The sequence below is a fragment of the Emydura macquarii genome, unplaced genomic scaffold (assembly GCF_026122565.2).
Source record: "Emydura macquarii macquarii isolate MOO-44397 ecotype Brisbane River unplaced genomic scaffold, CSIRO-AGI_Emac_v2 contig_587, whole genome shotgun sequence".
In the NCBI taxonomy this organism is placed as follows: Eukaryota; Metazoa; Chordata; order Testudines; family Chelidae; genus Emydura; species Emydura macquarii.
Window position 1 is genome coordinate 2,030,102 of NW_027130724.1, and position 144,179 is coordinate 2,174,280.

General features: G+C 43.7%; 2 protein-coding genes and 1 long non-coding RNA gene across 3 annotated transcripts; 2 read left to right on the forward strand and 1 right to left on the reverse strand.

The window, feature by feature from the left end:
* Positions 1 to 37,865: 37,865 nt before the first annotated feature.
* LOC137147964 (uncharacterized) lies at positions 37,866 to 43,661 on the forward strand. The gene is made up of 3 exons (XR_010918398.1): positions 37,866 to 38,046; positions 40,456 to 40,550; positions 43,401 to 43,661. It is a non-coding gene; the product is annotated as an uncharacterized lncRNA (long non-coding RNA).
* Positions 43,662 to 46,065: 2,404 nt separating this feature from the next.
* Positions 46,066 to 76,058, forward strand: CHKA (choline kinase alpha). The gene is made up of 12 exons (XM_067540484.1): positions 46,066 to 46,420; positions 54,075 to 54,186; positions 62,142 to 62,195; positions 67,565 to 67,678; positions 68,757 to 68,890; positions 69,248 to 69,352; positions 69,773 to 69,831; positions 70,848 to 70,935; positions 72,420 to 72,528; positions 73,116 to 73,222; positions 73,723 to 73,804; positions 74,697 to 76,058. Exons 1-12 carry the CDS (start codon positions 46,101 to 46,103, stop codon positions 74,754 to 74,756), a joined length of 1,344 nt encoding a protein of 447 aa, XP_067396585.1. The 5' UTR covers positions 46,066 to 46,100; the 3' UTR covers positions 74,757 to 76,058.
* Positions 76,059 to 115,241: 39,183 nt separating this feature from the next.
* On the reverse strand, positions 115,242 to 131,829 carry LOC137147965 (synaptotagmin-2-like). The gene is made up of 6 exons (XM_067540379.1): positions 131,661 to 131,829; positions 129,046 to 129,161; positions 127,111 to 127,503; positions 124,178 to 124,297; positions 119,172 to 119,283; positions 115,242 to 117,450 (listed from the first exon to the last, which is right to left on the reverse strand). Exons 1-6 carry the CDS (start codon positions 131,827 to 131,829, stop codon positions 117,137 to 117,139), a joined length of 1,224 nt encoding a protein of 407 aa, XP_067396480.1. The 3' UTR covers positions 115,242 to 117,136.
* Positions 131,830 to 144,179: the final 12,350 nt, after the last annotated feature.

Sequence of the window (144,179 nt, forward strand, 5' to 3'; positions counted from 1 at the left end):
GGTCTATCCCATAATTTACTCTTTTTTTGTGTGCTGGTTTTCAATCTCTGCGATCTCGCCATCAGAAGCATGGATGCGTAACAGATCAGCAGAGCTCTGTTGCCTGTTTTAGAGGCAGGGTAATTGATTTTCTTTTTATGGAACCATAGCAGTGCTACAGCAGCCAGCCATTCATCAGGGAAACAGAACAGTGAGGAGGAATACATAGCTGTTAAATAGTAAATGAAACCTGGATAGTTGCTGCAGGTATTCACTGATCGGCTGCACGTGGTGAAGCAGCAGTCTCAGGCCTATGAAACAAACACTGAATTGTGGGATCAGATCATGGGGTGGATCAGCTGTGGCTGCTGAATTTTTGAATGCGGAAGGCTATGGTCTTGAAGTTGTGTGCTGAGCTCACTCCAGCCCTGCAGTGGAGAGACACCATAATAAGAGCTACTTTGACAATGAAGATAACAGATGGAAGTCACTGTCTGGAAGCTTTCAAGCAAGTATTGTTACTGACTGATGAGTAGTTTGTTTGGTGTGGGAAAATCTACATTGGGGTGGCCATCATCCAGGTTTGCCCTGCTGCACAGAATTGTGACTTTGGGCAGTGTGAAGGAAATAGGTTCAATTCAAAGGCTGATCCTTCTCCTCATCTTGCCTCCATGTACATAAACAAAAAGGGATACTTTCCATACTTTTGCAAGCACTTGTGCATCACCCTTGGATGTCTTACTGACATTAATATTGGTCAGTCAGGAAAGGTGTATGATGCTCACATCTTTAAGAATAAGACTTTTGGGAAAGCTGCAAAAGGGATACTTTTCCCAGACCAGCATATTCACTTTGGTGGTGTTGCAATGACAGTTGTGATTATCTGGAACCCTGCCTACCCTTTGCTTTCCTGGTTCATGGAGCCTTACATCAAGAAATTGGACTGCAACAACAAAAGAGTTGACGATCTCCTGAGCAGGATGACCATGGAGTATGCTAGTGGCAGATCAAAGAGCTGGTGGATACCAGTCTCAGCAAGCCAAATATTCTTGCTGCTGTTGCAGCGTGTTGTTTTGCATAACAACTGTGAGGCCAAAAGGGAAATGCCTCCACTGGGATGGAGGTGGACAGGCTGCTTGCTGATTTCGTGCAGCATGACACCAAGCAAGTTACTAGTGCTCACCAAGGTGCTATGCAGCTGAGGGAAGCCTAAAGAGCACACTTTGAGAGTTTGCTATAGCCAGTGTTTACTTTGTTATTGCATATACAGTAATTAGCAGGCTTATGAATTGTACATGGATGAAGGGGGCTACTGATTTGGGGGGGAGGGAGGGATCTAAATCTCTTTATTGTATGACAAAGGGAATTGCGGTTCTTACAAAATTGAACTTTATTATCCAGTAATAACGGCTCCAAATAATAAGATGCTGGCTCTCTGGCCTGCGTCATAGATCAGTGTAGGTGTACTCAGAACAGTTCTTATTGTCCACTGGGGTTGAGTGGAAGGGATGCTGCTGTAGGGAATGCTGGTGCCTTGGAGAAGCTGAAGGGGGTGGTGCATGGCCCTGTTCCCTGGAAGAAGGAACTGTTCTCCATGCAATAGAGTGGCTGCTCGGATGTCGTCCTTTTGGTGTTCTGCTCCATGATACTTCGGAGCATCTGTGTGTGTTGTGGGAGGAGATGCATGATGTCTTAGTACACCTCTTGGTCAGTCTGTTTCTCCTCCACCATATGATCCCTCCATTCCATGGGTGTGTCAGACTCGAATTGGAAGTCTTGAACAGTTCTGCAAACATCTTCTCTTGTCCCCTTCTTTTTCTTCCTTACCATGGTGATGCTCAGCAGCTATAGAAGGGATGGAGCTCAAGGATACCCCATCTTAAGTCACTAATAAATAATAAACTGATAAATTTAATTAGATTTAAGGGATTAGCAGACCTCACCTAATAAATAGCACAACTTCCTAAAATCTTGCCCTTTGTAGATTCCTATAAAAATATGAACAGACTCACAATTGCTACCACTTCATAGCATAAGGAGTATGGGTGGGGAGGGGGCGGGAGCACTTATCAAACCCTCTGATGATCTGGGGAACCTGGGTAACACTAGGGATAGTGTAATAAATACTGCTACATTTATTAGAAGTAGTGATTAATCTTGGCAGACGAATTGCTCAGGAGGGTACCAAAGGCTTAGAGAAGGCAACTGTTGAGGGCTTATGGTCACCCAGTGCCATTCGCTGTCAGCCAGTTCAAAGCAGTACTCCCCCAGAGGTCCTTGCAGAGTGGAATGGGAAAGTGTCCTGACATGGAGAGAGAAACAAGGCTGATCTGCTTAGAAATGTCCAAGCAAAGATCCAACACTACTTGCTTGAAGAGTGCAGAGAAATTATCCCAGTAGGCTCTTCAGGCCAAGATAATAAACCAGCTCCATAAGTAGCGGAGATTGTGATTGCCAGATAGTGTCATGAGCCCGTCCAAGCCAAACTCCCTCTGAGGTAACTGCACAGTTTGACTCTTTACCTGTGTGCTGTGCTTAGATTCAGGAATGTGTTTTGGACTTGAAAACCAAAGTACTGGGGGGGGAGCTTGAAAACCTGCAGCCAATACACTTGCAGTACATTTGCTACAAAATTATGTAGTCTGAATGCCCAAACAGGTTTATTTGCAAGTACTCTTCTTCTATTTTTAATGTTATTTTGTTAGCAGGCAGGCACTGTCTCCCTGTGTACTTTGAATGCTGAAGTATTAGTTTGAGAGACAAAGTGGTGAGGTAATACCTTTGGACCAACTGCTGGTGAGAGAGACAAGCTTTCGAGCTACACAGAGCTCTTTTCTCAATACTTTTCACAGCCCCGACCCTTGCACCAAGACCATCTCCCACTGAGCCTTGCGCACTCAGCCCTCCACATTGATGAGCCCCAACCCCTCTTCACCTGGACTACCCTGACAAGACCCCCACATCCAGACCCCCACCCGTCTGAGAACCCAACCAGCTGCACCAGTACCTCTGTGGTTAAATTAATTCCATTTAGAATGTCTGTTTTCTCTTTCAAAAGTCAATTTAGCAATGCTTACTCATAAGAAGTTTGTCTCACACGAATATAGGGCGGCAATCTTCAGAGCTGCCATTTTAGGTTCTTTGTGCTTCTCTCCTTCACTTATACATCTTTAGTGTTTGATCTCTGAACTCCAGTTTTTCTTTCATTGAGATTTCTTTTGTATCTTTCAGCTAAAATGACTTAAGCCTGGTCTACGCTTACCTGGTGATTCGGCAGCAGTCAATGGGAGTTACACAAACTACACAGAGTAGCTTGCGTAACTCCCGTCAACTGTTGTGCTTCCCTTCTGCGCCCCGTCTTCACTGCACCACGCACAGTTCCCGTCAACGCAGCACTACACCACTTGGGGTGGATGAACAGCACCGACTTCTGGATGGATTGAATGGGTCTTCACTGACCATTCAATCAATCAATCAATGCAGATAGGTCGATCTGACGGCAGTGACTTTGCCATCGTCAGCATAGACATACCCTTGGTTGACAAATTATTGAATTCTGTACCACTAATGTACTGTTTCAGCCTTATATTTACCGTTTTTCATTATATTTGAACATTTACATCTTTCTGTTGTAGCCAGTGTGCTCCCTGGCAGATGGAATGAAAGTGGGCAACAAGCCCTCTCTATATGAGACTGGCATGGATGATCTTTCCTCCTCTTGAGAAATTTGCTATCGATGAAAGTAAAGGGGAGGAAATAAGCAGAAAGATTTTAAGTAAATTCTTTTAAATGTCTAGACTCATTTCCTTGGTCACTCTCCCCACTTCATTACACGCGAGTGCACAGTTCCCTGTCTTCTTGACACATGCAATGTACACTGATTTGCTGCTTCCTGGAAGTGTACCTCAGTTCATTGGTTTCACTTCAGATCAACACTCTCCTTAGCACAAGGCACTTAGATGTGTCTGTAGTAATCAAATTGAAGTTTATTTAACAAAGCTTGAGGAAAAGATTCAAATATAAACAAGTATAAGGATTTGGAAACAAGGTTACAGTTAACAGAAAAACCAAGTGCAAGCTATAGCCTATATTTATTAACAGATTACTTGCTTGTGTAATAAGGTATTTCTCACCCACTGGTTAGTTCTTCCAATGCTGGTGCATTTCAAAGAGCTGGGAACCACTTTTCATTAGACAATTCCCACTGCAGAGTCACCCCTCTGTAATGGATAACCACTTGAGCTATTTCTTCTGCTCTTATACAGTTCCAAGCTATGGCTTTTTATCCTAAGAGACCCTCTCTTTTAAGAATTCTCCTGGGGTTCATTTGTCCTTGTAAACATCCAGCCTGCATTTAGTCCATACAGTAAACATGGGCTGTCTCCACAAATGTCCATTATTCTCATGCTGGTTGGTCAGCTCTCCGACTCCCTTTTTTCAGGTGGTAATTTTCACTCCCAACAGATTTGGAACTTCATAGCCTACATGTTACATAACTCTGAATTGTTTTCCATACAAACATCTCGTCATAACCATTACAATCAGCTAGTGCTTAGCTGTTGGCAGAGAACACATGACCTCCTTTGATGAAATACTGAAAAGATGATTGGACATGGAGTAATTAATTACCTGTGCCTGGGTATGTCTGCGTCTGTCGGTCAGGACATTCTTAACCCTTTAACTGAAAACCTCATAGACTTATTTTAATACACCTTTATTTTTCCACAGCATGGGCTGACCAAAGTAAATTCCTTAGAAGTGCAAATGTGATTCACTTAGCCAACATCTTTAACTTCAGTGGCTACAAATGACAAAAATAAACACCCATTCGTGATGCTTTAAAAAGAGGGACTTGTATGTAATATCTCATATTCAAATGATTAAGAAGGAATTGCATACCTTAGGAACAGTGGTTACTGAGGTTCACCTGCATTTGCAGGAGCTGTGGTGGATGGTGTTGTATAGGTGTGCTTGTGCTTCTTAGGAGTTGAATCAGTTTGCAACAACCAGCTTCTCTCTACTATCACGGGGATAACTTCGGTGATTTTACTGTTATAGAGGATAAATTAAAATGGATTCTACTGCCCCAAGTTGCCCCTCAACATAGTGGTAAAAATATTAAGGGATAAAGGTTACCTCTCTGAACACTGTAGAATGGTACAGTATCAACAGATTGTTATGGTGGCAGGTGTTTATTGCACAGTATATTGATAAAGGTCCTGGTGCTCTGGGATATCTTACCACTGTAGCTTACTGCACTGGCTTCTCCTTTTCCCTGATCCCTGGCTGTAGGTAAAGAAGGGGGCCCTAAGTTTCTGGTGCTTTGGTCTAAATTCTCTTCCTTGTTTTACCCCAATAGCAGTAAAAATAAGTTTACTGTCTGCTGAGACACAACCAGGTTGACCGTGCCTGTAGCTAGTCCTGACTGGCCTTCTCACCCCCTATTACTCAGGGCCACCCTCTCCATCAAGCTTGGAAACAGCAGACAGAAGATACTTGTCTGGAGAATTTCTGGTCTAGAGTCCAGATAGAAGGTAGGCAGGGAGCATTACACTCCTTTAAACCTTCTGAAGAGGGGATGATGGTGAAAGAAGAGTAGGGAGAGTATGAGGTTTGTGATGGGGTTGAGGGAAGGTGGAGGAGATGGGATAGAGGGAAAGGTAATTGCCTTAGTACAAATATACACATCCTCATTGACCCAAGAATCCACTTTCTACATCTCAGTGGACCATCAACAGAGGTGTTGAATGCTGGTTCCCACTGCCCACTATACTGCTTTCAGGGCATTATGTGTTACTGCCTTGTCTGACTGAAATCCTGCTGTAGTCAAATCTTACAGTGGTTATAATTGGAGTAAATTTAGCTGTTGCTAGAGAGAACCAAAATGAATCTCACCCTACACCAGGGAACAGTGAATACTGAGGGAGCTAAGAGAGAGGATTTTATGAATTAGAATGAGTGGATGTTCAGTGCTACCAGTTACTTCTGAAATTCTGCATACAAGTTGGGAGTTTGCCCATGTGACCGCTGATATTACAATATCGCTCGACAGAGGCCCCTTTCCAAGTTCATCAGCTATTCCCAGCATGTCATGTTATACCTCAAGTTGTCATTAAGTGTGGCTTATCTTTGTAGGGGCCACTTAGAGAAATTGTACCCACAGAACATGACACATTGTAAATACCTGGTCTAAACAGTGACAATGGGAAATGTCAGCAGCTGTGGGATATTAGAGATCTGTTCATTTAACAACACTTCTAAAGTATTAAATAATAAAATTTACAGAGATGTTAGTGATCACTATATCTGAGACGTGCAGACATAATTGCTCTATCATCAATTGCTTGTTCCTCCTTTGAGCTGAAACGTATTTTGTTTTTGTTTTTAAAAGAAGTTTATGGTTCTGAAAAATCCACAATAGATGTGTAGACCAAAAAATTCCTTCCCTTAGAAACCACAGTAAATCAGGGCTGTCCTTTGTTGAAAGAAACATTCTTTATTCCATTCAAGTAAAAAGATTTTAATATGAAGTTTATTCCTTTCGATTACCTGAATTCTGGCCTAACACCACAGCAGCCTTAAATAAGGTCAGATTACCTGCATTTATATTACCTTGGGCAGTGATCCTGTCAGATTTTATAAGCAAAGTCAGGTCCGCCTTGTTTCCATACGTGGATGGGAGACCTCTGAGGATGGGTGCTGCATAAAGTAGCAATGTCGATGACCTCTTTCCTCTAACCAATACTGAACCTATGCTCTAGCCTTGTGTTAGGGGGCATTGTGCTGCTGAAAGTGCCATCTTCTGGATTAGACCTAACCGAAGTCCTGACTCCTTGGAATTATTAAAGGTCTCATGGTATCTTTTGCAAAAGTAGGGGTATTATCTGGTCAAATTTCAGTTTTTGGTAATTACTGTCACACTGTCTGGAGTAGTTTACAACCATGAGTGCCTGCCTTGGCAGATTATCAAAAGCAGGGCAAACGCCCCAAACTCGTGGTATGACCTAGAATTAGATTTCACCAAGCCAGTAACAAATGTGAACTCCTAAAGTACTGCAATAGTCTTATAATAGAGTCACAGACACTCCCCTCTATCTTGCTATCCAGGCAAGTTGGACTATGTGATAAATGGTTATTTACATCAAAAATCCCAAATATTCCATATTATTCCCTGTTCCAAGAGACCAGTCACTCACCCAGCTTGAATTGCATTTTAGATCTCACCCCAAAGGTAATGCTGGTAGCCAATTCTCTGTTATCTAACTAAAGGTTTATTAACTAAGAAAAAGAAATGAGTTATTGAGAGGTTAGAGCAAGTAAAATATATGAACAGGTGAGTCACAGTTTACTACATCTATACTATCATTTGAAATTATAATCTGCCAGTTTCCCAAATGTGTCTCAGGGCTACCCACAATAACTCTGGGGATCTCCGTCTTCTCGGTCAGATATTCCACCCTGTTAGAATCCAAACAGTTCAGAGATGAAGGATTTTCCTTTTTATCCATATTTAGATTTGTTCTCTTAGAACAATCTGACAGAATCTGTGGGCTCTTTCTTTGATTGGTGGAGAGAGAGGAATGCTTCTAGAGCCTTTGATCTCTGATCATCACACACTATGACCACTTGCCTTCAAATGTGCAAGAATTAGCACTTTGCTGCTAAAGTTCTTCATTTGCATCACCCAAGGCTTCTTTGTTGTTTTGATGAGTTATTTAGATACAGGAGTATGCACAATGGAAATGTTTGCTATTGCATTCTAACAGGATACAGATAAATGAAAACAATGCCTGTAACCTCCCATTAGTTTTCATAAAGTTTAAACACCCAATACATTCTTATACCTTTAACAATCACTTTGATCTATACTAATACACAAGTGAAGTGGCCTGGGGCTGTGGCATGACCTGGTACCTGGTCTGCCAGTGTCACAATTACATTCTGCCTCCCTTAAATTCTCCCTGCAGTTTCAACTGACACATATATTGTCACCTTCCTCTCCTACACTGTAGGTGGTGGTGTACTCTATTAAAAAGCTGACATGTTTCCCTATCGGAGGTGGCTGCATTTCAGTGATGGGTGAAGTGATCCATCATCTTTTTTCTGTTTAAGGCTCCAACCCAGCACAGAGCTTGGCGCGTGGCTAGCCCCACTGATGCCAGTGGAGCTACTCGTGTGTAACTTTAGATCCTAACTTTGTGAAATACTTTGGGATGAAAGACGTTCTATCAACGTGAGACGATTATTTTAGTCCCATTGTTCACAGTGGGCGGGATGTCCATTTTAAGAACACAGTCTTAGCTGGGAGAAGCTTTTGGCCTCATTTCCACTGAGAAAAACCAACTATAACTCTGCCCTATACTAAAACCATGAGGGGGAAAAAGGAGAACAGTTTAATCTTATCTGTCACCACAACCATTAATATGCATCAATTATAATTATATGCCTACTGCATGGCCTCACTATAGGGCAGAGTTAAGGTAGTTTGGGTGTCTTAACTGTGCATTTCCAAAACATGTCTAGATTTCTTTTAAATTTAACCTTAACTCTAAATTTCTTGGGTGTGCAACACTTGTTTTGGGGGATGATTACAACAGCCTTATAAATGTTTTAACTCTTAGATTTTAAGGTTTAATTTATCTTAATGTTGTTTTTGTCTGGGAATACATAAGATCCCATGTATTCCACAGCTGCAATATTTGCTAAGAAATCCACACCTTGCCACAGAATTATTTTCCAGAATCTAAATTTGCACATGACAACAAAAGTGTCTAGCCCTCAGAGTTGGAAAGAAAACTTGAAAATGAACTGAATATAAATCAAAACAGTCTCATCCTCCTGAGTCTGCAGGCAGCTTGCAGCAGGCGATCAGAGGAATAAAGAGCTCCTCTTTATCTCAATGGGTTCCTTCTAAAAATCATAGTTGAAATGTCCAACACTGAACTGCATATCATTTTAGCAAAAACACCTAGTGAAGGGGTTTATCCCCCAATCTCTAAGCAGTTTCCCATTCCTTCTCAGGTGCCAAAAGCCCCACGTGCTTTCCTCCTACCTGCCAAAACCTCTACATTTCCCTCTTTGACAATTTCTACAATGCAGTTATGCCTTGTCAATACAAACGTCTGTGACATTGACAATGCAATGTAGTGACAGCATGAAACACATGGAATTTAATATAAAAATCAGTAACACAAAAGTGGCTGTGCTAACTGGTTTGTATGCATGAAGTAAAAACCTCCATTTATAAAAGAAATTGGTTGCAGTTTAATTTAATTTCCTGGCCTGCCACAATGGCATTATGCAGAATCCATGGGGCCTTTGCAGCAGAAGTTAGGTACAGACAACAGGACAGTATGCAAGGTCTTGATAACACTTAGATCAAACCCATCCTCAAACCACCACCTTCCCAGCAAATGACCAAATAATCAGCCATCTGGGCCATCAACTACAGACTAACTCACCCATTCTAAAAACTAAACCACCTCAATATTGCTCAGTCATCCTCCTCAATGCCTGATAAATTAGTCACAGAGTTGGGCTATTTTGGACCAGAGATAGTGAGTTTCAGAGTAGTTGGCCCTCACAAACAGCCTTGCCCTTGCCTTGTAAGCCAAGGGGTTCCCCCTCCAGCACCTCTGCTGATCACAGCTGCAGTAATATCAGATGGGGACAGGCAGGTTCTTGGGTAGCTAGGTCTCAGTCCACTAAATGCTTCATAGGTCAATGCTTGCTCCTTAAACTCTATCCTGAATCTAATCAGCAGCCAGTGCAGATCAGCACACTGGTATTGTATCTTCCCCTCTAGATATTTCAGCTTAACAAGTGAGCACCAGCGTCATGCACTAGCTGAAAGCCAGATCTCTCCTAGAAAGTTTGCCTATGTAGCTATACGAGCAAATCCCCCTCACAGAGAGACAGCTTTTACTGGCAAAAAGGTTCTCTTGTCACTGCGGGGTATGCCAGTTCTCCGAACAAATAAACTATACCAGTAAACACACTTTTTACTGATACAAGCTGTGTGCACAGTAGGGCTTTTGCTGGCACAGCTATGTTGGTTAGGGGTGTGGCTTCTTTTCCACACTTAGCAGCCATAGCTATGTTGGCAAAATGTTAAAATGTACACCAAGCCTAAGTTTTTGAATGGTTCTAAAGTGTAGCCTCAGCTAGAGCATGTTGCAGCAATCCAGTCTCTAATGACAAGGGTATGGATAGCAGTAGAGATTTCTGCATCTCAGAGAAGGAGCCACGCCTTGGCTAGACATAGACAGACAAAGCAGTCCTGCCCACTGGTGCTATCTGAGTCTCCAAAAGCAGCTGCGGGATCTAACCAGACTCCAAACTGTGACACGACAGACAAATTGAACCCATTCAGTCCTCAGTGCTGCCTGGGGTGCACTTCAGCCAGTTCACTGGTATGCATCATTTTTTTTGCTGATTGGTCTCATGTCTAGAGGCAGGTGTCTGTGCTTTCACCTGCTCAGCACTTCTGGTTTACTTGGCTTATATCGAAGCACTGGCCTTCGTGAGCTCATTGACTTAGCAGTTCTAGCTTGCTGGGCTGGTTTCTAGGCATGAAACGCTAGAACTGAGTGACTGTGGACATGTAGCTTGATGTAGTGATGAGAGAGAACCTGTGTGATATAGTTACTGACCTCTCCAGCTTCCTTCAAGCTTATTTCAAGGCATGGGCCTCTGAGCTCACATCAGTTAGGGCCTCTAGCTTACTGGTCTGAAACCAAAGGCGGCACCAGTCTTTGAAGTTACTTGATCGGGGTGTAGATTGCACTCTGCCTCCTCCAGGGCCTGACCTCTGCAGCTTGAGATCCAGACTTTACATGTGCACATGCATTCCTGCTGCAGGACCTTGGCCACCAGCGCCTGGTGATAGTATAAGTTAGGGAGGGCTGATCAGAACTTGGGTGCGCCTGGTTCGTAAGTATGTGCTTACACAGCACCCCACGTCATTTAATGGTCTGTGAGCAGATACTGTACACACAGCCATCTCTAGCTAATCACAGACATGCAGCTGGGGGAGTTGAACTCAAACTGTGTGGCTCTTAAAAGCCACAACATTCTTGGGCCACAAGCCTTGTTCACAACAAGACTTTCCAAACAAGGGGTATAGCCATCGGGGTGTGAGTGTCTGCTTCATCCCCCAATCATAAGTTTGTTCACACAGCAGTGACCGCGTTGACACAGAGAAATCCTCCAATCAGAGGGGAGAAAATGAACAATCTTGTACACTTCGGAATTTGATGTAGCTGTGTATTCGTTTGTATGCTGTAGAATCACTCTCCTGCAGATAACAGATATGGCTTTCTTTTGTTAGTGCCCTGCTGCTCTCCACTAGTAGGTCCCTGTTGACACAAACTTTCCAGTCAAGGGAACAACAATGAAGATTTTCTGTGTTATCAAGGATCTTTACAAAGGAAGGAAATTGTATGATTGCAGAGCTTTGCAGAGAGAGGTTCCCATCTGGCTCCCTGGCGTCCTGGCTCCTTGCCCTTGTTTAATCTGAAGCCCTGGATCAGCCCTCTCTCTCTCCATTGCTGAATTCCTTGTCTGACCAGACCCAGATCCCCTTCAACATTGTTTGCTTGTGCCCTCTTTCTACCCCTCCTTCCCTGGCCCATCCTTCCACAAATTCCAGTCCATCAGTGCCCATGACTTCTCCTCTGCATTAAGTCCCCTCCTCCACTTTTCTCTTCTCCATTGTCTGTCTTTGAATCTCTATTGTCCATTTTCCTTGATTCTCTCTCCCATTGCAAGGCCCACCCACACAAACCCCAGCCTCACTTTCTTTACTCGCTGCTTATTTTAATAAATGTGATCATTTCACTGTTACCTTGTTGTCTCCCTGCCCCTTTGGTTGCTGTAGCCATCCATTGTCTTTTATCATCAGCTAAGATGTAGGCTTTTTGGGACAGGAGCTGTCTTTTTTATTTGTAATTACATAGGGGTACAGTACCTAGCACAGTTAGGACCTAATGCCTAATAGAAATTTCTACATGCAACTAAAATAAAAAATAATAAACCAACTGGCAAAAAACAAACAAAAAAAAAAAAAACCAAACCCCACCACTTTTCTGAGGAAAACTTGAAAGCTCAAGGAAAGCAAGTAGTTTCCACCAAAAAAATTGTTTTGTGAAAACCCAATTTTCTGTCAGAAATAAGGTTTTTTAAATAGAAAATTTTCCATTAGCCCGACATGTGCATCTAGGTCAAACCAGTGCAATGTTTGGGGGAAGGAAAAGGAGTCATCTTCAAGCAGCTGCAGGAGATGCAGCCCTTTGACAGCTCTCTGCAGAGTAGAATGGGGCAGGGAGGGAGTGGGGAACAAACCCTCAAGTTTGCAGTTCAGCACAAGGAGCCTAGCTGACCTGAAGCCCTCAGCTTCACTCAACACCCCCCACAGCTTCAAACTCACAGCAACAGGGAGAACAAGAAACCAGCACCCCCACTGTCATGCTCCTGTGTACATCCTAAGATCCTTTCATGCACTGCCAGGGATGGATGAGGGTACCTTAAATAAATTATTTTGCACACTGCCACCTAGTGGCTGAATGTATAATACAACTTAGCATTCCATTACTCGGGGGAGCCTCAACCTTTCGAGACTACTGTACCCCTTTCAGAAGTCTGATTTGTCTTGTGTACTCCCCAAGTTTCACCTCACTTAAAAACTACTTGCTTACAAAATCAAACATAAAAATACAGACGTATCACAGCGCACTAGTACTGAAAAAGTGCTGACTTTCTCATTTTTAGCATATCATTATAAAATAAATTGATTGGAATATAAATATTGTACTTACATTTCAATACATAGTATATAGAGAAGCATACACAAGTCATCGCCTGCATGCAATTTTAGTTTGTACTGACTTTGCTAATGCTTTTTAGGAAGTCTGTTGTAAAACTAGGCAAATATATAGATGAATTGATGTATCCCCTGGAAGACCTCTGCATACCCCCAGGGGTAAGTGTACCCCTGGTTGAGAACCACTGCATTACGCCATCAAACCACAAATTGGAACCAGCAAGTAGAGAGGAGAGTCAGCTTGCCCCAGCCTGGACAAAGGAGAGGAGAGAAGAAGCCTTCAGACGCCACCATCCAGGGTAGAGGCTTGACCACCCAGCTCACCCATGGGGCCTCCCATGCACCAGAAGTCAAGGGAAGGCCAAGGTTTGAGCAACACGGGGGCCTGCTTTGCTCCGAAGAGCAATCTGCACTGCCTTGCAGGGGAAGATGTGCTGTGAGTTACTGTCCATGCTATACTTCACGTTGGGAAAGGGCTCTAGGGTGAGCTCAGACCTGGTGGGTGAGTATGAGGGTGCACATCTGGGGTGAGGCTCAGACGGAGCTGACGGGGGATCAGCACCACCACATCCCTAGACAATGGTCATGTCTGCAACACTTCGTTTAACTATTCTCTGTAAAGGTACCTCTTGTCAGTCAGTCCTGAGGGGTTTATGCATGTGGGAGAGAGTATATACGCCTGACTAACTGATGATCTCACTGATCCAGTTAAGTCCTCAAATTTCAGTGTTGCTGCATATGTGGACAGACTGTTTCCTGATGCTGTCATGTATTTATCCTGGTTAGGAAGGATTTTGAGATGTTTCTTTCATGACTTATGCTTCTGTTGTTTGGACCCAGTGGCTGGCTTTTGAACCCCATGCTTCCTTGTTTCCCAATGCCTGCATTATTAACGAATGGGCAGGAGATGCTACCCTAGTTGACCCAGTGAGCTAAAGGTATTCCTGCCTTGTAGCAGTGGTGCATTTGGCTTCCAGTGGGTGTCGATCTTTTCTTTTTGGGAGAGCAACCACTGCAGATTTTACTCTTCTCTTGGCTATGTGGTCCTCTCCCATCCTTGTTTTCAGATTGTTCTCTAGTGGCTGCATGTTTATATCATTCATCCTCCACTTTCTCCCTGCTTTAAGTAAATAGACGCCATTGATGAGCCTCTTTCCACCTACTGCAAATGGGGCTCTGCTATGGAAGAGAATGGCATAGAAAAGTGGGTAGCAACCTTTGGTAAAATAGGACTTAGCAGGATATCTCCTTGCAAACTCTAACTCCTGGGCCTTATCTACAGTGGGGACATGCCTCAATTCCTGCTATGGGGGTGGATGCATCCTTGCAGGGCCTTAGTGTAGTCAGAGTAAACTGTGACTTGCATTAGTGAAGCTAATTTTACTTCCAAGCAGGAGTTAGTTTCTTCAGTGCTAACCATGCCTTTACTTGTCTGCGCTAAGGGTTTGCACTGGTGACTGGAATCTAGGCAAATGCCAAATCCCTATTTCTCCTTCCTCATTTCCTTACTCAATGAAGCCCATCTGTCTCCGCAAGAACAGGACCCTCCTGAGACAGAAGCCATATCTGATATTAAACTCAGCCATCTCAGAAAAAGAGAAAATATCTCTTTTTTCTAAATAAATAGGAGATGGTCTGAACCAAAAACCCAGATCTGGCCAGAAGTTTGGATCCAAATCTGAAACATGCAGCTGGAACCAATCTCTTACCAGCAGATGAGACAAGGAGAAATTAATGTAGTGATCTAAATTTGCTGGACTTTACCTTTCAGGTCCATCAGGTGGCGCTCAATTTCCAAGAGAGAGACCACTTATTTCTCAGCCCTTCTAATGCTTTCTCAGTGACTCTTGAAAAGCTGGCATCTATTTTTTACAAGCAGTTTGTCCATTTATTGCTTTTTGCTCTGTACTAGCCCTAGAGCATGTGAATGTTTTCTCCTCAGGTATCAATCAGACCAGCAGTGACCTAAAAATTATTCCAAAGAGTAGAATGACATCCAGAGGCTGGAAGCAGGAAATATTCTGATACCTGGGCACTTGGTGACTGAAATTCTTTCACCACATACCACCCTGAAGAGATTTTCCCCCCACTGCACGTTCCAGTTCTGTCCACACCTGCCCTTTAATTCTGGTGTTTCTATTAGTCAAAATAATTTCTATCAACTGCATCCAGGGTTCCTTAGCTTTTATTACACAGATCCTTGTCGTGGCAGCTTCTTTAGTGTCAAACTCTCTCCAGTAGACAGTGGAGGAGGGGTGCAGGGAACAGAGGAAACAGGAAGAGGCAGAGAGGTGGGGAACTTTCTGAAGGGAAAGAAGCCTGCAAATAGAACATCCCCCGCCTCCCACACACACACACACACACACACAGCTCTTGGGTCTATAGAAATCTTCCCTTGGCCTAGATCCAGAGCTAACATTTGTACTAGGAATGCTGTAAAGCATTCCTTTGGGGTTGTTGGCTGGGTTTTTTGCAGCTCCCAGAATTAAAGCAGTAAGTTGGCCTCTGATCCTTTTACTCTTATTTATTTTGTTGTTGTAAAGCTGATATTTGCTCAGGCACTGCAGCTCTCCCTCTCCAGATGCCATGTCTGCTAGGAAGGTGCAGGTCTTGTTAAGAACATCTGCCTTCTAAGTCAAGTTTTGGAGGACAGATCTACTGTCAAATTTGGCCTACTTCAATGTTGTATCTTTCAGCATGAGGGAATTATTAGCTATACTGCCCTGCTCTGTACATCCTGATCAGCACAGTCTTAGCATCATGCCTGAAGAGGAATCCACACAGTGAAGATGTGGTAAATTGTCACTCCGCCTCTGCCAAATTCTGAGCTTGCCCCTTGAATGCTTAGCCCATGTGCCCTGGCTTTCAAACCTTCCTGATCAGTTAAGGAACAGCATGTTTAGACCAAAGGATCCTAGCGAAGTCTGTACCTTTATGTTACCTCTCCAGCACAGACCATGTGCATTCATTGAATCACAAGGTCAGCCCAAAGACTATCTATCTTTAGCATAATATTTGTTTTGGCAGCTTATTGGCAAAAGAGTAGTGCTCTGCTCTTCCAAAAAGTATTACAAAGGTAAGTGGGATGTATGAAGTCTAGAAACACATACTTCTGAGTATAGGATAGGAATTACGGCAGCCAAACAGTTGCATAATAATCCCTAGCTCTTTTATATCACTTTTCATCCATAGCTTTCAAAACACCTTACACAGGGGGTTGGTTAAGTGTCATTATTGCTATTTGATTGATGAGGAAACTGAAGCTGAGTTGTGAAATAACTTGCCCAAGGTCACCCAACAGGCATGTGACAGAGGTAAGAATAGAATACAGGTTTCTCAAGTCCGAGTCCTAGTGTCTTCGCCACTGGTACCAATAAAGTAATTAGTAGTATTTTATTATTTGTATTACCATAGTGAACATTTTTATAGGGGCCATCATGATAGCCTCAGCAGAGATGGGGTGACTGTGTCAGATTCATCCGCCATTTAGACACCAAAATAAATGGCCCAAGAGATCAGCACTTTTGAGTCTGAGCTCTTTTGAATATTTGGCTCCAAATTTACCATGGGATCAGCTCCGTGTTGAGCACTCAGAAATCTGGGCCTTAATCACTGTGTCTTATCTGTAAAATGGGGACAACAATTTGTGTCTCACTATTTGTCTCATCTGTTTAGAGCAGTGGTTCCCAACCTCTTTGGCTTGAGGGCCACAGATATAACTTTTACTACCCTGAAGGGCCACCAGTCTACTACCCCTGCAGCCACATGGAAGGAGTTCAGCGAGGAGGCTTTCCTGTCCCTCTGGCTGCAACAGGGAAACCGCATGCGTCCTGTACCCCATGCGCTCCACCTGGGTCCCAAGGCAGTGGCTCCCTTCTGCAGCTAGGGGAACAGGAGATCAGTGCTCACTTCCTTCTGGCTGCAGCAGGGACCCCAGCATCTAGGACCCAGGCGGAGCATTTTGCCATGCTCCTTGCTACAGCCAGGGGGAGGGGAGCGCTGATCTCCCATCCCCTTGGCTACAGCAAAGAGCCTGCACTGGCCTTTTAGCCCCGAGGCAACGCACTCTGCCTGGGTCCTTAGGCAGCGGCATCCTTCTGCAGCCAGCGGGAGGGGAGTGGCGGGCCACTTTGAAAGCCCCCATGGGCCATTTTTGGCCCCCAAGCCACAGTTTGGGAGCCACTGGTTTAGATTGTAAGCACTGGGAAAGGTGCTCTCTCCTTGTGCTAGGTATCCTGATAATGAGGCCTTGGTCATGACTGGGGCCAGTAGACTTTATTTGAATGTTTATAAATAAACTAGCTAGAAGAAAACCCCTTTCTCAGTTCACATAGCCACTGAACAATAGTGACCTTGTCCCATTACTTCTTATCTTTTGGAATCTCTTCTTTAAATTACTTACAATTCTCCTTGGTGGTTAGTCATTATTATAAACTAGCTTTACAGAGCGTGTTAAAACTTTAACTTTTTCCATTTTACCAGAGAGTAGGAGTCAATGAAATACCCTTCCGTTGATCTCTGGGAATCTATGATGTCTCTAGATGAGTGAATGTGATGGCACTCCAGCACCGCTTTATAAAATCTAGAGATGTGAGGGATTGCAGGGCAGAAGAAATTAAAAGTGCAGAGTTCGGCTCATAATGGGTTTGAGGTCACCCAAGCAAGAAAACCGAGTGCATTTCACAGTGCCTAGTTATTGCAGCAGGGCTCTGCCTCCACTGGCGAGTTTGTTCACCGATGCTCTTAAATGCAAGAGGGCAAGGCGAGGAAGGAGTTGCAGCTTTGAAAAGTGAATAGAAAACAGGCAGCATGGGCTTCCATGTGTATTGAATCTCAATGATTTCCATTTGCTCAATTTACAAAGTGTATTTTCTAACTGCCAATCTGGGCTCTAATACGCAAGTTGGGCTCGTTCCCATTGTGCACTTTGCCACCAGTATTAAAGGTTCTGCAAGATTAGTTAGGACCTTGTGACACTTGTGCAATCGTAAAGTAAGGACTGTCTTGTGGTTAAAGCACTTGCCTGGCACTTAATATCCAAGATCAGCTCCTGGCTCTGTCACCAGCTTCCCGTGTGATCTTGTACAATTCTCTTTGTGTCTCAATTCCCCCCTTTGTAAAATGGAGAGGATTCCTTTCTCTTACCCTGTGTCTAATTTGTCTATTTCCACTGTAAGTTCTTTGGGGGGCAGGAACAGTCTCATTGCGTGGGCTGAGCACAATGAGTCCTTGATATCTGATAGGGCTTCTGAGTGCTGCTGTAATACAAATAATCACTAAAAACACCTATAGTGAACTGTACCCTTCCCCCCCCCCGCCCATTGTTTGGACTCTCTCGTTTATCCTCGCCTTCCCCAGCAATGAATGTACACGGTTAATGCAAACCCCGCAACCTACATCCGCCCTTCCCTTCTCTCCTTTGTCACTTCCCAGTAGTTCTCTAGTCGTTCATGTCTATGTTAACCCTTTGACAGCCGAGCTGAGACGCCTCTCCCCCGTCCCTCCCCATCCAAAACTGAGTTTCTCTCCCATACAGCCTCCTTAAGGCCAGTTCACTTCTGTTTTCTGCAGCTGTGCCCACTTCAGTTCTGCTGCTGTCCTGCTGTTATTTTGCATCCAATGTACTTCCTTCCGAGCCCCTTCAGCCTTCTGTCCATGGCAGATTCACTGCCCACACTGGTTCTAACCATGACAGGTCAGACCGCTGTAATGCAGAGACAGGTGGTATATGATGCTGAGGATCAGTGAGTATTTCCAGGGGTGGAGGGATTCAATCAAAGCAAGAGTTTTGACCCACTCCACTGTGGAAACCTTCACTGGCCTCTTTTGTTAGCACCCACAAAGCCTCCCTAGTCCCCAAGCGGTATTATCCCCCTGGGAACTAGCCAGTTTCCTAGGAGTTAATGTATTTCCAATGCTGCAAACACAGATGCTTAGAAACCACAGGCAGTTACCTGTTTTGGAGCTGCTCATCAACCCAAAAACCCCTGCTGCCAAAGCTCCTGTCTTCACAGTGTCTGCTCTTGGATTGAAAGGAGCATGTAGGAAACAGCAGCCTGGCCTCTTGCGTAGGAAAGCCTTGGGGCTGAGGCTTCACACTGCTCTTTGCTATAACCCGGACAGGGATATAACAAGTCCAAAGATGTGATGCTTCAGTTTCATGCTGTCAGGTGACTAAAATATTGGTTACTTGTATCAGAGTTGTCTCTTGAAGTCCAACCTGAGATCAAGGCCCAGCTGTACAAACCCATAGTGGTGGACAGTCCCTGCCTCAAAAAGTTCACAGACTAAATAGATGAGACAGATATAGGGTTGGAGGGGAAACTGAGGCACAGAAAGGGGAAGTGACTTGCCCAAGGACACAGAAGGTCAGCAGCAGAGATGGGAACAGATTCTAGTTCTCCAGAGTTATCACCACATCCTACCCACTAGACCACACTGTGCCCCTTCTCCAGAAATGACGGTCCTGGAGTCACTTGCTTTTTTTAAGAGTGAAAAGCATAATGCACAAAAATTGAAACCAGATGCGCAAATGCCTTGTGGGATGCCCAGTGTCTTGTTCAGTTCATTTTTGGAAAGCTCTCGGAACATGAGAAATACTAGATGAGAGCTCAGTATTACCGTGGATGGGCCTGGTGGATTTGGAAAGTCCTTGTGGGACAAGTCGTATTTAATACTTAAGGGCTTTCTACATACAGCTTCTCTACTAGGGACAGGGAGTTTGTGGGTGACCCCACCCTATGCTGTGAGGCCTAGGAGTAGGTCCCAAATGGAGTTCCAGGCAGAGATGACGTTGTCGATAGTGAGGGAAGGGGAGGAGGAGGGGACAGAGTGATGGCAGCCACCGTCAGCAGTGTTACTGAGCATGCTCAGTACAAGCCAAGCAGCAAATCTAGGGGGGCATGTGACCCCCGCAGGCCTCTCCCCCACCCTCTGGGCTGCAAAACTCTCTGGAGCTCTGGTACCACTAGCATTTATAATGTGCTGTACAGGGTATGACAAAGGGGAAGCATTAATAGTTCTGTTTTACTGGTGTATCATACACTGAGTTCTGGTTAGGGAAGCTGATGCTATGGGAATGGGCCTGGCTGTAGGTTAGGTGCACAGCTCGTTATATACATTAGTTTCCCTAAGGCTTTCAGTTGCTTTGAACATATTGCATTGCAAACCAGCATTTTCCTCAGTCCAGCATAGGACCAACCTTTGGGTCCCACAAAGATTTCAGGCCCAAATTCCCTAATGTTCTTGGTACGCTTCAGCCATCCATGCTAATCTCAGCCCTTTTCAGTGGAAAAGAGGGATGTTTCTAGCCCTTTTCACTGCAAACTTACGGATCTGTTCAAACCCCTGTGAAATAAAATCTTCCTGTTGATTTCAATGGGAGTTGGGCCAGACTCTGAGCCTTCAAACTTTTAAATGGATCGTTAGAGTCTGAAATGAAAAAATCACCCTGATACACCAACACTCATGTACATACTATTCACAGTCTCATGCTGGGCAAGAGGTGTCCTAACTTTATTAAATGAGGGACCAAAGAATAATTTAGTTGGCTCTTCTCTGAATCCTAAGTCTGGCTGTGGCCCCAGCACTGTGGAAGTGGGAAGGGTGGAAGATGCTGGACTCCATGTATACAACGTGGATTTGTTTATTAAGGTGAACTACTAAGGATTTTTTTAAGTGCCTTTTATGCTCCTTTTCAGTGGCCTAAAAGAACCCCTTTATTCCCCCCAGCGGTGAGAATTATTTTTTCTGCATCATTTTTACCTTAGGAATATCAAACCCTGCCTGCCCTGATTTTTTTTGGAGGACTTGAAAATTGGTGTGGACTCCTTCTCTCAGCTAAAGAGCCAAGTGTGTTTGTGAAAAGATTCAGCAAGAGCTTTTCTCCCTAGTGTTTGTCAGAAATTTGAGTGAAATAGGGGTTAACAAAACCCAAAGAGTATTAAACAGTCTAGCTAAAAATCCTTTCTCCCCACCAATCACTCCAAAAGAAAGGATGGTCCAATGGTTATGACATTAATCTGTGACTTGTGAGATCAGTATTCAATTACCTGTTCTGCCACATACTTGGGTAAGCCACTTAGTTTCTCTGTGCCTTAGTTCCACATCTGTAATGTAGAAATAATAATATTTCTGTCCCCTTGGTTTGAAAAGGAAATTCATTTGTGAAACTAACAGTATGGAAGCTCAGTGGATGAAACTAAACTAGTTTCCAATCTGCTCTTCTAAGGGCTTATCTTCATTGCAGAGTTAATGTCAGTTATAACTTGTGTGTTGCCCCTAACTTGAGTCCTGTCCACGCAGAGAAACCCTTAGCTCAAGCGCAGTAGTGCTTTTCACTTGAGTTGGTTGGCCCAACCAGGCTAAAGCTTAAGTTAGCACAGTTTGTCAAGTGCTAACACAACCACTCTGCTATGTGGATGCAAACTAGCTCCACCAGAGTGCTGCTAGTCCTCCTGTGCCTTCCCACAGTCTCTCCCTGGCCATGTGCCCAGAGGAAATGGATAAGTTCTCTCCCAATTCACTGGGAAAGAATTCACAGAACAGCTCAGCTTACTACAGCACTAAGGGTATGTCTACATTGCAGCTGCACCACTGTAAGCACCACAGTGTAGACACTTGAGACAGTGACAAAAGGCTTTTTTCTGTTGCTGTAGAAAGTCAACTCCTTCGAGAGGAAGTAGTGAGGTCGATGGAAAAAGAAAATTGCCAGTCTAGCTGTGTCTCTAATGGGGGGTTAGGTCAACCTAACTGCAATGCACAGGGCCTGATGCTGTTCACATCTCTGAGTGATGTAACTAGGTCCACCTATGTTTTAGGTATAGGCTAGGCCTAAAACCCATGGGATGCACCCCCAGAAGCCTTAGCACCACATGTGAGCGTACTTAGCATCTGTCAGTGTAAGGCAATGTTTACATTTAAAAACGCTACCATGGCAGATGCAGCACTTCAGTGTAGACACTTTCTACAGTGCCAGGAAGCGTTCTCCCATCGCTGTAAGTAATCCACCTCCATGAGAGGCAGTAGCTAGGTTGCAGAAGAATTTTGTTGACCAAGTGCTGTCTACACCAGACGTTCGGTCGGCTTAACTACGTCTCTCAGGGATGTGTGGAGTGATGTAACTATGTCAATGTAACATTACAGTGTAGAACAGGCCTGAATCACAACAGCTCAAGTATTATTTCACAGTGTGGCTGCTCTCACGCAAGCGAGGCTAACTTGAGAAGAGTAACTTGAGTGTAGATAATGCAAATTAACTGCAGTGAAGACATACCCTAAGAGAGAGGTCCTTTACGCAGTCAGTTTGCTTTTAGCTTTAGTAACATAATTGGGCTTTGGAATTTCTTGTGTTTTCCAAGGGGCTGATTATATGGCCCCAAATCTACAAAGCATTTTAAGTCCCATTGAAATCAGTGGGATTTAAGCACATGGTTAAGTGCTTTGCTGAATTAGGGCCTCAACCCTTTTTCTGTCTGCCAGCAAAGAGGGATTTCAGTAGCTCAATTGCTCAAGTATTTTCCTGGGGTGAGAAAATGTACTACCCCCAGGCAACATCACACACCACCAGTATGGGGTAGGTATCTGCAGTGTGACTTTTTTTTTTTTTTTTTTTTTTTTAAATCTTGTGCTGCTCTGTGCTTTGTTAGTGAATGTTATCTCAGCTATCAGGTCATTCAGTTTAAGCAGGCAAGTTGTTGATTTTGGAGATTGGATAATACTTCCTGACTGGCCAGAGCAAACATTTCATGCTGCAGCCAAAGTTCACGGTAGCAGCTCTGAGTTGTCATCTCTGGTTCCAGTTTGCACTGACGAAAGGAATAAAGGGGAAATGGGATTGGGAGATGAGCCCATGTTGTTGATGTGTCTGTCCAAAGGGCAACACAGAGGCAGCTGAGTATGTGTAAATTCCTTTTTTATGAGAGGCGGCCCTTAGACTCTGACCCACTACAGGATTGTTGTAGAAATCACCCAGGTGCTGCTGAACTATGTATCCACTGAAACAAGTGCGACTTGAACTTTGCGATGAGTTCTCCTTATGGTACAGAAACCCCTGCTCAAACAGCCGCAGTTGCAGCTCGGTAATGCCTTGAGATAACAGTATTTGCTACTTCAGCTCAATTAAATATAGCCTGTTCTTTCACAGAGAAAGGCTGGCAGCTGCCACTATGAGCCCCAGTACTCAAGCTTAGTCATCTACCCTCAATGCTTTCTGCTCACCAGAACCTTGGATCTGGTATGGGAACCACCCACAATCTATGGCAAAATGAATGGGGAACCTGTCACATTGGACTTTTGTCAAGTTTCTCCCATTAGTGATGGATGGACCTTAGCAGAAAAGGTGGGAGGGAGCATGGCCTTGTGGGTGTGAGCCAGTGTTTAAGGGCTGGGATTGTCAAGCGTGCCTAAAGAGTTAGGCACTTAACTCCCATTGAATTCAACTCCCTTAGGCACTTTTGACAATCCCTGCTCTGCCAGATTTCTTATGGCAATGAAAGCAGGTCACTTAGAGGTGCCTTTCCAAAAGGCCTCTTACTTTTAAGTGCAGCTTTATGAAATTTAGGTGGTTCCAGCTGGCCCCTCAAATGAGTGGCCATTTCTGAAAAGCTGGGCTGCAACTCTGTGCCTCAGTTTCCCCATCTCTGAAAGTTTTTCAGGTTCCTTTCAGATCATCTTCATGCCCTGCTGTCTGAAATAGGCTCCAGCTCAAAGGTGAGAGTTCCAGTATTTTGTCTGGATGTGGCATTCACTTACCTCAAGCATGGCCTTTCTCCCAGAATTTCAACACTTCTGTTTTGATTCAATCTGGAAGGGCAGAGACCAAGGACAAATAAATAAATAAAAACCATTGCCAAGCAGGTTGAGTTCTCTGCAAGAGATCAGGATCAGTTCAAGCTTTTGGCAGAAGAGTTTGGGTTTGTTAGTATAACTGGGGGTTCCATGCCCACCTACTCAGACTTTATGCTTATTGTTCCATTAGGGGCACACGCTCTGCTCCCATGTGGAAGATGCCTGGGTTTCACCTCATAACTAGCAGATTTGAATGTCTGCAGGAAGAAATTGACAACTCTGTGGGTGCCTCCCCTCTTTCGGCTGGCCCCACTGCAGGTCTTTTCACAGAAGCTGAAGGAGCCCTGCTTCCAAAATACATCCCAGCCAAGCAGTAGTTCCATTGTGTGGAAGAGAAAGCTGCACAAGTTCACAGAGCCTAAGGATGGGATTTTTAAAAGTATCCAGCAGTGGTCTAATTCTGCTGCCATCAAAGTGAATGGTAAAACTCCCACTGACATCGATGGGGGTGAAGTTAGACTAGCGCCAAGTGCTTTGGAAAACCCTGCTGTAAAGCTTTATGAAAGTGTGCCACTTTCTTTTATGTTCAAGGGCAGCGGGAAGAGGAACCCAGCTGTTCATTTGCAGTGTTAGGAACCAACTAAATGACCACTTGACTTGTGACTATGGTGTACTGAAAACTGTTTAAAATCATAAGTTTCACTTTAAATGTCAGGGGGTTTTCCAGGTCCTGCTTACAGAGAGAGGGCTCTCTAGGGAAGTGATCTGGGCCTAGCAGCAGTCAATCTGCAGATGGCCACATAGAGTAAAGTGAGGTGAGTTGTGCTTTTTTGTGTAGGGAGCAGCCTGCTTTCTCTCTCTCTCTCTCTCTGGTTTTTGGGTTCTTACGTGTTATCATTAGGAATTCTAAGAATTGAAGTAGTGTTGCACTGCAATTTTCCAGCAAGAGAATTTATATTTTAACTAACTTTGTGGTGTGTGTGCAATGAATATAACCATGGGTAGGTGGCCTAACTTGCAAAATTCAGCTGTGCAGAAGTGGAGCTGAATACTCAGGGAAAACAGCATTGAAAGCAAGAGCACCATAAACCAAGTCTCATAGTGAGTTCAGTCTTTGCAGAATGGCTCCCCTCCCCACCATGGCCACCTCTACTCCACCTGCAAAAAAAAGAGGACTGCAAAATACATGCTAGCCCTGTTGCATGAGACTGAGGGCTGAGAATAGGGTTCCCAGCTCTCCAGGATTGCCCTGGAGTCTGCAGGAATTAAAGATTAATGTTTAATTAAAGATTATGTCATGTGATGAAACCTCTAGAAATACATCCAACCAAAATTGGCCACTCTGTTGGGAAGAATGGATGTTTTCTGTTGTCCTTATTCTCGGTTGTTCAGCACCAGTTGCTGTGCTTCTGTCCTCTGCCATCACCTCCCACTGCACCCTTTTCACTCAGTGCAAGATTCCAGTGTTAGCCTATTGTCTTTAGTGTGCACCAGTCTTTTTGCAGCGAGCCTCTCCCTGCCCTTGTGCCACAGTTGGACTCTCCTCTCCTGAAGCATATGGACAATGGGTTTAAGCACCTGGGCCAACGCACATCAGTGGCCTTGTTCCTTCACAGGAGATTTTGTTTTAGCTTTTCCCCCCAGTGGCTATGCAGCTTGTGAATGCTCATTTTGTGCCAGAAACAGGAAGACTATACCAGGGACACAGGAGAAGCTAAGAGGCTCCTGCAGCAGAGAGATAGCCTGGGTGGGAAGAAACAAAGACTGGGATGGCAACAAAGATGAGGGTGACCTTGATATGAGAGACTGATGGACACTGGAGCCGAAGGAAGGGAGTGAGATGAAGCCCTGGCAGCAGAGAGGCGAGACCTTGGAAAGAATAACCAAGACTAAACAGCACTGAGGAGGAGGGACCGTCCCCTAGAAGAGCCAGGCAGCTGTGCAGGCATTGTCTCACACGGGAAGGGGAGAAGCACACACTGAATAAATAAAAAGCAATACATTACGAATGTTTTGCCTTCCCTGATTTGTGAAACATTTGCACTTTTGCTAGAGTCTCCAGTTTTTCTTTTTATAGCTGTTTAGTGAAATTGCTCATTCTTCCTAAATAATCCCCAGGGTTGCAGTATTGACAATTAAACAGCAATTTAGCACGTTTGTTTGGGGAGAAATTGTGCAATAATAGACTCTTTGAGCTTTCCCAGCTGGCAGAGCAATCCCAAGATTCAGGAGACCTCTCTCTACACAAGGCAGGACATACTGAGCCTGATTCACCATTGCCTGTGCCTTGCATTGTCATTCATATGGCTGTAAAGTGTGTTCTGATTAGGTGGCATTTGACTCCCACTTTGCACTAGTATAAATGGCTACAAAATGGGCTGGGCAGGGGGAAATCAGGCCCATTGTTTGAGGCATTTTTTGCACCTCTCCCATTTCTATTCTGTCCCATTTGTGATGCTTGAGCTTTATACCGCCACTAGTTCCAGGCCTCCAAAGGTGGGGGGGTGGGGAGGGCGGCTGTTTCTGTGCCATCAAACTAGAATAACCTTGAGGCTGCTCTAATTTGCACCAACAGCTGAATTAGACCTTCTCCGGCTGTGCAGGTAGCATGTAAAAAAGCTAAGCAGCCATCTATGCCTTATCTTCACCTCAAGTTCACTCTGTGCATTTCTGCTGCACCTGAGAGTCCAGCTCCTATATTTATTATTAATCTTTCATTGTCATAATTGTGTTCAATGGAGAGCTAGGGCCAGATCCTCTTGCCTTTAGACACACAAAGGGAACTGAAATCAGCAGGATCTCATGCTGGAAATTGTTCTGTGGTGGGGGAGTCCCCAGTGGGCATAATCAGCTCTTATTTCACTTCCTCTTCAGCACCCAGCATAACAGGTGGGTTGGGGCACTGTGGAGGTGTGGCCAGAACATGTTGAGCTCTGACTATTCTTGACTGGTGATAGGCCTCTGGGTGACATTTCCAGCTACTGTAAATTAGAGCCGCTCCCAGGCAGCTCTAATCTACACCAGGGCTAGCACAGAAATGATCTAGGATCAGGGAGCTGCAACTTTTCAGCTGCCTTCTGATGAGTGCAGTTCAGCATGCAGGCCCCAGTGTTTGGTTGGATGAGAGCAACCCCAGTCTTCTATCACTTTAAATTGTGACTTTGGTGATACCATCTAATATTTGGAACAGATAGTTCAGCTAGTCTAATGGCTTAAATAGCTGCTCCTGCTCGCAACTCTTCTTATTCCATATCAATTCTAACACTATGTTCTGTAGCCCAGTTAGAGTTCTTGCTATGGCAATTTTAGGAAGATTTTGAAAAAAGGCATATTCGAGCCAAGGTGTTTGTTTTGGCAGCGGCTGTCCTCCCCAACCAACACATTGCCCATTTCTCCCAGTATGCCAGACTTTTGTGATTTACTGAAGTAATGGTTTGACATTAGAATCATTCAGTTCTTTCAGGTAATTTGAATTCTGAACTTCTGTACAGAATGTCTTGTCTTTCCATGTGCCAGAGTTTGCTGGAGGGCTGACTTCCAGCTCTGGTAAATTTCAAGTCTGCACTTCAGAATTAGCGTAACTTATTTTAAAGCCAAATGCTTTCCCAGAACACAGAGTTTCTTTTGCTAATTTTAGGGGCATGTTCAAGTTAGAAAAGAATGATGACCTCTATCTATAGAGTTATTTGCTCCTCCTCCATTTTCAAATCATCTCCCATTTCCACTTCTTAGTGCACACCAATTCCTATCTATTACAGTCTGTAAATCACGTTTCTCTGTATTAGCGTAGTTGTACAAGAATCAGCTCCTTCTGGGCTACTCTTATTAGACAGTGGAAAGGTCTCTTCTAGGTTCATGACAGAATCCCCATTACTGTCACTAGAGCAATTTTAAACTAGACTGAACTAAAACACTACAGGGCACAATCCTGCAATGGGGGGAATGGATGAAAGGTGCTTCAATAGGTTTTCCCCACCTTTAATTTCTGACTTCCTTACAGGAGAGCTGCTCCTGAGTTTTCCATTTACTTTCAAGTGCCCTTTTTAACAGAGCTTTTGGGTTATGTAGGACCCAGGCCAAAGCCCACTGAAATAAATGAAAAGGCTCCCATAGGCTCTGGCTCAGGCACTTACTGTTTCCAGGATCCATTGTACCTGAAGAGGCGTGTTCTCCACTATAAGGGACTCTGATTTTAAAACTCACTCACGGTCCTTCTCTTGTTGGTCTAGTAGTGTGTTGTGCTGGAGGAAAGGGGTCAAGCTTTCTGATGCGCTCACATTGCCTTTGACGACCCCTGGGATATCTGCAGAAATAGTTGTCATTCCCCAATGCAGAATTTTGAAGAGGGCTGGGACAAGAACTTGTAAGGAGTCAGACACCCTCCAAAGAAGATATTGAATTCTTAATGGTAAGACAGTCTCCTTTAAACCACAATGATATTAACATTCAGCACTATACAATGTGTTCCTAGTGGGAAGCAAAAAGTTTGGGTTTGTGGGGGGAGTATGGAAAGACATGACTGATGCTATAGCACAGGTCTGAGCTGCCTAGATCATAGAAACACCAATAATAGCAGCGCATGCCTGAGCCAGGAATTGATGACCAGGAGGGTATGGTAAAGCAAGTGAACCACTGTAGAAAGATCTGAGCTGGGGAGCAAAGCCCAGGGAAGCTAAGGTTTATTTTAAAAAAAACGTTTGAGTTGTAATCAGACACCAACTTCAACTCCTTTTCGTTGTATACTTTCCCACCGTGTCCTAGAGATGCATCAAGGACTGCTTGCTGAAAAGCTAGGAAATGCTGGAATTGGATTTTTGTTGGATATGAATTGCTGGAGTTGCAAATCCCATGAGTCCCCGATTCTTTGAAACTTTCAAACCCTTTGAGTGCTCTAGTGGAGTCAGGCTTTAGCTTGGACCAATCTGTAAGGGAAGATTAAACCAAATACAAACCTCCTTGACAGAAGAATGCTTTCTCTCCAACTCTTGCAAGCACTGTCCTTGATTTGGTTAACTGCATCATCCCAGAGTGGAACAGCTATCTTGGTGGGTCATGTGTGGAGTGGTGGTCTCTGCTGTAGCTAAGTCTCGATCATTTGGTGGCTTTGGAAATTAGGGCCAAGGCCTTTAATTGACAGGAGTGAACTAGGAGACAAAGGTGAGAAATACTGAGCTACTGTGTTTCTTGTGGCCTGTATTACTGAAGAGGCAGCCAGCTATGTTTATCATAAGATGGAGGCATCTATATTGGTTCCACCTTCAGCTCCAATGATTTACAATCATCCATTAATGGATCACTGTGCCTAGATCCTCTTCCTAGTGGACAAGATTAAGTTTCTTAGCCAATTATATGTTGACAGAATGCATTTCTTGACCTTGTCCCTCACGTCTGTCCAGGTTTAATGACTATTTGCACCACTTTGAAAGAGAGATCAGACAGCCTCAGTGGAGCAGATCAGTGTCTCAACTAATTCACGATGTTGGTGAGAAGAAGGAATCACCACCTCAGTCTTGCCTGGGTTAAGTATGAGCTAGGTGTTCCTGATGCAGATGCTGATGTCTTGCAGAATTTGACATATCTAGCAGCACTGACTGCATCTAAAGAAAAGGACTATAGAAGAGATTACCGCATCATGGTGTCTCATGTGGATGTTGAAAAGGTGGAGGGGTGAGAACAGAATAGGAGACACCACAGGCAAGGGCCCTTGGAGAAAGAGGTTCAGTTGCCCATCTGTCTGGAGTCCTGTTTGAGAAGAAAAACTAGAGCTAGTGTAATGCTGTTCCATCTACTCCACCTAAATCACATCAGCAGGTCAGGCGCATCTTCAACTGTCTGTCAAAAGCTGGTCAAGTAGTTAAATTTAACCATCTCTCCTACCTTGTATTTAGTTTGGACACTCTGGTTTCCTTCTCCAGAGCTGAAGAAGAGCTCTATGAAGCTCGAAAGCTTGTCTCTTCCACCAACAGAAGTAGGTCCAATAAAAGAGATTACCTCACCTGCCTTGACTCTCTTGCTATTGGGAGGCATTTCTCTCAGATTAGATGTATTTCTCTCAACACTCTCGCCTGTAAGCTGAAATCATGTGTCCTACAAACAATCCTGTCTTTAATTAGACAAGCATTTATGTCTCTGAAGTTACCTGTGGGTGCCAGAGTTCCCAGCTCAATACTGTAAGTATCTATTCCTCCTCCTGCTGCTTGGTTTTGGGTTTAAAAAAACAAAAAACTGCCCTACAGACTCATTCTATCAGGGATCAGGTGCTCAAACACTTTTGGTGTTTGTATCTTGGGCATTATTACTGGCAGCTATGTCTCACTCACTTCTTGTCACCCCCCCAGTGAGACAGTAATAAAGCTTTACTTCCATTTTCTTATCTTTATCCCCCATGGTCAACTCTGTATAGTTTGAATTCTTGCTTCCATGTTTGTGCAAGGCTTTTTGTTTGGAAATCCAGCAGTCTCAGTCATGCCATGCTGCCTGTTTGTTCTGTTTCTAGGAGCTGCTGTGGGTGTCACTAGCTTGACCACTGTCACCACGTTTCATGTACTGCATGCTGGGCAATTACATGAGGACTTCACGTTTCTAAAACTAAATTGTCTCTTTATTCAGAAAACTATTTACAGAGATGCTGCAACTAAAGCTAGCATTCAAGTCATGTGCTCACTACACTGTCAGACTTCCTGATGCTCCTTCCAACTTTTTCCTCTGACCACTTGCGCTTCTCCCTCCAAGTTCCATGCAGGTTGCTACCCCTCCACCCCTAACTCTCATTTGCCATATCTTTAGCTCTCTAGCTAGCCCTCCCTGTGTTAATCCACTGAGAGCTGAGGATTTGGGTGCAATCTACAAAGTAATTTAGGTGCCCAAATTCCAGAGTTAGGTGTCTAAGTCCCCATGTGTGGCACCAGTGCAATTCATGAAACTCATGCCTGGCTGCTACCTAACCCTGTAGACACCTAAACTCACTTGACACCTAACTTTCTGCTGCCTTCTTCTAGGTATCTGATTGTCTATCTCCACTTAAGACAGACTAATTCATGCACTGAAGGAAGAGTGTTCAGCTGCCTAAGTCATGTGCAGGGCCTGGGAAGCAGCCTCTGAGCACACTTACTGGATTGAATCCCATTCAAAGTCCAGAAGGGGGAGGAGGAGCCTGCTTTATAGTTTAGCCCAGTGCTGAACATACTTACCTGAGATGTGGGATGCAAGAGGGGATGAAAGGGGTCTCCCACCTCTCAGGAGGGTGCTTTAGCCACTGAGCTATGGGATATTCTCAGTTTCTCCTGTCTGAAGTTGTTCCACTGTGGTTATATAAATAATGAGAGATTGGAGCAGGTAGGCTGGACACAGAGTCTCCAACCTCCCAGGTGGGTGCCCTAATCACTGGTCTTCAGAGTCATTCTGTCTCTCTGGCCCAGTGTCTTCAAGAATTTATATACAGGAGAACTAGCCAAATTCTGAGGGGTTAATATATTTCCACTGAGGCAAACAGATGCTTAGAAACCACTGGAAATGAAGTATGTTGGAATTCATCAAGCCAAAAATATTGCTGGCAAAGCTCTTGCTGTTACAATGTCTGCCATTGTACTGAAAGCACGTCTGGAGAAGATGCAGAAGGCTTGGGACTGAGGTCTCACACTGTTCGCGGCAGGAACCTGGACAAGGCTCTAACAGGCCCAATGATGTGACACTTCAGTCTCATGAGGTCAATATCAGTGCTGTGACTGATTTTGCAACTGTGACGGCAGCAGAAGTCGGTTATCGTTTACTGCAGAGCACAACCCTGCAAAAACCTTTGCATGGTTGGTGGAGGGATTCAGAGTGGGTTGTGCCACCATCATTCTTCCCCAAGCACCAGAGCCATGGCTCCCAGGAGTTCTATGCACAGTGCTAGAACTGGATCTCTTGCTGGGCAGCTCCCAGCTTTTGTATCCTCTGAGCACTATAATTAAAACTTGAGCCATTTAATCTCAGACCAGCTGCGATTCACACAGAGAAACCTCATCACAACAAGGTTGTAAATCATTGACTATGCCCTAGTGCTTAGGGCTAGAGAGTAAATAGTAGCTAGACGAATTGCGGGATTTCCCCACCCCATTTTCTCCAAAGCTGTACAAACAGGAATCCAAGATCAAGACCTTGAGTAAGAATTACTAAAACAAAGAGTGTGTGAAGTGGTGTGTTGGGGGACTGGCCTTTGCAAGGCCAGGGAGCAGGTGTGGAACACGTCTTACGCAAAGTGGAGCTAAGTAAATAAAAAGGCCATGGGGCACACACAAGCACTCCTGCAAAAAACGTTTTTAATTGAGAGATTTTCATGAATTACTTTAGAGGAGGGAGGGGAGGGAAATATACACAAGTAATGTGTAGTTCATGCTAGAGTAGGGCCCTCTTCTGTATCTAGAGATGTAGTTCTTTTGCTGTGCCTGCTGCAATGCCATAGAGCTAACAAGAGCTCTGTAGGCACCGTAGGAAGCCTGTGTGTGGATTAGTGGTCCAAATTATAGGTGGGTGGGAAACTGTTTTGCCAGCATGTGAATATTTTCAGGACTTCTGAAATTTCCCATTCTGCACTAGAACAAAATCAAGACCTTTCAAAGATTTTCATAAAAAAAGGCAAGCATGTGCATATGCCCCAGGATAGCCAATAGCCTGCTGGTTTGGATACTCATTCAGATTTGTAGTCCCACTCTGCCTGATCCGGAGTAGGGATTTTGAACCCTTTTCTCCTACAACCCAGGTGAGTATCTTGGCTTTTGCTGTGGGGAGCAGGGTCTGTGTCTCTCACTCTCCTGCCCTACTTTGTATAATAATCATGGGGCCAGAAGAGGACAGGAAGAGACTGACTTCATAGTCCAATGATTAAGGCACTTGTGTGCGAGTCAAGTTTGAGTCCCTGTTCTGATGACTATTTAACTTACACAAAGTGGAACAGTTGCAACAGGAGAGGTTGGGATGCAGCCCCAACTTATAGAATAACTACTTGCCTGGTGGTCACCTGGGATGTTGGAGACCTGAGTTCAGGTCACAGATCAACTGGATTTTTGTAAAATCCAGTATGTTCCCACTTTTGAGAAATAGACGTTTTCAAGTGAGAAACCATTTTGTCAACAAATTCATAGATTTCAAGGTCAGAAGATACCACTGTGATCATCTAGTCTAACCTTCTGCAGAACACAGGCCATAGGACTTCCCTGAACTACTTCCTGTTGGAACTAGAGCATATATTTTAAATAAACATCCAGTCTTGATTTTAAAATTGCCAGTGATGGAGAATCCACCACAACCTTTGGTTAAGTTTTTCCAACCATTAATTATCCTCGCTGTTAAAAATTCACACTTTGTTTCCAATCTGAATTTTTCTAACTTCAATTTCCAGGCATTGATTCTTCTTATACCTTTGTCTGTTAGACTGAGAAGCTCATTATCAAATTTTTGTTCTCCATCTTGGTGCTTATAGACTAAGTCACCCCTTAACCTTCCCTTTGTTAAACTAAACAGATTGAGCACCTTGAGTCTATCACCATGAGGCATGTTTTTTAATCCTTTAATCATTCTTGTGGCACATGTTTACCTGATTCTCCACCGTGACCACTCCCAAGTCCTTTTCAGAGTCACTGCTTCCCAGAATGGAGTCTCCCATCCTGTAAGTATATGGCCTGTAATCCTTGTTCTTAGATGTATCACTTTACATTTGGCTATATTAAAATGAACATTGTTTGCTTGTGTCCCAATCTACCAAGTGATTCAGATAATTCTATATCAGTGACCTAGCCTTCCTTATTTACCACTCCCCCAGTCTTTGTACCATCAGAAGTCTTCATCAGTAATGATTTTATTATTTTTTCCAGGTCACTGATATTGTTAAATAACCAAGACTTTGGGGGATCCCTCTAGAAAACACACCTGCTCAATGATGATTCCCCCAGTTTTTAATTCATTTTGTATTTTGCTAGTTTCTTAATCAAAATTTCAGGTGATACCAAATCAAATGCCTTATGGAAGTCTAAGAATATTTATATCCACACTACTACCTTTATCAACCACACTTGTAATCTCATTTTTTAAAAAATAGCTTGACAGGATCTCTTCTTCATGAACTCATATTGATTGGCATTATTTATATTACTCTCCTTTAATTATTAATCAAGCCCCACATCACCCATTCCTTTATTTTGCCTGGGATTGATGTCAGGCTGACAGCCTATAATTACACAGGTCATCCTGTTCACTATTTGTTAAATAGTGGTACAACATTAGCTTTCTTCCAGTCTTCTGGAACTTTCCCAGTGTTCAAAGACTTATTGAATATTAATATTAATGGTCCAGCACGCTCCTCAGCCACATTTTTTAAAACTCTAGGAAGCAAGTTAGCCAGACCTACTGATTTTAAAATGTCTAACTTTAGCAGCTGCTGTTTAACATCCTCCTTTTGGACTGGATTTTTTCCCCCCCAAATAAAGTACAGAAATATTTATTGAGCCACTTCTGCCTTTTCTGCATTATTTACAATTCTATCATTTTCGTCTAGTAATGGACAAATACCTTTGTGGGGGTTCTTTTTGTTCCTCATATACTTAAATCAGGGCTTGACAAACCCCGGGCACCAGGTCGCCATGGCACCTAGAAATTTAAGTGTGGCACCTAGTATTTTTCCGGGGGGAGCGGCTGCCATGCTCCGGTCAGGGCACCACTGCAGCCATGTGGCAGGACTGGGAGAGGGGAACGCTGCAGCTGCCGCACTCCAGCCAGGATGCCCCGCCGCTGGGCCCACGTTGTGGGAAAGGGATGGAGCTGGGAGGGGAGAGTGGCCGCTGTGCTCCGGCCAGGGCACCCCGCCGCTGAGCTCATGTTGTCTGGCACCTTAATTTTTAGGCTGGCTCCTAGCTCCAAAACAAATTTGTCAAGCCCTGACTTAAATTCCTGGTTGTCCTTAATTCTGGTGGTCATGATTTTTCCTTGTCTCATTTTGCTTCCCATATCAATTTTCTAAATTCCTAGTGTCCAATTTATATCCATTACTATCAACTTCCCTTTTCATCCATTTATTTTATATATATGTGCCTTTATTTCCCCTCTAAGTCAGGTTAATTTTTTAACCAGTGTGGCTTTCTTTCTTGATTGTGGCTTTTTGGGCATCTAGTGAAACGTTTTTAAACAATTCCTAATTATCAGTCACATTTTTCTGTTTAAATTATTTCTCACAATGGATTTGGCTCATAAGTTCCAATCAGCTCTACTCCAGATCCCATTTCCCCGTTTTAACATCTGTTAAAATGTTTAAGGGAATTTAGTGATAACTTTGGAATTTATTTATTCTCAGACCACATAGAGTACCAGCACTGAAATGTTCCTCATACTGTCTCCTCCCCATTTTCCCCTCTCCACCATATAGTCAATCTTTTTGTGGCAGTACAATCCACACAAAGAAATAGGGGAAAATAATTCAGTCTCTCTGGATTATTCAGTGCTTGGCTTTTCTGAAGAGACTCCCAGGAAAGGAGATAATTATGGTGGTGATCACTTTGATTTGGGCATCTCTCCACTGAGGACTGGATTGAGGCCACCATAGTCATTTTGCATGGACCAAATACCCATTTACAACATTTTGGTCACTATTGACCTGGGCCATGTTCTAATTTGTGACTTAGATGAAAAAGGCTCTGTGTCTATGTACACCAGTCCACAGCCAGGACTTGTTTATATAGCTGTAATATGACCTTCCAGATGGATTTGGTTTTGTGACAGCCATTCCTCAAATCTGTAGATAAGCTGCATGTTACTGTTTTAGCATTCTGTCTTCTACTGCCTAGAAGATAAGGATAGAAGGAAGTTTCTGGATCTTCTAATTCAGGGTTCCCAAACCTTGATACATGTACCGTTGGTGGTACATGAGTATGGTATTCCATCAGTTCACTTCACAAGCATTTTTTGCAAGATGGTACATGAACCATTCGTTTGGGAATCTCTGTCTAATGCTTTACTCTCTCCATGCATGAGGGCAGGCTTGTCCTCCACACTAATCTCCCAAGTGCAGTAATAACAGCAATAAAGCTTTATTGTACTAGTTATCAGCCACCAGCAACAACTGAACCAAAGAAGAAAACATTAACCTTTTTGCTGCTAGGTTCTGCTGCAGCTTGTGTGCTGGGGTCTGGGACATCCCTGAACCTTAGATAGTGAAAAGTAACAAAGGTCAATTTTTTTTGTTTCAGAACATGGCTGGGACATTTTAAGCCTGGCAACCATCAAGCCATGGACTTCTTCCCCTCCCCTGCATCCAAGCAGGAGAACATTCTGCTGCCCTCCTGCTGCAGATAACCCTTTTTCCCTTGCTAAAAAAGCACCTCTAATATCAGATTAGCCTTTTGATTTCCAGCACATATCTCACCCTTACCAACAAGCTATTCATAAGAAGATAATGCAGGTCTCTTTCCTTCCTACACTCCCACCAGCCAATACTTGACAGAATCTCCCACATCTTCAAGAGATGTTTTTCAGTCCTTGTGTCACTGCCAGTCATGCACAAGTCACCATTCTGAAATTTGATACAAAGGCAGAAACAGTGAGTTTATACATACACACTATTATAATATGAAAAGCATAAAATAGTAACAGCCTCATTTCAGGGCATTTCCTGGGTATTAATGACAACACAGAATGGCTAGTTGTGTTTTGGACCATCAGCACCACCAAGATGAGTAGTTAGTCAGAGGAAATACACTGTACTTTGGTGGTTGTTACTTATTTCTAAGTTCTTATGATATATCTGGCATCTGGATTTCAGATGTCAGCATGCCACCAATTTTGGTTCCAACTACTCCTTCAGCTAAGTATATTGCTAAGGAAAGGATTTTGTTTTGAGAACCAAGACAGGACTTGAGTTAGCTTTCTGTATCATAATAAAAACAGGAAGAGAGGCCAATCTGTTCTGGGAGATAAAAGTATGTCTATCTCACTGGAATTATAAGGTCATACACTGTGGACTGATTTGTGTTGCTAGTCTAATTTCATTATTAGAAAATTAGTCCATGGAAATAGTTTGTTTCTTGATGTTTAGTAAAAATAGCAATTGTAGAGTCATTACCAAAAGTGAGTTTTTACAATAGATGGAAATTTAAGGCAGCTGCTCGTGATTAATAAATGTTATACACAGGACTGGTTGACAATGGGATTTGCTGCCTCTCTCCTCTACGTCGCTATTTTAACATAAAACTCTAAAAAATGACACATCTTCTCTGGGCCCTTCCCTCCACTGCCACCATCACCACTGTAAGCAGCCTTTACAATTATGCCCATAGTGTTCAGTATTGTGGCTGCACTACAGCCACCAAACCATACCTTCCTTCCCACAGCAAACACACTGTCAATGGGAGCATGCGCCTTATTATGCATACACTTTGCATGCAAGGTGCTCCTGAATGAAACCAGGGCTGGCTTTGGATTCTATTTCTTACTGTGAATGTGTGAGATTGTTAGCATAAGCTTCCCACCACAGGGTTATATACACCACTGTACGGCTGCAGTAGAAAAAGCAAAGAGGGACAGGATACAAACAAAATTAAATAATGTTCTTCCTGGTCAAGGCACACTTTAGGCCCCCCCATAAACACTTATCACCAATTGATTCTGGCCACCTTTTCACCACGAAGCCTGAGTATCAATGAACTAGAAAACTAACATTCATAGCCTTGGCTGATTAACCCTTACAGCACATCTGTAGGTAACATATTCAGAGCTCTTCAGCTAAATAGTGGTATAGAGAGCCATATTATTAATGAAAGGTAGCTAATTCTCCTCATCCCTCCAATATTTTAACACAGGAAGCTCCTTTGGGGTAACTCCCCCAACTGGATTGTTAATAACTAGATTACTTTCAGGTTGTGCTTTTTCCTAGACCCAGTCTTCAATTTGACAGAAAGCAAGACCAGAGCATGTTCTCCTGATGCCATTATGAGTAGGACAGAATCAGGGAGCTGACAGACCATTTTGTAGCAGAAGCTAGACTGAGACACTGCCACAAGAAAGAAATATTTTCCCCCTTTTGCTTGCTCCTTGGAAAAGCCAACTTTGTTTTCTACCAACAGTAGAATAACATAAGGATTGATGGGGGCAGATTGAAACTTGCTGGAGTGGGAAATGCACAAATGAGTCTAAGGAAGTGTGGATTGTCCATTAACAAATTGGATAGCTGTTCCTTTAGATTTGCACTGAAATTTGAGTTGGTGTAGAGACTTATTCCCCAGAGCAGTCCAGCTAGAGAGCAACAGACAGAATTACCAACTGCAATGTAAAGAGAGGCTCCCTACCACAATAACCATGATTCAAGATGATTGCCTGTAGGGATCCATATTGTAGGTGAAGTGTATGAGCTCATAACTTTTGATTACTAGTGCCCTTTGAAGAGGGCAGTTAGGCTGGATCATGCTGGTAATCACCTCAAAGAACAAGTTGCTATGGTAAGTAATTACTTCTTTGAGCATAACTTGCAAGGATTCCCACTGCAGGTAACTGGCAATGAGCTTGTCTGAAGAATCTTACTTGACTGAAAGACGGCATGACAGAACTCCAATTGGGGTTAGGGAAGAAATGAGGGGCAATTTGAGGGAACATACAGAGGAGCATTTGACTCCAATGATTAAGATTAAAACATCTGTTAGAAAGCCCGAACTCCCTGGCACTGTTACTAGGTTGGAACTGAAATAAGAGTGGGACTTTTTAAAGCCTGTCTGTAATTACACTATGCAACTTCCTATAGCAGGGATGGCCAAATTTATTGACACCCCCTCTCCCCACACACACACACACCCGGCTGGGCAGAATCCCCTAGCCCCACCACCCTGCCACAGGGAAGAAGCTCCTCACTCCTCACCTCAGTCTGGTAGGTGGAGAATGCGGCGGGGGCATCAAGTGCTCTGCAAGCTGCACTTTAACTGTAAAAGAGCCGCATGTGGCTCATGAGCCACCGTTTGGCCACCCCTGCTATAGACCATCAGCTTCAATGAGCTCTGAAGCTGTACTCCAGTACTAGACAGTACACCATGAAGCCAGAACCCCTACTATCAAATCTAGTAGTTGTAACTGAAAGTGAGCATGTTTCAGATCCTCATGGGCAACAGAACTGGCACCCACAGACAAACTGAGTAACTTCTTATATAACCAGGGGTTTTGGCCAGTCTGATGCCAGGAAATGCTGTTTTCTTGTGCCAAATAGGTACTCTCTCATCTTAATACTGAGTGCACCTGGCACAGCTGCAGCTCCAGCTCATTCTGCTGTTATCTCAGTGTGATAGACTATACCCTTATGTTTACTCTGTACAAAATTTATCATAGTTTTATAAAAGTATGCCTAGTGAGGTATCATTTGAGAACTCATAATTTGCTGATCATTATTGTACTGGTAAAATGTGTGGCAACATTGTATGTAAAGTTTTAAGATTCTACTAGTATGATGTTACTAAGACATATTCCAAATCTGGGGAAGGAGCCCAGACCAATTCCTCAGAAGACAAGGGCTAGCCAGCACCTTAGCCACGTGTCAGCATAATTAAATAGACTATCACCTGGTTAGGTGGCCATTCTTTGGCAGAAGAAGGGTGTGAGGCAGAAATTTACATCTTGGCAGGCAGTTTTGCTGTCACCTGAACCCCAGCTGAAGATGACGCTCAAGAGGAGGAAAAGATATAAAAATGAGGAACAGAGGTTCCACATTACCCCTCTCCCCTCAACTCTAGTCACGGCATCAACAATGTTGAAAAGACGAAGGCAGCATCATTGAACTGGGGGAGTGGTCCTAGTTGAAAGATTCTAGTCAGACTGCTGTAAGCATATGGTGAGAGAAATCTTTGCTTTGAATTCACTTAGTTTACATTTTATCTTTTATTTTTTTGTAACCAATTCTGACTCTTATGCCTCATTACTTGAAATCACTTAAAATCTATCTTTCTGGAGTTAATAAACTTGTTTTGTTGTTTTATCTTAAACCAGTGTGTTTGGGTGGAGGTGTTTGGAACCTCCATTTCAGATAAAGTGTGTGCGTATCATTTTCTATTAATGGACTTTTATGAGCTTGTATTATCCAGCACCCTCCTGGACAATACAAGATGCACATTTCTGGGGACAAGCCTGGGCCTGAGAATTTGCTGGTGTCACTCTGCAATATAATTCAGGAGTGACTGGCTAGAGAACTCATATCATTCAGCTGGGAATGATTTTGCATGCCAAGGACTCTGTGTAAACAGGACAGGAGTGGTTGTTCTCACAGCAAAGTGATGTCAAAGGCATCCCAGATTGGAGGGTTGACAGGCCACAGCTGTTCAGCCATCCAGACTGTACCCTCTCAGACCAACACAGAAAAGCAAATGGGCACATTGTGTTTTTGGTAGAAAGCTGCTTACAAATGAAACATTTCCACATAAATATCTTTTCTTTTTTTTTTTCCAGACTTTTTTCCCATTGGACACTCACATATTAGTGGTGGGAACTACCGAAATACCTATATAGGTCTAGTTTTACAAAGGGCTGCAGGCAGATGGGCCTTTGGCCGGGGAAAACCAGACAAAGAAGGAAAATAAACTAAGAAATTCTCTTGAGCAATCACCCTGTATCCAGTCCCAAAGTTCTGTCTGAGGGTCAAAGCAAGCAAGAATTCCCAACTTCCTTTAACTAAGGGATAAACAAAGCAAAATCTTTAGTTCCTTTAGGAGAGAGAAAACAGAAGTCCCAAGCCCATCAGGGTTAAACAAACGAGAACTCACAATTGTTTTAGAAGGAACCCCTCGAACGGCAGGTAGTTTTCCTCAGTGTCGCTATTTTGCCCTCCAGCAGCCACCACCTACCTACTGCTTCCTGCTTTTTTTGTTTTCCAGGCTAGTTTCTTAGGAGGTTTAGAGTCTCCAACTGTCTCTTACCCCTGTATACTAATCCTCACCTCCATTCCAGAGTTCCCGGACCCAGGCCTGAGGTGAGTATAATATATCCGCACATGCACCTTTATGGCATTAGGATCAGTGGCCTGCATTGTGCAGGAGGTCAGACTAGATGATCATAACGGTTCCTTCTGACCTTAAAGTCTATGAATAATGTTATGCTGGAAGGTGTTAATGGCTGCCATTAAGTGGGTCTTTGATCTATAGACAATCGCAGACATGGTTAAAGGTGATGGGTATGTTAATCATCCTTCTTTCAGGCTAAATGGAAGGAGCAATTAAGCCCCTTTAGGGAGTAAGCTAGCTGAAGGCTACTGCCCACAGCACTGGGACACATGGTGAAAATAAGTAGGGCTAAGCCATGTAATCTGAGGGGTTTTCCTGGGCCTGCTTGTCAAGACAGGGTTTAGGGGATTGGTTGGTTGCAGCTCTGTGAGAGAGCCAGTAAGTTAGGAGAAAGCACAAGCATCAGTTGTGAGTGTGGCCCTGAAAGGGAGCAGAAAAACAGAGCTCTTTGGCGCAAAGGATCTGGAAAAGCAGACTTTGAAATTTTGAGCAAGCAAACTGCCTGCAGGTGTTTGTTTCTACTGTGTTCAGGGAAACAGGACCTTATGTACATTCTTTGTAAATAAATAGGATTATACCAAAGAATATACCTGATTTGTATAATCAATTTCTCCTAAAGAACCAACCTAGCAAAAGCTCCAAATATTGACTAACTGCTCAGGCCAAATGGGTCAATAGTAGTAACTAATACATCATGCTGGGCTCTTTGCTCTAGTGACCACCTCGTAGGGGTGATAGTCTGGCAATTTTAGATCTTTACAGAGATACTCATGTGTATATATAAAACAACTGCATGTGTGCTGCAGTTACCAACCAGTAATGAAAACTTGAACATATGACATAAACAGCCTACACAGGACTTGGGCTATCTTCATGGACATGGGCATGAGTGTGCTCAGACACCACAGTATGGGGTTAATTATGAACATGCTGCACTGGTTATTTCTGAAAGCTTGGCCATCATAAGAATGTGACTGATTTTCAGCAGTAAAATTAGTAGTCACTCTGGGCTTTTGTTATCTACTATTCAGGCATGAATTTCTTCTCCCAGAGTAGATGGCATTTTCTCCACTTAAGAACACCAACTCGGAACTTGTGATTGTGTTTGCCATAGATTAATAGAGAAGGGGCGGGAGAAGAGTCTGACATAAAGCAGAAATAACAGAAAGCCTGAGCCTAGCTCCTGCTCTAGCAGCTTTGGGCTACCCCAGTGGTGTGAACAGCCAGAATGTTAACTTTAAACAGCCAGTGGAAGATTCGCCAGGCATGGAGGAACAACAGGTGCCTTCCAGCTGCTGCTCCAGTGAGCATGGCTGGAGGAAAGGGGGTGTGGCTAAAGCATCCTTGGTCCCTGATGATGCTTTGCTGTCAAAATAGCCCCTTGTGGCCATAGACAGCAGGCAATAAGTTAGACCAGCCTTGAGATTGCTCTATCTGATACTGGGACAATTGGCCCTATGATCAGAGAGCTCTAATGACTGTGCAGCCTACATAGCAGAAGATTTGGTTTGGCCTTTCCTTAGTTTTCAAGTATAATTCACTTGTAGTAGCAGTAGCAACCTTCTTCTGATAAGCAAAGAACTGTTATCAAAAACTACTGTTCCTTGTGTTTGCAAGGTTATCAACTGAAATAAAAGAATCAGCTTTGTCTTCCTACCCATGCACTATCATTTCCTGTCTCTGTAGCACACACAGTCTGGCCTTAACTGATATTTGATCCTACCAGTAAACTCTATTGCTTCTTAGAATATATATATTTTTTAAAAGCTTAAATGTTTTTTCCAGAGAAATTAAGTGCTCTATGAGTTAGAATTCTAGATATGATCAGATGTCTTTCTATGGCCACAGTGATATCTACACAGCTCTGATGCTATTTTGATAGATACGATATGGGTTAGTCCAGGTGCAATTTCCTGTGGTACAGATGTGCAGGCATAAAAAAGTTGGATGAAAGATATTTTTCTTGAGTAAAATGTCAATGAATCCCACAAATAAATGAAAGAAGAGGAGAAAGAGGAAGTTAGCTAGACAATCATTTCATGTCATGATTGTATTGGAAAGAAGAGAAAAAAGAGAAATGTAATGTCTCTCTGGAATAGGTCATCTGTGAGGACTGTACCCAGGACTCTGAATTTAAAAGTATGAGGTGCCATTGCTTGTGATAAAAGATCATCTCCATTATCCTAGAGGCAGTACTGGAGGTGGACTCACAAACCACTATATTTAGTACAGCCGCTGGAGGGGGCCAAAACCCACATGCTGCCAGCATGGGTTACAAAACACTAGGAGCATGGTGCTGGATGCCTGACTTAACTCTAATTTCACAGAACAAAAAAAGAAAAGAGGAGACAAGGAGGGGCAAAGTGGGTGGGGAGAGAATAGGGGACTGAAATTGTAATGGACACCTTGCTTTCACTCTAGGCTGCTAACAGGTATCAGTGTAAATCCTCAAGTCTCTCTTCCTCATCTGGACCAGTCACATTAGTTCAGGTTCTTCCTTGCTAACCTTTTAGTTAGACATTCCATTTCACAAGTCTAGTTAACTTGCCATTAACTCTTTCATAGTGTTTAGAGGAATAATTCTTACCTCAATGGGTTTAATTTATTGGGTTCAACAACTGTTTCATCCATCTGATGGAATCAAACAGCCAATATAAATGTTGAACTTGTATTTACTATCTAAAATAATATTTGAATGTAGCTTGGTCACTATGCATGGAAAACCTAACATCTGGAACATGGATACTTGACTACATAAAGATGGATGGCTGACCTTCTAATCCCATTATTTAGGATGTCATATTTCTATTGCTCAACAGTGAGGTGTTGGAAGTGCATCAAAAAAGTAAGGAGGAAGAGACAAGAGGAAAAATGGATCAGAGAAGAAAGAGGAAGAAGAGTGGGGGCTATAGTTCAGAGCGTAACTAGGTTTCCTAAATCTTCCTGTATTTTAACCACTTGATCATGTTTGTTTTAGGAATTACATTTATAATTTTATAAGAGTGAGATTTGGGTGATGAGCTGTGTTCCAATTTATTATGACATTGCCAGAAAGCCTTGGCAAAATTAAAGCCTTATTACGTGCATTATTCAATTCCCAATTATAACATGGATTCCTTTTAGGGAACAGAGTAAAATGATGACAAACACAGTTGCAAGTGGCTAAAAGATGGTCACAGAAGTTTCCTTTTAATTTTAATGTGAATTTAGCACTTGTGAAAAGTACCAGCTTGCTTGGTCTAGAGTGAAGTTCTCTTTTCATCCACAGAATAGATACAGCAGAGGCATGTCAGTACAAACTTCTCATACATCGACCCACCCATGAGCCTCATGCCCAACCTGGAGGGATCACTGCTACGGCCAAAAGAGTATTCTCTATAACACTAATATAATGGCCACTGAAATCAATGGGAGTCTTTCCCCTGACTTCACTCGGCACTGGATTGAGTTCTGAGCTCATTTATCCTTGGTCTGTCTGCACAGACTGTCAACAGAGTTGCAGCTAGTGCCAATATTATCTGTTACATGCTCACCCGCCCACTCAAAACCGGCCTGACAAGGACAAACTTATTTTATAAGGGCCACAGAACAACCTTGAGACGGTAACATCTTTTAGTCACCAGTGAGCTGGAATCTTCAACTTAGAGGTGAAAGTCTCTCTGGACAATACCCAATTCCCTGCCCCAAATCCATCTCCTGGGGATTTTTTTCAGAGGAAAAGGTAGTTCAATATACCTTTTAAAAAATTAAAATGAGTTTTCTAAAATTAAATGGACACTTGATAATTGCCTGTTTTGTTCATTCCCTCAGAAGCACCTGGCATTGGCTACTGTTGGAAGACAGGGATACTGGGCTAGATGGACCATTGGTCTGACTCAGTAAGGCCGCTCTTATGTATGCTGAGGGATTTGGCTGAGGGAGAGGTAGCTCAGGATTAGGGCAATGCAAAGATGGCTTGTTCCTTTACTGCTCTTTTATGACAAGAGAGGATATTCAGTCTTAGGCAATTTTAACATTTCCTCCCACTCCGTTGAAAGCTGCCACTGATTTCAGCTGATTATGGTGTCATCCTCCCAACAATGCAAATATTGCCAGTCTTTCAAGAAAAAGAATCAGGGTGATATTTCTTATATTTCCATGGGGGAAAAAAATTGATTTAAAAAACCCCCAAACATTAAAGCAATGTACATGTAAACAATTTTTCCTCTAGTTCACCTTTCAGTACAGGTGACACATGTTCCGTTTGTCATCCATGTGTGACTCAAAACCAACTGAATAAGACTGTGTTAATTAGCCTGCATCTTTCCATCAGATCTAGGCTAAAGGACTCCTGCTTACAATGAGCCAATTTGTCCTTTGCAGGAGCAGTTCCCCAAATGCTCTAAGGGCAAGCCACTGCCGTGGCCAGATGGCACTGCCACCTGAAGGCTAACAGCCCAGGATATACTAAGTCAATTAGACACTAGAAACTGAATGATGTAATGATGCTATTATAAATTCCCTGATGTTAAAACAAACCCTGCATAAAATAAGGTGACCTCAGCTCAGCTCCAGTCCCCCTCTTCTGCCTGTCCAGCTGTACTCAAAGCCCATCTCAAGTACCCTCCAGCTGTGCGCACCTTTTGGCTTCCTCTCCAGTAGTGCCCAGCTCTGCTAAGGCTTAATTTCCTCCCACCCATGGAAAATCTTGTGGCTGGCAGGTGGATGCTGAGCACAGCAAGACAGCATCCGTGTGCAACTGGCAGGGTGAGAGAGAGAGATGGCGCGGCACCGCTGGAGGTGGGAGGGGGATCCACGTAGGGAGGGAGGGAAGGAGCTCAGCTGTGGGGGTGGGGGGTGGGATGGAGACAGAGCATTGAGGGAAGGGGCTGTAGGCCTCAGGGAGATGGAGCAACTCGGAGCTGAGCTCACGAGGAGAGGGAGGGGGCGGAGCCTGATCACACGGGAGCAGGGGACCAGGGCAGCTAAGCCCAGAGCTAAGGCGAGGGGCGGAGGGGGGTGGGGAATGGGGGCTGAGCACGGGGCGGGCCGCAGGGGGGAGCTGGGCCTGACCTTCGGGAGAGAATCACCTTGCTCCGTCTCCTCTCTCCCCATCATTGTGATGCGCGCGAGCCGCACCGGTCGCCCGGGCAACCGGGAGCAGCCAATCGGCTGCTTGTGTGCCCCTCACAGAGCCTGCGTTGCGGCAGCGGGCGCCGCGGCTTCCCTTTCTGCGCCAATCGGCAGGCGCCCGTTGGCGGAGCCCGCGCGACTGGTGCGGACCGAGAGCCAATCAGAAAGGGCGGCGTGTGGGGGGGGAGGGGAAGGGAGGGAGGTAGGCGAAGGGGGTGTGTGTGTGTGTGAGGTGAGCGGGTCCGCGTGCCGAGCGGCTATAAGAACGGGAAGCAGGCGCGCGAGCCCCGCACATCGCGTCGGCTGCTAGGACAGAGCCGAGTGTGTGCGCGTGGGTGGGTGTGTGTGTGTGCGTGCGCGCGCGTGCGGAGCCCCCCCTCCCCCCACACACCGATTTGCCTCGCGCGATGAAGACCAAGTTCTGTAACGGCGAGACCGAGCCCTCCCCGCTGGGGCTGCTGCTCGGCTGTAGCCCCGGGCCCGGGGGGGTCCTGCCCGCCGCGGGGCAGCCGCCCTCGCCCCCCGCTCACCCTGAGGCCGAGAGCAAGGAGCTGGCGGGGGTGCGGCCGCCGCCGCCGCCGCACCAGCCCCCGGACTCGCTGCCCCCGCCGCCTGAGGAGGAGCCGGACTCCCGCACCCGCCGCAAGGCGTATCTGTGGTGCAAGGAGTTCCTGCCTGGGGCCTGGCGGGGGCTGCGGGAGGAGCAGCTGCGCATCAGCCCCATCAGGTCAGTGTGCGCTTCCTGGGGGCGGGGCGGGGCAGGGTCGCCCCTTCCCCTCCCCCCACCACCACCGGGCCGGCTCAAGGGTGCCCTTGGCGGGCGGGGTAGGGAGCAAGGGCCAGGGGAGGGCGGGCGCTGTGGGGCTGAGGGGGCGGGGCACGGGTTGGTGGGGCTGAGGGGGCGGGGCGTATGTGCCACCTGCAATCCCCTCCTGGCCTGGGCAGTGTGGGGTGTGAGAGCAGAGCGGGAGCCCCTCTCGTTGCTTCCTTAGAGCTACTGGGCTGGGCGGGGGTGTTACTCAGCTGGATTCCCCGCCGCCAGCAGCAGGGCCGGCTCCAAGGTCAGTGCAGCCAACCGACCTACGGCTCTGAGAGGGTGGGGGATGGCGTGGCCAGGGAGGACCTACCTCCTCCGGAGCCCAGGAGGTATAAAGGCGTGCTGGGCAGCAGAAATCAGTTAAAGTTCACCATTGTCCAGTCACTGCATCAAATCCAGAGTCAAAGCAAAACGTGTGGTGCCGGGTGGCAGGGGAGGGGTTGTCTAAAGCATTACATCTATGGCTCAACTCTGAGCGAAGAGGTGCTTTGGGTTATCATCAGAATATGCTTAAGGTGGAGCTTGTAGGGGTTCGTGCACTGCTTACACAATTGGCTGGAAATGCTTGTTAGATTAAAATACTACTCTACTTAAAATAGTTTGAGCGCTTCAAACTTGTTCCTTGGTTTTTGGTCTCAGTGACATTACCGTGTCCAAAATTCCACATTTTCTTTCATCCTCTAAATTGCAAATGGTGGTACAAATCCCAGTGTTGTGAGTCATCTTTAGGTTTCAGTCCTGCTGTGATTCATCATTTCAGTCACTTACAATGGAGTAACCAGGACTGTATAACTTGGATATGGAAATGGGAGTTGTGGAGTCTGCATCCTTTGGTTAGCAACTATATATAATGTATTTTGGGACTGTCCTTTCACAGCAAAAGAGCAGTCTCTGTTTTTACATCAGTTTTAAATACTTCCAAAGGCCCAGTCCTTCTGATCAGTACTGTTTTAAGTGTTGGCATTTTCAAAAGCCAGTACATGAAAGGAGCTTGTGACGTCTTCAGAATTATTTGGCCAACATTGTAAAATATTTTAAGATCTTAATTAACTTGAAATCTAGTCAATTTAGAGAATTAAACAGTACCTTCAGGAGTTACACTTGTACCTGACTCCCCCTGCCACTTTTTGTGGCTGTATGACATGTTCTATTTTTAAACATTTCTCCTGTTCCTGTTATGTAAAACGCATAGAAACAGAGCACTGATTATTCAGGGTAAATGCTAGAAATGACTAGATGATTGAATATGCAAAGTAAAATAAAGACTATTCTTTAATTTGAGTTACATTAAACTAGGATAATTGGGGTGTTTTTTTAGTTTGTGTATAACCATGATCTCTAAATTGACTGTTCTCTGTAATTAGTTATAAATATTAAATGGTCACAATCACGTTTTTTCTGATATTCTGACTTTACTTGCATACATGGCTGTAAATTGTCACCAGAGGGACATTATCCAATAGTCCTTTCATTGCCAGTTAATAGAATAGTCTTCTTCCTATTGTCTTAGTATTTTACTCTTCTCTACCCACACCTGTTATTCCTTTTCTTTGTCATTCTGCTTCACTGACTGAGGCTAAATGTTTCCATTTGGCCTCAGACTGTGGTGCTCTTACTCATGCATTTCTTGCCTTTAAGACTGAGACTAATTAGCCAGGCCATTTTGAAGTGTTCACTATCAGCTGTCCCCAGGAAGGGGGCTGTGACACACACACACACCTTACAACTGTTGCATTTTGCTGGCCAGCAGTTGCATTCTACTGCCATAGAACCTCTTGAACGCCGTCATTTCCCTTATAAGGAGAACATAGCCCTGAAATTAATTCAGCAAATCTTGGATTAACAAAATTGGGTACTTGTGTTAATGGCTGTTTATGGGAAAACTGCTATCAGTTCACATGCAGGTCCCAATGTCCAGGAGGGTCAAAATATTGTGGCTTAGTAGCATAGTGAAAGACATTACTCTGGCCTGTTCAGAACAAGGTTATATGTGAAAATGACAATCATGCCAGTTTTGCTCTGCTTTGGAAAGCTGTGAGCGGAGGCAGTGGAGATGCTGTCTCTAAGCCTTATGAATAACCCTCTTTCATCTTTGGTATTGGCCTTCAGCTGGTGGTAATTCTCCTCTTGCCAAGAAGGTGTTACATTTTTTTCTCTCTATGGCTATTAATCAGAAGCAGGGGTCATGTATGCCAACCTTTTCTGAATAGAGTAGTACTGCCTTAGTGCTATCAGACATCTTCTCTGTACCTGCTGATAAACCAAATCATGCCACAGAAGCAGACTAATTGAATCTTGTTGCCTTTTCACATACTTTAGTTTTTTTCATAGTCACTTAGCTATTGTATTCAATAGTTGTAAATACAGCTTCAAGTGACTTGTGTCATGAGGCGAGCCTTTATTGGTCTCCTATGTGATGTATCTTTCAAAGATGCTGTGCATGAAACTAACGCCATTGCAAAGCATAGTTGAGTTCAACCTAAACAAGCAAAAAAGGGGTAGCACAAGGATTCCTGAACCTTAATAGTGTCACAAGTAGAGCACCAGACTTAATGTACTTCAAAATCAGTCCACATAGGAATTGTCCATCACTCTGCTTTTGTATTGTTCTAGAATTAACTTGAAAGGATTGTTTATCCTAATGCCAGTGAGCAAAGACTCTCCCCTTCTCAAGGGCTTTAAAAGGGAAGTGAATATTAACAGTTTGATGTTCTATGTTAAATGCTATTTGGAGATGCAACTAGTCCTAGTGTTGTAGACCATGCAGAGCAATGACTACCTTTGCTTTTCATTTGATCTCTTATCTTTCTGTTCCCCCTGTTCACTTGCATGGTTATCATGTTCTTCTCCCCCCCCCTCCACATACTTCCCTGGACAGTTTCCAAACTACCTGGTCCTCTTTTCCCCCTTCTTCCTTAAACATATTTGGTTGCTTTGTACCATGTTTCCTTGCATATTCCTTTCCCACAGATAGTTCTGGTTCCAAAGGACTGCTGGTGATTCCCCCTATGTAGTTAGCACCCCCCAGTAGAAGCATACAGGCTGGTTGTTTCTCGGTGGTGACTTCTCTTTTTAAAGGCGTTCTTATTTCATCACGAAGGACGTAGATATCTGTAGAAGCTGCTGAAAATGAGGAGCTAGTGCCATGTGAGGAGCCAGCTCTCCGCAGCTAAGTTTAGGAAGTGAAGTGCTCATCTACACAGCTTTTTTTGTAGGTGTCTAACAATGTCAGACTCCTGGGATCAAAATGTAACCCATTGTAAGGTGAACCTGAGCAATGAAATATGATAGTCTATCATGCTGGGCTATTCTCACCTCAAGCTTTTGGGCATCAGAAAGAGCTGCAGTTTTTTGTGAAATAATGAGATCATAGCACAACACACAAAGTAAAGTATTGATTTAACTAAAATGGTGTAATACAGCAAAAATGTTAAGGGACTTGATGAAATATAAAATGTATGCTTTAGCCTACTATATGATCCAGGTAATTTTTGGAAAGATGAACCCATATTACCACAGTCCCAGTCTATTTTTAACCCCTATACTCCCATCAGTGTTGCACTATTTTTCCTTAAAGCTGTTTTTTTGTTTATGTTAAGGAGGAACCAGAAGTTTTCCAGTAGATCTGATTTGTGGGTTTATAAATAGTAGTACTGAAACTTCTGGTTCATTTTACTGATGAGGGAGGGGAAGAGGGAGGAGGAATAGCAAAGGTTGTTGCTGTGAAGGGAAATTCCAGATAATGTTGATAGGAGAGGCAAAAGGGAAGACGCTGCAGAAAAGCAATATAATAGAGACAATGTGGGGTGAGTGGATAAGCTTTTATCTTTCAGAAAAGCAAAGTGGAATTAGGAATAAGTAATAAATAAATAATAAGTAATGTTCTGAAATCTATGGGAGACAGAACAAAGGCTATAGTAATGTGTATTGCATGCTAACCTTTTCTAAAAGATGAAAGAATCTAATCTTTAAGTATAATTTGATACTGGTGCGCTTTACTAAGTAGTTGTTCCAGCATGTGCCAGGATACTGGCGTAGCTACATAATCAGTGGAATGCAGGATTTCCTAAACGACACCGTACTCAGCTAAACATACCAACCATGATCTAACAGTTTTACCAAATGCCTGTATACGTTCTTCTTCCTAAAGAGTACCTCAGCCATTATATTTGATTTAAAGCTCAGTTCTGGTCTGAAAATGAATAGTGGCAGCATAAGCTACCCAGTTTGTCTCTATTTCCTATCCGGTGTACTCTGTTTAAGTAACAAGATTTTCTAATTGCTGTTTCAGCAAACTCAGCCTGGGATCCTAAAGTTAAACCTAGGTTCTTTCTCCTGTGTTACCAGTTTTAAAAAAAAAAAAAAAATCCCCCAAGCCAAGATCTTGCCCTCACATTTGTGCAACCCAGTTATCCTCAGTGGGTTTGCACAAGTGTAATAGTTCTTGCAACTGGAACTTGCAAAAACTAATCAATTCTGTTAGTCACGCTCTAGAAAGAATAGAAATCACCTCTCACTAGATTATCTCTGCAGTGCTCAAAAGAGTAAAAAGTAACAATGTTATGACTGAATATATGCAGGGAGCATACCTATTGAGTAAGAATGAACTATGTTTAGATGGTCATGTTTTCAGGATAGGACTGCATTTTAAATAAGACTAATTAATCAAAGCCAAGTTTAGAGACCCTAACAAACTTTTATGCTGCGTACTGGAACTTAAAAATGGTTGAACCAATTTGTTTCAGTTCTTAAAAACAAGGTTCTCCTGGACCCTTCAAAGCCATTTCAGAACGCAAGAAATATTTAAAGATAAGACAGTGAGCAAGTGGAGTAGCAGCAGTAGATGGCATCCTTGTAAAACCCCAACATCATAAAGGTGTTATTACTTATTAGAGTGTGGTACTTCAGAAATTATGAAACTTGTAATTAACATAGCTTTATGCATTACAGGTAAGATGTCTTGCACATCTGTTAATAATAAATAATTGAAACCTATGAAAATCTGTCGGTTGCAAGTGACATCAGTTAGTGTTCTCTTAATCTTTTACTGCTGCCTTTTGAACAATTTACTGGGTGGGATTATCACATCAGAAATTGGGTGGGCAGACATGGCTGTCTTGAAGGTAATCAGATCACTGATTTACATATTAGAAACCAGGAAGCAGTGTAGTGTAAATTCTTCTGTAGCACTTTGTTTTGCTTGAAATAAGTGGGGTATGAAATAAATGAGCATAAGTGTTCAATCTATTTTTATCTTAATGATTTAAAGGAGGAGGTTCAACTTGCTGTAAAACTCAGTCCAGGTATTGGATATCCAAGCTTTTGCCAAGATAAGAAAATGCTTGAAGGCTTTCAGAAGGTGAACTTTTAATGGGAGTACACAAATAAATATTGGCTCCAATGTAGATCTTGCTGATGGGAGAGAGAACCAGAAATGTACTGAATATCTACCCTGGACAGATGATACCTGTCTAGCATTAAGCTGGTTAAGAGGCACCCTATTCTAATGTGACTACGTATTCAGCTTGAAAATATAACTTTCTGGGGATATTTAACACTCAGCTTTTATGTTGATTTGTTCACCTAACATCACAGTTGTTTAAAGTTCTTTTGATCATTACTGCAAACAGATCGCCATCTTCATTACTCAGGTTTTGTATATTTCCCTGATATCTTCAATCATGTATTAGTACAGTACCTAGCACAGTGGGATCCCAATCTTAATTGGGATCTGAGTGTCTGTGGTAATATAAAGATTAAAAAATGCCAGGCTTACTAATAGAGATTAATCCATTTCATTGTACAAGTGCCAAACTGCAGCTCTCTCAGCATCTCTGCAAAACCTGATACATCTCTCAGATGCTAACTATTATATTCCTTTTGGAAGTGTAACAATTGACAAACTCATCACTCTGTCCCCAACCACAAGGAACAAAAACAACCCTAGATGCCATCCATCGTTTTTCAATTGTCCCATTTATGAAGTTGTGAACTAATTCTGGTGTTTCCAGTTTTCATCCTGTTCTATCTACCTAGCTTCAGCAACTTTCTAATTCCAATATTTTTTCATCTTTCTCTGTTAAGAGGCATCAGACAAATATTTTGCTTGCTGTTGGACCAGCAGCAGAGGAAAATATCACTACAGATGTATTCTATTTCATTTCTCCTCAATAAAACTATTGTCTGTTGTAGGCAGTATTTTCTCCTGACATTATTGGTTACTCTTTAAATGCAAAAATTAACATTTAAAGGTGCCATATGAAAATATTTTATTACAGAACTTCATAGGACCCAATACCACTGCAACCATCGTTACAGACAGTGTAAATCTAGTATGTTTGCAGCATGAGCTGTTATGCCATCACATTAATTTGTTTTCCATGGATAGTTAAATAAGCATTTTATAACTCATCAAGCTGCACTAGAAGTTTTTGTTGAAGTAAAATTTGGTACAAGCTGAAACCTATTTCATGAATCTTAGAGGTGCCATTCCTTTTTGTGTATTTAATCATAACATGCAGAGTATATAGTAGAGGTGTTTATTGCACAAACTCTTGTAACTCTTGGTGTTAGTACCAATACAGTAGGGTTCCCCAGATGCACTAGCTTTCAGTTTAACTAGTTGAATATTCAAGTCAAATTCAATACATTTTATATCTACAGTTTTTTCCGTATAAAACATTACCATGTGAAACTTTGATATCAGATTTTTACTGTGGGTAATCAGAGCCCAAACCATGCAATTTCTTTGAAGTTCTAATTAAGCCATTAATTGATGGTATCCTTCAATACTTGATGTTACAAGTAAATAAAGGGAGAGAGCAGAGTACACAATCAAGTTTGCAGAAGTAAATGAAAACTTCTGCCAAACTTCTCTGTTCATAAATGCATATGTCTCTTGGGAGAAACTGATGGAACTTTTTTCTGTGACTAGCTGTCAGAAAAAGCTAATCTTTCTGGAGAATTAGCACTTATGAAGAGAAAAGAGTATAACTTACATCCAGCATAGTTTAGCACCTATGAGAAAAGCTCATTAAAACATGTCAGTCCTGACCTATACCATATCTACTAGTCTGCTCCTGAGCCTTTCCCTGAATATATCCTGTTGCTGTTCACTTAAATAATAAAATGACCTTTGAAAATATGGAAAAGTCTTCATTCCTCAGGCTAGATTCCAATGAAACTCTTAAGCCAAAAAACACTCTCTCACAGTAGTAAGTCACACCTATTTTTTCCTTCCCTAAATGTGTAGATTTCTGTCCTCTTTACGTATGGATTTGATAAGTAAGAAAAAAATGTGCTAGACAGCTTATTATGGCAAGCTATTTTATCAGTGGTCTTAAAAATTTTCTTACTGGTTTGTGGGTTAGTGATGTTCTGAAGAGAGTTTGAATTTGGTCTATGTTTAAATCAAGTCACTCATCCCAGATCTGACAATACAAAGCCTTGGACTATGTACTAATCAACTAATGCATGATTCTGATCTTCACTGATGAGAAATGAGAGGAATGTACAGTCTTCTGATGTTCAGTAGACTTTATGAATATCACCTTTCTTTTGATAGAGGTGGCCTCAGCAACATACTGTTCCAGTGCTCATTACCTGACACCATGGAGACAGTTGCAGATGAACCACGAAAAGTTCTCCTCCGTTTATATGGTGCAATCCTACAGATGGTGAGTACATAGAACATTTTGGGAGTGGGAGGGTTTTCTGTAGTTTATATCTGGAGAATTATTTCAAGAGACTTAAACTGTGTCACACAGCAAGTGTGTGCTACTCTTACTATTGGGGAATGTGTGGTGGTGGTGGGAAAAGATCTCTAGTTTGTCAGTTTCTGTTATAATTTGTCATTGCCTAGAACTTGTACTCCTTTCGATACAGAAATTCTGGCTCGTGTATCAGCTGAAGACTCATTTGCTTTTGGTTTGGTTCATGATGTTTATTTCTGGTATTAAGAGATTGGAGTGTGACATTCCAAAACAAGATATAAATCTGCTTCTGTGTAATCTGTAGGAGTTTCTTTGGCATAACTAGTAAGATTTCAAAGGACTAAACAATTTGTAAATCCTTTAAATCTTAGCCTCACTTTCACAAACCCTTCTGAGGTTGAAGTTGAAGCTTTGTCAAACTTATTCAGAATTAGTCTTTGAGCATTCTGTAGAGACCTATGCTGCATAGATGTCTGTCATGGTTACTGTAAAACCTATTGATGTACAATATTTAATGGAATTAAAACTTTGGGCACAAACATCCAATACCTTATACCTGTCTCATTCTGAAACCTTTCTTCCAGAATGTGTGCTAGGTCTTACAACTGGCGTAGCAGTAATATGGAGCTCTTTATCAAATGTTCTTTCAATGTTGCTCTCACTGCCAGTTGATTAGTATCAAGATTAAAATGCTTTTTGTAAATATTGCCACGTAACTCTCTATCAAGTTTGAAAAGAGTATTAACAGGTGAACTTTTAAATGGAGCATACAAAACAGTTAGTAAAGGTGACATTTAAAAACTCTTAACAGCTATTACTGTGCACAATGGAACAAATTTTAAGCTTATCTACCATGCTTGACACTTCACACAATAATGGTCATAAATTATAATGCTATTTAACCTTTTGAAGCTTCAAGAAATTAGGTGTGGATGTTCAGTTTTTCCCATGTAATTGAAATTTGTCTTTTGCTGACCATTCCTTCATTCCTGGTACTTTCCTTCAATTCCCAGTCATTTCCTTGGAATAATCTACTGAAGGTATTACGTCAGTTAATTATTCTTGAAAATTTAATCCATGCTTCCTCCTTCTCCTGTGAATTGACCAGAAAAGCATCCAATTACACCTGAAGGTGTCACTTAATCACAAAATGCATCATATTTATATACACATAATAAATGAGATTCAGTTCCTGGCTTTGACAACTAAAAGCCAGGACAGTCCTTCATTTTAAAGGATTTATTCTTAGCATGACCAACTATAGGCAAGTATTTCAGCAACAGCCATAAGATTATCAACTGGTCTGAGACCACCCGGGCACAGCTGGATGTAAATTAAGAACAATTGTCTTAATTTGATAAATGCATAGTATTCAGTTAAGCCAAGTTTTAATAACTTTTTTGTTTTAGTTAAACCTTCTGAAATAATTAGTTATTTTTAAAATAAACTTAATCCATAGTCGATTTACAAAATAGGTTATAGAGATTGATATATAATTCAGTAAATGATCTTCAGAATAAAATAACTTTATTTTATGGCTTTAATTTTAGTCTATCTTAAAATGTCAGTAGTCCTGAGTAGGAAAATAGACAGCACAACTTCTGTATTTGGGTTATGGAAGGGCATAACTTTTTTAATAACCAGAGTCTTTGAAGAAATGTAATCATGCATTGTAAAGTTTGGAAAAACAAACTACAAATACTAGAATTCGTCACCTGCCTCTTTCCCTCAGGTTTTTCTTGACTTCTCTTCTCTGCACTGTTCATAAAAGAATCAAAACAAGATGTTTGGTTCTAAAATCTAAGAACTAATTTGTCTAAGTTGGTTAAAAATCATTTGAAACTGCATTCAGAACTCTTCTAATCTTTTTCGTCTTGGTGTTGAAGGATCTTTTGAGATGTCTAACTTCCTTTATTTCCGTAGTGGCAGTGAAATGACTGCTCTTGTTGGTGCAGTTCACTAAGGGTTAAGTAAGCAGAGAAAGTCCCAAGGTAAAACTTTCAGATTGCATTGAGGTTCACAATTTGTCGATAAACATTTGTCTCTTCCAGCACCTACATTTTACTCAAATTAAAACCTAAGCAAACTGCATTTTTTTTATTGGTGTATTTTGAAAGCCTCATTTAGGATTGCAGTAAACTTCTGGGTGGCATAAACTAAAATGTTTGAGAAGCATGTTTATAAGGAATAACACGTGAAAAAAATTTCTTTTTAGTGAAGTTGGAAAAAGTAACACTTGCTCAATTTAAAAAGAAAAAAAAAGTAATAGTTAAAGGAACACTAGTTCAGAAGTTTCAGTTTTGGGGCCTAACCCTAAAATTATTTTTTTTTCTAAAACTCTCACTGGGTCTTAATAGTCACCACTTTTAAGTTTTTACTCATTTTACTGCCTTTGCAGTAGCAATTTTGAACACTTGTCAGTTCTAATTTCTGTTGAAATTGGTGATGAACAAAGCAAGCTATGCTAGGTCCTCTTATTCCGTGAAGACTCTATTCATAATAAAGGAGTGAAACATAGAAAAGTAGTTGACCCTGACTTTTTAAATGAAGGATACTGGCACCACGACTTCCAGTACAAGCCACCTTTGGGAGAACCATTTGTTGCTAATAGAAAATGACCCCGGTTTGCTTATTATAAATTTTGGAAGACACAAATGTCAGTACATATAACTTACTATATATAAACCATGCCAGTTGGTTAAAGGTGCCACAAAGGGATGGCTTTGTCCTTCCTCTATCATAATAGTTGGTTCAGGCAATTTTCTGTGTGCATGAATATGGGGTGGAGGGGGGAGCTGAAGTGGCTTGGCTATTATGAATGGTCTCCCTGGCATGGATTTTTATACACATCAAGGACTTCTCTTGAGTATATCCTTGAGCAGATCTTTTTTTAGAGGATAAGTATTCGTGCTTGTGAAAGGTAAAAGTACTAACCACATTAAAATTGACGTGTTTGAGGCACAATGCAGATATGTTGCATACATTCAAAATAAACGGTCTTTTGCTGCTTTTCTCTCATTCCTGCCCCCAAAGAGCTAAATTATTATGGGAGCATTTAACTTTTAAAATTCTTCAATACAACAAAGTGACTATTGAATTGTTGTCTATTTTGGTGTATAAACCATTGAACAGAAAGATTAGCCAATGTGCACTTAACATTTTGGACTTTGAGACTAGATTTCATATGCAAAACATTCTACTGTTGTGTGCTGTTTTCCTATTTAAATTCAGAAGAATTAAATCTCCCGCATAAAAGCTCCCACATTATAACAGCTATTGGTACTATAACTTCAACTTAATTTATTTTTCATTTATTTAAAGTTCACCTACGAAAAGATCACTTGTGGGTTATGTTTCACAGCCCCACTTTTTCTGTCAAAAGAACCACAAACTCGGCATTGCTGGGGCTATATATTGCTTTTACAACAGCCAAAACAAATTCCTACATATAAATGAAGAAAAGTAGAACCTGGTAATGCTAATTTTCAGTCTAGTCTCTAATCTTCCATTCAAGTGAACACTGAAAAAGTTAAAATGGTTGCCACATTTCTATGGAAAATTGTTCCATACCTGCCTTGCTGCCTTTTATTTTTTGTAACTAAATAAAATGCAGACTGCTGTGTAACTGTTATCAACGTTTTCTGTGATTGTTGCTGTTTTTAATGTCTGTTCATAGCATGGAATAACTACAAATCCCTGGCACTGGCAGATAGCGTGAATGAAGCCAAGCACCTCTTACAGGGGATATATTTGTGTTGGGTGGAGTTAAGGGTGTTCTGAGGGTAATGTACCACTTTAGTTGTATATGCATGTGTTCTCTGCTGCAGGCTTGCCCATGCGATCGTGCCTAGAGCACTCTGGTTTCCAGGTGACAGACACGATTCACGGTATAGTATGAGATCTCTGAAGTTGGAGCGTTCTCTACAGCTTTCATTTTTTTTAGTTCTGGGTTTTGATATGTTTAGAAAATAGTAAGACTTAAGTAGCACAGCTACTGTTTATGTTGTCTAAATGTGTAAAGAGTAACTACAAATACCAAAATATTGCACTAAACATTCCCCGTTCCTTTCCTCTGCTCCCTCATTAGAGAATGGTAACTTTGTCTGAAGTCAAGAGGATTAGAGATGTCTTAGTATAAGGCAGAGTTCCTAGTGCAGGTCCTAAAGGAGAGGGGGGGGGGGGGAGGGGGCACCCACCCCCACCCCACCAGTTCCCAGTTGCTAGGATTATATAGTTACTCGTCTCATTTCATTCAGATCTGCCTAGGTACAAGGACACAACACAAACTATCATTCTTCTCAGGTGGAACTCAGTGGCTGAATCAAGATATTTATTCCATTCTACTTAATAGACACCTCTGGGCATTCCTCTTATCAAGTAGCTTGCATACCAGTGTTGACCATCAGTCTTTAGAGACCAAGGAGGACTTTAGGTTTCTACTGATACTGTATACTCAGTGTTCCTTGGTCATGAGTTATATGGAGCAGATGTCAAGATTTGGAAAATGTTTCCATTCTGTAACTCCGTATGCATTTAATTCTTTTGGCCACTTGAAACCGAGTCACCAGCACTGGAGTAAATCCACAAAGTTGCAGGTTCCAGTGCTAGAAATGAGCTTGCAAACAAGGAGCTGCAACCATTGCTAAAGCATAGCAAGTTTCACTACCCTCAATCCTGGGCTTCTGCTAGCACTCGCTTCCTGTAAAGACCCAGGTTTTATGTTAGAGTGAGTTCATCTTCCACATAGAAGCCATCTTGTCTAGTAAATCCTGGGATATCAGGATGAAAATGCAGAATTTAAATTCTCCTTGTCAAACTGGCATATGTGGTCAGTAAGGGTAAAAACCAGTCATGTTCTTAACACTTAAAAATGGAGACAGTAAAACAGTCTATTCAGGCTAACAGAAAGAAGCCTTCAACACAGGACAATAGATTATGTATAGGGTTGTAGTGGGAAAAATTCAAGATTATTATTAGTTCCTCAAGTTCAAGGGTGTGTTGGAGTGAGGAGGACATCCCCTTAAGCTACTAGCTCTAAAGACTTACAGCAACTTTCCTCCTCTTCTCTCCCCTCTTCTCCCCTGCATCTTAGTATTATACAGTTGTCCTCACTGGCACCTATTGACCTTGAATTTATTAGGTTTACTTTTAATCCGCTTTGGAAGCCAGTTCTTTCCTGCAATAACAAGAACTAGTGTATGCAGTCCTACTTCAAGGAATGGCCCACCACCACCTTTAAATGGATTCCTGAACATGTGCATGTGCTTTCCAGATAGCAAAATATTTCCCTACAGAAATCCTGAGAGCCAATCCTGGTTCTCTACTTGAAATAGTTCATCACTTCTAAAAATCTCTTCATTGCTCTTAAAGCAAACATAAAATCAATAGGATTGACTCTTAAAAATTAGAGTTGCACTCCTTAAACTTCTGATAACTTGTGAAGTGAGCTCTATTGTGGAAAACTGCATTCTTGATGGCTGTTTGATCAAGAGTAGGTGAAATAAATGCACGGTCTGTTAGAACAGGTGGCACAAGAAAAGAACTGTGTGCCTCAGACGCCATTCTTATAGGTGATTTCCTGATTATCTCAACTAAAATGAGATTTTTTTTCTTAATCTCTAACATCTATTTTAAAGAAACTTCTCGCAAAAAGCTTAGTCCAAAAGTATTCTCTAATTATAGATCTTCCTTGACTGACTATAACGGGAGCGTTATCTAATTTTGCACCATGGGTGGATGGATAGCCACCTGTGAGTACTATTCAGCTCTAACCTCCTATTCATGATTGAAATCCATTAATTTCATAACTATTCCATATTCTATCTTCTGTCTTGCTTGCACACTTCTAGCATTCTGGTCTGAGGGAACAGAAAAGAGGAAGGAATGCTGCAGAAGTCTCATTTTCTGATGACTGCAGTATACATCCCTTGTTACTTTCTCCTAAAGTGTTGTACTGTAGGTGCCATTAAGATTCTCAGGCACCAATGTGAAGAATACTCGTACAAAAGTACTGACCAGTCTCTTGATACTGGTGTGACCTAAATAAATTGAAAGTGGGATACCTATTCAGGTCTTGGAAAAAGCCATCTAATCCACTTAACTTCTGATAAACTGAACCATTCTAGGAGCATCATGAAGCAGGAAAGTCTCCTGGATGGTGAGTAACCCTTTGGCTATTATTCCAAGAATATTCAGTAAGATACAATAGTGGTATTGACATAAGACATACTTCTCAGAGGAGTCCTTTTGTACAAGATGTAACATTATTGCTTAATTACACATTAGGTTCAGTGGGTGTTTAAGACTAATTAATTTTTGAAAGGAATGTATACTAATTTAGCAGCCTTCATATTGTTGTCTTCTAGGAGCTTAGTGCAATGGGAAGTACTTTCTGAAAGATTCTTGACTATATCAACTACATCCTTGCTGTAACTTTTTAAATACTGTAGCTGTATAGTTTGTGTAAATCATTAGTTTGTTGTGTGGTACTCTAGGGCAGCTGGTGATGCTTAACTTGTATTTTGTTCAGTCCACACTTCCTCCCTTGGTGTGAGTATGTTGTTAAAGCTTTGGAACAGAAAGATATATTCATGGTTCCATGAATCAAATGTTTCTGTTCAAAACATGAGATGGAGGCTTCCTTTATGGGCCTTTACACTTAGTGTGGTTTAAATACCCAGACAGCAATGTTTCAGCAGAATTGCAGTGTCAATAGCAGACACACACACATGCTGCTGAATAGAACTAAGCAAATATTTGCTTACTTGTCTCTTTGCCTTCAAACCCTTTGAAAGAATGGCTTTTATTCCCATTTGCATTTTAAATGTGCAACTATATTAAAAGCATGTGCCACTGAGGGTTCAGCTGCTAAGGGCATGACTTGTTAATATTTTGAAATTGCTTTATGATGGCTATTAACACAATGCATTATGCATGGAATTGGTTAATGGTTTCCTTGTATTGTGCAGTTTCATTGAGGCATCTCATGCTTGTCCTCCACATGTGGGGGGAAAAGAAATCATTTGAAAATTTAAGTCCTAAATTACAGAACCTACTGTACATGTAACAAATAGGGTACAAATCTAGTAGAACTTAGTGCTTAAACTAGATATGTTTTAGTATTCATGAAAGCTACAAAGTCATCTGATTATCTAAGCAGGTACTCCGCAATTTTTCTACTGTGACTCGGTCAGTACTTCTCATTTCAGATTTGTATGTAATCCAAGATTATGATGTATCTAAGGGCAGGTTTACACTTAAAAAGCTGCAGTGGCACAGCTGTACCTGTGCCACTGTAGAGTTTGAGTGAAGATGCTACGAGAGCTTCTCCCATTGGTGTAGTTAATCCACATCCACAAGAGGCAGTAGTTATGTTGATGGGAGAAGCTCTCCTGTCAACATAGTGCTGTCTGCAGCAGGAGTTAGGTCGGTGTAACTGCATTGATCAGGGAGTGTAGATTTTTAACACCGTGGTGTAATGTAGTTATACCAATGTAAGTTTGTCATGTAGACATGACCTAAATGTCTTCAGTGCTAACTTTATTTGGGGAAGGGATGTTTTCCAAAGTAAAATGCACATTTCCATAAGAAGGTAATCTTTTTAATGTTTAGCAAAATATTATTAACTTTCAATAAGATCAAAATTCTGTCTGAAATATTGGAAAATACTTAACTTCCAATATTATAGGAGTGGCTTGATCTCAGTGGCACATCCTTTTTAAAACTTTGGAGTGAACTACTGTATGCAGTGAGATGAGTGGTGTGATCAGATGTTGGAGAATAGTGTTGTAGATATTACTGATTAAGTCAGTGGAGAGTTAAATAGCTAACTGTAGCTGGCTTTTTTTACCCCCTCTATTCTGGTGGTTGCTGATCATGTTGGCTTTCATCTTCTCACTGTTTGCTTTTCTTATTCATAGAGGTCCTGTAATAAAGGAGGATCAGGACAGGCTCAGAAGGAAAATGACTTACAGGTAAGTAATACCTCAGGTTAGGTTTGCATTCCACAAAGATGTGCTCATCATTCTAGACCATCAAATAGCCCATCCCAATGTGAGTATGTATGACCGCTGCTGCTCTTCGTACTTTGCTGCCTTTCCCAATCTTCTTTCCTGCATCTTAGTCCTGTTGGTTAAAATGCCAAAACTTGGACTCAGTTTTCTGTCTGCATGCTAAAGAAGTTTGTGACTTGAATAACATTTAAGTCATCCACATTGTCTCAAAGTTGTCAAAATGTTTTTTGCATATAGGCATATATGCTAATCCTACACAATGTTAAAAATTGAATTTACTAGTCTATAAAAAAAACCATTTGTGCAGAATTCTCATTCCTAGCTTAACTTCTTGGGACCAGACTGGTAGAACGCCCCTGGGAGTTGGATTCGTCCTGAGTAAGGAGTTGTTGAGCATGAACCAGGTGTTCTGTAGGCCATTGTGCAAAGCACTTCTGCTATCCTCAGTCACTTCCTTCTTGACCATGATTGAGAAGGGAATGAAACTTAACTGCTCTGATCCAAAAATATCACCTTTTCTCAAACCCTTTGCCTTTTTAGGCATTCCATCTGAAACGTCTAAATTCTTAAGTATTTTTCTTCCAGTAAGGCTTTGTAAATATTAGTCTCCATGGTAATGTAACAGGATTTTCAAGTGTGCCTTTCATTCACTATTTCCAAACAATACATGTGGATTAAGTATATGAAAGGTAGAGAAGCAGGAAAGCTTAATCAGCCCCCCTGTTGTGAAAGTTCCTAGAACAACCACACAGACCTAGCTTAACCTTGTCCTATTTCTAATGCTATATTCTGGACTATGTCCTTGGAATTTGTTCCAAAGCAGGCTATTCCCTGTTCTTAATGTAACTTTTAGTTCAGCAATAAAACCCCACACATACTGTGATGTAACATATGGATGTTAACTAATGAGGGTCAGACTTATTTTGCTTATATGCGGATTGATGTGACTGCTTTGGATTAAACCCTTGGGCTTTTTAGATTCTTTGCACACCATTGGTCTTAAAACACCATTGTAAAAGCTTTTTAGTAAAGGGGGCAGATCTCTTCCATAGGAATGCCTAAATTCTAAGTTTTTTTCTTTCGAATACTATTAAAACAATTTAGTAAATTTTAGAAGTATGTAGTTGTGGACAATATTTGTCTCACTGTTTGGCTGTTAATGCAGCTTAGGGCTGGTTAGGACAAATGGGGAAGCCATCTCTTAGTGCTTTGTGGAGTACCTGGAATTCCACCCCCTCATGACTGACTCACTTCTCACGCATCAAAAGTTCTAAACCTTCTTGATAACTTGGAATGAGCAAGTGATCTATACAAAAGCATGATCCATTGTTCCGCCCCACCACCAAAGCATGACTTCCTCACCTTTCATTGTCTCTAAGTATAAGAATTCAGTCTGATATCTTCAGAAAAAGTATAATTCTGCTTTTCTGAATATACTTTTTTAATGATTCCCATATTTCCCTCCCAGCTTTCTTTAGGATGAAACAATCAAAATATTATCTAATGCCTAAGGAATATTTGACAGGGCATGGTCATCAGGAGTAAATCAGTTATTCCACCTTTAGTCCAAGAAGAGGGGATGGATTATTAGGAATCCAGTCAAATACCTTCAAAGATGTAGAATTACAGATGAGCAGTCTCTTCCACTTTGTCTAAGACAAACATGCTTTCTATATAATTGCGTACTTGCTTGGCCCCATCACCATGTTATCTAAGTATCTTGAGAGGAGAGTGCCACTTCATCTCACAGAAATATGAAAGTGTAACTATCCAGATATTCAAGTAAACTGATGCTGCCCCAAATTGAGGTTTCAAGACTTAGCCTATTCATAGCTATGTACTCTGGGGCATCTATTTGTTAAAAATCTGGTGCCTCTGCTAAATTTACCTTGTTGAATGTCTATTCTAACTTGAATTTCAGTGCTTGGCAGAAGCCTCAGCAAGGGCATGTGAAATTATGGAGTATTTGTTAAATGCATTAATTCTGCCTCAGGAAACTGAGATGGAAAAACACTGCATGAAGGAAGGGGGCACAACCATTATGCGCTGCACGTCATACTCATCTGATTTACCACTGGAAGTATTTTGAGATCCTTAGGCTTTGCCTTCTTATATTTTATCGCAATATAAGATAAATACTTGTGGATGTACCTGTCTTTCTATCCTTTCTGTCTTGCACTGTAGAATATTAGAGATTTGCAAGAAGGCTTCCACCAGAATTCCTTAAAACTAGTACAAAAACTTCCCTGACAAGAATACCTTAATTTAAAAGGTTAGTCACTATGGTATCTGATTGTAATGTACATAAATTTAGAAGTAGCAGTCCCTCCAAAGACCTCCCAAACCTAGATTTAAGTTCCTTACTAAGGAATCCAGTGTAGATGGTATATTTCCAAAGGTATGTTAATGGGGCCATTCTACCATGCAGGTTTGGAGTAATTTAGCAGAGGAGGAACTGTCAGTTCCCACCATTTCTGCAGACATTAGATGTGTCAGGAAGGGGCTTCAAGAGTAAAGGATTTGGCAGAGGGAGGAAATCAGAAATCTGTTTTTCGACCTCTTGAAGACTGCAGGAAAGGGATAGCCTTAAGAGGCTTAAGATGCCCATACACCTCCTACAAGCCTTGGATTTATTGGAGGATCATCCTGACTCCTAGATGTTTTGACTCAACGTACTTGAGCAGACATCAGCATATCTGTTCATGCTTGGTTTATGTTCTCATGGATTTATTCCAGCTCTGGGGGCTAGAGACCGAATCAATACAGCTATAGCCCAAACTATAATACAAATACAGTGAGGGCAGGGAAAGTGTTGTGAAGTCAAAACTTTAGGAAATAAAGAGAATATCATGGAGAACAAGACATGAATCAGGAGCCAAACAAAGAGAAAAGGCAGAAGCAAGGCAAGACAGTCTCCAGAGTGCATTTCCTCCCCTTAAAATACTTACAAGAAAAATACATTCTGCACCTCACTATCTGAAACCACTGTTTTCAACCTCTCTAATGCCAAATAATGTTATGAAGAGCACAGTATGAAAATTGTCCTCATTCCTTACATTGTGTAAGCCTCTGCCCAGAAGAGCTATCTTCTTACGTTTGTACAACTTTAATCGGTATTCTGATTGGCCCTCTGGGTTTTACAATATTACATATAACTTCCTCTTACCATAACAGGCAGATCCTATGTGGTCTCTTCCATATTATGGTTCGTACATCTTTATATAGAGCTAATCTCTCCCATGGTGACCGCTACACTTCTGTGATGTTGACCTTGAGTGTTGAGCAACATTCAAGAATGTCATCCAAACTGATCATAGCTGACTTCATTCTAAGCTTCAGAGGAAGGGTTGGGGGGGACCTGGGGAAAATTCCTTCACTACTCCAAATATGGTGATAAGTTAGACCCTGAGCATGTGGTCAAGACCCACCTGCCAGATACCTAGGAAAGAATTCTCTGTAACTCAGAGCCCCCCCATCTATTGTCCCATCACCAACCATTGGAGATATTTGCTGCTGGTAGTCACAGATGAGTTATGTTCCACTGTGGGCAGTCTCATCATATCATTCACTCCATAAACTTATCAAGTGCAGTATTTAAGGCTGTTAAGTTTTTTGCCCCCATTGCTCCCCTTGGAAGGCTATTCCAGAATTTCATTCCTCTGATGGTTAGAAACCTTCACCTAATTTTAAATCTAAACTTGATGGCCAGTTTATAACCATTTGTTCTTATGTCCACATTGGCGCTTAATTTAAATAACTCCTGGGTATTTATCTCTCTGACAGAGAGCCATCATATCTCCCCTCAACCTTCTTTTGGTTAGGCTATGCAAACCAACCTCACTGTGTCTCCTCTCCTAAGGTTGGTTTCCATTCCTTATATCATCTTAGTATCCCTTCTCTGCACCTGTTCCAGTTTGAATTACTCCTTCTTAAACACGGGAGATGAGAACTGCACACAATATTCCAGGTGACACTCTGGTTCCAGATGCACCCTCTCTGGTGCCTGAAGACTTCAAGGCACATCAGAAGCTCTTAAGATGAACGGCTTCACTGTGGAAGTACAAGCTGGGTTCGTGCAAGAGAATATCCACAAGCTGGTGGACATTCTTCAGCCCTTTACCCCAGGGAGAGACATCTTGTTGATGAAGCACTATTGAAGCCTACCAAGGCTTTGTGGATACCCTAACTTCTTTGATGCTGACAGCAAAGTGTATGGACAAGTAGTAGTATGCCCCTTTGCAGGCGATTGTTTTTATGAACATTCTGCCCCAACTTGTGGAGGGCTATTTCATAGCTAAGAAATCATTGCAGTCTGTGCTCAACATAGTTGATGCAGCTGCAAGGGTTATGGCATCAGCAGTCACAATGAAAAGGACATCATGGCTATAAAACTTGGGAATGGCTCCAGATATCCAGTGTGTGGAAGATGCATCTTTTGATGATTGAGTTCTATTCTCAGACAAAACAGATGAAACATTATGCTTGTTTAAGGACTTGTGTGTAACTCTGCTCTTTGGAAATTTATACCCAAGCTCCAAAAGATGCTATTTCTGGGTCAGCAGCAACAGCAATGCAACCCCTAGCAGTATTTTAGAGAGAGACAGTACCAACCAAGATTACCGTTTTAACAGGGAATAAGTGTCTTTTGGGGAAATCTGGGTCTAGTTTTACCCAGCCAGCCTGTCCCACTCCCATCTTTGGAAAGGCAGCCTATTTGACTTGTACATTGAGTTGAACTTTTTATCACTGGTGTGATATTCTCAGTCTTCTTAGTTTAGAGACAGGCTCTCTCTCTTCCACAGTGCTTGGGAAGCAATAATGGTGGACAGATGGATCCTAAGCACTGTGGGATTGAGTTATGCCATTCAGTTCTCGCCATCCCTCCCATTTGTCTTATTCTGTCGCTTTTCAGGGACCCCTCTCATGAATCACTGCTGTTACAGCAGGTCCAAACTCTGTCTCCTCTGGGGGCTATAAAGGATGTTCCACATTGTGGAAAAGGATTTTATTCTTACTACTTGATCTCCACCCTTAGAGTTGCGGGAGGGGAGGAATGAGAAACACTTTGCCGGTTAACATCAATGGGCCTTTGTCATAATTTCCTCCACTAAAGTTTCCTCCTGAAGCTGTAATACTGCATGACTTTCATGTTAACATTTCTTGTATTGTGCAACCTTAACTTTGTTGTAGGCTTTTTTTAAACTACATCAGCTGGGGAGTCAGTTTATTTAAAAACTGATCCTAAACAAACTTTCACTTTTGTATCTTTGCTCTAAACATGTGTAACTTAACTCTTTCGTGTAAACTTCTGTTACCTTAATTTTATGCAGGGTGCAGAAGCCATGGTTCTGGAGAGTGTTATGTTTGCCATTCTTGCAGAGAGAAATCTTGGCCCAAAGCTGTATGGAATCTTTCCACAAGGCCGATTGGAGGAATTCATTCCAGTGAGTCCCATTCATGATTAGTCAACAGGCTAGTAGCTTAGAGTGTTGTAATTGAACATGACCGGGGCATCTTTGGACTGTATACCACAGCAGAGATGTGGGAATGAAATATTTGGCACTTGTAATTGTTAGCTGTAATTTGTTGCTATAACTAGACTTCCTGACTCTAATTATAATTCTTGGTAGGAGGGAAAATGTCTCTCTAAAAATTTCTTCACCGGCTGTAGTTTCTTGCATTGGATTACTCCTGGGGGAATTCTGCACCTAAAAATTCTGGGCCAAAAAATTAAAAATTCTGCATATTTGTCAAAATAACACCATATAATCACACCAGTTTCAATTATTTTGGTAATTGATTTCAAAATACAAGTCAGCAAGTATGTCTGTAACAATAGACTACAAAAAAATATTCCCCCAGAGCCCAAGGGTACAGAGAGAAATAGCCTGATGCTGGGTGCCGGGCTTGTACAGAGTTTCCTGCATGTTGCCTCCTTCCTTCAAGATGTGCTGGGAACCGCAGCTACCCCAGAACCCTCCAGCTCCTCCCCACCCCAGCAAATGTCCTGTATTTGCAAGCTGGAGAGCTGGGCTCTGCTGGGTTCAGCAGCCCCTAGTGGCGCCAGCACCTCTGCAGCGCCAATTTTGAAGGGAAAAATGAAATTCTATGCACAACACTAATTCTGTGCAAATTCTGCATTGCAGAATTTCCCCAGGAGTAACTGGATCATAATAAACATGGGGTGAAAAGCTACAGAGCAGCCATTCTGTTAATGATCACAAGAATGGTGCAAATGGATTTGTTTTTATTCTCTTCAGTGATCCTTAATGTATGCCCTGGACTCTTGCACAAGGGTATAAGACTTTGGTGTGGGATTTGACCCTACAGGCCAGAAGATCAGAGGATACCAAATAACCCTTAATATAGTCCAGCTAACTTAAACTTCTTCCCAGACAAATTACTTCATGAAGGTTGTGCATAATTATAACCCCTGATTCTGTTATTTCAGATCTTCAAAGTGACAGTGTTCATGTTTCTCTGTCCTTGTAGCTCTTTCAAGTGTGCTTTATTTTGTTACAGAGCAGAAAGTTAGACACTGAAGAATTAGGCTTACCTGATATATCTGCAGAAATAGCTGAGAAAATGGCCAGATTTCATGGTATGAAAATGCCATTTAATAAAGAACCTAAATGGCTTTTTGGAACAATGGAAAAGTAAGTCTTCTCACTTTTATTTTAAATTTTAAAACAAGTGAAAAAGACAGCAGCTAATGACCATCTTGATGGGTAAAAGTCTTTTTCTGCTTTAGAGGTTCTCATCTGTAAACTGATAGACCATAAATCATTTCTGTAAAATACCTAACACCTTTATCTGGTGGAGTCAAAAAGACTTGCTTAACTCTTCTGGAGTTTCAATTTGGTGCATCTTGATTTTGAAATCTTATTTTTAAGATTAAACTAAAGAAAAAGCTACAAGTTCTCAACTGTAGTATAAATGGCATTCAAGCTTGGAATATTAATTGTACTCAAACTTGGTATTCTGTTTTACAATTAACTTTATTTTTTGGGTAGGTATCTAAACCAAGTATTGAGGATTAAATTTACCAGGGAATCCCGGATTAGAAAATTGAACAAAATCCTCAGTTACAATCTGCCCCAGGAAATGAAAAGCCTAAGGTAAGATTTTAGCTGCTTTGCCACTATTTTACATTAATTTATTAATTACCAATGACACTAGAGAAGTGACTGTTTAATTATAACATTGTATTAATATAGTTCTCTAAATTCAATAACCTTACATTTACAGGTTAAGAAACTGTTATGGTTCCCACTGCCTCCACAACTGTCCCTTGTTTGTACATGCTTGCAAACAGTATAATGGTGCATTCTGTAATAGTGTGAGATGGTTGTAGTAGAACCCTATTTCTGAGTATCCTGATTTCTGTGTTCTTAAATTCTCAACCTATGTGCAACATTAAAATGTTTTGTCAGAAATACTATGAAACCTGGAGTTCATGCAACACAGTTTTAGTTAACTGAATCTAGAAACTCTAGTCTTAATTAGTTCTTCATTGGCCCTTTGCTCTTATTTTTCAGATCTATGCTTGAAGCTACTTCATCACCAGTTGTCTTTTGCCACAATGACTGCCAAGAAGGTAGGATGGCACTACTTTGGCAACTAGTTTAATACTGCAGTTCTAAGATAAGCCTTTGATTATTTCTTGCTAGATTTCTGCTAATACTGTTTTGGGCTACATAGATAAGCAGCATAGCACAGTGCACGAAGGTAAATGTCTTGGACCTCATTACAAGAAAGAGAACTGAACCAAGAGTTTTAAAGCCACAAAAATTAAAGGAGGAAGACATCAGGCAAAATTAAGAAAACATCTAGCTCTAGTTAGATAATACTGAGTAGTGAAAAATATCTCATCACTTGAAATTTAAATTCAGACTTGATGCCCTAGAACAGCGGTTCTCAACCGGTGGTACGCGTACCACCGGTGGTACTTCGAAGAAGGCTGGGCGGTACGCAAGCCGTACCGCGCCGCCGAATCCACCACCGAAAGTCCATGTCTCTTTCTCTCCCCCCCCCCCCCCCCCCCCCCTGCGAAACCCTGCTGCCACTGCTGAAAGTCCCCCACCCCCACGAAAAGGGGCAAACGGCGGCAGGGTTTCGGCAGAGGGCATTGTTCCCCCCCCCCCCATGTAACCCCGCCACCACTGCGAAACCCTGCTGCTGCCGAAAGTCCCCCCCCACCTCCTTTTTTCCCCGAGTGGTATGGGGGGGGGTGAGAACCGCTGCCCTAGAACATATACTTTATGGACAAATCCTGCTTTGTCAAGCAGACTAAATAAATTTCTGCAGCTGATAATACAATTGCTTTTTTACAAACTTTCTTTAACAAAATCTATTCAATCCTGTGAACTCTGAATCCTTGAATTATGATGATGGGTTAAATTGGGGGAAGAGGCAGGAGGTAAATAAGCTTGTTACAGATTCAATGTAAGTATCCTGGTGCCTTCATATCGTGTTGCTTATCTGTTTGTCAAAAGGAATGCCAGGATCCTTGAGCAAAGTTTTGAAAACTTTTTATATTAGTCTGAATTTTTATCAAAACAATTGCAGTGATTCTGCTTGCTACATCTTTGTGTTTTCTCAAAACTCTTTCAGGTAACGTCTTGCTCTTGGAAGGCAGAGAGGATTCTGAAAAACAAAAGCTAATGCTTATTGACTTTGAATACAGCAGCTACAATTACAGGTAAATTGTTCCAGACATAGCAAGACTTTCCTGTTATTTGACAGGGCTGGAACTTTAAGTACAGTAAAAGGAAATGGTTATAAGACTCTTTTCTAAATCTAATTTTTTCCAATGAATTGTATTTATCTGCATTACATTGATAGTTTTGTGTCCTACCTTTTGATTCACCAATGTCAAAAGTTCTGAGCACAGGCCAAACTGGTAGTCTTGCAGGTGCCTATATCAAGTAGTCTGAAAAGCCAGACTACTGCAGTTCAGTTCACACAATGTTTGGCTTGTGATAACATGCCTCCTAGATATGACTGTTCTTCATAAATGGAGCAGAAAAAGGAATAAAATCTCTTTAGAAGATGCAAGAGAGCTCTCTCTCAATCTGAAAGAAGTGACCCTTAGTGTAACATCTAAGTAATGTGTCTGAAATCTTTTCTGCATACTTTTATAAATTCTGCTAAATTTCTTTACCTTAATTACTTCCACTGTTCTGGTTTTTTTCACCAAAACCTTTTTCTAGTAGCTTGCTACTTTCTTTTGAAATCCATTGTTGCAGCAGCCTTGTTCTAGCACAGGAAGATGATCCATTGTGTTACTCTGTTCTGAGGCAACTTCAAAGTACTTTCTCATGCACTTCCACCTACTGCATTTAAGAAAAATGCATGAACTACTGGTGTTCTGAATGTATCAAAGTGCAGCACAAGTTTCCACTTCCTGTACATGAACACCTATGGAACTAACTAGTTTAGCAATTTCCGGAAATATAAGGGCTCTTGCTACCTGATGTAAGTAACTTCCCATTGCTTTTCTTTCTCACAATCCTTTTCTGATTCCTTTCTTCCTGCTATGTGTTCAAAGATTATCTATTGGGATGTTATATGACAACTAAAATGCCCTTTTCCTTCAGTGTCTTTCTGACTTAGTCTTAGTAAGATCATATAGGTGTCTTTGCCAAATTGAAAATTATGCTCTAAATGTACTACTCCATTAAACCGTCTCCCACCAGAAACTTAATTGAACTCAAAATGTCAGTGGAGTATTAGCCATTTGTGTAGAGATGAATTTTTATTAATAAATGACTCATGATCAAAATTACCTCCTGCAGTCCATAAAAAATGCTGCCAAACAGTTCAGTTCTTCAGTATATTGGACCCTGGGTGTTTTTGAGTTAAGGTCACAGATTCTAGTACTGCTGGTATACTGCACACAAACAGCAGTATCAAGTTCTTCTGCATGGACAATAAGGACATTGGCTTTTTAAAGCCAATAAAGCTTGTTGGGGCATTTTGCTCTATTTGCTTTGTTCTTTCATGAAGAAACTTGTTTTGAGCTGCCAGTTCTGATCTCATATTTGTACAACTTTGGTATGAAGTTATGTTCTCGTTATACTTTATAATACAGTCTTACATTATTTGCGCTAGTTCAAAATTGTATTTGTAAATATTCTGGAAACATGTTGAACACTGTCCTAACTATTGAACTGTTCATTTCAGAGGATTTGACATTGCAAATCACTTCTGTGAATGGATGTATGACTACACTTATGAAAAATACCCATTTTTCAAAGCCAATTTTTTAAAGTATCCCACAAGGATGCAACAGGTAGGTGAATGAAAGTCAAGTTACCTTCAGATGTCATTGTCCACTAGCTTTAAATCTGATCTGTCCTTCCTAATTACAAGTTTTGATTGTTAATGCATCTCCTGTTCACCAAAATTCCTCCTCCTGTCTCTGGATGTCGTAGTCACTTTTATAAACTTATGATATGTCGATGTACAATGCTTTTAAAAAAAAAAAAAAAAAAAGCCCCAATAAAAAGCTTCCATTGCTGCCAATAGCGTTCCAGGTAGAATGTTTACTGTGCTCCTTCATATACAGTGTGTCCTGATGTTCCTCTGGTTTCAGTGACAAAGCACAGTAGCTTTGGGTTGAGACCAGAAGCAAAAGGGTTAAACAGAATATCAGAATGGTATCTGTAGAACTAATGGGGTATTGTCTTTTATATACTGAATTCCTAATCTGTGGCATTGTTACTTGGTGTTCAGGTTTTGAAATGGCCCAGAACTGTCAATACTCAAGTTGTCTGTCTTGGAGAAAAATGAACTTAGGGTCTGTCTAAAAATTTAGCATACTAATATTAACTATTCTTGAGCCTATGCCTGACCTGTTTCCATCACTATTGTCTTTAGCTTCATTTTATCTCCAGTTACCTGGCTGCATTCCAAAATGGATTTGAAAATTTAAGTAATGAAGACAAGTCCAAAACAGAAGACGATATGTTGATGGAAGTAAACAGGTAACAGTGCAGCGCTGGCATTCTGCCTACAGTCAGCCTGCTTAAAACTTGTATTTTGATGTCTTTATAGGGTTCACATTCTTGCATCACTGAGAAATTTCTAGTTGGGATTTGCCTTAAATAGCTCTTCCAGAAAAAATGAGACCAAACCCCTCTAACAATTATAAATGAGTTTATTTCATGTAAAACTGTTATGGTGGAATGGAAATAGTGAGCTGTAGAAGTTACTAAGGGCATTATACAGATGATTAAGCTGTGCTATGAAAAACTGCCTTAAGAGAATAGATTAATCAGTGGGATTACTGATGTCCTAATTGTGACTGCTTGGAGCAAGAAGGAACTCTTCTGGGATGCTCAGATATAATGCATATCTGAACTCATCTAAAAGATAGCAAGTTAAAATTGGCACTGTTGGTTTTGACTCTGGCTGGGCTACATACAGTTAACGTGGGACACTAGCAGAGTATCTTTCAGCATTTGTTTTGTTTTGTAATTTGCAGGTTTGCCCTGGCATCACACTTTTTATGGGGCCTGTGGTCCATTATACAGGCGAAGATTTCGTCCATTGAGTTTGGATACATGGTATGTTTTTGAAAGAGTATGATCTTAACCTTTCATTTCATTAAAAGTAAATGTTAATGTACACTAAAGAGTAATTAGTAATTTTATTCAGTGTTGCTTTCTTAAAAAAAATAATTTACTTGCCTCCCACATACAACTTTAGTTTCCTTCTGAGTATAAATAGACAAATGTCCATCTTCCTGTAAAGTGACCATGCCAAAGTCAAATGATACTGCACGTGGTAGTACAACTAACTTCTGCTAAAACTCTCTCCAGTAGTGAACAGAAGTAGAATTCTTTTTTACTCCCAGTGAATGGATCCTTTCACATTCCCAGACATATTCTCCTGTAGTTGAAAGGATTGCAGCGGCTGCCCTCCACAGTACCTGACTAACACGTAAACAGTGGATTTTAGTTTTAATACTCGCTTTTTTTGGTGGGGGAAAAAACAAATCTTTCCATAGCTTTCTTAAACTTTTCTAGTCAGGCTTCCTCTCTGGGACTAAGAATGATAAAGATATTACTGTTTAGTTACTTTACAGGGGAGAACTTGCTGATAAAAGGTTTAGTACATTTTAACAGTGCAGAAGCACTGGCTGTAAGCTCTTTTCTCTTGCTAGACGAACTTACACAGACATTAAACTAATTAATAACCAAGGGTCAGATAGGATGCAAAAATGCTACTAAACCTGAAATTAGACTTTAAACAAGTGTAAGATTCATGTCAAAAGGTCTCTACCCTTGACCCCCAAATACTCCTTGGCAGTGGAGCCAGGAAGATAATACAAAAATATTTGTATCTATATTCATATTATATAGTCTCCTAAACTGCAGACAAGATGCATGTAAATCATAGCAGCACACAACTGACAGTGTTCGTTGGGTAACTGATTATTTACCTCATTTTATTTAGGACTACGCACTGTCAAGATTTGATGCATACTTTGACCAGAAGAGGAAACTTAAAGTGTGAATGTTAGAAGAATGGACAATCTGTTAATGTACTGTCAAAGAAAGCAGCTGGACAGAATTTCCACTGTGCTTAGGCTACTGTATCTGTAATGAAGGTTTCAGTGGATTCCAGGTTTTTTGGAATGCAGATATACAATTGTGAAGACTGTACAAAAATCACTTGGTTTACTTGTTCACAGTTTCATAAGAAATCTTTGGAATGAGATTGGGAGGCAAAAGTATAATACAACAGTGCAATATGTTGAAATCCTTTTAATCTAAAGGGTATTTTATATTATGGGGAAGCTTACAGTTAAGTGTGGAATACCACATGCATCAAGAGCAAACAGTGTTACTGTGGGTACTTAATTTTTTGTTTTTAGGGGTTTTATTGACATACTGGTAAATGTTTTGTGACCAGAACATTTGTAGATGGCAATGCATTGTAGACACTACTGGTCAATGGAAAGATCAATCGTGTCTGAGGACAACAGTTATACTGTGAAGCTGGCTGAAAGGCCTTACTGTGAGTTAATTGTATTAGTCTCATCATGCCCCCTGAGCGCATAGTCTCCAAAAAGCTGCTGGTATGTTAAAATACTTAACAGCAAAATGGCTAAAGGACACATTAAAACAACTTGCTGTCAGGTGCTGTCTAAATATAGATGAATGTAGTTGTCATGTACATGTCTTCGTAGAGTGAAATACAGATGAATCTTAAACTGGAAATTCCAAAGATATTTGGGATGACAGCTTTCACCGGGAACATGCTTTATTGGTCAGTCTGTCTATCTAGCAGTATTGCAATGTGCTGTACATGAATCTCTCCAGGCTGGCAGCCCTGGGATGAGTACCTTGAATTACTCTAGCAACCCCCTGATAACTGGAGTGGCATTAACAATACTTCCAACTGGAGCCAGTCCTCCTTGATGGTGTTATCACATTACAGGTCTGTAAGGAACACGTGTTGGGGTAATGGGAATGAAGGAAATAGTCAGAAGAGACTCCCCTTTCCCTCAGAGGGTGTGGGGAGGGAGAGACATTTTTGACCAACTGAGGCATATTGTGGGGGCACTCTTTTCCTGGTTAAGCCTCCAACTTTAATCTATTTCCAGCAATCCAGTGAAGTTGAGTGGGAAACAGTAACATGATGTTGAAACATGTATATATCTGAAATCTACAGCATATGTGTAAATGTTCTCTGGAGAAATCTTTAGATTTTGGGAATTTGTTTTACTTTGACCATTGTTTTTTTGTTTTTGTGCTTTTTACCAAGGCATACTGTATTATATAAACAATAAATTTTTTAATTATTACCCCTATACATCTGTGTGGAAGATCGTGTATCTCACATTTGAGGGAATGTGCAGTGTGTTTGCTATATAGCATGACTTGTTCAAATTGCCACTTCTGATTCTTTAGAGCAGGGGTGGGGAACGTCCGGCCCGCCAAATCATTTGGTCCGGCCCGCAGCGGGCCGTATAAGGCCCGCGAAATTATTTGGTTTGGCCCTGGCGGCGGCGGGGAATTCGGCGGCGACGTGGTTTCACGGAGGCAGCGGGGTTCCGTGGGGGGGGGAGGCGGTGCCCGCTGCTGAAACCCTGCCGCCGTTTGCCCCCTTTCGGCGGCGGGGGGACTTCGGCGGCGGGCACTACCCCCCCCCCCCCCCCCCCCCCCCCGGCCGCCACTGTGAACACACACACACCCCGCTGCAGAATTCTTCCCCGCCACCAGGGCCACCATCAGGCCCTCAACAGAAAAAAGGTTCCCCACCCCTGCTTTAGAGGGTCAGTTTGCAAAATACTTTGAATTTGTAACATCTTTCATTCAAAAACTGTAACGGCAAACATTGATGCTGACGTTACTCCTTAGAAATGGTATTCATATCTTCACAGTGAAGAATGTGTGCTGATAGCGAGTCCCAGATCATCTTCTGTTATAAAGATCACATCCACCTTTAAGGCCTTACTTGATAACAATTTGGCCATGAAGGCAGACTGGGTTAAACTGTCTACTGAATCAGTCCACTCTGTTATCCTGTCCATGTACAAGCTTAATATGATGCTCCCAAATTAATACAGCATGTATCTGCAAACCTCAGTAGAAAATAGGTACCATTCAAGTTAGCTAGCTTTACTTTTTAACTAGTTACTGAAGTTAAACATCAAGGCAGCTAAAAAACAATGGTAAGGGGGAATGGTAAGGGGGAACATTACACGGTGAAGACAACTAACATTTCTAGAGAAATATTATATGAAACAGAATTGATACATAAGCACTGAATTCTAAATGTAGGAGAATAATCAAGTAGTAACAAATCTTGGAACTAGGCTGAAGAGAAAAGCAAAGGTCTTTTTGGGTGAATGCAGTTGTAAATTTTCAATTGCAGATACTTACATGGTCCAAGGAATCAAACTCATTAAGAAATAGATTAAGGGCTCACTGACAGCACTACGCCATTTGTAAGCTCTACACCAGTAACATTTGCAGCATGGGTGGGCCCTTAATTATAACATAGCATGATCAAGGCAGTTTGCCAGTCTGGAAGCCAGGTCTAATTACCATGCAATGCCTGTTGTACCGAGTCCCCACCACACTTCATAGATGCCAACTACCATCAGTGATACAGCTATGCTATACCTACACTGCACCTGAAATGTACTATTCCTTAGATACATCAGTGGCATCTATTATAGTTGGGATTGCTTCTCATATCCACCTAAATGCAGAGTGAGACCTAATAATCACAACTTTCCAGAGACTTTTCTCTCATGTGGGACAGTTAACTCCCAGCATGTAGTTGTTAACCGACCACTACAGAATTCTCTGCAGAAAAAAAAAGTTGCTCTAAGAGGGGAAATTTGCTCCTCTCATACAAGGTGTGTACCCCTTTCTAATGAGTATATATTAGAGGCACTAGTGTAGGATTTTCTGAAATGCTTACTATTGGCTTTATTGTCCTATTGAAGTCCATGACTTCTGAAAAATCCCCTTAGCTGTTTAATAGCCCAGCAAGGACAAATTCATCTTGTTCACTAAGGTATACTTCTTTGAAAAGCTCTGGTTCACAGCAGTAAGGAGAACGGACAGTCACTGAATGACTTAGAGAATCATAAGTCTTGTTTATCTTGATAATTTCTAGGAAATACCTTACACTAGTGTTGGTGGAAACTCTCTAGTGCAGACTCACTGCTGACATTCTTGACCTCAGATCATCTAGATTTGCTGTGACCAGGCTTAAACAAAACAAATGTACAAGCACTACTCTATGCTAGTGCCCGCCCTGGTATAGTTCAACCAGAAACTTCTTTAAAAGGTCCGTCTTAAGTGTCCATGCGGAAGCATTTGTAGCTGCAGTGACTTGCTTTCTTAAAAGCAGTTGGAGTGTTGACTGGTGCTTTGGTCATCTGGTCTCAAGAGCTTTGTTTGGGTTTGAGTTCTGCACAAAAGTGTTATTGACTGCCTCCATTTCCTGCAGTGTGGTGTACTTTGGAACATGTTTAAGGTCATTTTACATGTGCAGCCACTTTAGCAAGAATCGGGTCCTTTTTCTAATGAAAAGGAGCTCTTGTCCTTGGGGAAGGAAAGGGATATCATGATGTTGCCTTATAAAAGGAAGGAAAATAATCATTATCTGGCCTGATGTTTGACAACTAAATTACAGAAAAAGGCCGGGAATCTGAGCAGCCACTTTCAGGAGGCACAACCTTGTTTCAGGGGGAGGGGTAAAAGTGCTGGGTCCTTATGGAACCTTCCTACAGCTGCCCTGGAAGACCCAAAGTGCAGTGTTCTGGTCTGCTCCATATACCACATCTCCTAAAAATCATTTAAGTACCTAGAGAAAATTTAGATTGGATTTTATTTAAGCTTTAGTGTTTGTCCTTCCTACACATTAAGGACGCAGCCTGGTAAGTTTGCAGGGTTAACTGTCTTGGAGTTCTATATGTGACAAGCACAGTGCTCCAATCTATAGCAGGGGCTTGCTTTGCCTAGGAAAACCACCTAGTTCACAAACTAAACTCATTAGCTGTAGTAATTTCACTGTTGTTGACAATGACTTCATTTAATAAAAAGAATTTCACAACTCCATTTTAAAAAAAAATCTGTTCAGTTCCCACTGGCTAAAATGCTGAAAAGACCATAGAAGTCCACAGTTCTAGATGGAAAGAAATTTTCAGGGGTTTCCTTTTGATAACGCTCATGCTTCTGAACAGACCTATAACACATTAAGTACAGTGATAGTCTAGCAAAGATATTGTTAGATCTTGAGCAATAGCATACCAAAAATAAGTCAAGCAAACCAAAACCATAGAATCACAGAAATGTAGGGCTGGAAGGGCACTCAAGAGGTCATTAGTCAACCCTCCATCACGAAGGCAGAACCAAATATACCTAAACCAGATGTTTGTCTAACCTGGTCTTAAAAACCTCCAAGGATAGAGATTCTGCAACCTCCCTTAGAAGTCTATTCCAGTGCTTAAACTATCTTTATAGTTAAAACGGTTTTCCTAATACCTAACTTAAATCTCCCTTGCTACTGATTGATTCTTGTCCCCCTTTCAATGGACATGGAGAGCAATTAGTTACTGTCCTCTTTATAACTGCCCTTGTTGTATTTGAAGACAATTAGGTCCCCCCACTCAGTCGTCTTTTCTTTGGACTAAACAGGCCAAGATTTTTTTAACCTTTCTTCATAGGTCATGTTTTCAAAACTTTTATTTTTGTTGCTTTCCTCTGGACTCTATAATTGGTGCACATCTTTAAGAGTGTTTTAAAATTGTTTAAAAATACATCTACTTATATAATGGCCCCTGAAGACTGATGTTGTTTCTATGGAGCACATGGCACAAAAGAAACATCTTCCCCACCTACCCCCACTAATAATGTGGAACCCCTGATGAAAAGGTACTATCTCTGGGGATTGGAGGATAGTTGTCAGTCAGTCTGTGTCCACACCATCCTCGGCCACTCTGCTCAGAGCACCAAGTAGTGTTAATTGCAATAGTGGGAATGAGGCACCAGCTTATTTCAAATAGGTCACCAAACAGCTGTTGTTTGGCAACCACAGCACTTTAGTCAGCCCACTCCTCCAGCATTGAAGATGTTAATAGATGAGAATTTAGCATGGGCCTTCATGCAGTGTGGAAATGCTCTATTAATCTGGCTTGAGGTGGGGCTGTGTTCTGGAAAATGACTGGGGAAAATAGTGCCTTCTTGCTATGCAGATCAGCTCCCTGTGTGTCTGATCAGAATCAGATCCATCAACTTTAGTGACAAACATTTCTGCTGCTTTTTATTTCTGGTAGCCTGGCTGAGTCAGCACAGTTTAATGGCATGGATGTAATTGTTTAAGTTCCAGCCATTTATAGCTGTGCAAACCTACAGAAGGCAATTGCACAGTTGTCTCCAAGGCTCTCATTTGTCCTTTATTACTGATGATAATGTGATAGAAAACACCTGGTTTGAATCTGAGCCCAAGATGAGCTGGTAGTTACAGAAGACATCGTCCTGTCCTGTCAGCCAAGCACACTTATCTAGAAATCACTGCACAGCAATAAATGCAGAAATGCCATTTTACAATAATTTTTCAGAAAAGAGTCTTACTGAAATGAATCTGTGCTGGGTTAATGGAGCTGTGTCCATTTACACCAGCTGAAGTCTGGTGCTGTGTGTAGAACAGGAGATGGGAAATAAATTCTCATAGAAAGTAATTCCACCAAAAGAAGGAATTGGCTGTTCTTACTTCTCCAGCCCTCCGCATCGACTCCTATTCTTGGATGTCAGATGAGATCCAAAGGAATCGATCTCCAATCAGTCATAGCAATTTTTCAGCAATAATAGACTCATAGGCCCATCAGCTCAATGTAGATGTATCTCTTCCTGTCCTTGAGCTGCCGTTGCTCAATCACAAGAGAGCTATTTATAAAAAGGCGAAGATAAAGCTGGCCCCATGATTTGACAGGAGCAGTTAGTTAATACAGCGAGGCTGGCCCTATAGTCTTTCTGCAGCATAACAGGAAGGGGGAGGGGGCACTATTTGCTGAGACAATAAAGCTTTCAGGGATTCAAATTCTCCTGAAAGATCATTAAGGCAGCATTGTGACAGCGCCGACTGTGTACAGGATGCAGTTGGGATCATCTGTCATGCTAGACTGAATCTATGTGAAGCAGTAAATGGAACAGTTCACCAGAGATGGATAAATAGCCATAATGGTTCTGGACCGAAATAAAATACAGAGGTGCACTTACAGGGCCCTGGCACAGAACAGTAGGGAGCTACTGTACTAACTGTCCAGGCAATAAAGCTGATCTGTAGCCAACTGCCTACTTGTGTCCCCTGATGTGAAACTAGCTTTATTATGGCTCTGATTTTGAGAGCACCCCATAGGTCATTGGCTTAGTATTATGTGATTCTATTGTATACAAACAGGGAAAGAACCTCGCCCATGTACCTGAGCCTTATCCACCACACTCAGTCAATATGGATTAGCCAAAACACTTTGACACATTTATGTGCCTATGCAGAGTTTTAAAGCGTGCCACAAAACTTGTGTACAAGTCATATGTACAAGTCAATTTAAAATTATGATTGGCTCAATGGCTAGACTAATTACTCTTCCCATTTCGTCCCCAGCAAAACACCCATCCCACTCCCCTAGGGAGAGTTTGAGTGATAGGCCTTGCAGCATGCCCAGACATTCAGTAAATGTGGTCTCTGGCAGCCCGATTAGCATATTAAATTCCAGAGCTGAAGATCATTCACTTAAAATACCTGGCCACCAGCACCCTTCTTTTTTCATCTGGGCACTTCTACTGGATTCTTATTGATTATAGCAGCTTCTAGAGGCCTCAGTTGTGAGAAGGGCCATAGAGCACTAGATGCTGCACAAACACATAGTAAGACACAGCCTGTCCCCAAAGAGTTCACAGTCTAACTAGACAAAGGGTGGGGAAAAGGGAGCATTATAAATCCCCATTTCACAGCTGAGGAACAGAGAGATTAAGTGACTTGCCCAAGGTCACACAGGAAGTCAGTGGCAGAAAAAGTAACTGAATGCAGATCTCCTTTGTCCTGCTCTAGTCCTTTAGGGTGGAATCCACATAAACATTGCAACACTGAGCAACACCTAACTTTTATATACCTAAAAAATCACAGAAATACTACCTCGCACTGCTAGTGAATCATGAACAATAACTCTTCTCCTGGCTTTGGTACTTCCCTTGCTCTGCACAAAATGGACGAGGAGGAGGTGGGGTAGTATCCTCCTTATGTTTTTTTCCCAGTGGTTAGAGCACTTACCTGGGATGTGGGAGACCCAGATTCAACTTCCTTCACCCTCTTGGGAGAGGGGAGATTTGAATAGAGAGCACCTACTTCTAAGCATTGGGCTATGGCAGTGGTTCCCAACCCGTGGCCAGTGGGTCAAAAGTGGCCCCCCCGGGTTTTTCAAAGTGGCCTGCGGCTCCATTCCTGCTGGCTGCAAAAGGGAGTCACTGCCTAAGGACCCAAGTGGAGCATCTTGCCATGAGGCTACAAGACCGGTGCAGGCTCCTTGTTACAGCCAAAGGGAAGAGAGATCAGAGCTCCCTTCCTCCTGGCTGTAGCAGGGAACACGGCAAAGCGCTCAGCCTGGGTCCATAGGTGCTGGGGTCCCTGCTGGAGCAAGAGGGAGGGGAGCACTGATTTCCCATCCCCCTGGCTGCAGAAGGGAGCCTGCCTAGGGACCTAGGTAGAGTGCATGGGGTTACAGGACACCTGCGGTTTGCCTGCTGCAATCATAGGGATGGGAGATCAGCAAGGAGGTCCTCACTGAAGAACTTCTTCCATCTGGCTTCAAGAAGGGTTGGGGGGGGCGGGACTGGGCGCCGCTGGTGGGAACTGGTGGCCCTTCAGGGTTGTAAAAATGATATCTGTGGCCCTCAAGCCAAAATGTTTGGGAACCACTGGGCTATGGGACAGTTTGATGTGGGGCCTCCCTCAATCTCTCCTGTGGAAGCTCTTGCTCTCAGGCTAAATAAAGAGTGATTGAGCCAGAGAAAGAGGTAGTGAGGATGACTCCAGTGGTTAGGGCACCCTGCTGGGGGGGCAAGAGACCCTGAGTCAAGTTCCCCTGCTCCAGTCACTCTTTCTTTAGTTATCCAGAGTGCAACAGCTTCAAATGGAGACACTGATGGCATGTCCTAGCAGAATATCCCATAGCTCAGTGGGCAGTACCTGCTCTAGAGAGATGGGAGACCCCTGTTTCAATCCTTTCTCCCCCTCTGGCAAAGAGGGAGGTATTATGTCTGAATCTCTTACATCCTAAGTGAGTGCACTAACTAGTGGGCCATAAGGTGGGCTCTTCTTCCAGCCAGTGTTTGACTGGGGCCCCAATCCAGTAGATGTACTCAGAGGATCTCTACTGGATTGGGCCCCTAGGTCAAGTTATCTGACGAAATCTGAGTTTAGGTACCTAAGTAGCTTTGTGGATTCCATCCTTAACCACAAACAAAACCATACTTTCTGAGCTTTAGCAGCTCAGATAACCTCATCCAGCGGAGGAGAACATAGGCAGTCTCCAAGGTATGCAGAAAGAACCCAAATCTTAAAGGGCTTTATAGATCAAAGCCAAGACCTTCACTTGCACTGGGAAACAAATTGGAAACCAGTGAAGTCTCTGGAGCACCAAAATAATCTACCTCCTCTATGAAGCATGGAGCAACTGCATATGACACCAGCTAAAATTTCCAAGTGATCTTAATCACTTCAGCACAAGGCAGCAATCCAGTCTGGAAGTGACAAATGCACAGATCACTGCAGCTAGGCCTGCACCAGAAGGAGAGGAATCCCATTGAACAAAGACAGGAGAGGCAACAGCAAGGTAAAGTGACTTGCCCAGATCACACATCAGGTCAGTGGCAGAATCAGGAATAGCACCCAACACTCCTGAGTTCCAGTCCAGTGACATCTCCATTGGACTACACTACGTCTCAAAGAACTCGGCTGAACACTATCTCTCTATCTTCTGCTAGAAGAAGATCATTTTTAAGCCATTTTTATTCATTCCCTTCATCTGATGGATGATGTTTAGTAGTCATCTGGATTCTATGATTAATGAAGGGATAAAGCCAGGCTGGTCAGTGTGAATTAGTAGGGGGAGGGCTAGAGAGAACACTTTGCTAAGATTTTTTTGGCAGCAGTTTATTGTCTAAATTAGTTAATGACATTGGTTAGCGTGAGGGACAGTCTTCTGGATCTGCATCTTTTCTCAGGAGTATGGTTATGTTGGCTTCCCAGCAGGAACTGGGCAATTTTCCCTGTGCAAGAGAGTGATGGAACATTTGAACTATTCAAGGCTATAGAAACTCCTGAAAGGATTTACAGAGCTGACTGCTAATGCCAGTTGATCCTGGAGATTAGCCAGTTGGAAAGGCCCATATAACATTTTGAACTTTGATGATATCGGCTTCCAACTGCACTTTTTGTCCTTTTCCTTTGAACTGTTATGTTCTCAAAAAACTGTCTATTTTTGTTACCAGGGTAGCTCCTGAGGTTGAATACGGATTTTTGTAGAACTTTAAAAACTCATGTCTGTGATGATAATTATTTGTAATTAGCTGTTCTTTTATTATGATTGTGGGTCTGACAGTCAGACATTAACAGGATGACGTATTTTTGAAAGCACATGGCCAGCTTTATTTCCATATTCAAAATACTCCTGTTGTGTGTATGAGAGAGCTGTTTGTGGCACAGATGTGAGAATGCAGCTGAATTTCTGCAGTGTGAGCTGTGATTTCCTGGGAAGCACCAAAGATCTATTGTGGAAGAAATGTTTAGTTTCAGTTCTAAGATCAATTGTGCAACTGAAGGGGTTGTGCTGTGTGTGTATTTCTCTAAACAGAGCTCAAGAGGAAACTAGGATCCAAGGGAATGCCTCTCCTAGCACAGAGTTGAAAGAGGCCATCTGAACCCTTTGAACCTGAGTCACTAAGATTTCTTTGCTACATACATTCCTAACAGAGAGGCTTATAATGAGAGGGCAATATAGTTAAGGAAAAGAGTTGCTAGAGGGACTCTCCATTTTAGTCAGAAGGCTTGGGCAGATCTTGGAGTCTAGCCCTCTCCTGTACGTGGTTTTGTTTATATATATATTCTGCTTTTCTTATAAAAGTAGCCAACCCAGGAATGCTGGGCAGGATATGGAGGTCTGGCTTCCTTTGTTTGGTGATATCTAGTGCTAATGAATAAGGCCTCTTGGAGAAGGTGGCTTCCTTTTATGAAAGGGGATTGAAACTGTGGTACAACCATGTACTTATTTATAGTCCATGCTGTTTCATGCAAGGTCGCTGGCTGTGAGTCCTCTACTGGCTGTGACTGCATGACTCTATAAATGATGCCTCTGGCCTTGCATATATTGTCAAGATCTGCCTGGATGGCCCCGCAGGACTCTGCTACTCTAGAAGTCTCTCTGTTCAGCTGGCCTCATAGGGAGGTCAGAGAGGTGATTGACTATGAAAGTTGTATCTGATCATAAATGTAGGAGATCTCCCACTCTGAGACTAGGTTTGTTTGAGTGTCACTCCTGTGTGTGAGTCCCAGAATGGGACAGTGCTAGATAGCCACAGTGCTATTATCTCCTCTTCCCTAGGTACAGATCTGGATCTTGTCTGATCTGGTTTTAGTGTCACCAGACCTAAACAACATCAGTGTGCCCACAGAAAGGTGGTTCTAAGCTGACTTGGTATTCTGCTAGGCCAGTGATGGGTGTGTACAAGGTGGCTTCTCTCTATGTATCATAGAATCATAGAATATTAGAGTTGGAAGGGACCTCAGGAGGTCATCTAGTCCAACCCCCTGCTCAAAGCAGGACTAACCTCAGCTATATCATCCCAGCCAGGGCTTTGTCAAGCCTCATCTTAAAAACCTCTAAAGATGGAGATTCCACCACCTCTCTAGGTAACCCATTCCAGTGCTTCACCACCCTCCTAGTGAAAAACTTTTTCCTAATGTCCAACCTAGACCTCCCCCTGCAACTTGAGACCGTTGCTCCTTGTTCTGTCATCTGCCACCACCGAGAACAGCCTAGCCTCATCATCCCTGGAACCCCCTTTCAGGTAGTTAAAGGCCGCTATCAAATCCCCCCTCATTCTTCTCTTTTGCAGACTAAACAAGCCCAGTTCCCTCAGCCTCTCCTCATAAGTCCTGTGCTCCAGCCCCCTAATCATTTTTGTTGCCCTCCGCTGGACTCTCTCCAACTTGTCCACATCCTTTTTGTAGTGGGGGGCCCAAAACTGGACACAATATTCTAAATGCAGCCTCACCAATGCCGAATAGAGGGGAATAATCACTTCCTGTGACCTGCTGGCAATGCCCCTCCTAATGCAGCCCAATATGCTATTAGCCTTCTTGACAACCAGGGCACACTGCTGACTCATAGCCAGCTTTTTATCCACTGTTACCCCCAGGTCCTTTTCTGCAGAGCTGCTGCCTAGCTCGTCGGACCCCAGTCTATAGCTGTGCATGGGATTCTTCCTTCCTAAGTGGAGGACTCTGCACTTTTCTTTGTTGAACCTCATTAGATTTCTTTTGGCCCAATCCTCCAGTTTGTTTAGGTCACTCTGTATCCTATTCTTACCTTCCAGGGTATCTACCACTCCCCCCAGCTTAGTGGCATCCGCAAACTTGCTGAGGGTGCAATCTATCCCTCCTCCAGATCATTAATAAAGATGTTGAACAAAACCGGCCCCAGGACTGACCCCTGGGGAACTCCGCTTGTGACCGGTTGCCAGCTAGACATGGAGCCATTGATCACTACTCGTTGAGCCCTATGCTCTAGCCAGTTCTCTATCCATTTTATAGTCCATTCATCCAACCCATACTTCTTTAACTTGCTGATAAGAATACTGTGAGAGATAGTATCAAAAGCTTTGCTAAAGTCAAGGTATATCACATCCACCGCCTTCCCTACATCCACAGAGCCAGTCACCTCATCATAGAAAGCAATCAGGTTGGTCAGGCATGACTTTCCCTTGGTGAATCCGTGTTGACTGTTCCTGATCACCTTCCTCTCTTCCAAGTGCCTTAAAATGGATTCCTTAAGGACCTGCTTCATGATTTTTCCAGGGATTGAAGTGAGGCTGACCGGTCTGTAGTTCCCTGGATCCTCTTTCCTCCCTTTTTTGAAGATGGGCACTATATTTGCTTTTTTCCAGTCCTCAGGGACCTCCCCTGTTGCCAGGAGCTTTCAAAGATAATAGCCAATGGCTCTGAAATCACCTCAGCCAACTCCCTCAGCACCCTCGGGTGCATTGCATCCGGCCCAATGGACTTGTGTATGTCTAATCCTTCTAAATAGTCTTGGACCTGTTTCTTCAACACTGCGGGATGTTCGCCTTCTTCCCATTCTGTGCCACCCAGTACAGTAGTCTGGGAGCTGATCTTGTCTGTGAAGACAGAGGCAAAAAAGGCACTGAGTACCTCAGCTTTCTCCACATCCTCCGTCACTAGGTCGCCTCCCTCATTCTCTAAGGGGCCCACACTTTCCCTAATCTTCCTCTTGTTGGCAACATGCCTGTAGAAACCCTTCTTGTTCCCCTTCACGTCCCTTGCTAGCTGCAACTCCAATTGTGCTTTGGCCTTCCTGATTTCATTCCTGCATGTTCGAGCAGTGTTTTTATAATCCTCCCTAGTCATCTGACCAAGCTTCCACTTCTTGTAAGCTTCTTTTTTGCATTTAAGTTCGCCAAGGACATCTTTGTTAAGCCAAGCTGGACGCCTACCATATTTGCTATTCTTTCTGCACATTGGGATGGTTTGCTCCTGTGCCCTCAATAAGGTCTCTTTAAAATACAGCCAGCTCTCTTGGGTTCCTTTCCCCCTCATATTAGCCTCCCAGGGAACCCTGCCCATCAGTTCCCTGAGGGAGTCAAAGTCCGCTTTTCTGAAGTCCATGGTCCGTATCCTGCTGTTCTCCTTTCTTCCTTTTGTCAGGATCCTGAACTCGACCTTCTCTGTTGCTATGACAGGACCCACCTCTGCTCCTGTCAGTTTGGAGGATATATTTATCATTCTGCCATCAGATGGGTCAAAAGAGGGTGGGAAATCACTCCGGATGTCACACTTTTTTGTAGTCCCTTGATCCTCAAGGGATTTCAAGATAAAATACTATGTGCCTGAAATGGAACCACCCTGGGCGATGAGAGAGGAAGGGACAGCCAGTGGTTGGTTCTAAATGGCGATATGCTACTGGAAAGCCCCCGCTAGTGTCATGGTGTGTGGATGACACCATTTTGAGAGCAAAATGGCATCCTCCACGTGGCAAAGTGCTGGAATGCTGTTCTGGCTCCACCACACCTCTGGGGACAGCAATCTCCTTCATGCACCACAGCTGTTGTACTGGTGCAGGAGAGAAAAGGGAGTCTATCCTATCTGAGGCCATGTGAAAAGCACCTGAACAGTTCTACTAGTGGCACTGACTCTTTGTTCCTCTCTCTCTTACAGAGGTGAAATATGACTCCGGAGGCCTCCCTCGCGATTTATCTGCAATATTTACAATTACTGTTTCCTGAGGCTGTAAACTTGTAGTATTGTAGTGCTAGTATCTTTCTGAACTTCTGCTAATGTGTCTGTATGTGGGTTTTCTCCCTCCTGGCCCACTTTCTCCAATTTTGTCTTGGGAAGAAAGAAGCCATTGTGTTAAATACAGTTCTGTAGCAATTAGCATATACGGCAAGGCAAAGAGTAGCATAATAGATTTACCTTCTTTAGGAAGAGATTAAAGGGGATTTATGTTTAAAGTCTGAAAGGTCTGGAAATTCATCATGGCATGACAGTCCCTAAGCTCTATCCTGGTAAAATTAAATAGTTTTTCCGAAAGTCCTCCAAGGAGCACTCACTAGTAGAGCTGGCTGAAAAATGCTCATTTTTTTCTTGGAGGAAAAAAAAAATTAATTTCCTGTAGGATTTTTGGTTTTGGATGAAAAAACATAACTCAAAATTTAAAAAAAAAAATTTGTTTTAAAGATTTTGATAAAACTTCACGTGTGTGTATGGAGGGATTGTCTTTTGAAAAAAACCTCACAAAATTCAACCAAACTGAAAATCTTTCATGAAAGTTTGTTTTGGCTGAAAAATCTTTTTTGGGTCAAAGTTTTGATGGGAATTCTTGACCGGCTCTACCATCACCATCACTTTCTATAGACTGGGCCGATGGTTTCTTCTCCTTGTTTCCATCTGCTAATTTAATTAAAATAAACAAAAAATACTTTTCTTCATAAGCAATTGCTCTAAATGCCACAGCCAGCATGCTGTATGTGTTTATATATTGAAAAAAAAAAAAGCTTAAAACTCTCTGAAGCAGAGAATTATCCGGATAAGAAAATCTGCTAAGAAAGTGCCTTGGTTAGTAGCATGCAACACACTTGTATTCTTGCTTTCTTCAAATGACAGTCATCTGAAGACCCAAAAAGAGGAACACAAGGAAAAAATAAGAAAATGAAACTAGAATTGCTCTAAAAAGAACTTCTGAATGACTCTCATTTTCATGAGTCATCAATTCTAATTATAACCACTTCCAGTAACTTATTCGGAACGCTTTTATTTCTAATAAAATACCATAGACTGATATGGCTCTTGTTAGACAAAAGGCACAGACTCTGCCCTGAGGAGTACAGTTTAGGTAAGAAAAGACTGTGTGTCACGCAAGCTCTGTTTACAGACTCTGTGGGATAGGACCAGTGTAGCTTCATTGGTGGCTAGCACTGGTGGGAGCGTTAACTGTAGAAAAAACGAACCCTTTTGATGTAAAAGTCATTATGGTGCTTTAACAAGGTAACTCCCATGCCACCATGTAGTCACTCTTAGGAACTGAACTGCAATTTAAGGGTTTTAGCTTTGTTCTGCAAGATGTTGGACTGTACCATGACAGCTGGAACATGGGACAGGCCAGACCAGATTAGGCTGCTCCAATTAGGCACTTATTCAGCAAAATATTTAAGCATGTGATGGGATCTCTTAAGATTATATTGTGTCTTTTGGTCTGTCTTGTTTTGATTGTTTAACACTCTCTGTCCACCCCCTGTATATATGGGTGAGTGGCAGTTTACACTGTTGCCAACTCTCCCAAATTTCTAGAGTGAGGTGGCTCTGGCTCCTGCTGCCTGTCTGATGGTGTGGAGCTTTCAGCTTTCCCCCCTCCCCAGTTAAATTCTAATTAAATAATTCCCCCCTAACCCCCACATCTACCCCTTGCCTCTCAGAGCAGCTCTGCTCCTCCTCCAGTTCTAATGGTTCTTCACCAGTCTCCCAGGCCTGGGGTTGCTCAGGGGTTCCCATTCTTTCCCTTCCTACAGGTGGAGGAGCAGCTCTGGGGGTTCTTTACACACCCGCAGCCCCTTCCTAGGGCTGGTGTCATAGGGATGGAGGGGGGGACGGGCAGAGAGCACACTGACCCATTGTTTACAGGAGAGGAGGGGGAAGAAGAGAGGCCTTGAGCAGCCTGGCTCTTTCTGCTCCCTGCCTTTTGTTGGAATACCTGCTGCTCCTCCTTCCCACCCAGCCCATCCCCTCAGGCTGCAGAGCAGAGGGGAGAGTTTTGCTTGCCTCCCGCCTCAGCTCTGATTGGCTGCTGTTTCCCAGGAAGTGGGGAAGGTAGCCAATCAGTGGAGGTTTTCCCTTGGGCCTAGCTAGAAATAGCCTGAGCGCTAGCACCTTTTTTTTTTTTTTTTGCCTCCTCACAGACTGGCTCTGACCATTGTGATACTGATGATGACAGTGTGAGAGTCGGCAATGCTGCAGCCTAGGGACTTTGCTGACTTGCGGCAGTATTATTATTAATGTTATTGTTTATTTTGTATTGTGATAGTGCCCAAGAATAGACCAGGGCCCCCTTGTGCCAGGCGCTGTACAAATATGTGACAAAAGTAGTCCTGGCCCCAAAGAGCTAACAATGTAACTGGACAAGACAAGCACAGCCTGTGGGGGAAGGGCAGGACACACCACCAGAGTGAACAATCTGAGGGCAGCAAACTGCAGGTAAGTTTTTCCCTCTTCGTTGGGTTTACTTAGGAGGGGATAAGCAAAATGGAAATTGAGGGGAGTGGGAGCACTGAAAGGAAGGGGGGAGCAGGGCAAGTATGGAGTGATGTGGGGGTGAAGAGATGGAGGGTGTGGGGGTGGGTCGGAGAAAACAGCCAAGCAGCATAGGGCAGCAATAGTTCTCCAAGACACGGCTTTGGCTGCTTCTGCTGCTCTTGGCTGCGGTCTGTGGCTGGCTCCTCTCTGCAGCTTTCTCCCAAGCCCACGTGGTAGGGAGAGAGGGAGTTAGCATGTGGGCCTTAGTGCCCTCAGAATAGGATGTCTCGTGTCTCCCATGCAGAGTTCTGGGTCCATCAGGGTGCTGGGGAGAGGGACAGGCCTGCTAGGGCCCTATTTCCCCCACTCCTTCCTCCCAGTACAGCAGTCACTGCTTTTCCCTCCACTGGCTGGTGCATCTGGTCCCCTTCATTTGGTATCCTGGCTATTGTAGTGGCCAATACATCAGTGCCTGTTGTGCAGCATGGGGCTGGGGGAAGAATGAATGATGGCAGCATGACAATATAAAGTCACTACTACGCTAGGCTGGAGCTGAGCTGGTGACCTAGAAGTGGTCCCATTCTACTGAGCTATAAAGTTCCATCATGATGATGATGCTTGTCTGCTGAAATAACCAGGGAGGGACACACTGAATTGTCATGCAGAAGCCAATATGCAGAGACTACTGGATGGTTTGTCATGTAGGCCTAGGCACAGAGTCTGCAGGCAGCCTGAAACAACCGCTTAGAGGGATGAATTGTCCCATTCCTCTTAACAGGTTGTTAACTCAGATACTTGATGCTCTGTGGGAGCCCCCCACTAACACCGGTCAGGTGAGGAGTCTGGGTGGAGGAGGGAGTTGACCTCGTTGCTGCCCCTCCAACATGGGGATTGTCATCAGAGTTCCCCCAACAAACAGTCCCCTGCTTGAGTGGGTAAAAATGGAGTCCTCCCTCTTTTGGAACAGGCTTATGTTTGCCTGAAAATAGGGTGTGGTAGTGCAGGGAGAAGGGGAGGCTTAGTCTGTCCAAATAGGAGTGGTGGCAGATTCTCCCAGCAACCACACCCGCACACAACCCAGCAGACAACTCATGTATGGTGGCCACTGCCAAGCCAAGGAGGGGCAGAGGCCTGGCATGGGGGTCCCATGTAGTGGGTGCCTTGGGCCCTGAATTTCCTTAAACCAGCCTTGGTAATTGCTGAAATGCTTGGCTAGAATGTTTCACTGTCACTGCATTAAAGGAGAATGTGCCAGCCTTGGTGATTCTGCCATTTTCTAAACTGGCAACACAATGAACACTCGGGAGAATGAATACATAGTATAAGCCAAACTTGCACTAGCCAGCTGTGCATCCATGGCACTTGAGAACTGGGTAGCTGGATATACAGGTACTTGATTTGAATGCTGGCCTATGTTCATAGGTGCAGAAAGTTAGAAACCGCTGATGAAAATCTGTCCCTGTTTGAAAAGCATTGGCTGACTGAGGAGCTAAATTGCTGAAGTCTCAAATATCAGGTGGGCTGTGACACTTATTAAGAAAGGACTTGTGGTTTCTGTCAGGATATCATTCAAGAAATATCATCTAGCGGCTAACAATAGCTAACAGGAGATGAAAAGGAACCTTACAAGACCTGTTCCTGCATGTTCAGAATATCCAACACACTAAATGAAGGGAATAAGGGAATAATCTATTTGACAGATACTTTTCTGTTTTGGTTTTTTGTCTTTATCAGATGCCAGTTCGCCTTTTTTGTATCCTCTCTCTCCATCTGTCTCCAGGATGGGACCTTTTTGATTTCTCTTACTCTGATTCTTTTCAAGAGGCAAAATTTTCCTCAGTGTTGCCACTCCCAAGTGTTCAAAAATCATGGATCATCAGGGCCTCAGAAATCATGAGATTAAAAAAAACCCAACTTTTTTTTTCATTTATCTTCTCCATCTTTGAAAATGTGACCCAAGTCTACACTAATCTTTTTGCTGCAAGCAGGAGGGATAGAAACGTAGCTTTCATTTTTTAGAAAAGAGAGACTCTCACTCTTATTCACAAGACTCCAGGAGCTTGGGCTTTGAGAAATGCACCAAATGTCCTGAGAATTGACAGCAGTGAATTGAACCTACAATTGGAGTGCTCTCGTATGAAGAGTACCCATACTGGAATGCACTTAGGAACAGAAAGAGTTTCTTCATTCCATTTAAAGAGTGAAACTACACTGGTCAGTTTCCCCAGAGACTGCTGTTTTGCATTAATGCTTGTAACAGAAACTGAAAGCAGCAAAAGTACATCCTTCTTTCATCTATATCAGAGGTGGTCAAACTCTAGCCTGCAGGCCGCATGCTGCTTTTCCTCAGGCCCTCTAGCTCAAGCAGTGGTCCGTGAGCTCCAGTCAGGAGGTCTGCGGAAAGCTTGCAGAATAAGCTGTGCAGTGTGGTGGCTGCCGCTCACCCCTCCCAGCCCCACCTCTTTCCCCCGCCTCTCTCCTACCACATGGGCCCAGTGGCGCCCTGACTGGAGCCGCTCCCGGAGCACTAATGGCCTGCCATACTATTTCTATACCCAGATGTGGCCCTCAGGCTGAAAAGTTTGCCCACCCCTGATCTATATTATAAGATTCCAGGAATATCACTCTGTGTGTCACTCTGAAGCCTAAAATGTCTGAGTCAGGCAGGGTGAAGTGATGGAAGCAGCTACAAGCATGGATGAGAGCTCTTTTTATTAGAATATCACCAGTTCAATCATCCGTGGGTTTTGTGGGCGGTTAGCATCCAGTCTATAAGTTCTCAGCCATTTTTTGGCTTTTTTAAACACAAAGCTTTATGAATTACACCTGTGCAAGAGCACAGGCTTTCAGCTACTTGATGAAATACTAAAATGTAAATTGCAAGAAACTTGCATTATGGTCCAAATCTATGTGACAATACCTTTTTTAATGTAGGAAGGTGTTGGTGAGCTGTAAGTTAGGATTTGCATTTATATCTTTGGGTCAAGGGTTCTAGGTTGGGTTCATCTCTGCTTTAAATGTGTTTACTGGCCTGGTCTGTTTCATAATATTTGGTCCTGCCATAAGTGCAGAGGACTGGACTAGATGACATCTTGAGGTCCCTTTCAGTCCTACAATTCTATGATTATCATCTGCATAGGACTAGCACATAAAGGCCTCCATTACCTTGTGCTAGGCACCATATAAACATGCAACAGAAAGCCAGTCCCTAGCCTGAGGAGATGACAAGCTTCCTGATTATTTATGAGTTACCTATGAACACCAGGAGGCTGGAAACTTGATTATGAATTTCCTGATGTCCAAATGCTTAAGGTTTGTTTATAACAATTTTGGGATTTTTTAAGGGAAACATGTACCCGACCTTAACACTAAGGCATCTTCTTGCCTGTGAATTAAGGGTGATTGTATTGCAGTGCGAATGACAATTAGACCCTAAATTGTCAGTTTTAAGTGGGGGGAAAATGGATATTTTGTCTGTTTTCAATCTAACTTTTTGGAGAGATGTATCTGTGGCCTCCCTACATAATACCTGACAAAACTGTGCCTCTGGAAGGTTAGAAAGTTGGTGTTATAGGCCCACACAATGGATGTTCTTAGGAACAGGATATGAAACTGCAGAGTTATTGGGTGGGTGATACAAGCAGAGGCCTTTGAAAGGCTCCCTCTGTGGAAGTGCTAAAGTCTGCCTCTTGGAAACTATCTTGTAAAGTTTAACACAGTGCTTCCAGGTGAATTGGCAGTGGGGATTGAAATGCTTGTCAGTAAGGTATGTTACCAGCCTTGATTTGTAAAAACCAGTACTTGAATTCAGAAGGGCTGGGGCCAGAAACTGGTGTAGGAAGGGGAGCCAGAAACTCCCCTCCTTAGGTGGGGCTCTCTTACCTGGCCTTTCCCCTCAGTCCTTAGCTAAGCTATGGCTAGTTTCATCTTAACTTTTACCTCCCATAGCTGAAGAATGCATACTGATCCCTGTTAAGTGCATTCCTGTTGTATGCAGTAAGCCTCGTTAGTCTCCAGTGGTGTAACTTTTTGCTTTGTTGTTGTTGGGCTTTTTTTTTTTTAACTCCTCATTTAGATCTTCAGTTGTGAATTTACTTTATTCCAGTCCTCCTCAAATCTGAATCCTTCTAAACTAAAAAAGTTCCAAATACCAAAGAAGCACATATGACACCATACAGCCCCCTGTGCCATGATCTCACACTAGCTAATGGTGTAGTGGATTAATAAACAGAGATGGCCAAGATTTTCAAAACTTATGCTCATAACAGGAGCAACAAACTGTCTTGTATCATGACCCTGACTACTTGTTCCTGAGCTCTGGGCCACACATGCTGGTTTATTCTAGGGTTTTTATAAGGGCTGTTCACACTGATTTATAGTCATAAGGGTGTCATGCTGGCGCAATTTCTTATTTTTAGAAGAAAGCTGTTGAAGTGGATGTTTTGAAAGACGCATATGAAGAACTACGTGAACTCTGGAAATATGTAACAGTGAAGGGCTGGTAGAGTTTTTGACCCCGTAGCTCTCTCCAGGAGTTTACATGGTCATACAGATAGTTGTACTGATATAGAGATTTAAATCTATATGCTTTCTAAACCGCAGGGAACTGCATCTTCTGTGGTTAATCATTCAGATTTTGCTGCAGGGAGTCCTGACTGCACTTTGAAGGCACAGGCTTATTCATTAACACATGTTTATAAACATGTTAAGGGCACCAGAGCTTGCACTTTCTTAGACTGAAATTCTAAATATCCCCCTGTACCCCATGGGCACTCTCCCTCCAGAGAGAAAAACAGGTGGGCTTCAAGTTCTCAAGTGAGTGAATGTAATGATTATTCAGACTGCTAGATGGGCTTAGTCTCAAACTCCCATCATCTCCATGGTCCTTTAAAAATAAAATGGATGCATTAATTTGACACACTAACATCAAGAACAAGATTATGCAATGCAGTGCCCTTGCATGGGTCACCGTTAGTGAGGATTGTACCTGGACTTCCTGAATCTAAAAGTTTGGGCTTCTGATGGCCGAGCCACAGAATCAGATGCCCCAGCTTGCAAGCTGGAACTTCTGAGTGGACTCTCCACTAAAGGAGACACTGTTAATATGGCTTACAGACTGTGAAGATGCACAAATATGAGGTTCAACAAGGACAAGTGCAGAGTCCTCCACTTAGGAAGGAAGAATCCCATGCACAGCTATAGACTGGGGACCGACGAGCTGGGCAGCAGCTCTGCAGAAAAGGACCTGGGGGTAACAGTGGATAAAAAGCTGGATATGAGTCAGCAGTGTGCTCTGGTTGTCAAGAAGGCTAATGGCATATTGGGCTGCATTAGGAGGGGCATTGCCAGCAGGTCACGGGAAGTGATTATTCCCCTCTATTCGGCATTGGTGAGGCCGCATTTAGAATACTGTGTCCAGTTTTGGGCCCCCCACTACAAAAAGGATGTGGACAATTTGGAGAGAGTCCAGCGGAGGGCAACCAAAATGATTAGGGGGCTGGAGCACAGGACTTATGAGGAGAGGCTGAGGGAACTGGGCTTGTTTAGTCTGCAAAAGAGAAGAGTGAGGGGGGATTTGATAGCGGCTTTTAACTACCTGAAAGGGGGCTCCAGGGAGGATGGGGCTAGGCTGTTCTCGGTGGTGGCAGATGACAGAACAAGGAGCAACGGTCTCAAGTTGCAGGGCGGGAGGTCTAGGTTGGACATTAGGAAAAAGTTTTTTACTAGGAGGGTGGTGAAGCATTGGAATGGGTTACCTAGGGAGGTGGTGGAATCTCCATCCTTAGAGGTTTTTAAGCTGAGGCTTGACAAAGCCCTGGTTGGGATGATATAGCTGAGGTTAGTCCTGCTTTGAGCAGGGGGTTGGACTAGATGACCTCCTGAGGTCCCTTCCAACTCTAATATTCTATGATTCTATGATTCTAAATATATCAAAGCTGAATTCTCTGCAGGAAGAGGAATTGTGACCAGAGTACGATATGCTCTTGGCTATTCTTGGCTACACGTGATTCAGAGGCTATTCTAACATCCACCTAAGCAGGTTTCTGGCCAAATGCTAGAAGGCACAAAGGAGACTTGAAGGCACTTTTTCTTGCCCCCAATTCCTATATCTAGTACCAGAATACAGGTACTGAGAACTGTAGGATTCATGTGTATCTCACCCTTTAAAAAATATTCCCTAGTTCAAGCAATGCAGGAGTCCTCTTTCACCAACTTGGCTGCTCGTATACAAAGGAGGATAAGCTTGTGAAGTTAGCAGATAGTGAAAATATTTAATCTCCCTGAAAACAAATTTGTAGAGTCAAGTCCCCCTGCCCTCCTAGCACTGGAAAACCTTTGCATAGACAGTAGTGGCTGTCACGCTGTCTGGAGTGGCTCATGACTGTGAGTGCCAGCCCCAGGGCAGACAGTCAAGAACCAGGGCAGGGACCCGAAACTGGTCATATGTTCTATAATTAGATTTCACCAACGTAGTAACAAGAGTGAACTCATAAAGCACTTTTACAATCTTACCGTGGAGTCACAGACAGTCCCCTTGGGCATTCAAGTCTGTCTTGCCACTCAGGCAAGCTGGACTTTGGTTGCAATACACAAAATATTCAGGTTGCTCCCAGTCCCAAGAGGCCAGTCACTTACCCCAGGTCAATTTGTACCTTAGCTATCTGAATGCCTGAGCCAACATCCGTAGCCAGTCATGTAATAAACAAACTCAAGATGCATTAACTAGGAAAAAGAAATGAGAGAGTTATCACAAGATTAAAGCGGGCAAGCATACCTACACAAAAGAGTTAGTCTATGGTTTTAAAAGGTGAGAGAATTGTAGTAATCTGTCAGCTCTGAGTGTCTTTAGAGCTAACCCAGGTCCACTCTGGGGATCTCTGCTTCTGTTTTGTAGCTCCAGGCCTGTGAGAGTCCAAACAGCAAAAAGAGAGATGAAAAATTTTCTTGTCAGCTATTTTTTTGCCTTCTTCCGGAATTCAAGCTGATGAGATGAGCCCCTTTGCTGAAGATGCAATTAACAAAGTCTTTGTATTATGATGACCCACAATGACCCATTTAGTTTTGATAGGCCTTTTTAATAGTAAGGAAATGGTCCTTCCTGGCTGGGTTTACAGTTTTAGAGCAAAAATTTTTTGCAGTCATAAAGCAAAAACTTAAATATTACCTTATAGCATGTGATAAAGATATTATAAGTGAGATTAATGAATGCAGCAATTTACAGATATTTCATGAAGTCCAAACACTAAGTATATTGTCATTAGTCCAATACCCATCTTAACCATACTAACACGCAGGTGAAAGACTGGTTTCCAGCAATTAACTTGTCAGTGCTCAGCTGAGGCCTAAAGCCTTGGCAAGAGCTAGCACCTGTTCTGCCAGCGTCACAATGGCTACCTTGAGCGAGCTGAATTTATAGTAGGAATTTTAACTGGGAAAAGACTCCATCCAAAATCCCAGATCCCAAAATGCCCCAGACATCACTGGGAGGGTTTGCAAGTTGCATCTGAATGTTGCAAATGGTCTCTGTCTTTACAGTGGGTTAAATCAAAATCCCAGATCTGAACCTTGGGCTGTTCTGAAATGTTCACTTTGAGCCCATCTCAAATTTTAATCTCTTGAACAGACAGTTTCAGTTGAACTACTGTATCCACAGTGCTTGTCTGGCCACAGTCCTAGCAGGTAAAGGAGAGTGTTATAAAATGGGATGTTTAGGGTAGACTCTTAAGTTGTTTACAGATGACTTTGACATCTGGTAAAATTTTCATAAGTGCACAAATGACTAAGGAGCTTAGGTCATTAGGGTGCTTTTGAAAATTCCCCAAAGGCCTACATGAATCAAAGAAACCAAGTCAGAATCCTGCTGTAATTATATCTACTTGTAGGTGTCTGTCTCGCAGGACTGGCTGACGTCTCTGCCGTTCTTGGTGATGGTCAGAGGGTGGCACCGCAGAGCAACCTGCCCTTACTCCTGTATGGTAACGAGATATGACATGATTTTTTTTTTTAAGAGGTGCTGAGCATCTGCAGCTCTCCCTGATGTCGTGTGTTGCAGGTGTTTGGCACCTCTGAGCACAAGGCCAATAGTCTTTCACTTCTCGGTCATTTGCAGTTTGGAGTCCAGCCCAGATCAATAGTGAACAAAGATTATCATGTGATGGTCCTTCAAGAGCTGATATGAAATTAGTTTGTGTTCTTGGCCCAATTCCCAGAGCACAGCTCATTGAAATGGGCCTTTCTGAATGTGCCGAGAATAGAATGCGGTTGGGCAGCAAGCTCCCCAGTTCCCAAAGGGAATGTTACTCGCTCCAGGTAGTAGAGTTACCTGGGGGAAGTTCATTGGCAAGGCAGTGTGGTGAAGCTTTCTGCTCCGTTGCCTGTGACAGAGAGAGGATGGCTGTCTTTAGGGCTGCCAATCTGTCCACCGTTCTCACAAACTCAAACAATGTCCTACAGTACTGATCTTCAAAGCACCGCAGCATACACCAGTATTACTGCGGAAGCAGTTACTGTAGAACACTAACTCTTTACAAAGACGAGGCTCTCTTGATCCTTCCTCTCCCCAGGATATGAACCGACTGCTTCTACCACTCTCCCCAGATTACAAGTAGTAATTTGTTTGTATTTTCCAAACAAGGACTCATTCTCTTCTCTTTCAAGTGTGTGGTATTTTAAATCCAACATCCTATGTAACTTCCCACTGGATGCTCGGTCTGAGTGACACAGACTTTCGTCGTTCTGATATTCTGCCCTCCAGTGCTAGAGAGGTTCTTGTTCCAAGATGCTACCTGCTGGGAATTCTATGATGGAAATTTGTTCCAGTAACCAAAAGCCAGCTAATGATGTAGTTGCACTAGTGCAAATCCCAAGTGTGTACAAGGAAAGCTACTATTTGCAGTGATCAAATTAATCCTAGATTCAAGGAGGGTCCTCTTTATCACGCCATTCTAATGCTCATTTAAATGTGTTTTTCCTGCTACTCAATCACACCTTTTCTTTAATTAAAAAATATTCGATTAATTTATTGAATGCTAATTAGAGCTGGTTTGGGAAAAATTCTCATGGTAAAATGTGTAAGTTTTTTTTGGTTGAAATTGTTTTGAAACTCAGGATTTTTCATCCAGCTCTATAGCTAATGAACAAAACCAGCCTATGACAACCCTGCCATGGAAATACTGTGCTCATTGATATACAGCATGGGCAATGGCAGGACAAGCTACCCTGTGGAGTCCTGCTAACAGGCCCTGATGACATAAGGTGTGGGAGGGTCATTTGGTTCATTCAATCTTCAATAAATTCAGTGTTTCTTCCCTGCCTGTGCTTTCTGTGTGCTGTTGCTATAGTGAGGATAGCTTTGCTATTTTTAATTCTATAAGCTGTAACTGTCTGGCTACTGCAGCATTTTTATGTAAGAACTTGGATCTATGCCTCTGTTATGGTTTAAATAGAACCCCGAGCTTTCCCAGGATGTTTTTCCTCCTGGGATATAGGTGGCTCACCAATTTTATAGTCCCTCTCTATTGGCTTCCCAATGAGGATAATGTGATTTATGATTTAACAAGGAGGGTTTCCTAGCGCATCTAAGTCCATTGTCTCTGGGCCAGAATTTTAAAAGTGAAAACATTGAGTTTGAGCTTCCAAACTTAACCCTTCCAACTGATTTTCAGAGGACGGGTGCTCAGCACTCTCTGAAAATCAGGCCCCTTTAAGATGTGCCAAGCTGGGTACCCAAAATTACTCAGCACTTCTGAAAATCTTGGACTCTGGTTTTAACTCCTCTGTGGTTGGATCTTCTCAATGCTTTCAGTGGACAGACTGGTGAAATGAACTTGATGTTAGGGCAACAGAAGGATGAACTTCCAAAGGTGCACTGTTAAGATTGAGCAATGGGTTGGATCACTTTTGTGTATGATCAGAACACTTTTATTTGCATTTCTCTGTGGTTCAGGAAACCACTGAACCATGTGGTTGTGTGCTGTCTTAACAGGCATGCATTCCTGAAGTGGCGCCTTCCTGCAGAATGCATGGCTGCTGACCTCAAATTTAAAACCCACAAGCACGGTCTCCTGCCCCCATTTCCTCTCCCCTCCATGTCATTCCTTCCCTTTCCACTGACTCACTTCCCCTGCTAGCCCATGTTCATGGTCAATGTTACTGCTTAAACCAGAGTTGGCCATAGGAGCGTGTTTCATTAATTGCAGGCATTCCAGCCCTGTGCTGTAAAACCCGATGTCCCTGTTGTCTGACCTCATAAGAACATAAAAACAGCCCTACTGGATCTGGCCAATGGTCCCTTGTGACGAAATCCCCCAGGGATCGTGCTCTGGATGCCTCTCGACACAGCCGGACAGGACTCTAGTGCTTCGGAGTCTGCCCCTCAGGGTCTCCACACACCAGTGCAGTTGTCTCCTACATCTGTCCTCGGAGGGTTCAACACCCCGGCTCCACCTGAGCTGTCCCTGTGGGCCCCCTTTGCTGGAACTCTGGGGAGCCCTACCCCCGCCGCCACAGTCAGAAAGGATTCACAGCCAGCGTGGAAGTCAGAAGGGTTTATTAGTTCTCAGGGTTACAGCGTTGAAGGACTTTGCTAGCAGCTTCATTAGAAGTTACAGCAGCGACCACCTGGAGAGCCCCATTCTTGGGGCTCCCTCCTCACTTGCCACTTGGGAAGTGGCAAAACTATAGAACTGTGGAACTAAACCTGTCCCTCATGGATGGTGACATGGCGGGAGGGCCAAATCATGACAAGGACGCTGTGGATCCTGGGCTGAAACAGGTCCGCTGGCCGAGAAGATGGCGGGAGAGGCACCACCAAAAGAGGGCGTGCTGGCTGAGAGAGCTAATCCCCCAGACAAACAGCAGGAGGCACCACTCTGGTGAGCGACCTCCATCACAGTCAGCGGTTTAGGGACGCTCCAAGCATGGGGTTGCACCCCTGAGCGTCTTAGTTAATAGCCATTGTTGGACCCATCCTCCATAAACTTGTCTAATCCTAGCTCCCTGCCCTCTGCACATTCACAGTCACTTCTGAGCCAGAGCGGAGCCCCAGAAAGTGCCCTAGCAGCACAGAGTGGCGAGGCACTGCCTCCAGGGGGATTCTGTGTTTCCCGGCATCTCACAGAGAAGGAAACTGTCCTTAGTACGTGATTGATCGGTGGGTAGTCACACCTGCTCTGAGGGAAACCTATGCTTAAATAGCAGAAGGATTTGGTTGTGACACACTTAAAGTGCTGACTAGAAATAAAATGACTTACTGCTGGGTCGCATTTTTTTTTCAGTGTTTGCGATCCCTCAAAATCCAGAACCCTCCTAGTCACTGTTTAGCCAGCAGCAGCAAATTGCTTTGTCAGCCTGGGGGTCAGGGGTCATCCCCTGCTGGCTTGTATCCTGGAGGGCGGTGGGGAAAGTTTGACTGGAGGCTGGGGATGGACAAATCCATGTGCATCAAATAAAAACTGCCCTCAGCCTTTGCCCAGAAAGCAAACTGAACCTGAGTCCTGAACGATTCTTAGTCAAAGCTTTCAACTGTCAGTTCATTCTCTATCCCCCTGATCCCCCCCATCCCCTTCTACTTTCATCTGCCTCTTTTTCACCTTGTTTTGGCCAGACCTGAAAGTGCCATTTTCGTTCCATCCAGAACCCAGAAATAGTGGGAAAGCCAGATCATGAGAGATTCCTGTCTGAAATCTGCACCATTGTGGATTTGGAAAAGGCTCCTGTGAGGGAGTAAGGCTGTGAGGGAGTGATCTGTGTGGCTAAAGAACAGGATGGAAACTCGGGAGTTGGATGGTGTGTGTTCTGCTTTTACAAGACTTCCTGTTTCACTTTCATCAATTGCTTATCCTGTCCCCATCTGCAGCATAGGAATAATGCTTACCTCCCAACTTCACACTGTGTTGTGAGGCTTAATTCAGTCATGTTGGCAGCTAGATTCAGTGCTGAGAAGTGTGTTAGAAATGCATGTATTAAGCATCTGGAATGTGGGTGCTTATCTGAAATTAACCTGACCCTTCAGAGGTTTGCCTGTCAGAGGGGTATTTGTGTGTGTGCTTCTTCCCGTGACGAAAGTAGAGTAGATCTTTTTTGGGCAGGCTGCTGTCTGTGTGAAACTACAGGAGGCTTCAGGAAAGCTAATACAGTAATGTGAGTCTTCTCCGAGCTCCTTCTCTCACCCCATCTCAAAAAAATTGTATTAGAATTGGAAAAGGTGCAGAGAAGGGCAACAAAAATGATTTGCGGGTGGAACTGCTTCCGTATGAGGAGAAAGTAGAAAAAAAACTGGGACTTTTCAGCTTAGAAAAGAGATGGCCCAGGGGGAATATGCTAGACATCTATACAATCATGAATGATGTGGAGAAAATGAATAGGGAAGGGTTATTTACTCCTTCACATAACACAAGAACTAGGGGTCACCCAATGGAATTAATAGACAGCAGATTTAAAATTAACATAAGGAAGTACTTCTTCACACAATGCACAATCAACCTGTGGAACTCATTGCCAGGGGATATTGTGAAGGCCAAAAGTATAAATGGATTAAAAAAAAAGAATTAGGTAAGTTGATGAAGGATATGTCCATCAATGGCTATTAGACTAGATGGTCAGGAATGCAACCTCATGCTCTGGGTGTCCCTAACTGTAACTGCCAGAACCATCTGGCACTGGCCACAGTCGGAGACAGGACATTGGACTAAATGGACCATTTCTGTGACCCAATATGGCCATTCTTATGTTCTTAGCTCTCCGCTGCCCTATGGATGCAACAGTAGAGTTGGCAGATTATCATCTGCTTTGTGATTTGCTCCTTATGCAAAACACTATCAATCACTACACTTGGCGAGGAATTTGCATATCTTAAGCAAATGAACAATTCTTGGTCACTTCCCTGATTCCGGGAACATGCTGAATCTTTCATGGTTTAAAAACACATTTGCATTTTCTCTGAAGCCCTCTTTCTTTGCACCAGTGAAAACAGAGAAAATGAAAAGCAGTTGTAAACTGCTGAAAAAACTGGCTTTTTGCAGTAGGTACGGCCCTGTGAGTAAGCTAAACGCTTACTGCCATACTTAACCATATGAGAAAGGGAACCCTGGAACTCTGCTGCCTGGTGGCCTGCCTGATGTGGGACGGGAAATGGATAAGACAGGATGAGGACATTACTATGGAACTTGCTCAGGCACATGCCCTTACTGCTTCTTTTGACATAAATAGCAAGCGTCCTGTTATTTTCTGAGCTCCATGAGAAGCCAGCATAAGGAATGTTACTAGTAATGTGAAGGAGCCACTGTCTGAGTAAAATTGGAGGGACCCTCTCTTTTTATTTATTTATTTTTTCCCTGGGAACTCAGCAAGGACAGGACAGACATTAAAATAACGAGTCTATGCTTTCAGTCCTTTTTCCACCCCTGGCCATGTACATGCGGAAGATTGGGGAGCACCGAGGGAGACATGTTCCAACAGTGGGGTACTGGGGTAGGCTCCTCTGGGACTGTATACCCCAGAAGGGGCTTGTGTTGCATATACAGACTGTGTGTGCCTCAGCCAGAGGGCTGACTTGCTGAAGTCTTAATGCAACCAGCTCATGCACATGGACTCAGCCAGGGGGTGCTCACGAGAGGCAAGTGAACCCCACCCCTTTACAGTAATAAACTTTGTCTGGCCATCCTGCCTGTGGTCACTGTATTCAAATTAGGTTAATCAAGGTGATATCTTAGCATCTCGGACACCTGCACCTAGCACACTCAGGGCAGAGAGTTTGGGCCAGATACTAATCAGTGTTGCTCTGCTGCCTTCAATGGAACTAGGACAATTTTCAGAAGTGGAGACTATGATGCTGGAGCTCCTGTGAAAGGGTCAGTGGGCAGCATGAAGCCATGTGGCTACTTCCTACCACTTCCATAATAGTCTGTCACCAGTGGTGCCCTGGCAAAACTCTCCCAGCCCCTGGAACTGTCACAAAGTTCTTTCCCTGGCTCACTTGCCATCCAGGAATAATTCCCATGCACAGGTGGCATATCACAACTGAGATCTGAATGAACCCCTGTAAGAAGCCTGGAGCAGTGAACGTGCAACAAGGGCTAGGACGTGGGGAGGCCCATGGCAAGGGCCTTACCCGGTGCCATTCGAGTTTAACATGCAGCTGTTAAGCTCACCCTGTGGGGCAGATCCATTGACACTCCACTCTCTGCTTGCAGCATAACGAAGGGGATCCTGCAAAATGTAGGTGTGTAGCAGTGCTGCGTGCAGGTGATGAGAGCGAACCTGGCAGCCATGGGGCTGGCAATGATACTTGCCGGGATGCTAGCTCTTGCAGGTGGGGGTGTGTGACTGGAGAAAGGCACGTGTTTCCGAGGGGAATTGGCTGGAATATTTGGCACTCTCCATCCAGTGGTCTCCAAGGCTCATGCAAGAAGATGGCAGCATAGTCAGGAATGGAGCTCAAGGATCTGATTCTCAGGGACATTCAGGCCCTGCTCTTGCAGCATGAAGGAGCTGGAAAAGGCCCATTAAGAATGCCCCTGTTCTGGCTTTTGCAGAGTTGGCATAAGGGCCTTATGTCAGCTCTACTCCCAATACCTTGCATAGAGGGCCGGTGGGCCCGGGTGGGATATAAATGCATTGTGTTGTGGTTATTCTCTTCCTCACAGGGGCCAGGGGCAGCACAGTACAAATTAGAGGCTGATGCTGGGGGTCAAGCAAGCACACAATTCATTGCCCCCAGAATATAGGGAGCAGGCTGGTTTAAAGTGCCATTTGCCTAATCCCTCCCCAGCCATTCCGGCCCCAAATGCAGAGATGGTGGAATTGAGAATCAGACCCCAACTCCATGTTCACATGTTCTTAGGTAGATTTGTACTTAATGAGTGTGCTAAGAAAAATGATAAACGGTTTTGAAAACCTGACTTATGAGGAAAAGTTAAAAAAGGGTCTGTTTATTTTTCAGAAAAGAGGATGGGGGGGGACGGGACCTGACAACAGACTTGAAATATGTGAAGGGGTGTTTATAAAAAGGACTGGAGCAATTGTTCTCCATGTCTGCTGAAGGTAGGACAGAAGGAATGGGCTTAATCTGCTGTAAGGGAGATTTAGGTTAGATATTAGGAAAAAGCTTTCTAATTATCAGAGTAGCTAAGCTCTGGAATAGGCTTCCAAGGGAGGTTGTGGAATCCCCATCACTAGAAGCTTTTAAAAACAAGATGAACAAATGCCTGTCAGGGATGGTCTAGGTTTAGTGGGTCCTGCCACAGTCACAGGGGCCTGGACTTCTCGAGGTCCCTTCCAGGCCTACGTTTCAATGATTCTGATACACTTATGTTATTTAGATAATTGTCCCTGTATTGACCAGACAATTGCAGGGAATACGGAGCTGAAAGCACTTGTGCTTGTATCTGTACTTCTACGTGTAAATGCATAAATACTATTTTTTTCTGCAGCACACTTGTACTTCTGCAGTCACAGTGGTGCTCTGGGCATTTATACTGAAGTCCCTTTTTTTTAAATCAGTACTTCCAGCAACACTACCTAACTCCCAGGTCGGTGCTCTGAGAATGACAATGCAGGGTGTGGAGGGACACAGAACAGGGGTGGTGTTAGTGTGAACGGTGACTGTGCGTACTCTGAAGGAGTAGGTGGGGGCTGTGGCTGTGTATGAGGGGAGGAGTGATCTTGACTCCTCTGAGAGAGAGGCTCCATCTATGCCTGTCTCCAGGGCAGCTCTCCAGAGGGATAGGATTCTGTGCTCTGCTACAGGCTCAGAGGCAGCACTGCCCGCCCCGGCAGCTCACTATCCCTGCAGGTCACAACTGCTGTCTGCTCTCTCTTTTGCTGCCAAAGCCCTTCAGTAATGGGAGCAGCACAGGGAGCGTGGGAATGAGGGGGAGGAGGCTGACTCTTGATGTGACACACACACACTGTGCTGCTCCCTTTTGTCCCCTGCTTCCAGTTGGGAAGCTGGACTTGCTCAGAATAGCTGATCGCCTGCGTGTGTGGAGAAGGGGGACCAGCAGGTGCGTTGTGGGGCAAAGGGGAGGTTTGCCTGGCTCAGAAGCAGTGGGACATTCTTGGAGACAGGACACCAGACGTTAGCAGAGCCGATTGATGAGTGGATCTGATAATGGATGAGTCAGGTCTTGGTGCCAGCATCTCTCCCACGGCATGACTTCTAGCTGGCTGCTACCTTACTACTCTAGCTAGGGTGTAAGGAGGGGCTGCCCCTGAAGGTGGGTAGGTAGCTTCTTAGCCACCTGGATTTTTTTTCACAACCATCAGTCTGAATGCTGCATTGCAACAGATCATCATCCTTGTTAGGACTATAAAGTCTGAGCCCCAGACACCCTACAGGGGCCCATTGCCATGTCTTAGTCATCCCTTTGTGGCATAGCAAACCTAAAGGCCTCCTCACCAGCCAGGCTGCAGGCTATGGATGGAAGTTGGGCCTTGTAGAAACTTGAAATTGCTGTCACCAGTGTTGTGCCGGATCAGGCCCTCCTCTGATGCCTGAATTTGTAACCAGAGATGAATCTGAGCACTGCCAACATGCAGGCAGGTCTGAGGTGTTGAGCCAAACTAATGTAATGATGTGGGGAGGGGGGGATGGGACATGTGGCAGAGTTTAAATCTGGCCCCAGACTTCTTCATAGTCTAGGGATATCTGAATGGGGGGGAATTGGTTCAGGTCTCTGTAGCTGGCATTATGCCAGTCCTCCTTGAGCCTTGTTAATGGAGCCTCCAGTTCTCTGTGTTGGGAAAGCAAAGTACATGACAAATCCTACAGCAGAGATTGAAACACCTGCTGGTTCTGGTGAGGATAATATCTTGGACCCCTGTCTGTGTCTCCCACCCTGTCCCTCTCTCCCCACCTACAGCGTTAACAAGCTCAAGATCTGTGCAAGCAACTGCCTGTCTGTGATAGGCACAGCAAGACCCAGCCTCCCTCTTTGCAATGTATGTGGAGGCTCCCTGCAGTCAGTCGTGCTGCCTTTCGCTCCCTAATGAGCGCCAGTTGGCACAACGTAAAATTCGTGTCTCCTGCTGTTGGGCTGTTTATTTCCTACAGCGTCAGTGTTTGCAGCATCGTCCATATCTCCACAGCTCCTGAAGCCAGTATCTGCCCACCTGCACTGGCTCTAATGTGCCCTCAAAAGCTTTGTTCCTCTCACTCTAGAGTCCTGTCTGGAGATGCACGTAGACTCATTTGTGCTGGGAGGACAAGCAGGAGAAAAAGGCTTGGAGGGAGAGTTGATACGTGGGTGGGAGGGCAGGGACGATGCTCAGCAGAGCCAGGCAGGTCCTGTGGCAGTGTGAGTGGCAGAGAGTTAATTATCCCAGCTCCTGGTTCACTCTGTGGAACTGGCTACCAGCAGTTTTGGTTCTCATGTACCGTATGCTCTGCGTGAGCTGCTGGGAAGGGGCCGCTGCGTGCTGCTGGGCGAATGTTCAGACCAATTTTAGATTAACTCTTGTTCTGGGCTGTACCTAGAGCAAGAAACAAAACCCTTGGGCCAGATCCTCATCTGGTGTAAACGGGCAGTGCTGCTGTGATGTAACTGCATGTATTCATTTTTACTTACCCCTAAACAGCACTCCTCCTGGGCTCTAGGCACCTTGACAAACCACTAGAGCCAGCCTCTGCACAAAAGACAAAAGCAGCAGCCAATCTCAAATATCCATTACTCATGGACACCCAGCGGCATGCTGGGACACTTTTAATCAGGCGTACCGTTCTTACTTGCATCCAAAATGGCATCATCCATGAGAGTTGGCCTCACGGTGCATGCGAGGTCACGCTGTGTGCAGGAGGCCATTTTGTAGAACAAAATGGCCTCCTCCATCTGTGTTAGGGAACTGGGCAGAATAGTCCCCCAGGCACAGCTGGTCCTGGATCATGTAATGCACACATTGCATACACATAGCTGGCACACCGCTGCAGCCACCCCAAAACCTGTATGCCACAGGTCAGCCTCTCCAAAGCACCCATCCACACAGAGGGGTTGGCACCGTATGCTGAGGACCAATAGATCTGAGCCTTTATCAGGCCAAGGGGGTAGGCAAATTCCAAAGCCAAGGGGCTGGTCCGGCTTGAGCATCATCCCTGATTGCTTTTATGGCAGCATGAAATGAGTCAAGAGATGTCTCAGGCAGGGTTAGATACCCTCTGCTCCCTCTGACGGGGACATTCTCTGTTTAATTGACTGGTGACAGAGGCAATTGGGGATGTTGCATCACAGCATCTTCTGCTCCTATGGCAACATGAGTACTCTTTGCAACCCTGCAAATGGACCCCGTCTTCCCCACTGATGGGATTCTACCTCAGCATCTGCATCAGCAGCTGATACCCTGGGAGTGAAGAGGAGGCGAGGCTGAGCTGCTGCAGTAGGGAGATAGCAGGGGCTGGAGGCAATGCTGCTGTGTTGAATAAAGCCCCTCTTACTTATTTACCCTGAACCTCTGGTTTGGTTCAGCAACACTCTGATGCCATTGCCAACCCACTTGTCAGCACCTCAGGTGGACCCCTACTATCCCAACATGTGCTCACTAGCTCTCTCCAGCAGTCCTGGCTGAGGAGGCATTCAGGTCATATTGGCTCTCAGTAAGATGTGATGCAGTACAGTCCAGGACATGCAGTTCAAACATCCACAGCTCACCATGTTCCACCTCCAGGGCAGCATGTGCCAAGTGTGTGTCAGAAATAAATACAGGCGAGGCTCCCAGCCACGATACTAATGCCTGCTTTGGGGCATGTGTGGTAGAAGGATCTGGGAAAGCAATTGTACTGCCTTCATTCACCAGATGCCAACCTGATCCGCTTCAGCTAAAGAGCAGTGTGTAATATCAGGCTGCACTGACTCAATGTAATACAGCCTAGGGTCTACTGGATTAGGGGTTGCTTTAAACCAAGTCCCTGCCCTTTTAAAAACCAGAATCGAAGCATGCAGGGCTGTCTCGCTGTGACTCTCGGCAGCAAGGCGATGTCACTGAAGTATGAATGAGATTTATTTTAAGATGTATCCGTATCCATCAGCACTAGGAAGAAATTAAAAGTGCCTTGAAATCAACGCAAAAAAGAAAGGAGGGAGATTTGGCAGCTCTGCCTTGCTATTTCAGCATCATGGAGAACGCATTGCTTCTGTTCCTGTGTTTATGTTCTGCAGGCAGCTGGCTCTTTCTTACCGTTCACACAGTGTTCTGGCCTCAGTCCCTGATCTCTAACCTGGCACAATCGCTCCCACTCCCTTTCTAGAAGTGTGTTTACTTCCTTTCTCCCAGTGTGCGTTGCTCTATGCTGTTGCTTTCCCAGATCAGTCACTTGTGCCCTTTTTCAGAGATATTGTATGATACACTCACTCTTCAACAAAAATCTGTTAGTGGACCTTTAGAGGTGGTTTGGTATGGCTTTTTTTTATTATTTTTTTTACACAGTGGTGGGCACTTCAGGGCAAGAGCAAACTACTTGCTAAGGAAAGCACAAAATATAGACACACAGCCCAAGCAGTGAAGACCTCTTCCTGAAATCCCTTGATTAAGTCTATCTTAAAAGCTAGCGCATGAAATCTGCAGCAGCTTTGTTGAATCGATTTAATAGCCCATTGTAGTACATCTGGACCCAGCACTGCAAACCAAGGTGACCCAGATTCTCAAAGTAAAACACCAGGCCACCTATGGCATGTGTTTGTAGGTGACTGGGGAACAGGGCTGGTCACATCTCAGTGACTGTTTTGGCATTTGGGGGCAGTGGGAGGCTTCATGAGGCAGGCAATATGGGAACACCTGGAAGGCAGATGGGGATGGCCCTGGCATGTGTTCATCCAGCCTGTCATCCATAGATATCCTTGTCTGGAAAGGACCTCGGAGTTATCTAGTCAAGCCTCCTGTGCTGAGCAAGACCAAGTAAACCTAGATCATCCCTGACAGGTGTGTGTCCAACCCGTTCTTAAAAACCTCCAGTGATGGGGATTCCGCAACCTCCCTTGGAAGCCAATTAAGCAAGTCCTTATAATTTAGATTCTAGGAAGAGCTTTCTAAATCTCCTTTTTTATAGATTAAGCTCATTACTTCTTGTCCTGCCTTCAGTGGACAGGGAGAACAATTGATCACCATCTTCTTTATAACAGCCCTTAACGTATTTGAAGATAATCAGATTTTCCCCCTACCCCGTCCCCCTCAGCTGTCTTTTCTTAAGACTGAACATGCCGAGTCACAGTATCTTAATCTTTTCTCATAGGTCGGGTTTTCTAAACCCTTTATCATTTTTGTTGCTCTTCTATAGACTCTCTCCAACTTATCCACATCTTTCCTAAAATGTGGCACCCAAAACTGGACACAGTACTCCAGCTGAGGCCTCACTACTGCTGAGGAGAGCAAGACAATTACCTCCTGTGTCTTCCATACGACACTCCTGTTTATACATCCCAGAATATTAGCTGTTTTTGCAACTGAATCCCACTGTTGGCTCATTCAATTTGTGATCCATTAGAGCCCCAGATCCTTTTCAGCAGTACTACTGCCTAGCCAGTTATTCCCCATTTTGTAGTTGTTCATTTGATTTTTTTTCTCCCCTTTCCTAAACGTAAGACATTTCACTTGTCTTTAGTGAATTTCATCTTTTTTATTTCAGACCAATTCTCCAATTTGTCAATGTCATTTTGAATTCTAAGCCTGTCCTTCAGAGTGCTTGCACCCCTCTCAGCCTGGTGTCATCTGTAGATTTTATAAGCATACTCTCCACTCCATTATCCAAGTCCTTAATGAAAATATTAAATTGTACCAGATCCCATGTAGACCCCTGCAGACCCCACTGGATACATCCTCAGTTTCACTGGCTTTGTTGCCTAGTGGCTCCTTCAGGGACAAACACATTGACAGAGTCAGGCCAAAAAGGATTGTTCCTGATTCTCCGAGGCTGTATGTTCAGCCCAGTAAAGGGACTGTAGGATATGGCCCTTAGTGTATTTGTGCAGTATTTTCATATTTATATTGCCACCCTTTGGCTGTTCATGGTTACTACAAGTCTTTGTGCCCACAGTGTATATGGGGCCATATCAAAATATTTCAGCACATTTTTTTTTAACTCCACGAGGGAGTTCTGCTTAAAAATCAAAGGTACAATATAGCCTTATTATTACAGGCTAAGAACAGACTTTTTGTTATAGGGTTCAAGCATGTAGTTTACTCACTATTACTCATTTTTCCATGAGGACACTCTCCAATGCATACAAACTCCAAACCCAAAACAAGCAAATGCACTGACAGAACGCCAAGTAATTTTAATAACCCCAAATCTAAGAAGATAAACCCCAGAAGATAATTATAGAGGCCTCAGGAGGCTATAGAGTAAAACTATCTTTAATAGTTATTAACTGTAAATGCATGAATTTATTAAACTGCCAATAAAATGTTGTCCTAAATAGCATGGTCACCTGATGCACCAAAGCATGCATTCCTGACCCTTCATTTACTGTGAAATAACAGTCTTGTATGAATGGGATAATGAAGGATTTGGCCCTATTGTCTCATAAGACTTTAATTCTATGGTGTCTTTCTGCTGGGGCGCTCAAAGCTCTTTACATATGCCCAAGTGTGCATTTGCTCTGGAAAGTAACTACATAAAAATGGCACCTTCTTACTTCTTCATCAGATCCCAGTGTGGACTCAGAATCCAATCTTATGGCTGCAGTGACAAAAGCAAGTTCCCCCCTCCCCCCCCATGTTTGCTCCTTAATCTGTAGAAACATCCGAGCTAAGGCTGAATGAGATGCAGAATCTAGCTGTCAGGATCTTTGTTTGTTTTTTTGCATAGCTTTTTTCACCTGTAGATCTCTAAACACCTCATAAAGGTGGTCAGTATCACTATTCCATTTTACAGATGGAGAAACTGAAGCACAAGTAGGAGAAGCAACTTGCCCAGAGTCAGACCACAATAGTAGTAGAGCTGGGAATAGAACCCAGGTTTTCTGAATCCTACTCTCGTGCACTATCCACTAGGTAATGCTGTCTCCCATCTGGTGCAACACAAACACTTGTTTTACTAAGTCCCCATCAGTTACATCCACTGAAGGCAATGGGGATGCACAGGTATGAACAAGAGCCTATTTTTGGCAACAGAAGTGTGTGGGGTTTTCTATTTTTGAGATGGAAAGAACCTAGCTTAATTCTCAAGGTCCACTTCATTCCTGCTGCAAATCCCACTGAAATTGGTGTGGTTACACCAGCAGTGACATGACCCTCAAAGCCTAGGCTCGGGGCTGGGGTGGGGGGCTGCAAGTTGGAAGGTTTCCTTCCCCCACCCTTTCCCAATTGTAAACTGAGCACTTGGGATCCAGAGCAGGACTCAATGCTGTTCAGCTGTGTCCTCCAGTAACTGCCTTCAACTATTTTTAGTTACATGATTTGGGTCTAAAACCCTCAGAGTAGTTTCTTTCATTCAGACTCCACCCTTCCCTCTGATTAACATCTATATTCCCTCTGTCACATGACCTTCAGAGTCCAGGCCTTAGATTATTATTGGCCAAGATCACCCTCACTGTGGATAAGTAACTTCAGCAGGAGTGGTAGGAGGGACTGACTGCCCCAAATCCAATGCCATCAAAGATGCTTGGCATTACTCAGGTGGCTAGCTTGACCCGCACTCTCACTGCTGCAGCTACACTCTATTTTTAGCGTGGTAGCTCGATTGGCACTAGCGCAGGTATGTCCCCTTGAGCTGAAATTTACACCTGCAGCTTGAAATGAGACATGCCTTTGAGGCTACAGCTGAGGTTTGTTCTTTCCTTTCTCCCTGCCCGTGACTGTTAATCTGGATGTGACAGCAGTGAGAGACTGTTAATCTGGATGTCTGGGAAATATCCCCTACTCAAGTATTGTGCTCCACAGCAGGCAACGCAGGGATTATACCGGTGCTGGGTGCTCCAGTGCCTTACCTCCCAGCAAGGTGGAGAAGCATCAGCCAGGAGCGCCACAGAAGCAGTCCTACCCACCTACATCATCTGACTCCATTGTGCTGCCTGAACTGCAGACTCCAGAACCCTTCTATGTAGAATTAAACAAACCTAGTGGTGTATGTGATAGCTGCCAGCTGCGGCAAACCCATTAGTCAGAGCTGCTAATTCATTTTACCTTCCCTCCTCCCCCACCTCCCCCCAGAGCAGCCCCAGCATTTTCATTTGAAAGAGGCATAGAAGAACAGTGAGAGCTTTCCCTGTAAGTTAGTGACAGCTCTTCCCCTGGGATAGTGCAGAGTATCTGACCCACTGTGACAGTACCACAGGCTGCACTTGATGTCCTCAGGGCCAGGTGTTGCCAGGCGTTGCCAGGCTAAAATTTCTGCTGGGGGGAGTTATGGGCTTAATTTTTTCTCTTTTTTCTTTTTCTTTTTCTAGACTGTGGCTATATAGTGCCAAGTGGTGGTGGTAAGTTCATGTAATCACACTTTTTCCCCCAATGCTCAAATAACTAGGTTCAGCACCAGAGCTAATGTCCATGGACCAGTCCCAACTATGCTGGAGCTTCAGATGTCTTGTGGCAGGGCACTGAAGTGCTCCTGAAATAGCTTCCGGGCTGATACGTCACCCTCCCATCATGGGGGGGGGGGGGGAGCGGGGAGGACCTGGAGGTCACAGTACTTGTCAGAACAGGATAGTGACTATGGAGCAAGTTTAGTCAGTGACACACTGATATGGCTGCCCATATGCCACTCCACTCACCCTTCCTCTGCCCTTTTGGGAGAGAATCCCTAGCAGATCAGTGCCTGCATCCACCAGCATCACAGCTGGCATCAGAGCAGAGAGCAAGCAGTGAGTGGGCTGGGAGCTCGGAGCAGAACACTGCCCCATAGACTAGATGGTAGAGGACAGGGCAGGGATTGAGCCGTTCTGGCGGCTCTTATCACCATGAGGGGAGGCACTGTCTACATACATTGACTTTTTAAAAGCCTTTGACAAGACCTGTGCAAGCGGCTACTAAAAAAGCTACGTCATGGGGGTGAGAATCACAGAGTTGTCATGATCAAAAACTGGCTAGGAGACAGAAAGTGTAGAGTAGGATTAAATGGTCAACTTGCATCATGGCAGAAGTGGGGGCTGCAAGTTTCCGTACAAGGTCTTGTGTTTAGTGTATAATGATCTGAAAAGGGGAGGGGGTGTGTAGTGTGGTAGCAATATTTGCTTATCAGGACCTGAAAGGAACTTCAGAGGGACATAACCAAGCTAGGAGAATGACTAGAACCATGGCAGATGAAAATCGCTGTCTATCAATGCAAAGTAACCCACCTTGGAGGGACAAACTTAAACTGCTTGTGCACCTTGCAGGATTCTAAATTAACTGTCAGCTCAAAAAGGGACCTCGCTGTCCCTGTACAGAGCTCAATGAACACCTCTGCTAAATGTGCAGCTGCAGTCAAAACAACTATGTTAGGCTGTATAAAGAAAGGGATGGTGAATTATACAGAGACTGTTTTAATGCCCTCATATAAAGCAATGGTGTGACTTTATCTGGATACTGTCTGGAGTGCTGGTCACCCATCTCCACAAGGATGGGGCAGAACTAGTGAAGTTTCAGTGAAGGGGGCAAGTATGATCAAGAGCCTGGAAAGATGGTCTTATGGAGAGAGATTGAAGAGAGTGGGATTGTTCACCTTAGGCAGGAGATGAGTAAGAAGGGACAGGATAAAAGTATATAAAACTAGTGAAATACAGAGAAGATAGATTTGGAGCGTCTGTTCTCTGTCTCATTATACAAGAAGCAGGGGCCATGCAATGAAATTAAAAGGTGGGAAATTCAAAACCAATAAAAGGAAATACTTTTTTCACATAATGTGTAATTAGGCTGTGGAACTCACTGCCACGGGAAGTTACTGAGGCCAAGAACATACCAGGAATCAAAAAGACCTAAGTCCTGTATATAGGTATCAAGAATATCTAGAATTGTTATAATTAAATGACAACAAATTTTGGAAAGGCTATGAAGTCTCATGCTTCAGGGCTTAAACCATTCTCCAACTATTAGAGATCCAAAGGAGACCTAATGTGGGTGTCAGATTCTCCCATATCTGACCACTGCAGGGTTCTTACACCTTCCACTGAAACAGCTGGTGCTGGCCACTGTCAGGATACAGGACTAGTTGAACATTGGGTCTGATCCATTCCCGTAGCCATACAAGGGGAGGTTGTGCTGCCATGTGCCCACTGAGGGTGCTGTCTACTAGGAGACTAAGCAAAGCAGACACCTGAAGTCTCACAGGAGTGGCCACTGTCTCCACCACATGTGGTGCAGGGAAATGGTGTTATCCCTGGGAGGCAAACAGATCCAAGCATTAATGAGCGTTAGTGCCTCCTAACCAGTTCAGGGGAGCCCTGGACTCACACACATCTGCCAGAGATGGACCACAACCATTCATCCAAATGTAGCAGCTGGCAGCTCTTCAGATGTGGTGGGGGCTTGGGTGGCCAGACCTTTCCTGAGACAGCAGGAAGAGCAAAGAATGTACATTGCTCCTACTTCAGCAGGCTCTGCTCTCATTTACAAGGGCTGGGTTGTTTCATTTATCTTCAGCAGATGAGAAGGGGCTGCATTTACACAGAGTGCATTTGTTTTTAACTGGTGGGTACTTCTGATGGAAAGTGCCTGATTGACAGCCTGGGATGCTGAGGTCTTGTGTTTATCCATAACATCCCACAGGCAGTAGATGTGTGTCTGAAGTGATAAGGCATAGGTGCCTTCACTCAAATAAACCCAGGTGCTTCCTGTGATGGAGATCCCAAAGCTGGGAAAGTGCCACACCTGTGACCCTGCCAGGCAAAGGGAGGGGAAGGATGATTGAGGCACTGGACTGAGATTCAGGAGATGTTGGGTTGAAATCCCCACTCTGTGACAGAATCCCTGTTTGTTCTTGGGCAAGTCACTTAATCTCTGTGTGCCTCAATTCCCCATCTGTCAAATGGGGATAGTAATACTCCTTTCCTCCCACCCATTGTTTCTCTTGTCCGTTCAGACTGTAAACTCCTCAGGGCAGAGATGTTCTTTTTGTGAGTGTTTTATACACACAGCATCTAGCACAGTGGGGCCCCGGTCTGAGTTGCAGCCTTTTGGTGCTGTGGTAATGGTACTGTTAATAAAATCACAGTGGGACTTGGCAAGGATGGAAAGTGACTCTCTCTCCCAGCAGCTGCGAGGGAAGAAAATGAATGTATCTGCATTTTTGTTACAATCAGCACAGTTACTACAGTTAGTGCTGTTCTAACCAGGAACTTCAGGGTATTGCCCATCTCTGGAAAGTACCCACTTTGAATGCTATTGGGCCCAATGCCAATGGGAAAATATGGCCAGTTTCTACATCATGGAAGTGGTGCAAAATTCTCCCTCTAAAGTAGCAGAGGATGCCACTTAGCCACAGGCTGCTGGCTAGACTGTATCATGAGGGTCCAGTGGTCATTGGCTTTGCTGGGGCTCCTCTTTTCCAGGGCAGTCTGTCCAATGAGCTGCCTGCAGCTGCCTCTGACCCTAGAGCTCATTTCATAAATGGAGACCAGGATTGTGCAGTCCTTGGCAACAGGCTCAGTGAGATGGAAGAGGAAAGTCTCATTGAAGATGATGACTGCAGCTCGGGCCCTGGGGCTGGATTTCTGGTGCTTCTGTTTGTGGCGATTGCAGGAGATATCTATTCTTGCATACACATCTACAGCAGGGAGAGAGCAAGAGGAAAAATGAGAGGCTATAGGACACCGTGAGCATCCATCAGACTTAACATTACCGCTCTATGGACTTGATCCTGCATCCTTTTGGTGGGCAAAGCTCTCACTGACTTCAGTGGTGCAGAAGGAGGGCTGTAGATGTTAACCCTAGATCAGATTTGGGTCCTGTGATCCATGCACTTATGTGCTAGTGAATCACGATGGTTTCACAAAGTATATGCTTAGGGCCAGATTCTGTCCTTGAATCCTGCTGAAATCAGAGAATTATGCATAGGTATCAATCAGAGAATTTTACCGTTTACTGGCAAGGGGATGGTTACACTAAACTTGGTCCCTACTACACCAAAGCCTAGCTGGAAACAAGGGAGAGAAACCCTTCCATGACTTTGCCTGAGTGTGCACAATAATACAAGGGGCAAGGCACTGGAGAGTCAGGCTCCTTACAGGTAGAAAGTCTGAGGGTGTTGGTGGCAGGGCCAACTCTAGGGGTGAGCAAGCAAGGCAGTTGCCCCAGGCACCAACTTCCTGAGGTGGGCTGTACCATTGTGCTGCTCTGGTGGTGGTTTGTTTTAGTCTCTTGGGGGTGGGTGGATGTGTGCATGTGCTGAAAACATTTTCCATCCTAGCTGGCAAAACATCTAATGCTGCTTCTGGTTGGAGGAACTTGCTTATGTGAGGGGGTTACGGGAACAAGAAGATCTCAGAAGCAACTGAACTCTCTGCTGCCCTAGTTCTGCCCAGAAAAGACATCCAAATATGGAAATCAGCAAGAGAAACCACAGGGAGGGCTGGCATCGCTACCAGGGAGTTTGCCAAACTAGTGGGATGGGGAGGCCAAGAGATCTGACTCACTTATCCCACCAGGCTATCTGTCAGTTTACCCCCCACATACAATGCAAGAAGAAAAGAGCCCCATCTTTCTCTCCCCACAAGTAGCTGTTCAGGGCAGAAGAGGAGGTCACTGAAGACAATGGGCCCGGATGTGACATTTAGCTGTGTTGTGCTTGGTACAGGATCCCAGAGGTCAGGGGCAGGAGAGAAAAAAGATGGCTCATGTCATCTGTGTGTTTCTCTGATTCTAGAGATAACTAGGGACCATTTTGGTCTTTGTGCAACTTAGAGTAGTCTCAGAGCTCCTCTAAAGTGTGCCCATGGCCACTTGGGGCTGCCCCCATAGCTGAACTGTAGGAGCACAGCAACACTCTGGCCACATCCCCTATGTGGGGGGGTTGTCGGGTGTATGCTACCCAGGGATTTCCCCACACCAAGGGAATACTCAGGAGCCCAGCTAAGCTGGCTTTAAGGCAGGTGCAAAGGGCAGAGCAGAGAACCTGGCCCTTGTGTCTGCATTGTCCTGCAAATAGACTAAAGCAAGGTTGGGGTGGGAAAAGCCCCGCTAGGCAGTAGTGGCTCTTTGTATTGGGTTCTCTCATTATAGCTCTTGTGCTTTAACTCTCAGTGGCATTCAGACCCACCTGGTGCTGAGGCTCAGGACTGCCGCAATGCTCTGAGCCAGAGCAGGAGTATTCATTGGGGTTATGGCAAATAATCCCTTACCACTGGACTGTCGTGGGCCAGCAGAAGAGGAGCTCAAGTGCTCTTTCTCCTACCTGATCCCTCCCCCCGGGAAAGAAGAGAGGCTCCAAACAGGAGAGCAAGCTAGAGAGATATAGCCATAGAGTGTAGGTGAAATAAATGCCTTTACTCTTATCTGGACTGCGGCACACAGAGGCAGTTTTGACCTTGAGCAGTCCAATTTCTATCCTCTGAGAGATGGGGAGACACTTCAGCGATACGAGGACTTCTCCAACAACGTCCTGTGAAAGGATAGTGGGCCGTGCTGTCAATAGCCATCCCTGACTGTAGTCTCTTGTACACACACTACTGAACAGCCCCTGCTGAGAACAGCATCTTGGCCAGCTGCCCTTTGGCAACTTTCTGAGAAAGGAAAAGCTACAGTTGGGGCAGTGTTCAATTGCTTGAAACGCAAGGGGGAACTATATTATGGTCTGAGTTAACTATATGTAAATCTGGAGTCACCCCTTTTAAGGTCAAGGGAATTACTTTTTTTACACAGGGGTAACTGGGAGCACAACCTGACCGAGGAGTGATAGCACTAAAGCCAGGCCGAGCACAAGCAGGTGTTGTACAAAGTGTGGCCCTCCCCCAGCACTGCCAACTGCTCCCCAATCCTGACCTGAAAACTCCCCCTGCACTTCCAGTCCTCGAGGTCTGACTCACTCACAAGGCTACAGGGAAATTGTGTGAGGATGCCAGGTACAAGGAGCAGTGCAGACAATTAGCTCCACAGGACTCAGCACTTATAAAAGAGTGAGTGTGTGTGTGTGTAGATATAAGGAACTTTGCCTGGAGAGCTCCTGAGAGCCAGTTGGCCCCTGAGCTCCACCCACAAGATCATGATCATGTGCCATTGTCTCTACTTCCCTGGAGGCCTTTACCAGGCCTGGGAGTGGTATCTTTGGACCAGGCTTTCTTGTGCAGAGACCATTAATTGCACTGCATCAGATAATGGTTTTGTGACGTAGATGAATGGGGAGGGAAATCCAAACTTTTTCTTGTGACCCATTTCAGCATTAGACCCACCCCGCCCAAGGCCCAACGTCATAGATTTTAAGTCCAGAAGGTACCATTTTAATTCTCTAGTGTGACCTCCTGCATAACACAGGCCAAAGAACCTCACTCAGTAACTTCTGCATCAAGCCCATAATTTATGCTTGAGCTATAGCGAATCTTTTAGGAAAACATTCTGTCTTGATTTAAAGACTAAGTGATGGAGAATCCACAACATTCCTAGGTTAATTGTTTCAATGTAACTATCCTCACTGGTAAAAATTCCCCTTTTATTTCTAGTTTGAATTTGTCTGGCTTCAACTTCCAGGCATTGGATCTCATTTTGGTGTGGGGTTTTTTTTTGGTTTTTTTGTTTTTGCCAGATTAAAGAGCCTCCTATGAGATCTTTCCCATGTAAGTACTTGTAGACTGTAATCAAATTACTTCTTAAATCTTTGCTTGGATAAGCTGAGCTTCTTTAGGCTCTCATAAGGCATGCTTTCCATACCTCAAATTATTCTTGTATCTCTTTTCTGAATCCTTTCCAGTTTCAACATCTTTTTGAAGAGTGAATACCAGAACAGGACACAGTATTCCAGTAATGGTCCCACTAATGCCATATACAGAGGTAATGCAACCTTTCTACTCCTCCTTGATGTTCCCTTCTTATACCTCCAAGGGTCTTGTTCTCTTTCTTAGCTAGAACATTGCACTAAGCATTCATGTTTAATTGGTTATCTACCAAGGCCCCTAAGTTCTTTTCAACATCACTGCATTCCAGTGCACAGTCTCCAACTTGTAAGAGTGACCTGTGTTCATTGTTCATTGTTCCATTGTATGACTGTGCACTTGACTATGTTGGAGTGCAAGTTGTTGAAACGACGAGCCCACTTCATCAAGCAGTCCAGATTGGTCTGTATAACTGACCTATCCTCTATTTATCACTCCAGAAATTTTTGTGCCATCTGCAAATTTTACCAGTAATGATTTTATATTTTCTTCCAACTCCTTGATAAAGATATTGGATAGTATTGGACCAAGAATAGATCTCTGAGGAATCAAAAGCACCTCTATTGGATGACCATTCTCCATTGACAATTACTTTCTGCTGGCTGTCAGTTAACTAGTTTTTCAATCCATTTAATTGGGGCTGCATTGATTTTGCATAGTGTTTAATATTTTTTATCAGAATGTGTCCTGAGTTACCTTTATCAAACTTGTGATTTCATTAAAAATGGAATCAAATTAGATGATGTTTGTGTTATCAACTGTACAGTCCATTCTGCTGGGTGCACAGGCTCCTACAAATTGATTCTCTTGTAACTGAAATCAGTATTGTGATCCTAACCAAGCAGAAGGCATCTGCTATGTCTGTTTCCCTCTCCCAGCCTTGGAATATTAAGTTGAATTTTATCAGAATACAAGGACACTGGCTTATTAAGAATGATTCTTAAGAGTTTGAAAACATCTGCTGTTGAAATGGTAGTCATTCTGCTGACAGTATTTCCATGTGCATAATAAGTTAGCAAGAGAATTATTTTGGTTTCTAATGAAAACAGTGGGCCTAATTCACGGTTTCTCTGAACTTTAGTGGCCACTCAGGCCAGTGCAAAGTGGGCATAAAATGCTAGCCAGGGAAAACACAACTACTCTGCAGAGGTTTAACTACTTGACTACACAAGGTAAGGGAGAAATGGTGAATTGGGCTCAGTGAGCAACTCTTTCCTCTCAGGTACAGGGGTGTAGCTCCACTGAACTTAATAGGGTTTCATCAGTATAACAGAGGAGGGGGCTTGGCCCAGTGATCTTAGAGTGGGATTATGAAAAGTGCCTCCGTGATGTAGAAGCACTACTCCCTTTGAAAGTCAATAGGACTTGTGTGCCTAAGGCATCTTTGAAATTCCTACCCTAAAGCCCTACTCTGTTTGTATAGTTGCTCCTCTCTCCATAGGGCTGTGCTACTCTGGGGTTTCTGAGACGCTTTCTCCCTAGCACTGCTGCAGCTCCATCTGTGCTAGCAATGGTGGTGTAAACTGGTTGATGGCATTCATACCACAGTGTCATCTACCCCTCGTCAGAACACCTCTATATTCCAATGGCCAGTCTGCAGTGGTACTCCCATCATAGCTAGAGATGCATAACAGGGCAGTGTGCCATATCCCAGCCTCTTCCATGAACACAGACCCCCTCTGACACCTTTCTGCTTGTAAACACCACCATATGACTTATTTACAGTATTTTAATCCCACCACCAACCAATGTGAGTGTCTGTACACCCTTATACTGCATCTCAACTTTCTAACCCTTTGCCAGAAAGGAGAAGCGCGGGTGTCCCTACTCAGCAGACTCCCTCTAACTAGCTCTTCTGGCCTTACTGTCCCTTTTTATACTGCTTCCCTGTTAATGGGCTCATTGACTCACTAGCCCCATTCTGGCCTGGTAATCAGGTACTCCTCTGTCCAATTAGGCCTTCTCCAGGGGAACCTAATTAATACTAATAGTGACCAGAGGGCTGGCTCAAGAGCCAGACCTTAGCATGCTGTCAAGGTGTTAAAGCCACAATGCGCTACACAAAAATATGTATACAAGGCTTTTGTCTTCTCTGAGAATCAGTACAGAGGATAATGGAAGGGGACAGTTTATGGAGATGAGCAGCACCTCCCTTGGAAACTTCCTGATCCCTACCCATTCTCCTCAGAACAGGTTTGTCCTTATATAGGATTTTTTTCCCCCTAGCATGCTCTTCAGGAGGGGGGCTCTTTGAATTTGCTATTGGCAAGCAGCTGCAGCCCTAAAAGGATCTTTCTGAAGCTGGTAGCATCTCTCTCTTCTAGTTGGTAAGTGTAATGGTTTTCTTTGCTTACTGATAAGAAGATGGCCCATTCTCATAACCCAAATCTCCTAAATAGTTCTGTGTTGCATTGATGTGCGAGTTTGGATCTAAAATGGTTTTGAACCATGTCAAATCCATATTGATTTCACATAATTTTGGCTATAATGTAATGATATCAAATCTTAATTTAACTTCAGTTAAATGCTCTTGTGGTAAAAAGCTCTGTAAGAAAGGAGCTTTCATCCACTCCTTGTTCTTGGGGCAGTGCAAGCCAGCACAGTGTGGTTCTCATTACAACAAAGTATGTCCATAGTTATTGCTCCCTGTGCATAGGGAGGCCCAGATACTACTAGAGGCTGCATTCCTCTAGTGCCAAACTATGGCATTTGCAGTTGAGACACCCAAGCTGGAAAACTAGGGCAGTTAAAGGGGCATGACTTTGATAAAAGGGGCATTTTGAGTCATACTTTATATAAAGGCTCCATTTATAAATAGTTTATAAAGGATTACTAGATATATTAATAAATGGTTAGTTGTTTTGAGTTGTTGGACTCTACAGGTTGCTTATAACCAACTAGATTGTAACCTATTTATAACCACCATCAGCTAAGCCTTTATTAACCCTTTCTCAATGGAACCTAGAATACAAACTGAGGACATATTTTGCACCTTTCCTTGACACAAACAAGCAGATGCTATTTTAGTGTAGGTAGAAGCTCCTTGACTTTCTGACTGAAGTCCTGCATTAATCCCAGGAGCAGTACACCACTGGCAGCAGCAGTATGAGCCCCTTCACCCTGCCCCATCTATGGTCCTCAAGCCTAACCTGAGTAGTTCATCTTTGGGGCTATATCTATGCTGCAATTAAACACCTCTGGTTGGCCTATGTCAACGGACACAGGCTTGCGGGACTCAGTCTACGGGGCTGTTTGACATTTGGGTTTAGGCTGTAGCCCGGGTTCTAAACATCTACACCACAATTAAATGCATGAGCCTGAGTCAGCTGACGTGGGCCAGCCACAGGTGTTTAATTGCCCTGTAAACATACACTGGGAGAATAGTCCAGACTTTGCTCCCAAAAGCCACTGCCTCTCTGCAGAGCCTGCCTGGGAAGCAAGTTGGGCACAGAGCAGGTCTGTAATGAGGCCACTTGCTCATTGCACATAGTCTGAACCATGCTGATGAGAGACAGGGACATCCAGTTACTGCCTGAATAAAGTCAGACTCTTTATCCCCTTCCCCGGAGCCATCTAGTCTTTCTGGTCATGATGTAGTTACATTGTGCAAGGTCACACGATAGCCATTACCTTTGTAGTCTTCTGTAGCTCCTCATAGAACTCCATGCTTTGGGAGGCCTTTAGTTTGCTGAGGCTGACCCTCACTTCTCCTAGCACAGTGTGTCTGGAATACTTGTCGAAGTGCTTAACCTACAGGACAGAGAGAATCAGCATGTCCCTGCTTAGGCTAGGTCTCAAATTTGCCTTTGACTTTCCACACATCAGGCCTACGCTCCATGTCCATGCATCACAGTCTCAGGACAGCTGTCTAAATCCCACCTGCCAGGCACCAGATTTGAAGGGGTTAGAATTGGTCAGAAATAAGAGCAAAGGAGGCACGTGCCCAGCAAATAAAATTTGGGTCCTTCTCTGAACAGGCTCCTCAAGCTCTCTTCTCTCCTCACTCCCCACCGCTCTGTCACTTCCCTTCCATCAGCTTCTCCTTTACAGTTTGTTCATTTGCAGTGTAAATAACACTCGAGCACTCTGCACAGCTCAAGATGGGCTATGCAAAGGCAGGTTTATACTACCCATGCATCCTGGGGCTGCTCTGTGCCAAGCTGGCCCCCTGGTGACTGCTGCAGCAGCCCAAGGTGTCTCTCTACACATATACAAAAAAATCCTCTGGTGGTGTTCATACAGGTTTCAGGACAGCTTTGCACTCTATCTTTTTATTATTAAAAACAAAATCTTTAAGGCTGCTTCCTGCTGGGAGAGAGAAAATGTATTGTTGTTTTCCCTTTTGGGAGGTGCTCAGTATCCAGGACATTATAAAGATGTAAAGAAGCCATGCGAAAATGCTCTAACACAGCTAAGGAGCTTGCCCTGTGATTTTTCTTTTTTCCCCCTATCTCTGCTCTGGCTTTGTCTCCTTCCGTCTTTCACTCTTTCCACACAGCCTCTTCTTTTCCCCTTTGTAGCTCACTGTTGCCTTAATACTGGGGCTGTTCATGGCTGGTTATTTGGTTAGTTGCTGAATTTCCTTTCATATGCTTGCTAGGTACTTTGTTATTGAAAGTGCCGTATGAAAAGTGAATAAGGAATAAATGTAATTAGATGGGAAAATTGAGAGCTAAATAGTAGAGAACTTTTGAAATATCGAGCCACTTGGAGCATTGCCAAGGGACAGAAGGTGTGTAGTGACACATGGGAATTGCTGTATTGGATCAGACCTGCAGACCATTCATTTCAGTACCCTATCTTTGACAGTGGCCATTACTGGCTGCTACAGGCAAGGTGCAAGAAACACTGCAGGAGGAAGTTATGGGGTAACCTGCTACCAGGGAAAATGTCTCCCTATCCCTGATTAGAGGTTGGCTTGTGCCCTGAAGCAGGAAGGTTTGTATCCTTTCTGCAGTTCATGGTGGTGGTTGGCTTTTTACTTCATACTCCTGCAATTCTGCATTTTCTTGTGATTCTTTCTCTGGTTGTAAATAGTCCTGTGCCCCCACCACCTGATTTTTACCAGTGACGTCCTTGCTGTCATTTGTTCACTGAATGTTCTATACGAGAACACTTCAGCCTGCGGAATGCTTTCAAACTGTTTGCTGTGAAGATGTAATATTTAAGCTACATGGTTGGATACCTAAGTCACGTGGTATTGTTTCTGCTCCCTAATTAGGGGATGATGTCTTCCTTCCTGTTAATAAACGTTTGGATAACTCAGGGGGGTTTTTGATGCCCTCTGGGAGCACTTTAAGGAAAAGAAGTAAGAAATAAGCAGATCTAGCAAGCTTTAGCCCTCCTCTTTTACACAAGAGCAATATGTTTTGGTTATGAATGGAGGTCAAAGTGCGGCTCAAAGGGTAGTGGTGCTCTTTTGAACATGCCTCTCCAAAAGTATCATTCCCTGGTCGAAGCAACCAGTCTTTGCTCCTGTCATTTTTTTTCCTCCAGAAGGAATTTCTCCTCCTTTGTGTGTGGTGGGCTGACCTTAGTATGCAACTGTGCCCCAAAAATCCTGTGTCTTGGCTGCAGTGATACTTGAAAAGAGGTGCTGCAGCAACTAAAGCAAAGGATGTTGACTCAAATGCACTGCTGCTGAACATGACTATGAAGGAACAGAGAGGGGGGCACTACTCTGGGGGGACCTGGATGAGCAGAAATGCTGCAGATGGAGAAGAGCAGCGCAGAGCTGGCCTGCAGGTGGGTGACCACAAGCTGTCCCCGTCACCCTTAGAGACCGTGCCCCAGGTGGCCACCTGCTTACCCTAGTTTTGAAGCTGTCCTGGGAGATCATAAACCATTTCTGATGAAGGAATGTGGTGCTATCATCTTGCCCTTCCTCTCACCCTCTCAATGACACCATGCTCCACTCCAGCCCAGATATTATTCCTCAGCACCTCCCAGATAGGCAACCGATTCACTAGAGGGACATGTGTTTACTTTAGTTATCCATGGGGAGGAACCAGTGTTCCATAAGCTGCTGCTGGCCTAAGCGTGCAAATGGATTTCCACAGGAAACTCTTGTGTCCAAGGAGAGAGAGAGGCAAAGCTATTGATGTTATCTAGTGCTCACAGCCAGTCCTGCATCAGAGCCATCAAATGACACTGACCCTGCCACTCTCCTCCATGTCTAGAAATAAAATGCCAAGCAACTGCTGCTCGAGCATTTCAAATGTTGATCTGTCTAGGGGACACCAGCCCTTACCACCTGGCCTGTGTGATGGGAGTTTGTGACCACCGCCCCATTCAGTTCACTTAGAGCCCTGCATCCTAACCGGCCACACATTGCGACCCGGTGAGTCTCAGAGAGGCCATGGAGTGAACGGGCCTAGAGAATGAATCCCCTCTTCCCCCTTCAGAGGTGAAAAGAGCAAGACACCTGAAGGGAACAGCACTGAGGAATTTTCCCATGATGCACCTGTTCTGTGGGTACAGAGAAGGCCTAATTTTTCAGGGCTGTTAGCTGAGCCCCTTTAAGCAGCACCTGACAAAGATAACACAGAATGAGCCAGTCCCACCTCCAGCTTCACAGCACTCTTCTCCAGCTCGGCCTCCTTCAGGGAGCAGATAAACTGGTCTCCAAAGGCAGGTTTCCTGCAGTTCTTCACTACCTGCGTTTGCCACTCGTGGATCAGGCACTGGAAGCCAGCAATGTGGGACGAGCCCTGCCTCAGCAACCGGACCCGAACAGCAGAGTCAGCGCTCCCTCGGCTGGGCAGGCCCGTCGCCTCAAGGACCGTCAAGAGCAGCTCGAGTTGCTCCTTGTGGTAGAGGAGGGAGAACCTCAGCCTGCCCCGGGAGCTATCCAGGAAGCCAGTGTTGCTGCCCACGCTCTCCAGGTTCTCGCTGCTGGTGGAGGAGGGGGAAAGGCAGGTACCAAGCTTGTCCAGCTGCTCTTGGAGTTTCTGAATCTGGAGCAAGAGAGACTGGCTCTTTAACAACATAAACAGGCAAGACAGCCATCTATTTTCCCCCTCCAGTCACAACAACTGAAGGCCTGTTTATACATAGCGGTGATCTGCCCTTTTGGGTAGTGACTGGCTTTGTGCTTGTCTATACATGGAGTGATTCTGGAATGATTATTCCTGTATCACGTTTACCTATATACTCCCCAGCCATTGCTCCTCCTGCATCATACATCTCTCCTAGGTGCTGACTCTCTCATGCCCATTTGCAGTTCTAAAAGCTCTAGGTTAATGGTTCTCAACCTTTCCAGACTACTGTACCCCTTTCAGGAGTCAGATTTGTCTTGCATACCCCAAGTTTCACCTCACTTGTATTTTTAGGTCTGATTTTGTAACTAGGCAATTTTTAAGTGTCACAACACACTGAAAAATTGCATACTTTCTCATTTCTACCATATAATTATAAAATAAATCAATTGGAATATAAATATTGTTCTTACATTTCAGCATACAGTATATAGAATAGTATAAAGTAATTGTATGAAATGTTAGTTTGTACTGTCTTTGCTAGTGCTTTTTATGTAGCCTGTTGTAAAATTAGGCAAATATCTAGATGAGTTGATGTACCCCTTAGAAGACCTCTGTGTATCCCCAGGGGTACACTGACCCCTGGTTGAGTACCACTGCTCTAGGAAATGGAGAAGGGGGTTCTTCCCCAGGGCTCTTTGCTAAAAGTGATTGTCATGCCATTTCTAATTGGAGCTGCTGACACCCCTAGACAGCTTCACATAGGAGAGATCCAAGCTGAATTTATCTCCCAGAAGTATGTAGACTATTTTTAATACTCTCCGGCAATACTCCTCTCTCCTGGAGGCTGAGGTATGGGGGAAGTGATTACCCAAGTACAGTATCATTGTGAAATCATAGTGTGGATTGCAGTACTCATGAGAATGTGATTGAATGGGGCCAGTGAAAAGAGAAAGGAAGACTTGGTGACTCAGTGGTTTGATGCCCTGGCTTCTTGCTGCTAGATTCAAATCTGGATTAGATCACAAGGTAAATGACTTTTGTGGTGTCAGTCCCATGTACCTATTGGACTTTTTCTCCCCATCACCAAACTCAGGATGTAACTGAACTCAGTTTAGTTTTTGCACTTGAGAGAGGCTCAGGGCTTAATTAGCAGGGGATGCTGGAGGTCAGGAAGATGAAAGTATGCTGGAAGATTGTGAAGACTCTTTCCACAGCACCACCCACACCATGCTCAGCTCTAGCTGGGTTAGAAATCTACCTTTACTGCGTCCCAGTCACTTCTATAATTATGCTGTTGACTAGCCACACCTGGGAAAGACGGGATTTCCTTCAGCATTTAGAATGTAAAAAGAACTGGTAGGAGGAGCACTTGCTTCATTCCCACTTGTCTTAGCAGAAGCGAAGCTCCCTTAAGATATAGGGGTTTTGCTTCTTGGAAATGGGTCAACCATTTGTTTTGTAATTAAAAAAAACAACTGCCTTTGGCCTTCTGCAGGTGCGCAGGGGTAGCACACTTGCCTTGACATCAGGACAGCTCTGCTTAGCAATGCCAAGGAGAGCTGGTCGTAGTTTTTTCCCCAGGATGCCGTTCTCTACTTTTGTGTCCTTCCAGGCTTCACTAAGGTATTTCTTCTCTGTGGGAACAATGACAGCAAAAAATTATTGCACCAGTTTGGAGAGGACATCTGTAAATATAAAGCCAGGCACTAAGGTTTTCAAAGGTGATTTTTGGATGTCCAATCTGAGATGCCTTTCAAAAGCTGGAGTTTCAGAAAGTGCAGAAGATTTGCCCTCTGAAAATCAAGCCTTTCAAACGGGACACCCAAAAATCAAGCCATCCGAAATCACGGGTCACTTTAAGAGCCTGGCCAAGATTTTGAGGATTGTTGCAGGAATGGGACAGGAGTTCACCATCACCTCCTCTTCCCCTTTAGGTACAACATTGCAGTTAGTAAGGCCCATTATTGGGGAGGTTCCCTTCCTCTGAAGGATCCAGTATTGACCACTGCCATAGTCGAGATACTGGCCTGGAAGGACCAGAAGTCTCAGCTGGTATAGAACATACTGTATCCCAAACTTCATGGGATGGCTTACAACCCCTTGAAGATAAAAAGCAGAATTCTGGGAAGATACTTTCACATGAAACTCAAGATTTGATCATTCCATAAAGAGGAAATCAGGTTCAGCCAAACTCCATGATTATCTTAACATTTCAGGCCAATGTCTGAACATGTAAGGGGCAAGGAAGGAAGGGGGAAGAAAAGGCATGTGGTAGAGAGAGACTATTGTTTTTGCTTTTAAAAAAAAAAATTATCCAAGCACACTGGGACTGACAAAACGGGGGTGAACAGGAAGCTGGAAGAGAGTCAGGCTTGGCAATGAGGAAATAGCCCTAATCCCAGCATCCCTCTGGGGGTCAGATCACAGATGGGATGATTCAAGCTGTGACAGATGGAAATAGGAGGAAGTTTTGCTAATGTCTCTGGGCTGGTGAAATATAAACCCCTGATGCAACTGCTGGCTGGAGCGATCGTACATGCTGCGTGCTCTGGAGTTTCTGGGTGCAATGGGCCATTATAAGAAGAACCAGTAAGTGATACATCTTCAACAAGGAGAAGTTGCCTTCCCCTTCTTCCTCTTCTCACACATCATGGTTACTTTGTATGAACAGAAGGAATCCGGTTCCCCTGCCCATCTTGGAAGGGGCTTAGGCATGTTAATAAACACAGAGCTTTGCTGTGCGAGAGGGAGATCGGAGAGGGCCACTCAGAACAAGCTGCTACAGTCTGGGAATCTATGGAAAACCCAGTTCTAGCATGTAGCCTTGTCCCAGGGGTTAAAGTAGATTGAAACAGGAGGGGCAGCTCTCTCTGCGCCAGCTGAGAAGGTGGAGCTGTGGGGCAGCTGCTTGCCCAAGTCAAAGAGAGGACAGGGAGCTCTCCCTCTACTAGTAGTAGTGGGGCTGCAATGCCCCTTGCTCCCCCTTAATCCTGCCCTGTCTCCCCCAGACAGACCTGTTCTAAAGCAGGCACTTGTTTAAATTGCCCCAGGAAACATACGAAAGGGAATTTCTCATCCACTCCCCACCTTCTAAATGGCAAATGTTTTTGCCAGAGGTTAAAATCCCAAGTTTGGCTCAGGTACAGAAATGCCATGGCCCTCAGCATGTGGCGTCACTTGCATCAGAAAAAGATCAGCAGGGCTCACAGATTTGCTTAACTTCATGCCCATGTTAACTGCCTTTCTTCCATAAATGAAGGAGTCTCCTCTGAGGGGGCATTAATCCCGTACCTTGTGCTTATTTGTGGCCTGCAGGGAAGGTAGGGCAGGGCAGAGCAGGCAGCTGATTCCCTGTGGCTTTGTGCAGCTGTCTTCATGCCACTGTTGATTCCATTCCTGGCACTACCCTGATTCCTGAGATAAGACTTTAGGAGTTTAGTAAGTACAGACGTAATTGAGAGAGCTCCTACTTTGTTCCTTCCTTTTGGCATGTCTTTGCCTTGATTTAAAGAGCTCCAGGTAAGCTGGGATAGGATAATGCCCTTCTCTTGTGTTATATTGGAAACAAATGCAGTTGTGAATTCTGCACTACAGCCTCACTGTGAAATCAAGAAGAGGAAATGGGTGGGAGGCAGAAAGCCTTTATACTTGCACATTGGCTGTTATTTGCATTGTGGTAGCATCCAAAGGCTTCCATTTTACTCCTGGGGGAATTCTGCCCCTAAAAATTCTGCACAGAATTTTAAAATATTGTGCATTTTATTTGTCAAAATAACACAATATAATCATGCACAGCTGAGGCCCCTGCTGTCAGCCCTGGGCTGCAGCCGGAAAAAGGAAACATTTTGGTGGAAATCACAAATTCTGCATGGAAAAAAGTAAAATTCTGCAGGGCACATTAATTCTGCATTGCGCAGTGGTGCAGAATTCCAGCAGGAGTACATAGTGCAAACACAAGCCAGAGATAGTCCCTGCCCTGAAGAGTTTGCAGTCTGAAGGATAAGAACATCTGTATTGGCATGTTGATGTTTGGTCCTTCAGTTTGCTCCAGTGTGAAAGTCCCTTGTAAAGGATAAAGTATCATAAACACAGAGATTTTTGGGGGCTGGTGTGTACTGTTGCCTGGTACTTACTTCTCCCAAGTTTTCTCAGTTTCTGGCACTGGCACATTTGGCGGGTTAAAATGATTAGAGCCACTAAAACCAGGAGAATGGCGAATGACAAAATCCCATACTTCCAGGGGTTGGAAAAGGGCAGCTGTAAACTTTGTAAGTGAAGCAGAATGGAGTTATCTTGTGTCATATCTGCCCTCCCTGTGAAAGAGAGAGAGGAGGAAGGAATCAGTGCTGCCAGTGGAGCTGTCTACATTGTTACCAGATTTGCTCATCTCCTTGGGGTGCGCTCATTTATTAGGGTTATGTTCTGGGGGAGGGGGAGCTGGGTTCTGTAATTCTATTAATGTACTGCTTGTGTCACTTTTGTTTCCATACGGAGCTCTGCTTCTCCCTTCTGCAAGTCCCTCCCAATGGAGCTACCCTTCAGGACCTAGGTTTCCCAGGCCTGCGTTCCTCCAGACCCAGAATCAGATGAGCGCGCGCGCGCACACACACACACACACGCGCGCGCGCGCGCGCGACACACACACACACACACACACACACACACACAGATTAACAGAGTGCGTCTGAATGGACTAGGTCGATCAGCACTCCCAAGCTGACCCCTTATTTGTCCCTGGACTCAGCAGGCTGGGTCAAGCAGCACCTGCAAGCTGCCACCCTTATATGCCACAGGTGCAGCATGTCCCTATCTCCACTTTCACATTACAGTTGTTCTGGTAGTAACCCCCTTGATGAGCAAACCTCACAGGATTTTTGGGCATTACTGGGATCTTTGGCATAGGCAAGAGGAACATTGCTGCAGAGAAAAAATAGGGAAGCCAAGAACACACAAGAGTAAATGAAGTTCGGAGAGAGTCTGGCAACCAGCTTGATTATAAAAGTTATTCTACTGACAGGTATATAAAACCTTTGATACTAGTAGTAATAGCCATACAAGGAGAGACAAACAAATCAAACAGTTATAATATTATACGATTTCAATTGGGGCATTGGGGAAATCTAGCTTAAATTTGATTACAAAAGTCAGGTTTAGAAAGCTATACCTGGAGTGTAAAAAAACAAAACAGAGAGAGAGTTGGGGTCTTACCACTCCGTGAGGCTTGAACCGGTCAAGGTTCCCAGGTGGTTGCTGTAGCTGAGGGTCTGGAGTGCTGGAGACAGGCAAAGTCCCCAACACAATCAGTCAGGAAAAGGTGAAGTCCCAGTGGAACTGATGCAGCTTTTGGATCCAGGCATCAGAACAGAAACTTGAGCTTGGGTAGGCGTTTTTGTAGGGAAACAGCAATGGTTCAAGAGAAAACACTAGATTTGTTTATGGGTAAACGATGGCTCAAGGGAGTATACCAGAGTTGTTTTGATTAGACTGGACAATAGGAACTGATCATTCCTGGCTATGGGCAGTGTTCCTTCGAGGGAGTGTTCGATCTGCAATTAGGCAGATTCCAAATTTGGATGCCAGTAGAGGGTTCATTACTAGAATTGGTCTGATAACTGCTGAGCTGGGGGTGTGCAGGTGTGGGTTCATTAACATCGGGAGCAGAGATCCCCTATCATGCAGTGCTTCCCTGCTTCTCTGGTCCCAGAGTTCAGTGTGGTCTGTGACTTGGAATCTCTGTTCTCCATTCTGTATGCTAATGGAGATGCCTCCCTATCACATCTTTGATGCAAATGAGGCTAGGGGAGTTGCCTTAACCCTGTCACCCTTGTCCCAGGCATTTAGGTGTGTCTCCCACTGCCTTTTCATTGCTTTTTGTAAGTCTTTCTTCTGATCAGTTCTGGTTCAAGCACAGGGTGGGGATGGGGGGAGTCTTTTGTGATCAGACAGGCTGGGTTCTGCGCCCTGGTTCTCCAAGAACACAGCTGACAGGTAACAATATGCCTTCCATAGCAATGCTAGATCAGCCTTCCTAGGCGAGGACTAGATTTGGTACAGGGAATTGTGAAGAGTAGGAGACAAGGAGTTTAGTTATAGCCCCACACTTTCTAGGGTAGAGCCATGATTGAGAAGGGGGCATAGTTGGCGTCTTGTTTTGGCTAATTAAGATGGGGTTAAATCACTAACCTTTGAAAGGAAGGGTACAATTTACTCCACCTTCATCAGCATATCAATAACCTCCAGCAGCTACCAAGAAATAGTTTGGGTGAAAAAACTTTGGATAAAAGCTACTCCAAGAACCTCCTGCCTCATTCCCTAGTATAAACAAAACCCCAAAAAAGCTTCAGCCAAATATTCTCTCCTCTTTCTATACAAAAGCCTCTGGAATGCAAATAATTTGTACATCTAGAAATGAGCTGTTGTCTACACTAGGGTATTTTCCCTATGGTTTCCCACCACTGCTACCGCCATTGTAGCTCCACTGTTGATATCTGGTGTAGACAGGGCTCCAGTCACCCAGCAGATATAATGTGCTTAAAACACCACTGAACTGATCTATCCTAGCATGCTCCCACTCTTGCTATCACTGATGGAGATGAAACAAAGACAGCAAAAGTGGGGTAAGCCTAGCAAAAATATCCTAGTGTGGATGAGACCTTGCTGTCTCTAGGTTTGGTCAAATCCTCTCTTCACTGCCAAGAATCCTGTTCAGTATGAGTGGAAAATTTTCCATGAACTTCCTTTTTTAACTGCTGTGACTTGGAGAGGAGCCTTTTAAAAACAGGTTAAGGAGTTTAAATAGCTCCTAACCAGGCATGAGCTGCTGCCGTTAGCCTGTTGCAATAAGGAATTAAAAGCTGCAGTTTCTTATTTAAAAAGAAACAGAGGCTGGACTTAGTTTAGGGCATTTAGAGACTTCATTATGTAGTGTAGTCCTAGGGACTTTGCTATAAAAACAGGCAAATGACGCAAAGACCTTTATAGCCATTATCCCTGATCCCACAATGGGAATCCAGCTGCATGAAGCTCCTTGCTGGATTGGGGCTTTAGGTATAACCCTGCCTGTCCACTGAACTCTCTTACTCAGCTGTTCAGCCCAACAGCAAACTTCTGTTCAGTCAAGGAACCTAATTCACAAGTGGCTATAGTGACGCTGATGGAATCTGTGTCATTCTGCTAGGTGCAAAGCAGTCTTGTAAAGGAGGTAAATACAGCTCACCTGCTAACAGGGAGTTTATCAGGGTTTACAGCACCTGAATGCCTTTAGAAAAGGGGAAGGCAGCTGAAATGAAAGACTTGTTGAAACCTACAAGAGGAGAGAAACAATTCTTCTGGCTAAGACTTTGCCACTTGAATCCAACACTGGAGCTCAGATGACTTATGATGAGAAGCCATCAGCTGGGGGTGCCCTAGTGTTATCCTACCAACTGAACCATGCTATTCGCACTTGGAAATACGCTGACAGGAGGAATTATCAAAGCCTACTCTCTTACAAATCCTATCACCAGAATGCATTCACACACCAGTTGGGCTGAGCTGAGCAGTGAGGACACTGGAGATGGGAGAAGAGGGAGGTGGGCCAGCACCTTTCTAAGTTACCCTGGACCAGCCCCAGTTGGCCCCACTGCTGCTGTCACTCAGCTCGCATTTCAGCTGACTGTCAGCTGACTGGAAAAATGTTTATCTGAAAGGTTATCTGAAACACCAAAGTCTATTGAATTCAATGAGCTTTGGATCAGATCCCATATGTCCTCTGCTCCATGGACAATGGCTCTAGATTATTGGTGTATTTGGGTTATTCATGCAAAGGAAAAAACCCCTAAGGAATGAAATAATGAGTGGGTGTGGCTTTACCTGCCAGGTCATGGTACACAGCCAGCCACCTGTTACAGCCCGTTCAAACTAGAGACTAAATTCTGCCTCCAGTGGATCCCCCTGCAGCCCCACTTGGCTTCAGTATTAGTTCAGCAGAGGCAAAATGTTCCACTTGAAAATCACTTGCAAGCAATCCTTACTATGACTAGACCTGGGATTCTCCCACTCCAGGGCCTATTTCTACAGAGCTCAGCAGGGATGGGCACAGGCTGCTCTGCCCACTGTGGCCACTGAAGACTTGTCTGCATTACAATGGGTGGGGGGAGGGAGAGTGCATTGTCTTAAACGTGTCCGCTAACTTGATGTCAGACACAATTTAGCTCTGAATATGGATTGAGACCCTTGTGTCTTAAAAAAAAAATAATAATAATAATAATTCTCTTAACCAGTTGTAGCTTTGGGAGTTGTGTTTAAGAATCTGGGACCTCTTTCAATAGCAGGCCCAATCAGGAAACCAACCAGACACATTTAAAAAAAAAATCACATTGTGTCCCTTTGTCATTGTGGTTCCTGTTCTTTACATTATATTAGAGGCCACAGTTGCAATTATGTCCTTCTTGCGCTAGGCACTGTGCAAACACCTAATGAGAGACAATCTTGCCCCAAAGAGCTTAACAATCTAAACAAGCAGGACAAAAGTGTAGGTGAGGGAAATGAGGTTGCCCAAGGTTACACAACAGGTCAGTGGCAGAGGTATAATTAGAACCCTGGTCTCTGCCCACTCCCCTAACCACTGGATTAGGCTACCTCTCTTTTGCTTATGTGGATTGGCAGGTGATCTCTTGATTAACAACAAATTGTACAACACCAAAAAAGACCCCACATGCGCATACTGTCAGAAAGAAAAACATTAGTCTCAGCCTCTTTCTCTTCTTCCCATTCCTCTACCCATCCTACAACATGGTGACATCCAGAACTCCTGTCCACTATGTACAACAGTGCGGTCTTGTGACAGGTAGCACCAGGAGGGGATGGACAGCCGGCAAGAAACAGCACTTTTACAGCAGTACAGGCATCCACAAGCTGCAGCTATTACTTGACTCCCAAAAAGAAACAATTCTATTCCTAAATCTCCCACTCCCACAACATCCCCCTTATCGATGGCTCACTTAAAACAATAATCCTACCTTCACATGGGCTGCTGGAAAACAGGTACTCAGGATTCCTCTGTGAGCCTGTGTGCACGCTGTCAGCAGAACTTCTAGTGCAATGAAGAATTGGCATGTTGTACAAGAAAAACAAGTTCCTGCCTCGTTCAGCAAGAAAAGAAAACATCTAACATTGACGCAGCCAATTCGGAACGGGTTGTACAGATGAAAATATAGACAGATCTCTTTTTAATTAGTTGAGGCAAAATACATGGGACTGTAGGTTTGGAAGAGCTTAGCTCCCATTTGAATAGGGCTTTCAAGGGCTGTGCACATGTTAAACTCTTCTGAAAAGACTGGCACTACTAGACACTGAGAATCTGTCTAGTGGTGCTAGCACCTCTGCAAATCGGCCCAGGGAAATGAGCAGCAGTTGCCAGGATGCAAGGAAAGAGGGATTGCCTTTCAGATTGATGATAGGGAGTCAAACAAGCACCAACTGTTCATTTGAACTCAGGGTCAAATAAATGGTGAAATACATTGAAGAGCTGCCCCAGGAAGCTGACAGGATTGACGGGAGATTTAGCAAGGAATACAAGCTTTATTTTGCTCTGCACTAACAGAGCATTTCCTCTGGAAGCAGGTGTTCCCACCAGCAATGCTGCATTTAGCTGATTTAAACATTTTTTTTGTCCAAGGCAGCAACAAAATCTCTCGTATGTGCCGGGGACTGAATCTGTCATAAAAGCGGTCAGTAAATAAGAAGTCCTTTATGCATTCTCTAGCACTTCAGCTAAATGAGAAAAATCAGAGTTGAACAGCCAGGGCTAGATCATCTACTAAGTCAGAGCCATCTTTATGTTTCTCTATGGTTGCCGGTGGCCAGTTCAGACCCCAGATGGGAATTGTGGGAACTACTCTCCTTCATGTTTTCCCCTCTAGAAGTGGGCACTGTTAAGTTACTTGGAGGATACATGGCAGAACCACTGCTGGGGTGGATGGGATGAAGCTTCCCTCTAATTTCTCCTCCTTCCCTCATGCATTTGTACTCCTATTCCTTTCTGAGTTCCTAAAATGTGGGCCCATTGCTCTGAGAGAACCCCTCATCAGCATTGCTCAGGGTCAGGGCTCTACTGGACCTCTGGGTGAGAGGAAATCATGGTCCCTTTGTGTTGCCAAGCTTTCTAACCTCAGAATCTACCGCAGCCCCTACTGCATTCATAAGATGAATCTATCCCCTTGTTATTGATTGCATTGTTGTGGCAGATCATGTAGCCATTATCGGAGAGCTTATCTATCTCTCATTCATCTTACTGCCATGCTTCATGTATGGGTTTTCTTATGATACTGTATTTAGAGACTGCAGCCACAAAATAAGCTTGCTTGTAGCATATCTAATTTGGCTTTCGCTTTGTAGAGTACAGTGTGGAAGTAGGAATAGGTTCCAGGGGGGTCTGCCTTGCCGTAGTAACAATTCCATGACTGAATAATGCATGACCAGGGCTGTCTCCTTTCTATGCTTTATATTCAAATTACCCTGAAGAGCAGCCTCAAGGCTTGATTTGCAGTTAATACACTTTATAAGAAACTTGCGATAACGTGGTCTCTTCCTCAGAAATGTGGCGCTTAACTAATTAAGCAATACTTAAGTCACAGAAGGCAGCTGTGTTTTTTTTCTAGCCAATGACAGGCTGTCACGGGGAGCATTTCTGAGCCCAAAGGCAGAGGGGAGCATTGATCACCTGTAATCAATGTATTGAACCGAGTGTCTCCTTGCAGCTGTGGAACAAAGCAAAATTAATACGTAAGATTTAAGGAAACAATCAGAGTAGTGTCACTATGGGTGTGACATCCCTGAGTTGTCATGTCTAGATGGCACAAACTGACCTATTATAAATATCCTGTGCAATACAGAACCAAATGGCTGCAGGTTGTGCATCTGCTATCCGGATGAGTGATGCAAATGATGTAGACGTATCCCATTGTATTAGTCATTTTCCTACATCCCTGGTAAACTTCTTGTCTAAACTGCATGACACCCTGGGACTTAGGAAATGGCTTTTAGTATTCTGCACACAACTGGCACTGTGACGGTGCTGAAGTCCCCCGGACACTCGTTGGACTTGCCGTTTGTGTTCTGCATGGAACCCTGGCCAAGCCTGAAGATCCTTGTGGTCTGTAAGCAGCTAGCTACACTCCCAGATAAGCCAAAAAGGAGACTCCCCCTTGGCCAGAAGGGGCTGTGTTGAGCCTGTTTCATCTGGAAGTCCTCTGCAGAGACTACATTTTCCTCCCCTTCTTGAAGCTGCCCCAACACTGGTCCAACACTGGCTGCATCTGCATCTGTTGGTGTCAGACATAAGAGGAGCTTTGAGCCCCCCATCTCTCTCTTATCCAATAGCTGGACTGATCATGTGTGTCCTGCGTGTTACTGCAGCCAAGACTTGTGCCAGGACCACTGGATTCATTCATACAATAGTCCTTGCCTGGCAGGGGCCAATTCTTTGGATGCAAAGTGGCAGAGGCGAGTATGTGACACCATGAGATCCATAACTTGGCTTCCACTTTCAGTTCCACCCATAAGTAATGAAAACTCATTCCAGTATGTACATATGTGTGTGTGCGTTGGAACTTCCTGAAGTAACTGAGATTTTCTCACTGAGTCTGTATCTACACTACGGAGACTATATTGGCATAGCTGTGTCAGCCTAACCCTGTAATGTAGACCAGTGGTTTTCAACCTGCTTTCATATGTAGACCCCTAAAAAATTTCAAATGGAGGTGTGGACCCCTTTGGATATCTTAGACATAGTTTGCAGACTCCCAGGGGTCCACGGACCACAGGTTGAAAGCCACTGTTGTAGATGCAGCCTACACCGAGGGAAGGAAGTTTTCCATCAGTATAGGAACACCACCTCCCCAAAGTTAGCTACAGCAAAGGAAGCATACTTCCCTTGATGCAGCTTTGTCTATCCTAGAGATTAGGTCGCCATAGCGATGTCACTGAAGGGTGTGGTTTTTCACACCCTGACTGATGTAGGTATGTCAATTTAACTTTTAAGTGTAGACCAAGCCCAAGCAGCAATCTTGTTTCTCTTGCCCACCTTAAATCTACCCTTAATCAAGCACAGGATAAACTGACTAAGATAGCCAGGAGAAAAAGTAGTGGTGGCACCCCAGCACTCCCAAAATTCCCCCACATTCCTATATTCCTAACATTCTGCCCTTCCTCCTGCTGCCATGTTCTCCTTCCCAAACTCTGAGGCCTGCTCTACACACAGCTTTTGTACCGATAGAACTATTTCACTCAGTGGGATTTTTGTGTGTGTGTGTGTGTGTGTGTGTGTGTGTGTGTGTGTGTGTGTGTGTGTGTGTGTGTGTGTGTGTGTGTGTGTGTATTTTTAACTTAAGTCAACTCATATGTGGAACTGAGCCTAAGGCCTTGTCCCCCCCTTAGAAATCTGTAGAGCTAATTCCATGGAGGTCGGGTGAATGAGCTTTGGTATAAGAGCATTTATATCAGTATAATTGCATCCACCCGGAAGGGGGAAGTTGTACTGTTTTAACTATGCTGGGAGTGAGAAAGTTAAAAGAAGTACAACTTTCTAGTCTGGACAAGACCATGCACTAAGCTCCATGTATGAGTAGCTTAGGGAAGTGAAACTGATGATGATCTGTGCAGTGGTGGCTCTGCACGGCGGGGACCTTGTCCATTCCACTTTTCTCCTCTGTTCACACATCGGGAGAAAAGATTTAGGAAAGCTGCCAATATGCTGTACCAGCCCACTTCCAACTCTGGCTTTATCCTGCAGGCTGTTGCTTGATCTACTGATTGATTAGTTATTGATTAGGTTATTAATTTGGTTTCATGAATTAAAACTGTAATTTGGTAGGTTCTTGTCCCAAGATCATATCCAGCAGTAATATAAGAGTTACTATTTTCTGAGCCTCGCGGAGTACAGCAGCCACACTCACACTTAGGAAATCATACTATATTTATAATAGTTTGTATTAATACAGCTAGCAAAGTCACAAACACTGTAACCTAGCAAGGCATGTAGAGACCATACGGAATGAGCTGGGTATCTATATCCTTACACCATCCCTTGCAAAACAAGCTGAAATGGTAGCTATCATCTGCTCTCTCTCTGTCCATCATCACCATCAGTCATCATCCTGACATCCCTCAAGAGCTACATGTCTAAAGGCACACAGGCTGGGATACAACTTTTATAATGTGTTATACCGACACCACTATGCCTAATGCATATTCTGTAGGGGTTTCGGCTCCTTTTCCTTATTTGTAGTTCTTCACCCTACTAATGCTGCCCTTCCCTCACACGTTATTAATTCGTTTACCTTAAGTTTATTAGCATACAGATCAATTAATAGTTACCAGGGCATGAATTAGTTAACAGATGTCTGCTGATGTCCCTAACTAAAATGTCCCAAGCTGCTATAAACTAGCATCTTGTGATTACTTATCAGCAGCTAGTAACACTTGTGATTATTACAAAACAATGAAGTCTTAAATTGTGCCATCTTGAGACTTAACATCACTGTTACTTTAGCAACTATGCTAGTTTATTGAGCAATTAGTCCTACTCAGCTATAAGGCTTTATGCTAACTCAGGGGTGTCAAAGTTATCTGGCCACAAGGGCCATTTAAAACAAAATTGTTCACTTGGTGGGCTGCACTGTTTAAAAAAAAAAAAGGGGGGGGGGGGGCGAGGGAGCGCAGCACAATGGCGCATCAGGTAGCGTTCTCACCTTACAGCTCCAGCATCCGGGATTCAAACCCTGATCCCAGCTCTGTCTGTGTGGAGTTTGCATGATGTTCTTCCCATGTTTACGTGAGTTTTTCCAAGCACTCCCATTTTCTTTGCACCTTCATGCTGTTTAGGTTAATTAGCTCCTATAAATTGTCCCTTGTGTGATTATATGTGTGCCTTTGAGAGTGTGTGTGTGTGTGTGCGTGCATGCGTGTGCGCGCGCGCACCCTGCGATGTACGGTGACCTGTCCAGGGTGTACCATGCCTCTCACCCATTAACAGCCAAGATAGGCACCAGTGCCCCATTACCCTGAATAAGGAATAAGTGGTTATGGAAAGTGAGTGAGTGAAAAATAAAAATTAGGTCAATATACCAGTTCACATAATATATTACTCCACACTACATTATTCAAATAAACTTAAAACATGTACAAAAACTGTTTCAGTCAATAACTTCAATGTAAATATTACTCGATGAATATGCATATCTAGAAGGTGTTTTAGAACAAAGTACATCAGAATTGCTCACTCACTTTCCATACCCACTGGGAGTGGAGTGCTCGGTCCAGCGGCACTCTGGGAGCTGGGGCGGACCGGCCAGCCTCGGGGTGGGGTGGACCGGTGCTTGGCGCTGGGGTGGGCCGATGCTGGGGCACCACATGGGCCGGCAGTGCTCCAGGGGCAGGGCATGCTTGGCTGGCAGTGCTCTGGGAGCTGGGGCAGACCGGCCAGCCTGTGGGCGGGGAGGACCGGTGCTCGGCGTTGGGGTGGGTTTGCAGTGCTCTGGGGGCTGAGACCGCTCGGCCTGGGGGCGGGCCAAGCTGGCAGTGCTCCGGGGGCTGGGGGCACTCTGGCTGGTGGTGCTTAGAATGCGCAGGCCATGAAAATTAACCATGCAGGCTGCATGTGGCCCGCGGGCTGCATGTTTGACAGCCCTGTGCTAACTGCTTCAATTATTCTTATAGGACGAGGCCTATGGCTGTCTTGCATTTCTGCTATCAGTTCCTTAGACCTTTATCCTTTACTTACTATATAACTATCATTACTGCATGGCTATTTACTCACTGAATGGGCTAGAAGGCTGACGTGTTTGTATTGGAAGCTGATGCACCCATTGACTCTAGGGCAGGGAGAATCCTGCCTGTCCATTAAAATTAAAAACGGAAGAACATGAGGGCTGGAGAGTATACAGGAGACGCATGCTACTGTTCTAATACCAGATTGTTGGCAACTCTAGTTAAGACAGCAGAACCTTCTCCTCAAGGATATTCCCCACCCCATACCCAGGGTTTAAAAGTGGAATAATTTGGGTATCTTAATCTCTGCGGCATCTCAGCAGATAAACATCCTCGTTGGTTCATCATGTTCCATATACACAATAGCCACACGTTCTGCCAGAACATTGTTAGACTGATGGTGAAGTTACAAGCTAAAGCAGCAAAGAGCAGGGAACAGCAGCAGGCTACCAGACACCTGCAATGCCATCAGCCAAATCAATCCTCTGCCCCATGCACATGAAGGACTGGCCCATTAGTAAGGGACTGAAGGGAGCCTGGGAGGCTGTTTACACAGTGTGCTCAGCGCTGTATGGCTTGGCCAGGATCTTAGGGAAAAATAGACAGGAGTGTTTTATAGCTACCAGCCATTGTGACCAGGTGTAAACTGAGAGATGCACAAATAAGGAAAGAAAAAACGAATGCTGATGAACCCTTTCTTGTAGTGTTCTGGCAGGGCCTGATCCCTGAAGTCTAACTCGTCTCAGTTGCCTGTGACTCCACAGGGCTGTTTTGCTAGCTGTGGACTGCTGAGGTGCAGCATCAGCTGTACTCCCTTTTCTCCAGCCACAAACTCTGTGCCACCTACCCAGAAAGGGGCTGATCCACTGCTATTGTGGGTCTATGCTGCCTGATAGATTTCTCCCTCCACCTTCTCCCAGCTGTGGGCATTCTCCTCTGGCTGATGAAGCAGGCTTCAGGGTGGAGGAGTGGCACAGCTCCCCTATTGCACTGGGGGGTCTGGAACTTTGAGAAGCTCAACTTTGTAAGTCACCCTCATTCCATGACAACACGTGTGTGGCTGACCTCCAGTGCAATACAACGTGCACCTCAGTTTGCTTCAGTGCAGCATCTGTCCGACAAGCTCTATCGTGCTCCGCTCTACAGAGTTAAATAACACAGTTCCAGAAAAGAACAGCAATAAAGGGAAAGAGGTAGGCAAGGGAGCAAAGAGATCTCTTCAGATAAGACTGGAACAATAGTTGATAAGGCTGAACAGTTGAGGGAGGTTGTTCCTGTTGGCAGGAACTGCTACAAAGTCTCCTGCAATAACAGTGATGATAACGTGTGACAGGACAGAGAGCAGACTGATGCCAAGGGAGTAGAACAATGAGGTGGTGAGACTGGAGACAAAGTGCTGCGCATTTACATTGCATCATTCACAGGCATGACCAAAAAGAGGTGTAAAGACAGCAACTTGAGATATGTCAACTTTTTTTTTTTTTTTTTTGTGTTTTGCAGGTAATTTTTCAGACAAATCGTCTCTTCCTCCCTTCCTCCCCCCACTCCTCCAAAAACATTCTGGTTTTGGGGTTTTTTCCTTTTCCCATTTCATCAGTGAGGGAAGAGGAAAAGAAGGAAAATGGAGGTTGGGATGGAGGGAGAATGGAGAGAAAGTGTTGACTGGGGGACTGAATTTTTTTTTTTTTTTTTAAATAAAGAATTTCCACAAAAGTTTGCATTGTGGAAAAGTTTCCTTTCCCTTCAAAATATTTTTGATGGGAAAGTATGACTAGTTCTTAGTAGAAATTATCAAAGTACCCCACAGGAGAAGCACTGAGCTACAGAGAAATCTAGTCTTTAAAAGTAGCTATTGGCCCTCAGTTACTGTCCAGACTTTCCCATGGTTCTGGAATGTTAAAAAA

Bases quoted from the DNA above. Each gene is read 5' to 3' on its own strand.
- CHKA (XM_067540484.1), top strand. From the start codon at position 46,101: ATGAAGACCAAGTTCTGTAACGGCGAGACCGAGCCCTCCCCGCTGGGG. The intron at 69,353-69,772 runs GTAAGATTTTAG...CTTATTTTTCAG, and splicing joins CAGGAAATGAAAAGCCTAAG to ATCTATGCTTGAAGCTACTT. The intron at 73,223-73,722 runs GTAACAGTGCAG...TGTAATTTGCAG, and splicing joins ATGTTGATGGAAGTAAACAG to GTTTGCCCTGGCATCACACT.
- LOC137147965 (XM_067540379.1), bottom strand. From the start codon at position 131,829: ATGACACAAGATAACTCCATTCTGCTTCACTTACAAAGTTTACAGCTG. The intron at 124,298-127,110 runs GTGGGACTGGCT...TCTGTCCTGTAG, and splicing joins AGAGTGCTGTGAAGCTGGAG to GTTAAGCACTTCGACAAGTA. The intron at 117,451-119,171 runs GTAAAGGCATTT...TCCCTGCTGTAG, and splicing joins GTGCCGCAGTCCAGATAAGA to ATGTGTATGCAAGAATAGAT.